General features: G+C 40.4%; 8 protein-coding genes across 14 annotated transcripts; 2 read left to right on the top strand and 6 right to left on the bottom strand.

The window, feature by feature from the left end:
- Positions 1-3,425: 3,425 nt before the first annotated feature.
- Positions 3,426-10,259, bottom strand: tax1bp3 (Tax1 (human T-cell leukemia virus type I) binding protein 3). The gene is made up of 4 exons (XM_026159920.2): positions 10,038-10,259; positions 6,163-6,282; positions 5,195-5,272; positions 3,426-5,052 (listed from the first exon to the last, which is right to left on the bottom strand). The coding sequence occupies exons 1-4, from the start codon at positions 10,074-10,076 to the stop codon at positions 4,903-4,905; spliced, it is 387 nt and encodes a 128-aa protein (XP_026015705.1). The 5' UTR covers positions 10,077-10,259; the 3' UTR covers positions 3,426-4,902.
- A 1,398-nt stretch (positions 10,260-11,657) lies between these two features.
- On the bottom strand, positions 11,658-16,938 carry hsh2d (hematopoietic SH2 domain containing). Its single transcript, XM_026159425.2, has 6 exons — positions 16,442-16,938; positions 15,820-16,010; positions 13,961-14,050; positions 13,689-13,854; positions 13,250-13,510; positions 11,658-12,802 (listed from the first exon to the last, which is right to left on the bottom strand). The coding sequence occupies exons 2-6, from the start codon at positions 15,942-15,944 to the stop codon at positions 12,338-12,340; spliced, it is 1,107 nt and encodes a 368-aa protein (XP_026015210.2). The 5' UTR covers positions 15,945-16,010; positions 16,442-16,938; the 3' UTR covers positions 11,658-12,337.
- A 3,745-nt stretch (positions 16,939-20,683) lies between these two features.
- LOC113016409 (ras-related protein Rab-8A) lies at positions 20,684-27,269 on the bottom strand. Its single transcript, XM_026159227.2, has 8 exons — positions 27,134-27,269; positions 26,582-26,642; positions 25,675-25,735; positions 25,084-25,161; positions 24,165-24,254; positions 23,998-24,063; positions 21,911-21,961; positions 20,684-21,777 (listed from the first exon to the last, which is right to left on the bottom strand). The coding sequence occupies exons 1-8, from the start codon at positions 27,255-27,257 to the stop codon at positions 21,688-21,690; spliced, it is 621 nt and encodes a 206-aa protein (XP_026015012.1). The 5' UTR covers positions 27,258-27,269; the 3' UTR covers positions 20,684-21,687.
- A 459-nt stretch (positions 27,270-27,728) lies between these two features.
- On the top strand, positions 27,729-29,489 carry LOC113016410 (small ribosomal subunit protein eS27-like). 2 transcript variants are annotated; one of them, XM_026159229.2, is made up of 4 exons: positions 27,729-27,920; positions 28,616-28,724; positions 28,813-28,923; positions 29,016-29,489. In XM_026159229.2, exons 1-4 carry the CDS (start codon positions 27,915-27,917, stop codon positions 29,042-29,044), a joined length of 255 nt encoding a protein of 84 aa, XP_026015014.1. In that variant the 5' UTR covers positions 27,729-27,914; the 3' UTR covers positions 29,045-29,489. The 2 variants fall into 2 exon arrangements, with proteins under 2 accessions (XP_026015014.1, XP_026015013.1); XM_026159228.2 differs by lacking the exon at positions 27,729-27,920 and adding an exon at positions 28,153-28,498.
- Positions 29,331-51,198, bottom strand: tpm4a (tropomyosin 4a). 6 transcript variants are annotated; one of them, XM_080297534.1, is made up of 10 exons: positions 51,116-51,159; positions 50,613-50,854; positions 48,135-48,260; positions 34,262-34,395; positions 34,010-34,127; positions 33,831-33,901; positions 33,644-33,719; positions 32,569-32,631; positions 32,265-32,334; positions 29,331-30,523 (listed from the first exon to the last, which is right to left on the bottom strand). In XM_080297534.1, exons 2-10 carry the CDS (start codon positions 50,724-50,726, stop codon positions 30,441-30,443), a joined length of 855 nt encoding a protein of 284 aa, XP_080153660.1. In that variant the 5' UTR covers positions 50,727-50,854; positions 51,116-51,159; the 3' UTR covers positions 29,331-30,440. The 6 variants fall into 6 exon arrangements, with proteins under 6 accessions (XP_080153660.1, XP_026014293.1, XP_026014297.1 ...); XM_080297535.1 differs by lacking the exon at positions 29,331-30,523 and adding an exon at positions 31,149-31,354 and having other exon boundaries at positions 51,116-51,198; XM_026158508.2 differs by lacking the exon at positions 51,116-51,159 and having other exon boundaries at positions 50,613-50,978.
- A 15,863-nt stretch (positions 51,199-67,061) lies between these two features.
- LOC113015907 (disintegrin and metalloproteinase domain-containing protein 10) lies at positions 67,062-100,223 on the top strand. Its single transcript, XM_026158280.2, has 15 exons — positions 67,062-67,256; positions 69,371-69,518; positions 69,766-69,884; positions 70,490-70,645; positions 77,403-77,488; positions 78,294-78,416; positions 82,728-82,820; positions 83,092-83,260; positions 89,325-89,488; positions 92,883-93,054; positions 93,182-93,326; positions 93,575-93,758; positions 96,488-96,587; positions 96,957-97,177; positions 98,820-100,223. Exons 1-15 carry the CDS (start codon positions 67,196-67,198, stop codon positions 98,922-98,924), a joined length of 2,046 nt encoding a protein of 681 aa, XP_026014065.2. The 5' UTR covers positions 67,062-67,195; the 3' UTR covers positions 98,925-100,223.
- Positions 99,870-105,482, bottom strand: lpl2a (lipoprotein lipase 2 a). The gene is made up of 10 exons (XM_026158281.2): positions 105,244-105,482; positions 104,215-104,411; positions 103,768-103,947; positions 103,458-103,569; positions 103,130-103,363; positions 102,420-102,662; positions 102,059-102,179; positions 101,542-101,760; positions 101,182-101,289; positions 99,870-101,090 (listed from the first exon to the last, which is right to left on the bottom strand). The coding sequence occupies exons 1-10, from the start codon at positions 105,341-105,343 to the stop codon at positions 101,069-101,071; spliced, it is 1,536 nt and encodes a 511-aa protein (XP_026014066.2). The 5' UTR covers positions 105,344-105,482; the 3' UTR covers positions 99,870-101,068.
- Positions 105,483-111,079: 5,597 nt separating this feature from the next.
- Positions 111,080-118,160, bottom strand: lpla (lipoprotein lipase a). Its single transcript, XM_026158778.2, has 10 exons — positions 117,936-118,160; positions 116,966-117,171; positions 116,435-116,614; positions 115,807-115,918; positions 115,029-115,271; positions 114,196-114,438; positions 113,232-113,352; positions 112,892-113,074; positions 112,684-112,791; positions 111,080-112,152 (listed from the first exon to the last, which is right to left on the bottom strand). Exons 1-10 carry the CDS (start codon positions 118,033-118,035, stop codon positions 112,101-112,103), a joined length of 1,548 nt encoding a protein of 515 aa, XP_026014563.2. The 5' UTR covers positions 118,036-118,160; the 3' UTR covers positions 111,080-112,100.
- Between the last annotated feature and the right edge of the window lie 13,018 nt (positions 118,161-131,178).

Below are 131,178 nucleotides of genomic sequence, written 5' to 3'. Positions count from 1 at the left end.
AATACTGAAGTTTGGGGGTTTTATTGTGTCTGTGTTAATGCCACAATCTTCCCAGGAGTAGAAATCACAGCAAGTTCACCCCAAAATCAGACCACGCAGTGCTAAAATAAATGAAAAAAAAACAAAAGTTACCATACTAAATGTTAATCTTCATGACAGTACAGTTAAAGAAAGACTGAACAAAATCAGTCTTTAGAAAGCTTGTCAGGTGAAAGCCTCCTCTCTCTAAAAAGAACATGGCAGCATAGCTTAGCTCTGCAAAGTTATATCTGAAAGAACCACAAGGCTCCTGGAACTGTGACCTTTCCACAGATTAAACTGAAGCAGACATGTTTGGCTATAATTCACAGTCTGACAAAAGCAAAACACAACATATCAGCACAAACACCTTTTACCAGCTGTTAAGCACTTTTGGTGGATGGATTTTGTGAAAAACAAAAGATTCAACATGCTGCAACGGCCCAGTCAAAGTCCAGACCTTAACTAAGTGCTGTGAACTGCAACATTATAAAGAAGAATAAAAAAGAATGGGTCAAAACTCCTTACAGTGTTGGTTTCACAAGCTGTTGAATCATGGATGTATTTAGATTGTCACAGGACTGCACAGAGTCCTTTGGAAACTTTCTTTTTTACATGACTGTATATAGAATTCAGCTTTAAATATATATTTAAATATTTAAATTTTAAATTTAGGAGCATCATTCCTAAACTGATGAACTGTCACAGAATGGTAAGCTCTGTAACATTTCATTTTTGAGAGACTCTTTAGGATTCTCCTTTATTGTCAATGTCTCCAACATTCAGCTTTCAATTCAGCCTTATTTATGTTGCGCAACATTTCAGACTGAAAGGTAAATCTTTACAATGTTCTAAAGAGAAACCCAACAATATCCTCGGATCACCAAACCCCCCTCCCTTTTAACAGGAAGACATCTCTGGCAGATCCAGGCTCAGGGAGGTTGACCATCTGCTTTGATCAGTTGGGGTGAGTGGAAAGCGAAGACAAAAGAGAGATGATAAACAATTTAGTTTTTAATGGCGGTAGCAGCAGATCAGTAACGTGCAGCACTTGAGCTAGAAAAAAAATGCAGAAAGAGTGAAAACACAGAAGGTTACAGAAATAGTGCAACATACTAATAAATGCATGGTGGATGAGAGAGGAAAGCAGAGAAGATGCACAATATAGCATCTACCCCAGCATTTTGAGCCTATATCACTGAACAACAGATCCAACCTTAAATATAAGATTTATAAAAAGGACTTTAGGCCTAATTTTTTAAGTAGACGTGGTGTCTGAGTCCAAACCGGGAGCTGATTCTACAGAACAGGGTCCTGAAAGTTGAAGGCTCTACCTCCTACTATACTTTTTAGAACTCCAAGAACCACGGGGATATTATGAGTCCCACAGGCAGCCAGTGATAAGTGGCTAACAATTAGATATAAATATGGTTTTGTCAGGTAGTAGAGCTATTAAACAGCCTCGCAATAAGGAATTACAACAGTCCAGCCTAGGATCGGGATACCTCTGTAGGCTTCCTTCAAGTTCCAATCTGGCGTATGACCACAGTGATAGGAGCAGTCCGCATTACCATGGCAACCCAATTATCCTGCCATAACGTGGGAGGCATGGATCATGTATGATCCATGTTTAGATAGTGTAATTATTCACCCGCTTGCAGGAAGAAACATTTGTCTTAGTGTTATCTTTCAGCAGCAAGAAGCTGCATTCTTACTCATGTCATTATAGGTGGTTCGTTTAGTCCGATGGGAAAGTGTGCTGGGTTTTGATGAGTTTAATAAGTGTATTAATTGATACATACTAACCACCATGTTATCAAACAAATTAAGTAAGTTTGACAATTACTGCATTAAAATAATACAGAATAACTACTGCTGACTGGTAAGTGCTGATTAAATAATCACACTGGAATCAAATTAGGGGCTCGCTGTTACCCACTTAATAGCTGTCCATTAGTTACCTAGCAACACACAAGGTATTAATGTTGCGGTATTAGGGAAAGCCAACCTAGATAGCGAGTCTGAGCTTTAGCTGGTGTTTGCACAATCGCATTCTTGTCTCACAACATGGTGCAATAGTATTATGAAGCCCAGGTAAGTGGAATGGAGCATGCTTCCTCTGTCCTGATAAACATAACAAGCGCACACACACGGCTCGCTCATAAATTATTTCTCAAAGGGGGGATTTTAGCTAAGCGGTGCCCTAAATCGACCCTCTCCCATTATGTGTCCAGATGTTATTTTAAGACTTTAAACATTACACAGCACATTCAGTTCAGGTGTTTGGTCCTCAGAGCACAAATAATTCACTGGCAGTGCATTACACAACACCAAAAACAGCTTTTCCAAAACAATTTAAAATCACAGTAGCCCTGATCTATTCGAAATTAATAAAATACAAATAAAAACAACATTTCCTTTTTTTAAATTTTCCCCTTAAATAGCTTTAATATTTCACCTTAAAATCTAGAAGTACTGGTGCGAATGTTTACTTTTTATTGCCCTGGAACATAAGTGTACCCCAAAAAAGGGTTTACAATTATGTAGCTTGCAGGCAGAGAAATGCACTTCCAGTGTTATTTTGAACACATTTGTCACTGCGCAAAGTGGAAAATGAAATATTAGAGGCATATGCAGTTATAGCAACACAATGGAAAGGTTCCTTTCTATGAATTATCTGAGACCTCTGTTCAAAGGTATGCTTTGAATAGCTGATAGCGGACACATTTAAGAGATAAAAGAAGAGGTCACTATCAAAAAGCCTTGCTAAACACGGAAAGGTCAGGGAATAGATTCTTTGCTTTGAAATGTCAGCTGATTACTCTTTAACTGGCATGACGAAGCTATCTGAAGGTCCTGCAACATAAAAAAGAGGGGTAAAGTAATCAGTTACTGTATGTCTGTTATTCGCAGATTTTAGCACGTTTCACACATGCGGTCCTTTCTATTAACATGACATTATCTGAATCTGTTGGTTTCGTGTTCGAGCACCCTGACAACGTTTGGATCAGACCCAATGACATTAACATATCAAGATAGTACAACTCTAAACAGCGTTCAGTCGGCCATTGTTGAAAAAGCAGAACTCCTTTTATATCTGACAAACATTCCCTTTTCAAATGTTCTACAATGAAACAAACAACAAAAATACCAAAACAAACTTTGTAAACTGCCAGATGAGCACAAAGTCTTTAGCAAAATGTTTGAAACATAAAATTTTGCAGGCTAAACTTTTATAAAAATACCGCTATACTGACATTTTCTGAAGCAGTGGTTTCCAACAGAGCAGTTCGTCAAAAACTCTTAGAGAATCTAAGATGACATGAATTTAAAATACTGGGAGGCCCACATGTGCCTGTAAATCGACTCTACAGTACAGTATGAAACAATAAATGACCAGCAGCATGTTTGTTTTTGTTTTTTTACAGTTATACAGGTATTTTATTTGAGCAAACCATTTATTTTACAAACTTGATTATTGCTTGTATAATATTGTAAAAAGTTTAATATTTTATAAGCAACTTACATATGGAAAAAAAAAAAAAAAAAGTAAGTTCACCCAAAAGTAAAAGAAATGTAGCAGAATATCGGTTTCAGTATGAAAAGGTTTCATAGCAAACATACTTATTAGAAGTAAACCAGTCATCTCCAGTGTCATTTATTACATGTTGCAGGAAAGATGCACTAATGAGATCATACCACACTGGTAAATTGGAAATGAATTATTAAAACTTAGTGTTAATACATTTAAGGCTCCTGTGCACATTTTCAAGTTAACAAACAACATTCACTCCTTCTTGGCTGATTTACAGTTTCAAACTGGACTTTTGTTCAGTGACAAGAAACAAAACTATTTAAACCTCGAAACAGTCTCAGTGGAGCTAACTGCTGAATATCATCTCCTCCAGGAAAAACAAACAAACAAACAAAAAAGCATTGTTCTCTTTCTGAAGCCGATAAAAGGTAACTGGAAGCAAATATGCCGAAAATGAGAAAGCTGATTTGACAAGTGTGCATCCAGAAACATCCAACATGTGAAGTAATGTTCATATGAAACACCTTTACTGTAATTCTGGCTGTGTAGTTACTTTAACAGATGAGAGGATGTTACACTGAATGCAACTTGAAAAAATGTGATGCATCAGTAGAATTATCATTAGGAAAAAAAAAAAACACACATTGGAAATTGGCTCTATTGACATTTTTTGCATAGATTTTATACAATACACTGTACCATTATTTAAAGAAAAAGAAAACTGGAAATACTAAATTACAAAAACTTTGATTTTACTTTGGCATTTGTTGCTGTGTTAGTGGCAGAAAAATATTGGTTCTTTAACTGAGATGAATAAACAACAGTGAATTTTTCTGGGTGTATCCAGTGTGTCCAGTTTAACTTTGGTCAGCTGCTGGAAAACAAATTAAACTCGGATTGTTCCCAAATAACCTTGTGGACAAATTACAAATTACTTAACAAATAAATTCTAAATGTGTGAATGACTTAACACTCCTTGCAGAAGAACCGGTCTATAAAATGTTCTCCAAATGCTAATTTAAATTGCTTTAAGTACAAATGAAGATGATAATCGCTACAAATATCTCAAATGCTGTTATTCAAGCAGCGTCATTTCACATAATTTACTGAGATCAGTTATAATTGGATATGCCACAAATGAGAGAAAAAAACAAAACAGATAACAGTCTCATTTTCTACAGACTGATCTGAATGAACAAACTGATCTGTCTCAGTTTGTTTACTTATCTATTTTTGCATTACTGGAGTATAAAGGCCACGGTGCAACTATTTGGGGTAGTATGTGTTCTCCAAGTGAGTCTTCATTCCTTGGCTATGGCATTAGTCTGTGTAAAAGTAGAGCCACCACACTAGTGTTTGGGATAAGAGCACTTAGAGTGTTTGACAGCCTCCTCAAGCGACTTCCTGGTTACTAGCAGTCGTACCACATCCTCTCTCTTCTTTGTTAGTTTTTTACGAGCCTGATCATGAGTCACCATGGTCATGTCCCAACCGTTCACCTGGAAAGAAGGAAGGAACTTAGTTTGAAATAAAAAGAATCAAATACCAAAAGTAAAAGTCATCACAGCACTGCTCCTGAGGTACACAGTGCCATCTTGTGGATCAACTATTCCAAAAGAAAAACTTCATTTCACTAAATACCTGCATTATTTTGTCTCCCATCTTCAAGCCGGCCAAGTCTGCTGGGCCTTTAGGTGATATCCTGGTCACATAAATGCCCTGTGAAAACAAAGAACTCATCATTTCATTTTTTTGCCACAATTGGAGAGCAGGTCTGGTTTAAAATGGGTAGTCCAAAATAATACAGAATATCCCTGAAGGCCTTTGCCTTCAATACTGCCAGTCTGGCAGTACAGGAGGAGGATCCCAGGGGGAAAGCATCAAGTGCTTAAAGTGTAAAGGATACACTAGCATAAGAAATTATTTTTGTCCCATTAAAGTAAAACTAGGATTAAAATAAAGAGAAAAATGGACAGAGGCCTGATCTGTTGTTAATTTAAGGGCACAGAGGACATCTCTCACAACAAAGTTCCTGTAATGCTCAAAAATATGTTAATAAAGGAAACAGTAAAAGTGTAGAAGCCAGTATCTAAGTCTCATTCCTCTCTAACAAATCAGCTGGTACATTTCTGTGCAGTCAGCATGACTTAATGTAAACCTGAAGTCTTCCTCTCTGTAGCTCTGCTGAGTTTGTTTAGTCACCACCCGAGGCCATGAGTAACGTGTTCAGGCCTTTAGTTAACCAAAACGATAAGTACTTTGTGGATACTTGTACCACTAGGCTTTAGCGCAATTGCAACTTGTGGGTGGATATTCAGCGTCTTGCCAAATTAAGAATAAAATCCACATAACCAAAACGAGTGACCCGAAGACAGAGCACCTCATCATCTTAAACTTTGATCACATTTATACTAAAATCCACCGCTGTATATGTATAACCATGACAGAAAACATGGAAAATATATAATTTCACTTTTGATAGGGTCATTTGTGGGTTTATTCCTTTCGGCTACATCACTATTGTCTACAAATATTCTATTAAGAACAAAGGGAGAGAATCAAGATGAAAAAACTGCACGTAAAGAGATGATAGCTGCAGATAAACTCACTTTGTCAGACTTGTCCTCAGAGAAGGGATTCTGCCCGGGGTCCTGGTCTATCCCTCCTCCGATGCTGAAGCCAAGGATGAGATTCTCTCCTTGCCGCAGCTTCTGAATCTCAACTCGTTCCTGTTTAACAAAAGAAAACAAATTTAAAAACATTAAATACTGTTGAGGAAAATATTGGGTAGGCTTATCACCAAGCTTTCTCGCGTGCTGCTCAGTCACGTTTGCTGAAATGTTCTTGTTTCCATCACTGCTAATGTTAATACGATAAACTCCAGTTAAATTAGGTTGACCACGGAAAGAACGCAATTGCTTCCCTTCACATTTCACTACGATCGGATTAAAAACTCTTCACTATGAAGGTAGAAAAACGAAACACTTCCATACCCATAAATAATCAGTGTTGGGCAAGTTATTTTGAAAAATTTATTAATTATAGTTACTTGTTACTTCTTCAAAAAAATTAACCGAGTTAATAACTGAGTTACAAGATTCTAAAAATAATTAATTACTTGAAAAGTAACTATTGCGTTACTTGTTGTTTAACCCTCTGGGGTCCAGGCTATAATTGGCCATTTTGACTACTTTTGATGTTTCCTGGTTTAGCTTTCGTCCGTCAGATACACAACAAAGCACTATTTTTGGTAGAGCATGCTAGCAGGCCGTCGTTATTACCATGTTGTTTGGAAAATATGGCACTTAAAATCAATCCTTTGATTTTTCTGAAAATCGACAGTGCCCCTTATAATCCCGTGTGTCTTACTGTATGAACTCTGGTTGTGTTTACTGACCTCGAAATGATTTTATGTACACGGCGCTCGAAAATCTGTCAAATGTTTTAGTACGACTTTGCTAAGCTACGAACCCGCACCGCTTGATGGATTGTCGGAGCATTACGGCTATTGTTGGCAGGCGCCTCGCGGAGTGATACGTACTGTGCTTCAACATAATATTACCGTATTGTGTGTGTATAACCTCTTTTTAAGTTTTGTGGATATTATACATGGTTATGCTGAGGATATGTCGGCCAGTTTCCACTGGAAACGCCTTTTGGTTAAACTGTCAGCAAGGAATTTGCATTGTTACATTTTTATATAACTTTAATGCACATAAAAAAAACAAAAACAAAAAAACAGCTGCTTCTTTAAGTGAAAATACATTGATGGGTTTTTTTAAACTAATAAAGTTGTGGAGTTGTAAAGTATTTTGTCTAGTGTCAATTATATCGTCAGTTATATCGTTATCGCAAATTTTCAAATGTATATCGTGATAAATATTTTTGGTCATATCGCCCTGCTCTACTCCCAACTGACATACACATCGCAGTAATTACAGAAAGATGGACAACTTATCTTCCCGTCAGGTAGTGAAGCACCGACTTATCACCACAGACTCATTTTCTAGATTTCAGTGCAGGCAAACGATGGATCTCAGAGGCTGTTTTTTCTTAACTCGAGTCCAGACAGACGGGCCCTACCCTTGACACTGACAAGCAGCTGCAGTTTCACTACATCGCAGAGACAGATGACTCAGAGAGACTCTTCAAAACACAAAGACTGGCTCTGTGTGCGCGACAGTGAATAATCAGACAGCCTCTCAGTAGTGTGGCTGATCCAAAGTCTGACAATGACTTGAGCTGCTTTTCTCAATGTGCCGGATTCACACAGTCTGCGTAATCACAAGGACCCTACAGGCAGACTTAAAAGTCAGCATGTGTATGCTACAGTATTTTTGACGTGTTCATGCTGTTGGCAAACCGATATACTCAATCACAGTGAGAAGTCTTTCTTTATATGCTAACAATGGGCAATTTCAGCTTGTTGCTAGGTGGTTGCTAGGGATGTATAATTTTATAGACATGAATTGAAAATCACACAACATTTTTAATAGCTGTTATTTGTGCATTAAAAGGCGTACACCAGTCTATTATGACTCCTCATAACATCTGATATAGATTAGAGCTTTCAGGGGGCTGAGGTGTACCTGCTCGCCAACACAGGTGATTTAGTTGTTCGAGACTTGATGAAAAAAACAAACAAACAAACATCTAGTAAGTTTGTGTATTACAGTAAACCTGCTTCAAAGGTATTTTTGTGTAGACCTGTGACATAATACTTATATGTACTGTATAAATTTTATTTCAAATTATGTAACTCTAACAGCTAAAGCAAGAAAAATACATTCCCACCTTTCGAATCCACTGACTTTTTAATGCATAATAAATGTAATATATTTACTGAATTCATGCGAATGATGTTGTGCTGTAAAAACTTTTCAAGTTACAAATTCTCAAAGTTAAAAAAGTAGGTCAAAATTTTGCAATTTAAAATTTGCCACATTTCTTTCCGGCATTTTTGATTCCTCATAACTTTATAAGTGCAAGAAGGAGCCACAAGAAACTTCCAGGCAGAAACAAATTTGACATTACCTGTAAAAATTTATTCAAGTTACATATTTTAACATTTTCTTAGCTGAATTATCAGGGGGAAAAGCTCAAACATGGAGTGTCTGTTATGCTGCCGTTATGTTAAATTGGTCATGCAGTTTTACTATTGGTCCCATGATATATCAAAAACAAAAACATTATTCTGAAAATAAAACAAACTTTTGGATTTATGTCTTTAGGTTTTGGCCCCTGGAGAGGGTGTGTGTGTGTGTGTGTGTGTGTGTGTGTGTGTGTGTGGTACAATGTTATGCAACTACCTCCTGTATGAGAGAATTCATGACTCAAAAAATGTCTGAAAAGTTAACGGGAATTTAAACACACCCACACGTCCTTTGAGGGCATTGAACAAAAAACAATGATAGTAGAGTAGCGCAATTATTGCGTAAGTCAGGACTTCTATCTTATAGTATTTCATTATAGGAGGTGGCTTGATCTGAAGTGTGTGTCAACCAGCAGGGGCACAACTGAGTGATCATTAAAAAAATATTATATTAAAGAATTAAAAATGTATTTTAGAAGACATTACAGAAACTGATTCTTACACACAACTGACTAGACTATGATTGGGATAAACAACCTCCCTGCCCGTGCACACTCTCTGATGCTAGGGGACACAGGCAACAAGGTGGATGTATTGGGTGGGCATGGATCCACCCTCATCCAATCCCCACAAATCACTGACTGCTGTTTTATTTGATCAGGACAAATTAAACGCAATGCCTCTTTTACGTCAATATTTCAGTCTATTTATACAAAAGGGACTCTGCAGCTCAACATTTGTCCCCCCAAAGGTCAAATAAAAGCAAAATAAGATCGAACAACAGTGATTTATGAAAATATATAAAGTTAAACAAAGATTTGACTCTGAAAAACTTGACTTATCAGTTAGCTCAAATCACAGCAATTGCTCAGATTTCCTAGTATTGATAATTTAGTGCTTGTCACACACTCTGCTCTACAACACAGGCCTGCTAAAATCCCAGCTGTCCATCTCCAGCTAGATCTTCAGCTTTGGAGAAGACCAGGAAGCCTGATTTACAAAGGTGGCGACGCCCATTTTCATTAACAGCAGTTTTCTGACGATAAACTCAGTTGTCTTTTAATTAACGGTCAACTTCATGTCACCCTTTGTGTCCCGCGTTAGTGCCCACTTCTTTGCTGCAGTGATTTAATGAGTTATTCGGTTAAATTTAACATTACTGGGTACATAAAGTGCTCATATCTGTTCAGCTGCTCTCACTCAACTGCTTTTAGCTAAACAAAGAAAGTCGCTCTGCTGTTAGCAAAAACTCCAGTTAGCTGGTTAGCGCGTGTAGTTACCCAACATTAGTTAATTCAGAGTTTGCACCGAAACGGTTTGGTGCTAAAGTCGGGTGAGAAGCTGAACAATAGAGTGCGGTTAAATGTGGAGAGCCACAGCCCTCAAACTTACCACAACAGCAGTCACCGGCTGACCTGGGACGAAAGACATACTCTCGCTGAGATTTTTGGCTTATATAGAGAAGAAACTTTCCGCTTCTGCTGTTTTAAAAACTAAAGACACGTCGATTCAGATAGCGGGACTACTTCCTAGATCCTTACATGAAACAGCGCAGGAAGATCCCGAGCTGGAATCCAAAGGCTTTAGGGATGATGTCACGTCGCCCCCAGGCGTTCGGGTTCGCGTGTTTTGTCTCACCTTTGTAGCCAGGGAGGGCGGTGTTTAAATGCTGGCAGTCGTCCCGTTGTGACTCTAAACAGAAATGAAAACAAATCGAACTCATTAAGGGGTTTTTGCTCCTCCTTTGCTCAGGCGAACACCGACAGCTGTTTTCCTTATATCGAGTTGGCTAACAGCGACATCTCGGTCGATTCTGTTTTCTTGATCGCACTTAGTCGACAGGATATTCGAAAATTAATTATACTTTGATCATGGATTTTGTACGACTTTACTTTACTTTTCACTTTATTTTTGCGCTCAATCACATAGATGACAATTTCCTCTAGAAAACAATATAACAAAAAATATTTAGAAAAACCCTCCTTATCGAGGCAAAACCCCCCAACGATTTTTATAAATATTTATGAGTGTTATATAGATGTTGATATTTGAGATTTATTGCTTTTGTTAAGCTGATTTTTTTTCTCTTACACAAGCTCATAATAATCATATAATAGCTACAGCACTCATACAGTAGCTGGTGAGTATATACGTGTTTAAAATAGTCTCAGCTATTAGTAACTGTTTCCTTCTGATTTAAAGTAATAAAGTAAAACACGAAAATAGTAACCATTTAAAGCCAGACACCTTGACGCTGTTGTACTATTCATTGTGCAAGCATCCTGTGTCTTTTGCTGCCACTAGATGGTAGTCCGTAATGATACAAGACTTTTCTGTCAGTACAGTGTGGAGGGATGAATAAAGCATGAATCTCCCAAAGTTGATTCTGTTCATCTGGACGTAGCGTTTTGTGGGAGAAACGTTTCGTCACTCATCCAGGTAACTTCTTCAGTCTCAGCTGACTGCAGGTTTCCCCAATCTTATAAACAGTACATTTGCATAATGACTGAAACCAGCCCACTGAAGGAACAATGAGCTGGGAGGTCAGTTTCTTAATCTTAATTATGCAAATTCTCATGACCATTGATCAACAACCACTGACCAAAACCCACTGATTGAGCATACATCAAGAAATAAAGAATGAACATTAGAAGTGCTTTTTTCTAGCTCTGTATTCTTTTAGCTATCTAGCTATAATTTTATTTGCCATAAAATCAAAATAATGTTTTTAAGAGCGCACTGCTGTATGTTTCCACCTGTAAAAAATGTACCAGTTTGGGTGTTCTCTCTCTCTTTCATCATCTCTATCACACTTCTGATCAGAGATCTGCATGTGATGCAGCAGCATGCCACCTTTACTCAAAGCAGCTGTTATTTCTTATTTGCATATGCTACGCAAAAATTCCCCTGAGCATGTTTAGACTTTAATATCCTATCAAATAAGTGTATGAAAAACTTTAACCTCAATTTGAAAGCATGTATGCAAAGATGGCAGGAGATTGGCTTCAGGTAGACATCTATGTAACAAATTTATTGCATTATTCATTTTAATGTGACACCTTTTGTCTGAATAGAGTTTTGATGTATGGAACATTTTAAAAAAATAATAATATATAATTTGGCACTAAATACATTTGCATGAAGGAGGCAGTTTAATCTATCCTATAATTTTATGCATAATAAATATTCCTTGTGACCTAAATGTTAAAGGAATAGGAATATTATGAGGCTGTGGCAGCTGTTGGCTTAGCTTAGCTTAACTTAGCATAAAGACAGAAAACAGGATGAGGCATCTATCCCGCCTCTGTTATCTTATACAACAGGGAAAAAAAGAAAACACACGGAATGATTTAATTAGTAAACTTTAAAGAAACCGATAGGCACATTTTGTGTCTAGTCTAGCTGTTTCACTGTGTTTCAGTGTCTGCATTAGCCAGTTGTAGACACATCCTAAGAATGAAAGACTGGTGCAATGCTTTGACATTAAGCCTCTCTTTAGGTGAACAAAGGTCATAAAGATAAAGGATCATAAAGGTTGGACGAATGCAGTATTTTCCACTTCCTCTCCTTTGCCCAGATGAGGATACATGTACACATTAACCTCTTCCTTGACTTGACACACTTGTTTATTATAGTTTCAGGTGATCACTGTGACCTGTCCATATTCACTATATTTTATGCACTCTATTTTCTCATGTGGGTCCGTAGCCTGGAGCAAAAGGTGGAGGTGGCATATATTCTAAGGGTAACATGTCATCAGTCAGCTTCACAGGAGTGCAGCTGGAGGAAAGTGGTGGTTCACAAAAGGTCAGATCCCTCGTGATCTCCTGGTACTCGTGCTCATCATTTTCACCCCTGTCAGTGTTAATCTCTTCGTATGAATTATCCTGCAACGGGCCCCTCTTCTTTTGGAATTTCTTCTTGAAGTTCTTTAGGTTGGTGACGACTGACGGCTTTACTTCTTGATTCCTCACTTGCTGGTTGTTGGTAGTGGGCGGTTGTTCGGAGCCTGCAAACGTGGGCAGATTCTCAGGAGCAGAGACTGTTCTGACAGCCTGATTCTGCTTCAGAGCCATGCAGTCTCGAGAAGGGACTTCGGGAGGCTGGTTGGATGGAGGATTATCACCTGTATATTTCTTCCTGGGTGTTGGGACAGGCTGCAGATGAACATAAAGACAAACTTAATTTTTTTTTTAATTTTTAGATCTCTTTACTTCTTATTTTGAAAGTTAATGAAAACCTCATCTCAAATGTGCATCACCACAAATCCATCAACACTCAGGGTTACATTTACTTCTAATTTGTCAAAAATCTAGACTTCTCAGTCACTCACAGCAAGTAGCTCATTGATAACATGTTTTCAGGACCTGTCTTCAGTTTTTAGAAAGTATTCATGCTACTATTTCAGTTTAAATCAAACCTGATCATCATAAGCAAATATCCTTTTACATGAAGATTTAGAGCCATACTTATTCTTTAGATTCGTATAAAAGGATGCTAACTGCAAAGAAAAGCTTTTTAGATGAAAATCTTTTAACCATAACTTTATCAGACAATGTACGGAGATCTTTAGCTTGAACAATAGTTTTCAAGGTCATTTTTACCAGTGCTGGGGGTGGAGAGGTATTGTGCTGAAACTCATCTTCCAAAGAAGGGTAGAGTCTATTTGTTTGGCTTTTTGGAGGCAAAATTGGTGAGTTTCCCAAATAATTTGGGCGGTGAGGAAGGGCAGGTGGGATATCCTCTCTTGACCCTGGTGGATTTATGCTGGGAACCTGGAAGTTGTTTGGTGGCAAACTGGCCCTAGAGTCTGGACCTCTTGAGCAAAACAGTAGTTCTGCATAGTCAGTCTTGTCATTAGAAGCCTGAAAAGATGTAGAAAAGTTACAGCACAGATGTTTTATTGTAGTTTACACAATTAATCTTACTTAGCTTAGCTTGATTAGCTTATGCTGAGCTTATTTAATGTACTAAAAAGTAAACCTGTAATTTACAATAACATAAAAAAGCATGAATGCAGTTGAGACAAGCACATTTTCTCACCTGTCCACAAGGAACAGTCAGCACTTGAGTGAAAGGCATGATGGGAGTTCTACGATGAAAGTCCACCAGGTCATGCAGAAACCGGTGATACCTGTTTTCCCCCACTATGATGTAAGAGCCATGTTCCAGTGCATCAATCATAAAGTGTCTGCAGCGGTCCTCGGCACTGATTGGTCAGTACATTAGAGTGAACAGAGTGGAGTGTCAGGGTCACTAAGTGTGTGAGCACATTACTTTAAAAATAAGGTTTCCGTCATGCTGAAAACACTCACCGATACGAGAGAGTGTAGCCGATCCTGCTCTCACTGACTCTGATGAGGAAGTAACCCGGCGGCTTAGCCATTAGCAGTTCCTCTGCTGTCCTACACAAAGGACCACAAACAAAGGCCTCTTTCATGCATGCACTTCAATCTTTACATTTTATGGTTTGGGGTTATTTATAAACCGTAGCTGTCACTAAAATGTGAATCACATCATAGTGGGAATCAGCCTGGCCTTTGGGCATATTCTACAAATAGTTTTTGTATATCATATGACATAGTGAAAGAGTTCACACCTACAGCCAATTTAGAATCACCAGCTAGTCTAACATGCATGTCTTTGAACTGCTGAAGGAAGCCAGAGTACCCGGACAGAACCAGCACAGTCAAAGGAAGAACATGCAGACCAGCTGGTGGAGTCAAACCTGTGACTGTCTTCCTGTGCAACAGTGCTAACTGCTCTGTCACCATAATTAAAGATACTAAACTATCAAAAGTATACCAGTCCTTTTTCCAGCTATATTTAATAACTGATCTACAGCTTTAAAACATGGTAATTGTGCAATACATCCCATATAATCATCTCTCATAGTGCAATTGTACAGCACAGGTTTGGTCTCATATTAAGTGAAGTAAGCTACTTTCAGCTGTTCCCTTATTCACAAGACGTCAGGACGTCAGGTATCTTTGTTTAACGCTGTATCCCTAAAGGGATTTGAGTCTCCTTCCAGGATGGAACCATCTTTCACATGCTAGCTGAGTGCATCAACCATTACTCTATGGAATTACTGTGTAGTGACCAAAGTAAACCGGCAGAGTGAAAGATTAGTTTCAGTCTCACCGCCTAAAAATAGAGTAAAAAAAAACCTATAGGAAAAGTAAATGCAAATCTCTGCTGACACATATTTGTGCCTAGATGTTCAAAGGCTATTAGATGGGCGGTTGAGAGAAAAAGAGTCTAACCCTGTGCTTTCCCAGAAATATCGGAATACCGTGGCATGTGAATGATTTAACAGTTTAATAAACATTAATAAAGAAATGTAGCATTTACAAAATGTTCAGTCAGTTAGACAATCACATCAGGTCATGAAAACTGATATCTTTCAGTCTTAGCTCCTCATATTTTGGACTGTTTGCCTTCCACTGGAGTAGATGGAAGGTAATGATATAGGTATGATATGATATGAGGTGAAGACGTGCGGCCTTCATCAGGGTCATTACAAAATACCAAACAGTGTGTGTTTAAATAAAACAGTATACTGCAGAAAAAAAGTCAAATGAACCAATCACACATTCACTCATATATTAAAAAAAACACATCAGTATTAGAAAATCTAATTAAAAACATAAAAACAAAATAGATTCTTATTCATACCTGCAGGAAATAAACTCTTTAAACAAAATATCCAGAATGCTTCTGTCTTTTCCCTGATAAAGTTCATATTACCGACTCTTTAATGGTTTCAATGCCTATAAAAAAATAAAGGCAAGCTGCAATGTTTTTCATAAAATGTCTTGCAACAGGACTGGTTAAATGATTCCTCTTTGTACAACTTAAATGTTCATTAATTTTCTCTTTCAGGGATGTTTCTCCTATAGATGTTGCATTACATAGGCACTATGTCATATAGACCACATTTTTAGTTTTATAAGCGATGAAGCCTTTAACATTGATGATGTTGCCACTAATGGTTTTACATTTTTATTGTACTAGCAATTTATGCAAGACCCACATTTAGAATGACCTTGTAGTTTATGAGTTATCAGGGTTGTTTCTGGGGTTGAAGGGTCCTGGAAAGCTGGAATAACCTAATGTTCTTCCCTCTTTTATAATGATAATGCGAGCACAGTTATATATCTCATAAACTTACTTTCTGGAAATGATCCCATGAAACCACTCCGGGACTACACCGTTCCTGATGACAGACTGGTGCTGAGACTCTGTGAACCAGGTGTAAGGATCACGTTGTCCCTGAAACGTCTGACTTCCCTCCATCCTCCTGCGTAATGGTTCATTTAATCGACAGTTATGGCTAATGGAAAAGTCACTGAGCACAAAGACCTGCAAATGAAGAAGTTAGTATATTTAGTCTGTACATTAACTACGCACCTACAGTAGAGACCACATACAGGTGTGAAAGCTGGGTGTTAATATGCATTTTAAATATTCATTGTTCCTGTTGCAGGTGAAGTGCTCTGTGATGTCTATCAACAGTTCCTCAGGTGAATTATTATTAGTTCCCGTGCATTTTAACAATCTCAAACATAATGCAGTTTTCCTTTAAAATGACAAAGAGCTAAAGGATGGAGTCTACTCACTAATACCTTTGTTTACAGCAGTACCTGTTGTAAGACTTTATCAATTATATTTGTGAATTCATCTTAAATTTGCAATATGAACACATAATTCATTACAGAATACTGATTTTGTGAATAAAACTCAATAATGTTGCTTCTGGCGTCAAATACAAACTCATAGGAAAAGTTACTCACCCTGTCTGGCAGCTCCGAGATAGAATGACACGGCTGAGCTCGCGCACCTGAAAAAACCTGTCTGGGGGCGGGGCCAAAACCCTACTCGATCCAAGTAGAATACAGTAAATTTTTAAGTACAGTAGAATAGTTTTTTTAAGAGACACATAGAAAACACTGAATAGCATCACTAAATAAGAAATTAAATTATTCAGATACTCCACATACGTTAAGGCTGAAGTTGCATGTCTTGATTGTATCTGTGGCTGTATGCACACAAGCACACATGCGCAAAGCTGTGGAGAAAATGACCTTCAAGTGATTGTTCTGACTTAACAGATTGGAGATAAAACACAAGTGAAAGGAGAGGCTACAGTCTGAGTGATTTTAAGCAACAACAACAAAAAACCTCAAAAGACTTTATCAGTACTTTCCAGCTCTCCCACGTTACTCCAGGGCCAGATTTTTACAGAGTGCCGAAAAACAATTTACATCTGGGAAACTTCCTAGACGTCACTGACGACATGCAGTACGTTCGCATCCCACAGCATTTTATGTAACTTATCATTAGTAAAAACATATTTTTTTATATGCAGTGCATGATATACAGGTGAGCATCTTTTAAAGAAAAATAGATCCTGCTTTGAGGCATAATAGGTGACTTATTGACTGATTTATGATTCAATAAAAAAAAAATTCCTGTAATATCGACATCCGCTTCAGAGAAAATCCACCGCCCACCTGACAATTGTTAAAAAGAAAAAAGTCAGAGCAAAGGTCAAAGTCTTTCTGGTGTGAAGCAGAAGTGTTGCGCTCCAGTGCAAATCTTTCTGCAGGGCTCTTCTCCATTTATACACAAAGTGCCCCCACCTACGCACTCCACCTCCTCCACAATTTTATGAAAAATACGTTTTTGGGGTTTTTTTTTTTTCAAACCTTGGTGAAGAAAGTTATCAGGGAACCACTAATGCTCATATGTCTTCTCCTCAAGCAAACAGGCCCCTATTGTACACCTTAAAGCTTCCTTAAACTGCCAACTACTGATAGAGAAGAAAATAAACCAGTGCCACATCAGAGAGGAGAACGTGGCAGGGAGAAGTAGCCTCAGTCTAATCATGGTTCCATCAGCTGACAAGTGAAAGCTGCAGCTCAGACTGCGGGCATATTCTTTCCCTGTTTGTAAGGCTGAGAAGGAAGTGCACGAGTACAATACGCTTGCTTACAGAGGGTGTGGAATAGATGGCATGCTGACTCCACAAATCTCCTCATTTGTACAGAAATAATCAAGTCTCTCAAGATCCCCGTGATAATATGAGGCGATAGACTGCTCCGCAGTTTTTGCGCCACTTCGATGCCATAGGCTACACATTTGCATATTACCATGTGGTAGAGTGGCAGATTCATTTGCAACGCAAAACTCTACATCACGGATGGGAAAACATCAATAAATAGATTTCAGAGAAACTGGATTATAGGAACCAAAATTTTCAATTTGTACTGGTGTCATGGTGCAACCAGTTAACCAATTGATGATATATAATGACATATACAGTGTATATATATTAATTCTGTTTATGGGACTGTGCTCTGGATCTGTTCGAGCCACTTACCTAGTTTGGGGTCAATGCTGAGGTATTTACTTCAGTGTACTCATGGATGTTTGCTGTTTCATCCTGGATGGTGGTTCTGATACTCACTAGTCCTCGGCCGTCCTTCTTAGCAGACAGTCTCAGGGTGCTGGAATTCCATCTCATCCTTTAGCCAGCTGATTATCCGAGTCAGGCATCTGACTGCTCAGGACTTGCTTACTTTCTGCAGGTGTTTGGTGGTTGCGGCTTTCCTAGCGGCCTCTTCGTGATTCCCACTTGCCTGTGGGATTCCCAGGTACTTGTAGCTGTCCTCGGTGTCGTCTTCTGGTTGTGCAATCCTCTCAGTTCTAACCATCTTCCCTCTCTTTGTTACACTTTTCCAGCCTGAATGACATTGCAATATGTCTCATTTACTCCTGGCATACAGCTTGATGTAGAGGATAACAATTGTGCCATCCTGTAGTCGGTATCCGTAGCAAGTCATGTTAATGATCTAGCCTGGGTGGTTCAGGCCTATGCAGAACAGCAGTGGGGACAGCATCTGTCAGTTTGAACAGGTCATCTTGACCTTGACTACATGCCTAAATGCACTGAGGTGCTGCCATGTGATTGGTTAGATGCATCAACAACCAGCTGAACAGGTGTACCTACACAATTAAAGAAAAACATCAAGAGTACTTGTCCTGCAAATGTTTTGTGTTTTTGCACAGAAAAACATACTGGACACATTTAAGAATCTCATTTTTAATAAATCATCAAAAGTACACATATCTACAAAAAGTGTAGATCAATAAGATTTACGAAACTACAGTACAATCATTGTAGATCTTATTTACAATTGCTGAATTATTTACTTTATTCCACATGAAGCCCATCAGTAATCAGCAAAGAAAGCCAATTGTAGTTCAGGAATGCTTAAGATATGTGAACACAGAACTGTCACATTTGCAAAAGGGAGAGAATTACAGAATAAAGCAACGGCAGACTGTAGCTCACAATGCTGGATTTTCATCAAGCTGTGAACTGATTTTAACTGAGAGTGATTTTAAGAAACAGCCGAAACAAATTTAAACCAGCAAAGCTGACATTTCCTTAAATCCACAGGAAAACCGTTTTGTTACAGGTTTGATTGGATGACTCTTCAGCACCACTTCAAAGGACCAGCTTATCTGGCCTTTGACGTGATTTGCTCAATTTCCTATTTTTTGTCCTCTGATGAGCTCTCAATGTAATTGCATGGAGTGACAGCAGAAAATAATAAAACAAGATCAAGGATCCTCTGCACAATTCTAATCTCAAATAAAGCTCATTAAGTCAACTGTGCAAAGCCTTTTGAGGTTTCCTACGCACCAAGAATGCATAGATTAGATGGTCATAATACTGGACCAAAACAACACAGGAGGAGAGGTGGAAGAAGGTGGTTTCCAAAAGCATCAGAATCTACGCAAATGCATAAAAAAAAAAAAAAGTTCAATCACTAAGTGGGAATGTTGTGAAAACAAAAAGAAAATCTCTAGATTTCTGGTTTCAGTGCTCAGATGTTTTAAAGAAGCCCAGAGAGGCTCTGTGGAAATCTTGTGCATGCAAATTCTTTGCTTTCAGTTAAGACTTGCAATAAACACAGACAATAAATGTTAAGAAATCTTTTTTTTCCCAAAACAGAAAGAAAAAGGAAGAAAAGTGCATAATCAAGAAGAACATAAAAGGGCACTTTGTCATTTTGGTGCTATGATTTCTTTCACTCCATAAATACTGCTACAGCACAGCACATATCCAAGGCCCAGGAAATAGTTGTGTTTATGTTCCCCCATTGGAACAGACAACCGGAACAAGTACAAATGCATAAAACCACACTTTCACCATTGCTGTGACTCTTTCTGCTGTGTAGCTGAAGTTGCCTCCAGGTGGTCAGTGTAGGTATTGCTAAAACAGTGTGGAAAGCAACATGAAAAAGGAGCATGTGTGTGCCCTTAAATTACCCCCCTTTCTAAAAACCCAACCCTACTGCAGACATGTGAACACAAGAGAAAAATCAGGGCTCTTTCATACATTACATTGCACATTAAAGAGGACTGGAATGTTTTAGAAGACGCGAGAAGAAAGGACACGTAAACCCCACTGTGGATATGATGAGTGACATGTGCTGGCATTACTCTGTAATACGGTGAATCATAATCAATTTTTATATATATATATATATATATATATATATATATATATATATATATATATATATATATATATATATATATATATATATATATATATATATATATATATATATATATATATATATATTTTTTTTTTTTTTTTTTTTTTTTTTTAATATATTTACACGATGCATTTACATAGATGTGGACATTAAGGAAAGAGCTAGACCACCCTGTCAGGACAAATATCTAGTATAATATCTTGTGTGTGTGTGTGTGTGTGGGGGGGGGGGGGGGGGGGGGGGTGTTGTACGCATCACTTTGGAAGCACAGGTGACAATCGAAATATTATAAAAACACATGAGTGTAATACACGTATTCTTTAAGTATAGTCTGGTCTTTTGTTGGTCATAAGGATCAAATACAGCGCTGCCTAAAGGTTTGTGGTGACTGGGGACCGTCCTTAAGGAAAAGGATATTTGTTTTTATGTAATAGCGCATTAAATTAATGATAAATGGAATTATTCATCAGGAACCATCACTGAGCTTTAATGGAAGATCAAGCATACATACCCTGTTTTCAGCAACCATCGCCTCTGGCTTCGAATGTTGCATCGTGTCACCTAACGCAAGTTTATCATGTAAGAAGCTGAAGAATGCTGTGCTGACTAAAGAAGCAAACGATGCGGCTAGTTCAGCGTCTGGAGAATCAGCCTTTGTGTGTTGGATTAAAGGCTCAAAACGCACCTGAAAAAGTTATATTCTTGATCAAAGAAATGCAACAGCACTTCCTACTCACTTCAAAACTAGTCTAGACAAATACATTCTTTTAAAAAGCTGCCAGATGAGGAACTGTGAGGCGTTTCTGTGTGTTTCTCAGACTTGTCCTATTGTTGTTCAGCTGGGCACTGGGGTCTCCCACTTCTCTTTCTCCTCTGGTTAGTGCTCTTCTGTGCACAGAGTTTTGGCAATGTTGTACATGCAACGTCCTTAATCTCTAAGAAGAAGAATACTTTTTCTTTTTTTTGTATCCAATCCATATGGTATTTAGCTGTGCACAATCAGCTTTTGAACATGATAAACTCAGGAAATGGCTGCTTAAAAAATTAGCCTCTCTAGTTACGTAGATATTAAAACTCTCTCAAATTTGATGAACGAATCCCTTAATTATTATCCGTCACTGCCGAAAGGTTGGATCTTTCTTAGTATTTAAGGACGTGACCGTTAAGAATCTTTCACTCTTGTGCCTACACTGAAAATATTAATTAATGGGGGGTGGGGGAGAAAAAAAGAAATGAGATTAAATATGTAACAGAGCCCACAGCAGTTAGATCCACAGGTATTAAAGGAAGACTGGTAAACCAAGGCGGGGGGGTAGACTTTTCCTAATTACATAATGACGGGACAAATCAGAAGGAGGAGGAAGACAAATGAAGAAGGATAAAACAGATCAGCGTGTGCTCTGTCCAGTTATGTCCAGTGGGGGGACACGGTTAAGGCGATGGTGGTTGCCGACGCACTCGTCTTCTCACAGCAGCGTGCAGCGGAAGAAACTGCTCTTCTTGGGTTGTTCTGTAATCTTTACTCCTTGATTGCTGCCCTGTGGGTTGTTTCCCTCCTAAAATGCACAAATGTTAAAGCCCATTAATTAGAAAAACATCCAAGACACCAGAAAACACCATTAACACCATACCTACTGAAACTACTGTGGGTAAGCTATTAATAGAGTTTTCACTTCTCTACTTTCTTACCAGCTTCTTGTCCATTTTTGCCTTAATGTCTCTGGCAAGCGTTAAGAAGGCCTGCAGACCAAAAAAAACCCAGAACATATAAGATCATTACACCGCATCGAAGCAATAATTCAGTACAATTATCACTAAGAAATAAATAATAAACAACAAGACGATGTAATCCCAAACAAGTGTTCCAGCAATTATCACAGGGGATCTAAAGTGTTTGGACAATAACTCATTTTTTTATTTTGTTTGGCTTTTAACTCAGAGTGGTTTCTTATTACCCTCTATTTATTATTAGAATAATGAAAACATCAAAAATAATCAATGTTTCATTGGATGTGTTGTTTTGGTGCCTTCTATGGCAAACGTGCTATTAAAAAGTGCTCTATTAATAATTCATTTTCCTCTTAGGGTGGTTTGTTTGTGCGGTTTTGAATACGGTAATTAGATTCAGGCACAGCTCAGAACAACCACACCGAGACTCTTTGGAGGAGGTCGTTTGACCCAACTACAACGTGTAGGCTGCAAGTTTGAGAGTACCACACATGTGCCGAGGGCAAAAACTGTAGTCATTAACCACGAAATGAAGTGAGGGCTAACTAAACTCTCCCTGTAATCCACTGTCAGTGCGTCCCAGGGCGGCTGTGGCTACAATGTAGCTGCCATCACCAGTGTGTGAATGTGTGTGTGAATGGGTGGATGACTGGATGTGTAAAGCGCTTTGGGGTCCTTAGGGACTAGTAAAGCGCTATACAAATACAGGCCATTTACCTTCATACTGTATTTGTTTTCAAGATTGTTTATTGTCCAGATGTGTCTGTGGCGCAAACTGATAATTCTTGTGTCTTTTATAGTTCCACATTTGGTTTGGTTGGAGTTTTCTCCATGTGAAAAGAAACCGAATACAAAAAAAACAAGGAAAAGCTACGAGTTTACAACAAAGTGCATGTGCATGTGAAAACGCCCCAAGACCAGAGGAAACCCAGTGAGGGCAGTTTGGTGTGCTGCACTCAGACTTCGTTGCCTCTGGCTTTAGGACTTTGGGGGAGACAGGGATATTAATCTGAGCAGTAAGAAGATATGTGGAGGAATTACACTTATTACGATTGAAAATTGGGGAAATCCCAGTCGTGTCAAAGCTCAGAAACATTCCTGCGGCCTGAATACTGAATTACTAGCTGCTGGAATGCGACCATATTACTCGATGAAGGAATTCATCTTTGCTATATCTCTTTGTATCCACTTTGAAGGAGCAAAAGGTTTGGATTCTGTGGCTGCGCATGATTAATGGATTCTGACCACACTGCAGCTGGAAACTTTCTCTAATGTGTTTAAAGACACAGAAACTCTTAACCATGTCATGCCATAATAGCCACATTCATTTCAGATAAAATTATCTCCTTCTTTTTTACATTATTAATTGTAGTTATATTCATGGTGTATTTTGGTTTTCATGTAATTGAATGTTGTAACTTTGTGTATTATGAATGTAAGCCCAACAAGGGACAATAGTTAGAAATTAGCAATAGCTATAAACTTATGTGCAGTACATCAGTTTCATGCTTTATATTTGGACTATGTTAAACTGCACTGTCCCTTTTAAACAAAGAATAAAAAGAAAGATTTAAGATCATTATTTGATCATATTAAAAGTTTTGATTTATTGGATCTGTAGTACTTTACCTTTCAAAGTTATTTTGAACTGTTATATTCTACCTATATATTTAGTCACATCGTTTATGCTTCAAAGAAAAACTTAGCTAAGAGTATCAAAGTCATTTCCCAACCTTTGGGATAAATAAATATTATTATTAATAATAATAATAATAATAATAATTCTTTTTCTTATAACGTATAAATATTTGGTTTTAGGTATGCTTGTAATATTCTGATAGAGCTGCTTGAACCTGCTTCCTGCTAATAGGAAGTACAATTGTGTCGTTGTCCGGTGTGGATTTCAAGAGTTAAAAATGATTTAACATCTGAGCTGTCGCACATGTGCTGTCCCCTAGTTTTACAGAGTAAAAACATAAATTAAGCTGGCCATCTTCCACAACACCACTTTCAACAACTAGCAAATAATTACTGAAAACTGAACTCACATTCTCCACGTTGATGTTCGCCTTCGCACTGGTCTCCATAAATTTGATACCGTACTCCAGCGCCAGCTAACAGCAGAAGAAAAGAGTCATTAGTGGGACTATTCAGACACTACTTTTATTTTGCAGGGACCTCAGAGTAACATTATCACCGACAAATCAATTCCCACCTTCTCTCCTCTTTCTTTGGACACTTGACGCTTGTCATTAACGTCACACTTATTCCCAAGGACCATCCTTTCCACGTCTGCTGATGCATGCTGTGAAAAAGAAACTCATGGTGAACAGGTAGGAAAGCTACCTCATATATACTAAGAATATACTGGTATGTTTTCACCTTGTTCAATGCCACCAGCTCACCAGTAAATAAGAACATTGTTACTAAAGGTAACTGATGTTGATGTTTATCTGCTGTGTATTTTACACTCATTAAATACTGTGTTGGTTATTTATAAGGCTGACGAAGAAGGCCTCTGGATTTTTTTTAGTTATTTATTTTTTCACCAAAAAAAATCTTTATCGTGAATGATTAAAACTTTTGCATGAATCTGTATGTTTACATTTAATGTAGTAACATTAAAATAGTTCTGCTATTACGTTATAATTATAATTTTGCTTCTCTGGTACAACAGGGAGAATGAATAACAAATAACAATGCAAAACATGGGCATAAACATCAGCTATTGTCCAAATTGATATTCTAAGCACAAGAAATTCAGATTTGATACCAATCGTTGAGCCCTAACACAAAAATTATAATTACAACTATTCTGTAAAACCCAAATAGATTAAGCTGCTTAAATAAACCTAGCCCTGCAGGAGGATTTGGACTTTTATTTGTTGACAAAATTACAAGGAAAAGGATGTGCAGAAGGCAAAACAAGAGGGTTCCTGCAAAACAGGGCCTAGCACAATAACTGCTTTATCTTAATTATCTGGGTATAATAATTTTAATCGTAACAGAAACTGAATCAAAACTACAGCGTTACTCTATAGCACTTTGTAGAAGATCAAAATCAATAATTAACCAAAGAGGAAGAAATCTGAACAGAAAGAACTAGAAAAGTACGAGTAATGCAAGGTTTTTACCTCTTCTATATTCCGTATCCAGTTCTTGATGTTTTCAAAGGACTTCTCATTGGTAATGTCAAACACTAACATGATGCCCTGCAGAGGTCATAGAGCAGAAGACATAAGAAAACACAGTAACCTAAGATCAGTGCTGTCATCGCGTACTTCTTGAATCTATCTGATCCACAGAAACAGAGCTGAGAATCAACTCTAATGAAAATATGCAGCTCATGTAACCACTGTGAGATAACCACTTGTTATTAATTAGCACTATGTCAATAAAACGAAACTGAGATGAAACATCGTCGACCGGTGATGAATCATGTTGTGCTGGAGCAAAGTAAAAGGACTTTGATCAAAGGTAAGAAGGTCCAATTAGGTTTACAAATACAAGCATACTAACTGTATGCTTGTAGGAGGGACTAGCAAAAACTGCCAAGGTGCTGTAGTGAGCACACCTGATTTTTCAGGTGTACATGGCATTAACAACAATGTGGGGTGTGGTTCTAGTAGAGGTTTATGCTGCAGTACATACATCATTTCACCTACTCCATTCCCAGAGATTATCTCAGCTAATGTATCATCTGAAAGGCTAACGATGCAACTTACCATGGCTCCTCTGTAGTAGGCTGTTGTGATAGTCCTGAACCTCTCCTGTCCTGCTGTATCCCTACACAGAAGATACATCTGTTAACTGTCCTCACAGAACACATTAAGGGTATAACAGCTTTTTTAGAGATTTTTTTAAAAGCATACAAAATAGGGAGCAGGACCAAGTTTCCGAGTGTTCCATACAAGTGTTGGTGACTTTCCTCGCTTGACACAATCCTATTCTGGTCAGTTACAGTAGTAGATACTGTCCAGCAGTTATACAATAACTTGTTCAGCTAACACCAACAATGTGAGGTCATTACCGTTTGTGACGCTAGGTACCCAAGCCAAGGCTGTGTGGTATTTTGCTTTTGAATTTATCTCAAGTCTTATGAATAGGGGGACAAAGAAAATAATTCTAAGAATATCAAGTACTTTTTGTCTTTCTATAAAATATACAGGATTAGATTTAGGGTAAGACTTAACATTAACCCCAAGAAGGGTTAGACCAATGGTGGCCAGACCAAATGTGGGGAGTACAAAGAGTCTGTTTGATTGGGAACTTTCCATCTGTAAGTTAATAAATACACACAGAAAATACAGGTATGGCAGTGATCATGTAGATAAGTAAATACAAGTAAATACCTGTTTTTAACGATAACATTGTTATGAAACATTCTTTCTGATTTAAATAATAAATTTCTGATTTAAATTAGTTTGTGTTGCTGTCAAATTGCATTGCATCATACTGAAATGCTTCTTCATCAGAAATGCTTCTCATTTTAGAACAATTATTCTAAACAGTAAAGAGTGCAGGCATGCTGAATTATGCTGCTGACTTTCAGTTTGAAGGCAGCTTAATATCACTGTCATCCATCACCAAACCCTGTCAGATGAAGACAATTTATGGACTTGTCTATCTTACCATATCTGTAGCTTGATCTTCTTTCCATCTAATTCTATTGTTCTGATTTTGAAGTCAATACCTGAAGAAAATAAAAGTCACATCAATTGTCTTTTAGAAGCACCACAAACTTTGCCTGACCACCCCACAGACAGTAACAATATCTGTTTTTAATGCACGAGATAATTCACACTTTTGTAACGTTGGCAGCATGAGTGCGAAGTACAGGGCAGTCTGTCATAAGGGAAATGACAGTGCCAACTATCACTGTTAGCTTTGAAGCATGCTAGCTCAGTTTACCCCTGTTAAAGTATTTATTACGATAAAAATGTCAGGTGGGGTGCACTCTCATGGAAATCACATATATTTGAGGTTGCCAAATATTCAGGCCGGTTACAACGTCTGTGAGGTTTCTGGAAAGCCCCTCTAACTAGCCGGTTGAAAGCTTCCTGACTAGCCTGTAGTACAATATGAATGCTAGCCAGAAAAGTTAGCAGAATTAGCCTGTCGGGATGGGCTACTCCTATGTCTCTTTTCGTCCAAAACCACACCGATAATTCGGCTTTTACCCACCTATCGTGGAGATAAACGTTGAGTTGAAGGCATCTTCTGAAAATCTGAAAAGCACGCAGGTCTTCCCAACGCCGGAATCGCCGATTAAAAGTAGTTTAAACAAGTAATCGTAAGTCTTCGCCATGTTATTAGTTAGCTTACTACTGCGGATATCCCGCCCGTCGCGTACAGGGAGGCGTCACTTCCTGCGAGTTTCTTTTGGACAAATCAAACGTCACTCCCCACTGTCGTCGTGGCTGCTCTCCCGAGGGGGTTTGCTCGTTTTGATGCCTGTGTCCACCCGGGAGAGTGTTGTTAATTAATCGCTTAACTAACCACTGCTCGTAAGAACACAATACTAAGCCGCTGGTTATGTGTAGTCCGAAGGAAACTGGAAACTGCACACAATTGTTTAACCCTGAGAGTTTCTAAGAGTTTTCTACTGTAGCTTTTAATTTATTGTTGCTTCTTATCTTTTTTTATTTATTTTTTTTTACAACAGGTGTTTTTAAGACCTGTTTAGATTTTGTTTTAAAAAATAAATAACTAAAAGGCTAAATTAAAGCAGACCTTTTCCAGTACACTTTCCATTCTCTTACAGCTGTGCTGTTTGTTAAACACGTAGTGTGCATTCAGCACGGACCTACTTAGGCCCCTCCCTTACACGAAGCCTCCGCCTACTCGATTCTTATAACTCAGACCTACACCAAACTACAGGTGGATTTAGTGACGAGCATAGCGGGCTTAGTTTGCTATATCATTTATTTACATTTGACGAGAAAACCGGACGATCTGAGCAAAAATGTCTGTAAGTGAAAATCTTATTATAATTTTTAGATTTGACTGTTTTTGTTAGAAATATTAGAAAGTAGAACAGTTCTGACTGACAGAAAGATGCTTTAATAGTATTTTGTGAACTAAGAAATACAACATTGTACTGAATTTTAAAAAGAGTAGCAATAAAGTGAGTAATATTTTTTTTTAACTCTTGTAATATTGAACTTGTAGCAACATGTTATATACTGTTATCTGCCCATTGTTCTTGTACTGTACGAATGATGCTTGGGCTTGTCTGGACATGTTGCTCCTCTAACTAGCAATTCATTCTTCAGACTGTAGGGGGCATACGGCTATAAAACATATTGCGGTACATCTCTTAAGACAATCCTGTCTTCTTCTTTCACCTCAGCGGATCATCTGTCTTCATCTCACCCTATCCCCATCATCTTCCACTGTCACCTTTATCCAGTATATCCAATATTCAGCCTCTTCTCTAATTTCCAAACCAGTTAACCTGAGCTGTACAAATTCCTGTCAGCTATGCCTCCTGTCGTTTTGTTAGTGCTGTCTCCAAACCATACATCACAGCAGTTTTACCATGATCTTGTAAATAATCATTTTCATATTCTTATCCCTCCATTAACCCCATCCTGTCAGTAGCAGAACAATTGAATAGCTCATGTTTAAAAAAATAAATAAAAAATGCTCTGCCTTTTCTTGCAGCTGGCTAAGGATCTGATGCACCCAAGTTTTGCCGAGGAGAGGAGGCAGCATAAGAAGAAGAGGCTGGTGCAGAATCCAAACTCTTACTTCATGGATGTTAAATGCATGGGTAGGAATTTTGGCTCATGGTGCAAAGTTTTAGGATTTATTTTTAGTTATGTGTGGCAAGCTCTAATTGATCTGCAAATGCTCATCAGGGTGTTACAGGATCACCACCATCTTCAGCCATGCCCAGACAGTGGTGCCCTGTGCAGGCTGCTCTATAATCCTTTGTAGGCCACGAGGGGGGAAATGCAGACTGACAGCAGGTAAGTACAATGCCAAAAACAGTAGCTTTGAATAAGATCCTCCTAATTTGCTTGCAAGACCTTGCTGAAATGTTTGACATTTCTCCCTCTAGGCTGCGCCTTCAGAAAGAAACAGACATGAACAGTAACGAACCTGGAACCATGCAGCAGAAATACCCAAGGATAATCGAGGCTGAGCGATGCCATGTTGCAAATCCTCAGCAAATAGAGAAATTGCCTCTATTTATCTAAATGAGTACGATTTGACCCCCGTGTGGGGCTGAATGAGACAGAATCATCTGAATGCATGTACACTCCAAAGCAGATTGACATAATGAAGCACTTTCCTGTAAAGACATTGTCATTACTTCTTCTGCATGAGTAAAATGCAACAATCAAATTTGCAAAAAACTTCAGACAAGTCATGATTTCTGTAAAACATTTTAATAGGTTGACATGGGTGGGGTGGGGGTGGGTGAATGAAGTATTTCATAACAGTCTCAACCAAATGTGAGGCACTCTCAGTGGCTCTGACATGAGATGAAACCACGATGACCATCACAAAAAAAATAAAAACATTTCATGAATTGTCTGTGTTGTGTGTGTTCTTTGGTTTTGAGAGTTCCTCTGGCAAAAAGGAGTGGTGTAAATGAAACAAAACCCAAGGAAAAAAAAATATAACTTCTCACATTACCTAACATTATTCTACTATATACAATAAGTATCCATGGTTGATAAAACTTGACTGAGCTTCCAGTGGTTTGGGGTTTAGCTCACTCATATTGTAAATATTGGCTACACAATGGCATATTGTTGGTAATGATGCATTAGGTATCAGTGGTCAGGACGTCCGCATCAGGTTCAACACCTTGGCCAAAGAGGCATTACGTTATAATTAAATGTAAAGAAGTCTTAATCACTGAGCCTTGTTATCAGGTCATCTGTTCACGTGACTGTTGTGCTGTTCTAACACAAAAAGAGACTGAGACGAGCACAGATCTGTCAAATATCTGTTAATTTGCAGCCACTGGAGATAAAATGGAATAATAATAAGAAAAAAAATGTTGACTAACTTCAAATCACCAGTAGGTGGCGCTTAAAAGCCACACAAGACTGAGCAAACCCCTATGCCATATGTAGCCTATGTATTAAAAATAATCAGAAGTGTAATGTATGTGCACATAATGTGTAAAATTAAGTCTGTTTAAGTGGTTGAGTGACCAAATCTGAGGTTTCTTTGGACAAATTTAGTGCCAGTTCTTTGTAAGTGGTCAAAAACGAATTTCTACAAGAACATCTGTAGGTTTAAAAAAAATAAAGTAGCAGTGGATTCAAAAAATCTTTATAAAAAAAAGAAAAAAAAAAAGTTGTGCTTGGGAAAAAAAAAAAAAAAGAAAAAAAAAAAAGGGGACAAGCATTAAGTTAATCCCCCTTTAGGTGGGGAATAAAGATTTTACAGCTCGAAAGGCGGAATGGAGTCGAACGTTTAATGGAATGTTAATGACGACCTCATCCTCTCCAGCTTCCTCTGTGTGTGTTTATAAGCTGTTCAGCTCCTGCAGGGTCTGGTCCAGGACTTGGTGCATGCCCAGATTCTCCTCTTTGGCATGTGATAGTTTCTCTGGGGAGAAGAAGAAGAAGAAATATGACACGGTGAACCCTCAATCACCAGTTAGCAGTGCTCGCTCATTTCATGCCACTGTAATCTCTTCGTGAGGTTTGTCACACAGCACCCCTTTTTTTAAAGACTGCACAAAGGTCGGTGTTACTGGGCAGATGTTGCATAACTGGTTTGGTTAAGTTGTGCCACATGCAAAAAATAAAAATCAACCACTACAGAGTACCTTTCATGCATAAACTGCTGGAAGACTGTTAGTGGGATCATACAGGATGGACTTTTTAAAGGACTCGTTTGCTGCACAGTGAAGTCATTCGTATATCCCACCTTGTGGAAATGGCATTAAGATCTATGCAAACTTTATGGACATAGAAATCAGAAACTACCAAAGCGTGTAGATTAAAACCCTGGTGACTGCAAACTATTAATCCACACTAAAACCAGAAATGCTCACCTTTGTAAAACTGATATTCAGATGAACGCGTAGAGTAACAACTAATCATAAAATACACTGTTAATAAGAAAATCATAGTAACCTATATAGTTAGCTCAGACTTTGCATCAAACAGTTCATAATTTCCTTACACACTGGCAACAAACAAACAAAAAACAGACAAAAGCTGCAAACTAGGAAAGAAAACGAGCTTTAATGAATTATGTTTTGCATAGTAAGATGAGCAGAGGCACATACGATCAGAGGAGATGAACATTTAGAGGCACAGCAGACAGAGAGAAAGAGCGAAACATGTCTCTACAGAGATGTCATGTCATTGAGGGCATGGTCCAGCTCCTCGCTAATGGCCTTGTACTTCAGCTTCTGAGCATACAATTCATCTGGACGCCAGAGGTCGACAAGAAGCAGAGGCAGGTGCCAACGACAGCAGCGACACAAGCAAGCCGAAAGCAGGACGAGAGCGAGAGACAGATGGAGGCAAAGAGCAGAGGGAGAAAGGAAGAGACAAAAAAATAGGTCAGCCTTTTTAAAGATGCAGAAATGCTTGGAAGAAAGAATGATGAATACCTAATTATGCTCAAAGCTCTTCACGTTTGTTTTTTGTTGCTGGGGGAGCTTTGAGCATTTAAGACTTTTGTGAAAGTCTCATAAAACTGATCCAATAAATCCATGAACTCAGCTGCCTGTGGTTCAACAACTGAACGATCCTGACCTAAAAAAAAATATGAGTACATTCTGTCCTCTTTGCTGCCGCTGCAGCTTCGTGGCTGACATGGAATACTTGTCCTTCAGTAACAAGGGTCTTTTATTAGCCTGTCTTAGTGAAATAGTTTCCATACATTTGGTTCCTGTGGAAAATCCTCTTTTCCACAGGAAAAAAATTCCAGTGATGCTGAAATAGGACACCTCTTCTAGAACTCAGGCCAAAACTCAGGTAAGTGATTTTGCAACTGTGTATGAAGATGTGCTCGTAGTTCATCAGCAAATAAATCACCATTTAATGAAACTGAACGCATCTTTGCAGGTTCACTTAAAGCTAGCAGACAAAATGATTTGGGCTCTGGGTGGCTGTGGCTACAATGTAGCTTGCCATCACCAGTGTGTGAATGTGTGTGTGAATGGGTGGATGACTGGATATGTAAAGCGCTTTGGGGTCCTTAGGGACTAGTAAAGCGCTATATAAATACAGGCCATTTACCATTTACATGTTCTGTTAAAAAAAGAAAAAGATTTTGGGCCACAGATGCTGCAAATCCCCCAAAAACCTCAATATGAATGTGACTCTCGTACCTTCCAGGTCATCAATGCTCTTTTCCAGTTTGGCAACTGTCCTCTCGGCAAACTCTGCACGGGTTTCAGCCTGGGAGGAATTCAGACAAAGCATGTCAAAACAAACTGATGAGCGCCAACAAACACATCCATCATGAAAGACTGCAACAGGAGAGCTTTTCAGCCAGCCTTGCTAAGCTTATGGAAATGTCACATTTAACATTTTAGTGATGGGGGGGAAAATGCTACAAATGTCTCTGAATGACTGGATTATTCTCACTATTATAATTTTATTCTTAATTCTGTGAAAACACCATCATCTCACCTCCTTCAGTTTGTCAGTCAGAACTTTGATCTCCTCTTCGTACTTGTCTTCTTTTTCTGAGTACTGGTGACAGACGGAGAGGCAAAGAAACAGCATTAGCTCACACTTAGCTTTCAGCAGCAAACGTGCACACAATGGGAGCACAAAACGGCACCATCCCAGGATTATTATTGCTTTGAGAGCTCATGGCGCCACTCCCTCGCTGGCACGTAACAGGAAAGGTGTTGGCTTGTCCTGGGAACAAGTTCTGCTGTTACGCTAACCACTGCAGGTCGGTTTCAAAGACAAGCCATGCCATATTTGCTAAAGAAAAGTTGTCATGAGGTAAACCTGGCATGAGGTAAACCTGGCATGCCGTTGCACTGCATGCCTGTGCACGGGCGGGAATGAAGCAGACACATTTCTGAGTGCGGCAGGTTTCTACTGGCTGCTTATATACACACACCTGAAACACCTTACGTAGCCAGTAACACCACTCATACACACATGAAAAAGACAAAAAAAAGCCTCAGTGGCTAATTTGTCATGCGGTAGATAAGTTGGTGTGCAAACATATATTTAAACAGCTGCATATCAAAGGAGTTCAGGTGCCGAGCTCCCTTATATAATAGCTTGAGTGCAAAATAAATGGTTTTAAGGAGGGCCTGATGATACACAGTTATAATGGAGGTAGTATGAAACAGTCCTTTGCCATGTGGTCTCTCTCTCTCTCTGAGGACAGCTCACCCAAATTACGGTGCACCGAGCCATGAGTAAAGCCCTAATGATAGGATTCGTGTGTGCATGGTGCCAGACTTGGTGTTCAGTATATATATTTAGTTTTTCTGTTTGTGTTTGTGAAAGACAATGAAAGCAACTGCCTAAAGTTTTAGTTTGTTTTGTCATATTATTAGATGTTCACAAATCACATTGATGCATTTTGACAGGAAACCTTTTTTTCCCTCCTTTACTGGATAAAATCAGATTTTTTTTTTTCTATATTTGGAAGATTCTTGTTTGGAAAAACATCACCAATCTCCAGAAAGCCAAAGCAGAATTATTACTTCTTAAAGTGTCAATGCATTTCGTCTTGTACCTTCTCAGACTGGGCTTCTAAGGACTTCAGGTTGTTGGTCACATTTTTCAGCTCCTCCTCTAGGTCACTGGCTTTACTGTAAGGAGAATCCCACACATACTTTGTTTTAATCTGCGAGCCGCACAAGAGACCATGCATCTGTATGAGAGTCAATGGATTTATACATTTGTGCGCTTATTGCATTTACCATTCTGAGAGCTCGGCCCTCTCCTCAGCTCTCTCCAGCTCGCCCTCCAAGATCACCAGTTTACGAGCCACCTGAGAAAGAAAAAGAGAAATATTTTAAACTCAAAAAACTAAGAGGCTATTAACGATCTGAATAAGGGAATTTCTCTCTTGCACTTAAGCCGTCACTGTCAGAATCACCTCCTCGTATTTGCGGTCGGCCTCCTCTGCGATGTGTTTGGCCTCCTTCAGCTGCATCTCCTGAATCTCCATCTTCTCCTCATCCTTCATCGCTCGGTTCTCAATCACCTTCATTCCTCTGGGATGACAGGACACAGCGTGAGGAGAGGACAGACTTTCTTTTGTGAAAGTCAGGTGAACTAGATAACACATGTTCTCCCGCGCAAGGCAGACTTTTTCTCCACTTGTGTCTAATGAGAATAAGAAACTGACCTCTCGCTCTCATCTGCAGCCTTCTCTGCCTCCTCCAGTTTCTGCAGCGCTGTGGCCAGTCTCTCCTGGGCACGGTCCAGCTCCTCCTCCACCAGCTGGATCCTACGGTTAAGAGCTGCTACCTCACCCTCTGCCTGCAAAGGAAAAAAAAAAAAAAAAAATAGGAAGAACTTTAGTCATGCATTTATTCAACTTTAAGTCACCCGAAGTTGTCTGTCGTCCTCCACCATAAAACAGGAAGAGAAGGAAATGACACAATGACAGAAGTCGGGGGAAAGAACTTTTCACCCTGTTTTCAGCAATTGTTGCAACAAAAATCAGTGAATGTCCAAACCAACCAGAAGGACGTAATTTTAAAAGTAAAAGGGAATAAAAATTAACATCTTGTAGATTTAAGCAAGGCCTGTGTGGACAGGATATGGTGATGTCCTGTCTACACTTCCCTAACAACTACTGTTATCAGGAGGTTGAATCACTGTCTTTTTTTTAAACTTAGTTCCTCATCCAACAAATTGATGCATCACTTTAAAACCAAACCACATCTATTATGAACAAAAGTCCAAAAATGAACTCAAGTGTTGCATATTTCACCACATGAAACACTTTTTTTTTTTTAAAGCTGTCAATGGAAGAGCAGCTATACAGTCACACAGTACAATGCCTACCCAGAACTCTGATAAAAATATTTAAATACAGCCACCTGAATATAATCATGGTGCTATGACGACAGGGAAATATTCACCCTTATCATTCATATCCTAATCCTCACTAACAAAGTGAATCCAAACAAAGGCTGCAAGTGAGTGAGTGAGTGAGTGAGTGAGTGAGTGAGGGGGAGACAGTGTAATCTACTCTGTGTGCTCTCTGGGGTCACTCGGGTTTCTCAAATCAAAATGTGACGGTTAAAATGTGAAATGGAGGCAGCTGGAGGTCGTTGGGAGATTCGTCCATAAAAGCAGGGCCCAACTCTAACCGTCTTTAATGAGAACATGCTGCATCTGGCTGGAAAGTGTAATTCCTTACAATGTAGCAGGACGTCTGAGCGAAACATTTAGACAAACTCAATTTCCGGTGATGCTCAAGCCACAACTGGGCAAAGGAGGGAGAACGAATGGGCTTCTGCTCGTCTGCCCTCGATAAACAAAAAGCCAGAAAGAGGAAAAAAGAAAGCAAACAGACAACTACACAAGAATTTCCTCTGTTGGTCGGGGAGTTTATCCAACAATCATCTCCTTGGGAGTTGCATTCAAAGTAAAAACTGACCTCAGTCTTAGCATAACACAAAGAACCTGCTGTTAAAATGAAAGTTCACAACCAGACCGATAAGTTGCTGAACCATTCACTGAAACCCGGAGTACTCACACAAGTTTATTATGTTTACAACCTCGCAGGCTGTATTCTCTGCTCTGATGAGGGCAGCAGTTAGTAGGTCAGTGACTCATTAGCCAGTTTTTCAGTCCAGCAATCGCTCTGATCAACCGTCAGTGTCTCCACCATTCAGCTTACAGGCAGAGGAGTCATTCTGCGCAGAAACTGGTGACCGAAAGTCACAAATAGAAAATGAGATGACTGATAAGAAGGACCAATGCAAAGAACAGAGAGCTTAAATATACTGAGACTTCCATTCTGTCATAGACTCGATATGTTCAGGAAATCCAAGCATGATGGCACAGGCTTCATTCTCATTTTTAGTATTTTCTCCATCTTGCATCCATCTAATCTAATCTTGGCCTGGTGACCCGCCACTCCCACCGCCGGTCGTCTGTGTGTTTTTTTTTTTCCACCCTCTTCTTCATCCTCTCCCAGGTCCTCCCCTGCTGCACAGAAAGCTCACAGGGGAGGCCACCCATACGAGACAGGAAATGTCTGCCTAACTATCGCTGATGTGTCTCAAAACCGCTGGCACTTGACAGACGTTGAAAACCGAACCGGACACAGAATGAATGAAAAATCATAAATCGCTCAGAACATCTTGAAATCTCATCAGCAGTGTCGCTCGCACAAGTCTGCATCCATCAACGCCACATCTGGCTGCCCAGAAACGTTACCTAGTATTCAACTGCAACCTGAAATAACAGATATTGGTACTTCCTGAGCAATATCCAGCACGCAAACAAACATGCTATTCATCTGTTTTAGGTCAGCTACGTTAGCGCACCAGCTGCTGTAATGTGCTTCCAGACACGCACACGCTCTGCAAACATGCAAACAGACACTCTTATTGCACCAATCTCTGCCTCTCTCAAACATACACACACACACACACATAATTACCAGCTATCCAGTCTCCTACCCAGTAAACTGCGTTCAAGTATCAAAACAGACAAACATAAAAACCTCAGCTAACACCGGTATGGTGGCAGTGACAGAAATGTGTGCAACCTGGTGCCTTATCTGCCATCTGCTCATAGCAAAAAAGGCAGGGAGTGGGGGAGCCCCATACAGACAGAGACACCCTTGTGTCAGGTTTAAAAGGAAAAAAAAAAATGAATGTATTTACAGGTTATCTCATGCTTCTAATTGACTGAGCTGTGAACAAAGAAGAGCCTTTCCTGTAAATCCTGAATGCACAGTTTTAGCCACAGACTCTTCTGCAGCTTTAGAAAATCATTTAACCTTGGCCGGTGCAGCCACAAGCCCAGCAGCAAAAGCGGACTGAAAAGTATTCAGAGCCTTTGTGCGAACACGATGTCAAAACAATGTTACCATAAATGCCAAGAAACAAGAAGTAAGGTTAACGACGAGCTTTCACTACTCATCATATAGCAAATGAGGATCTTGAAAAAAGGTGACAGGAAGTACGCTGCCCAACATCCTTTCATTTCCTCCCTTTGATTGTTCTTTCTTTCACTGCTCCGTCTGTCTCTCTGGCCATGCCCCTTCCTTTAGCACCCACTTTTCATTCTTTGGCTGCCAGGGACGCACCCTGCCTTATATGGTAAAACAAACTATGGAGAATGTTTGTGGTGGAGTATCAGGAAGACTGAGGCAACAACCACGCAGACTTTAAAAGATACTGGGACACAAGTAGCTGCTCTGTTGTCACCGTAAGTTAATATGTCACCAGCTTTCTAAGTCAGGAATGGAGCTTTACTGCTCAGTGCAACCAGCAGGCTGTGTGGCTATTAGAGCCACAAGATTCCTAAAGCTTTAGCTCAACATTTCGGGAACTAAATTCTAGTGTGAGATTTAAAAAAAATAAAAATAAAAACTACTGTTAACAATCTCAAAACACAAAACTTTGGGCTGACAAAATAGTTCCCAGCTACAGTGGAGACTATGGATAAGCTGCGGATTTAAAGAGCCTAACTGCCATCATTCCCAGCCAATAAATAGTGTTAATTAGTGAGCTTAGATGGGCTGATTTCAGCAGATTACACTGACTGACTGCCATAGTTTCATTTTATTGTGCAGCAAGAAAGCAGTGCAAGATGTTCCATGACATTAAGCTACCTTTTTAACAGACACTGCATTAGTAAGTGGCACAGACTACGGTACTACTGATGGCATGGAGTGATTCATCTGTCTTAGTTGAAGTCAGAGCACTCGAAGTGAGGCTGCAGACTGCTGGGAGTGACTTAAGAAATACCTGAGTGTATTACATATGTTAGAGACAGCATCAAGGACAAGTGAAAGAGGAATCTAATTACTGGCTGATTTCAGGGCAGTGGGCTAATGAGCGGCACAATGCTGTTGGGGTTCAGTGCAAGTTATTCCTGACTGCCTGCTGCTCTTAAAGTTACTCTGTGTTGGTTCGTGACAGAAAGAAAGTGTGTAATCATTTCCCACAAAGATCTGGCATGCAAAGAAAGCTGCATAAAGTATAAGCCAGTCTGTCATGAAGTATGTAAAAGACGGTTGTTAAACATTCAGACAAGCATCACAATGAGCTCCTTCAGCGCTAAACAATTTGTCGCCATTTAAAAGCATGTACTCAGACTTTTAGGAGGATCTCGTCTCTGGTCTGAGTCTTCAGCTCAGTGTGTCTAATCCTAATCAGAGGCTGATTGCAACCCATTTGTGAACCGCACCACCAGGAATCCACAAACCATAAGAAAAACCAAATTTTTCCAGCGTTGATGCAATCTAACTTTCCAGATAAATATTAACAGGGTGATTTTTACCTGCAGGTCAAATATGAATCCCGGTAATCCGAGTTTCCTTCAGGTTACCATTTCCACTCTGCATTCACAAGCAAACAGACTCGCTGAAGTGACTCACTTTCATGGACTCTAAAAGCAGTTCAAACAACTTGGTGCTGTATACATGCTATTTAACGACATTACAGCAAATTCGCCTGTGCTAGGACTAACCGAACAAATATAACCCACTCCTCGTTTGAATGAGAACCCTCAGCCTTGGCCTGCATAATCAGCAAAGCCACAAGCCACTTACATGGGAGTGTTCCCCAGGATGCCAGCGACTGCCAAAAAGTATCAACATGTGGCAGTTATATTTGGAAAGTTGAGCTATTCCCAGGGAGAAAGTCCAAAGAAAACAGTGAAATCAGGAAGTAATTCTTTCCACAGAATCTGCTGGAGACTCCTAGAGGCCCAGCAGAAAGCCTTAGCTGACCGCACAAAGCAACAAACGAACACCTTTAGCTCAGCAGATGAGTGTGGGGACGTCGTTTTTCACGATAAGCATTTTTTTGAATGGCTTCCTGCAATTTACTCTCGATATGAGATGCAAGTAAACAAATACAGTTGCCATAAGTGTAGGATGCAACTTCAGTGCGTCTAATTAAATGTTGTAGTGCAAAAAAAGACTGCAGACTTCTGCTCTACATGGAGAGAATAGTGTTAGTAACTATAAGAACATAACAGGACACTAAAGATGAAGTGGCACATCAACGTAGAAATACCAACTTCACCGAGCACAGTAATCTTCCTGTTGATCAGGGCTGGAGCCAGGGGACAGGAAGTGTTGGGAGTAGAAGCGCAGGAAGTACTGGACCAGGGTCGGCAGCCGACATCCTGGGAGGGTCAGTCGGAGGGAGGGCGTGCGTGGGGATTCCTCAGTAAGAATTCCACTTCCCTTTTTATATTTATTTCTGTATTTCAACTTGCGTGTGGTGAAACACTGATGCTCACCATGGCAACTGTAAGTTGTCCTCACAACAGCCTCAATTTCAGAAAAGGAAGCAGATATTTTTTCCCCGTCTCTTTTTCTTATTTTGGTCATGACTGATTGTTTAAACTAATCTTGTCATTATTAAGTGCCTGACAGAAGGAGAAGCACTCAAATTTGCTTCCATGTTCCAAAAACAACTAATCTGCTTCATCTGTGCTCTTTACAGGACTCCGAACACAGTCAAAACGATCACCTCTGACCCGACTCTGCTGCGAAAACTGAACGAATTCATGTAGAGAAATAGTGGCTATAAACAAAAAGCATCACAAGCCTTTGACTACAACCTTAAATCATTACAGAGAGGTTAAGAAACATCCCCAGAAGCGTCAAAACCACAATAACATGAAGCAATTTTCTTTATCAGCGAGAGACGTAGCCAACGTTTTTGTACTCCCTCACACATTTTTAAAGAATGATTCATTACACGCAGCAAGGTTCTTGTTTTGATCTCCCCGCACTCAGAAGGATTTTCTGTGCCAAGGAATAACTCCAGGTTGTCCTAATTATTCACACATGGGACCACACCAGCCTCGCCACACAGTTGCACCCCTGTGTTCGACTTTGAATGGAGGGACATGTGGGACATCAAACTGCTTGTGCACGTTAATCCTGACAGGAATGAAAATTTTTTTTTAAATGCAGCATCCACTCTGAAGATAAGAGTTTAACCACACCCTCCCATTTCAGTGTAAACACACTATACAAGACATACTCATAAGTACTGGTCAACAACTATAAGTCCACCTCTGAAACCTGGTTCATCAGTTTTGAAATGCTGGACCAAACTGACCAGCCAGTCTGTCTCATATGCAATAAAAAATTTTCTAACAATTAATTTCTTAAAAAAAACACAACCCTTTCAGCTCTTCATTGATGTGAGACCACACATGCACCCTGACAGCAGATGTAGTTATACGGGGCATCCCCATATCATTCATTCATTCAGTTACCATTCCTGTGTCAGTGTTTTGAAGTTCATGCTGCAGTTTGCACAAACATTGAACAGAAACACTTGTAAAGTACACAAAGCACCCACTGAACAACCACAAACTGCAACACAAACAAGCCAACTATGAAGCCAAACTTCTTAAACCGATACGGTATGTGAGTCCATACCAAAATAATTACCCACACGCCCATTGGCCAAATTAAAAAGGTGGCCTGTTACCTAATAGCCATCCTGTAACAAAGGGCTTTGCCTTGCAGCAGGCCCAACTCCTTTCATCAGTTCAGCTGCCATATCTTTACTGCCACACCTTCCCCTCCCACCCTCCTGAAGTCTTTCTCATTGTCCTATCATTAAAATAACTCCTATGCAAAAAGTATGGCACCGTGTGCCATAAAGCAGCACGTGAAACGAGTCAAAAAATGTTGCCTAACTGTGCTGCTACTAAGCGTTTTTCTCTCTCTCCCCTCCAGCCACTACCTTTTCTGCATGTGAAGCCATAAAACTCGGATGTGGGCACAGTCAAGAGACAGGCAGGTGACAGACCCGCCAATTACTCAATATATGAGTCACATCTGACACATTGAAGGCAATGGTTAAAGACGCTCAATTTGTGGAACTTTAGCAATGACTAATTTCAGCCCAAGCTGAGCAAATAACCCAAACTTTACAGTTTAATGTAAAGAGGTGTGGAAAACAGCTTTCAGTCGTTTCATTGTTCAACTTCACCAATTTACAGTTTTATAATAAAAAACTTAAAGGTGATCTCAACTGTTACTGACTGTTGATTGACTGATCAATGAAGCAGCTGATCTTTTGCTTCTAGCTGAAAACAGCAACATTTTTAGAGCTACTCCTTTGTGTCCCTAATAACAGAGGAGACACTCTTTAACTGTGCCCTGTATTTTCCGATCATCTGTGGAGGCCCGAGGGTCAGCCCTTCAACCAGACAGCTGCCGAGGGAAAACAGCCACCCTTGCCGAAGTGCCTTTGAGCAAATCAGAGCGTTAAAAAGTGAATTCCATTGAAATTCCATCAAAACATTGTCCCATTAACCCGCAAACCAAATGGAATCTGACTGAAAATATAGTCACAATTATGACACATGTTTGACTTTAAAAGAAATAAACTGGTCAGGCTAATAGATTCGCCACAATTTGCACAATCACTTCAACGCTGTCTACGTGGTCTAATCACTGTAGTTTCACAGCGGCCTTCAAGTCACACGGAGCATGCGCGAAGAGCTGTAGGAATCCAAACTTTTTTTTCGTTGCAGACCAACGCCTTGCATTGTGGCACATTCACGCCCGCCACCAGTGAATCAATGACATGAGACTAATAAGACTTTCTAGAGCCCGAGAGGCGAATACGAACAATTCAGTCCGTGTTTAATGATTATAATACATGGGAAATGGCGACAATAGAAAAAGCTAGAACAATAGAGGAGTTGATTGTCTCACTTTTTCCCGGAGCTCCCGTTCACTGTCCAGCTCTCTCTGTAGGACCTGAGCCCGATCTTCTGCGTCGTCGGCCTGCTGCTGCAAACACTGAATCTTTCTCTTCACAGCATCCAGAGAGTTCACACCTGCCATTGTTTACTGTTTCCTTACTTAACTTAAGACTAAACGTAAAAAAATAAAACAGTTATGACTATGTATATGTTGTGCAAAAACGAGGCCACTGATTCCTGCTTATTTGGTCTATTCAGAGTAGTTGAGTAACAGAAAAATAAGACTTTTGTTCGTTGATTTAAAAAAAAAAAAAAGAAAGAAAGAAAGGAAAAACGAGAAAAATAGGCGTGAGTCCGGAGATAAAGTATGAGGAATGTAAAGGAGTCACTCAAGTGCAGCAAAAAGTTATATAACTAGGAAGCGTGAGTGTCCAGGTGTTCCCCGAGTGTTTCTTCTGGATTGTAGGAATGAAAAGTTCATGAGCGGCGCAGAAAGTGGTCCTCGGGAATGTAGGTAGCCGTTTTGGTCCGGACTCAGCTTCAGTTAGAGTTTGAGGAGCATACAGAATAAGCTGCGCGGTGAGAAGAGCGCCAGACTGTGGCGGAGGAGGAGAGTGAGTGATTGGGTCGATGACGCCGAGGAGGGCGGGGCTTGAGAGTGAGTGAGTGTGTGTAAAAAGCTGATCCCTGTGACTGATGTGAGCACTGCTGCGAGACTTTGAAAAGAAAAAGGAGAGCCAGGATGAATTACTTTCAGTCATTGTGAAGGCGCAGTGTACATTGTTTAGTTGTCTCACACAAACTTGATGTGACAGTTAAATTTCCCCTGAGTTTGTACTGCCTCCAGTGAAGTGTGAATAATTTGAGTATTTCCTCTTTTAAAAACCCCCACACAATTATATTTCATTCTGTCATCGTGGACTACTGGTTAAAGTGCCACTCTGCATATACCATTCTAACTTCATGGTGGAAATCCAAACCTAAGCAGCAGCGATTAATGTGTTTTGGATGGCAACAGGTTATTTAACCTTAAACGACCACGTGGTCACAGAGAAGCTGTTGCTCCATTTCAGAGGGGTCATACAACTGGCCTGCATCAAGCACAGAATACAGCTAAGGAGAATGATTAAAACTAGTGAGGAAGAAACACTTATCAGTGAGGCTCAATGGAAAAAAAAAAGGCTTGTGTTTGCTATGGGGCATAAAGATAGGACAAAGGTCACGTGGTCTGATGAGTCCAGATTTGTCTTCTTCCAGAATGATCAGTGGATCAGGCAGATAAAGTGATGCATCCACATGCATCTACTGTACAAGCCTGTGCTGTGGGGGCAACACTAATGATCCGAGGCAGCTTTACCTGACCGGATCCAGGTTCAGTTAACATGCCCCCCAAAAACTGAGGTCACCTGACTACCTGAATACACTGAATGACCCGGACTTTCTATCAATTGATTTTTTTTCTTCTCTGATGGCACATGCATATTTCAAAATGGCATGCTAGGGTTAGTTGGGCTCAGACTGTGCAAGTATCCTTATTATTCTTGACATGAATATAGAGCAGGGGTAGACAACTCCAGGCCTCGAGTGCTGGTGTCCTGCAGGTTTTAGATATCACCCTGGGTCAGCACACCTGAATCAAATGATTAGTTTGTTACCAGGCCTCTGGAGGACTTCATGAGATTTTGAGGAGGTAATTTAGCAATTTGAATCAGCTGTGTTGGATCAAGGACACATCTAAAACCTGCAGGACACCGGCACTCGAGGCCTGGAGTTGCCTACCCTGATGTAGAGCAAGGGGCAACCTCTAGAGGTGACGCTAGCAGTAAAGTACCAAAAACGGCAATACCTTAAATTGCCACTTGAGGCTTGCTAAAAGCAGGTAAATTTAATTGGCTCAAATGTTCAAATACTAAACTTCACTGCAGAAATAAGCATGTTTAAAGCCAGATACTAACGCGGGTTTTTTTTGTTTGTTTGTTTTTTCCTTTTATGACCCATTTTAATTAACTAAAGTGATGCACAACTAGGCCCATGGTCACACTGAGCAAACATATGCCAGCTAGGTTGCTATACTATCTGCTAAATCCGATCTTACCTAATATGAGGAGGTCTCTGAAATAGACCTCTCGGCCATATTTGAGATGTTGGTGTGTTTTTTCAGCAATTTTAATGCAGTAATCAGACAAATAATATGGCAGTCTACAGATACACGCAGCTAACCCAGGTTGCTACTGTTAGCTGATAACCTATCTCTAGATCTTCTCGTCCATATACGGTCACTTCAAGCTCTTAAAAAAAGGGAAAAAATGGTGAGACTTCTCACCAGGTCTGCACAAACCAACGGGTAAGGTCACGATGGCTATATCCATCTTTTATTTACAGCATCTGGTCTCAAGTGACCACTTGTGTAATAGAATGTCATGCCCCTGCTCAATATGACAATAAACACCTAGATTATTTCAGTGGGCAAAGACCAGAAATTGTGACTGGTGTGCTGGAATTTAAAAGAAGACGTCAGAATAAGTATTCCTTGGTGTGTTGCAGGCCATTTAAACAGCCCAAGATGATTAGTGAACCTCTAATATATTTCTAAATCCTTTTCAAAATTTTCATTATGTCGAATAAGACACCACCGGTGCCCAAAGGAGTACACACACTGTTTTTGCTGAGGACACGTGATTACTTGTATGCTGCTTAAAGAATGTGGCCATATGTGGCCCCGGCACCCTCCAGATGTAGTCAGTTATCTTGGGTTGACACCCACACTAACCAGTAACCTAAGCCACTAAGCCAAAAAGAAAAAAAGGGGGTAGCTAATGTAGGAGTGCAAAAAAGTGCTGCTGGTTCCAAAAACAAGACTCCATGTTCAAATACCGAGCTTTCAGAGCATTAAGAAACATGTCTACAGCCTCATGCAAAAAAATAAGATTTCCCCATCTAATATCAACTCATGGGAGTCTAGTCTTTTTTGTAACATCCTCATGGGTACTGGAGTTAGGGGTGTAACTTCTTTGATAGACAGGCATCCAGACACAGGCATCTCTAGCTGATATCTCTGGTTGGCCTCACATTCACTAACTGCAGTCACTGAGCTCGACCCCTCCACTGTGTTTATGCTGTTGGTGCCATTTGGTGTATTATATTACAGCTTACTTGTGCTTACAGTATTTTATTACTTAGTTACCATTAATTAGCTGATATCTAGATTGTACAGAACAGTTTATGGACAGAAATTGATAGCCAAGCCTTAGCTGATAACTCAGCACTGCCCTTACATTAATGATGTGTGTGTGTGTGTATATATATATATATATATATATATATATATATATATTTATATATATAAAATTCCAACTTCTGACCTCTCAGTAAACCCGCAACTCTCTAAATAGAAATGTGTTAGTGTTTGTCTTGAAGCAGAGAGCAAATACAGAATACATGAACCACTTCCCTGCTGACTGATGATGTGCATTGTGTGGGTGTAAATCAAATTTATTCTTCATTTTTCATGTTTCACTGCTTGCCCTGCCTGTGTTTACCCCCCATCGGCTCCTATTCACACGATCAGCCTGGGAGCTTGAATATGTCGGGCGGACGGGCAAGTAGGCCAGCAGATTTCAGCCGAGGCTCATCTCAGATTCAGTCCTGCTGTTCTCAACAAGAAGAACATGTCTCACAGTCAGTCTCATGTGTTGATTGAGCTGCTCTCTCTCTGATTTGGCCCTTGCACCAGAAAAGCTGGAAGCATTGATTTCATTAGACACAGGAGTGTGGGCCTTTCTGTTTGCCTTAGCTACATTCCTCACATACCAGAGCCCCCCCTGCCTGTTCTCTGCTCTCTCCGCCCGGCTGACCAGCTTTGCCCTAAAACTGCGACTGTTGCTGCTGTGATTGGTGTAATCAATGCCTGTACCAAGACCACATGCGCTAACTTTACTTTTCACTGCACTGTGTTTAAGTACTTAGATCTATAAGGATAGACTCTTCGTCTGGTGGCTTGAGCTAGCAATAAACAGTGATGACCTAAATATCAGCACGTCTGCTCTGGTGCCCTTTTTCATGAATCATAAACGGTTTGCTTGCAGGAGCTGCTGGCTCATTCCTCTGTTTTCCCAGTCGTTTTCAGGTTTCCAATTTTGGTCGGTGTGAATTCAGATGCGTAATGACTTGACTGCTTCCTCTAATAAGTGACATGTGGAGGGGAATTCATGGAAGTGGAGCAGAGCAGACTTCATAATTTGATGTCACTCTGTACTCTGTGGTAAATCTAAAAAAAAATGCCATAGTGGACATCTATTTTTTAACACAACTCGCACTGCTTGAGTTCTCTTTCCAAACACTACAGGACACCCAAGAGTGATAGCTACAGGTCATGCTCTGGGTTTTCAAGGGGCCCACTTGACCCAGTTTATATGTGAGGCTTCTCAGAACCATCCTGAGTTTATTTAATCACTGCGTGAAGATAAACCAGCATGTCTCAGCCCCTAGGTCTATGTCTATATAGCAGGCACTTCCTTTCTCTTTGTGTTTAGTGCAACATCACATTTCCCTGGGATATCCTCCATGAGACTAAAACAATACCACATCTTAGTGGAAGGTGGGGGAGGTTTGTGCATGACTCTTCTCTCTCTGTGCTCACTTTGCTTCGTAATGCTGTGGTACTGCTTTCCCCTACTTTTTATTAAAATGCCATTTAACTGATAAACAGGTATACTGTAAACAGTATTGTATGTTTGTGATATATGTGATTCCCCCTTCCACCCATACAAACACACAGTAACGGACACAAGCAAGCAAACACACAGCTGTGCTGCATGAATCACCACTGACAGATATACAACCATGTGGTTTGTGGTGATGCCAATCTAAAATATGACCGCCTTTCCCAGATTGCAGCTGATTAGGCTCAGGAGAACTGCCAATTCCAATGTTCTGCTACATTTACTCAATTAACTGTTTCTGTCCACAAACAAGATCCATATAGGATTTCTCAGTGGTGGTTACATTTATTTACATCTTTACATGAGAAAAAGTAAATACTCCAGAGCCAAAAAATGTTGCCATTGCAAGTTTGAGTTTAGTTAAAGGGGAAGTCTGTTTACAGCTTTTGGTCCAGCTGTGTCTCCATCATTTGGCTCTGACTGCAAGACTGCGAGTTTGACAATAAAGTAATTTGGTGGTGTGAAGTTAGAAATAAAAAAAGCTTATCAGACTTCTTTCACCGCCTCCTTAGTCATGCCTGAAGTTTGTGGGTTAAGCTACCTGAAGCTACAGCTAGAGGTTGAAATGCATTGTTGGATAGGCAGTGTGCTTCTTAACGAAGAATTAAAAAAACATAATAGCTTCCAAATGTTCAAATTAGTCAGCTTGGACATGAAATGCTATTAAACCTGCTAAGTCGTTAGAACAAAGTCTGTTTGATGTGGGACTGCACTGATTTCCACTGATGTAAGAACAGCCCAAGTAATAGTGCTGCATTCACAGCGAGTGAGTGGTCGTCTTGTTCCCTGTCTCTTGTAAGTGCAATGCAGTGAGCTTACAAGAGGCAGGTTATTGACTAATTATCTCCCCTTGTGTCCTAGATGTGCCTATAACTTGCACATTCATGTATCAAACTGACTTTTAAATGCTACATAATTTATTTAGTTAAAGTCCAAAAGCATCATAAATACTTAAAATATTTAAAAATCCTTAAAGTACCAAAAGTGAATTTAGGCATATAAACTGTTTTGTGTTGTTTGTTTTAATTTTAGTTATCACCTTTAGTAAATTGTATTAGAACATGTGAAGTGGCACAAAATGAAAAACTCTTATATTTTTTGCATGTTTGTCCCTTTGCTATCATGATTGCAACATCTGCATGCAATTTGTTGTAAATGTCCCTCCTCATGTTTGTGTAACTGTAAATGTCAGAACATATGTCATGATGAGGCTTACAGTGTGTGTGTGTGTGTGTGTGTGTGTGTGTGTTTGGGTGAAGGGATTATAGTTTAACCGTGTGCTCATCTTTCAGGAGTGGCTGCACAGGAATGTAACTGTCTCTGAAGTGCTCCAAATCGTTCACCGAGGATCAAAGCAAAGCCACAGCTGGTGCCGGCTTAGAAAGAGTCCAGCTGTGGAAGAATGGTCCCTAGTTTTCAGTAGTGCCACAGTAATGTGTGCATGCCAGAGTCAGATGAAACAAGTATTAACATCCTTTGTTCTTCTTTACGGGATTCAAGGATTCAGTGACTGTAATGGTCATGGTTATTTGGTAGTTTGATTTCTAGTTTAACTTTGAGTAAAGTGTCCTGAAAATGAAGTGACACCGAACCCTCCTGTGTGTGTGCGTGCCGTTCACTCACATCTGCAGCTTTCTTCTCAGACAGTTCCAGTTTCTCCTGAGCATCTTTCAGGCCCTCAGAGAATTTGTCCAGTTCATCTTCCGTCTGCTTCATCTTCTTCTGCAGATCCAGTAACTCCTCCTCCAACTAAAACAAAGGATACTGTTAGTGCTGTTTTTTTCATTTTAACTCAGTTTAGCATGAAAACCTTAGATGAACCTCTATTCTATTCTAGTCTATTCTAGTGTAGTGTAGTCTGGCCTGGTGTTGTATTGGATTGGATTCTATTCTGGTCTGGCCTGGTCCATTCTAGTCTCTGTTTTTTTCTGTTCTTAGATTCGATTTGATTCGATTCAATTCTATTCTAGTATAGTGTGGTCTGGTCTGTTATGTTCTCTTGTGTTCTGTTCTATTCCCTTCTGGTCTGGTCTATTCTAGTCTCTGTTCTGTTCGGTGATTTGGTATTCTATTCTATTCTATTCTATTCTATTCTGATGGAGTCTGGTGTGGTCGGTTCTTCTATTCTATTCTTTTCTATTCTATTCTGGTGTAGTCTTTTCTATTGTATTCTGATGGAGTCTGGTGTGGTCGGTTCTTCTATTCTATTCTATTGTATTCTGATGGAGTCTGGTATGGTCGGTTCTTCTATTCTATTCTTTTCTATTCTATTCTATTCTATTCTATTCTGGTGTAGTCTTTTCTATTCTATTCTATGGTGATGGAGTCTGGTGTGGTCGGTTCTTCTATTCTATTCTTTTCTATTCTATTGTATTCTGATGGAGTCTGGTATGGTCGGTTCTTCTATTCTATTCTATTGTATTCTGATGGAGTCTGGTATGGTCGGTTCTTCTATTCTATTCTTTTCTATTCTATTCTATTCTGGTGTAGTCTTTTCTATTCTATTCTATGGTGATGGAGTCTGGTGTGGTCGGTTCTTCTATTCTATTCTTTTCTATTCTATTCTATGGTGATGGAGTCTGGTGTGGTCGGTTCTTCTATTCTATTCTATTCTATTCTATTCTATTCTATTCTATGGTGATGGAGTCTGGTGTGGTCGGTTCTTCTATTCTATTCTTTTCTATTCTATTCTATTCTGGTGTAGTCTTTTCTATTCTATTCTGATGGAGTCTGGTATGGTCGGTTCTTCTATTCTATTCTATTCTATTCTATTCTATTCTATTTGCATTCATCTGAGCACTGAGACCATCATATTTATTCTCACAGATGAATGAACCTTTGCAAAGATATAATGATGAAACTTTTATCGAGTTAACAACTGCTGAGCAAAATGATGGTTGAAAGGAAACCAAGTTAAGCAACTGATAAAGCTGCGGTGGCTAATTTGCAAGCAGAACTGTGTTTATGATGTTTGGAGAACATTTATTTAAATGGCATCACCCTCTCATGACAAGAACTCTGGTATGCGGTCTAATCTCTTTTCTCTTTCTCCCTTTTCTTCTCTCTCTCTCTCTCTCAGGGTTAGCTGTTCCCCCTAATCAGTGTTCCCCTCTGAGTCCATGAAGTACATCTGATAACCCTGCTGTGTCCCACACTGCCGATCTCTTCTGGGCTCTAAAAATACAGCTGTTATCAGCGAGAACACACAGACGCCTGGAACCATAAGTTGTGTGTGTGTGTGTGTGCACGCATGCACGTGTGTCTAATCCTCCATTTGTGTGTCTACGCATGTCCATTTGCATGCTTATTAAGGGTCACACAGTCTCCATAATGGCTGTTCTTTTAAATAGGTCCTCTCTATAAAGCGGTTGAGGTGGACTTGTTTTCTTTCCCCAAAGACCAAATCCTGGTCCTGGGTGGTCTCATCACTTGTGTACCGGTGGTGCTGACCAGTTCAAGTGAAGAGAAGTTCAAACTACTGTTTTCCTGCAGATCTCCTTTAGTACAGCTTTGTTTAAAGAATAAAAAAGTAACGAGTGGAAACTGAAAGCAACGATTTGCACCTCATTTGATCCAAAGTCAGCAATTTAATAACTTCCAAACTTTCCTGGACCTGTGGTTGGATCATCTGTACTATGAGGCATTCCTCAGAAAAGAAAAAGAAAAAAAACTTAAACTACTTCCTAAAATATTTCCCAGCAAAGTAAACCAGTAAATTAACTGTGAAGAATGTAGAATAAATAAATGTAAGAACTGTTTACACACCGTGTCCTTGTAGGTATGTCTGGTATGGTTTGAATGTCGTGATTAGTTTAAGAACTGGATAGAAAGAAAAGTCTTCAGAGAAAAGCACATTTACTGGGTGTGGACATTTCTTTTTTCATGAAAAACTGTTTTGAAATAAATTTCGCTTCAGAAGTTGCAACTAATCAGTAAATCTATAAGTAAACTATAAACTTAATCTATACATTTTTGCTTAATATACAGTTCTAGTTGCGTATTTCCAAAATCAGATCAATATCCCTAAAAAATATCTAAAATGTTTTCTATATGCGCTGGAATCCCTTGTGATCCATCTCTTTCTTGCTCTGTCTTTCCCACCTGCTTGCATTTGTCCTCTGCCGCCTTCTTGTCTGTCTCTGCCTGCTCGGCCCGGTCGATGGCATTCTCTTTATCCAGTTTCAGCATTTGCATCTTCTTCTTGATGGCCTCCATGGTGGCTGCTCGGCTGGATTTTCTCCCTCTGAGATGTTCAAACGCACCGTTAAAAGTTTGGGCTCTCGCTGAGATGTAGGAGATTCAGCCTTGCTTGCAGTGCAGGAGAAAGCTCGAGCTGAACAAAGCTGCAGAGAAAGCGAGAAAGCAAGAGAGGCAGAGACAGAAAAGGAGAGACAGATGGAAGGAGACAGAAAGAGCTGTAAACAGAGATGGAGAGTCAAGCCCTATAAGGATGGTTATTTAAACTTCAACAGAACCTGCCTCCAGTCTCCACTCACCACCCCTATCGCCATCCTCCTCCCATGTTTCCCCCTCCCTCCCTACATCCATCACTTTTCTCCATCCTCTCACTCTCTGTCCATTCCTCTCTTCATTCAGCCACTCACCACTCTGCGTCCACTCCATCCTTACTCCCTGGCTATCACTCTCTTAGACACACACTCCACCCTATCAAACCCATCCAAGCTCGCTCTCAGGAATGGTCTGGCTGCTCCGCTCTTCAGCCGTGGACGATCTCCTTATTTGGGTTGCTATGTTTTCACAAAGAGACGGAGATCAGACGCGCAGGTCCTGTTTCCACATTTAACCCCCTGTCAAGGGCTACAAGTCCTGCTGGCACACAGCATCTCGCACTCAAAGCCTTAGAGAGTGCGTATATAAGACAAACAGAGATAGACGGGCAAAGTAGAAGGAGACAGGTAGAAAGGAGACTATAGAAAGGAAGTTTCCATGATGTGATCGCTCTATTGTGACTTTTAAGCCATTTAAAGTGAGGGTGTTGGCTTATCCCAATTCATTACTGTGTCAAGAAGACTAAAACAGAATAGAGGCATTGATGTGGTCTGAAAGGAGACATAAAGGAAACTCGTATGGAAGACAGATGCAAAGATACTTTTTTCAGAGATTAGTTTGTGCCACAGTAGTACAGGGTAGTTTGATGATTCAGCCTTCACATGTTGCCTTTGTCAGAGTATCATAAAGCTGTTTTGGTTTTATAACTCTATGATAATTTCCCTGCTGCACTTCTTCAAGTGTGATCATCTGCGTGATGATGGATTACGGCATGCTTTCTGAAACTTGAGCTCTGCATTCTGTGTACCTGATACTTCAGTTTGATGACTGAGGGACGAAATCAGACTGAGAGATTGTGCAAAGAATGGAGACCAGTGTCCACATTCGCCTACACAGAGAGAGAAATATGCAGAAAGATGGATGGCCCTGAAGAGAAAAGACCTGCATGAGTTTGTATTTGCATGGACACATGCGCATATATTACCCAGGACTGGTTGGCTAATGTTAAACTAGTGGTTCAGTAAGACTCGTTACACCAATAAAAGCTTTATTTTCATGTATTCTGTAGATTTGTTTTTAATTATTTTCTTCATATTTGTCTGAACGATCCTGTGGCTGCTTGTAAGTTCGGGTCCTCTTTTGGGGCCTTTACTGTTTCTGTTACATCTGCTCTCTTTTCATCACTATATATTTTGTTTTCTAAGTTATAGATCTTCCATAGGCGCTTGGACTGTATCAAAAATCAGATATTTGACAATTTTCTCCAACTTAATAAAGAGAAGGTAGTGCTTGTGCCCTCAACAGATTTGTGGTAATGGAAACTCTAGGTTCTCCTTGACGCTTTTGCAAAATCTTCTATCTGTCATGGCTTAATATTTGAGTCAGCCTTCCCCTTGGAGGCTCATGTTGACTCACTCTTGCTTTTATCACTTTCAAGTTTCCAATGTGAGTTCTTTCGTACCACGCTGTTAATTGGAAATTGTTATTCATGCCTTTATTTCATCAGAATGGACATGAGGGAATGTACAAAGAACTGGAAAGATTTGAGGGACAGATTTGTTTGATTTTAAAGGTGCTCTTTGTAAAATATCACAGCTAGACATCAGCAGATCGCAGACGTTGCAGTCAACTGAATTCTGTTTTATGCCTCCTCTCAATTAAAGTGCAAAATCCTATCTATGGTGGCCACTGTAAGACAAACAACTCTGGCCACCTTTCATCTATAGTGAGTCATTTCCTTGTTCATCTCAGCAGGTTTCCAAGTCTATTTTCTCTGGAGACTTTGTGAAAGGAGTCTGATATGAGCCGATGAGTCTGTGAAGCTCACTTGTTGTTGTGGATATCCTGAGTTTTTCTGTTGCTAAGCTCTGCTGTTTTTGCCACTGTTAGCTGCTAGCCAGCATTAGTGGGTCTTTCTTTGAAGTGGATCTAAGGTTGATCAATAAATCAGTAAATACCAAGCTGCAACTTTCAAGGCAAAAAACAAATTCAAAGTTAAATTTCCTTTCAGTTTAGTTCCATTTTATCTTATCTATATAGCACCAAATCATCCCAAAAGTTGCTTCAGTGTGGTTTATAATGAAAGGTCAAGACTCTAATAATAGAGAGATAAGAATTGCGCTGGGAGACACTTAAAATAAGTGGAGGATCTATCGGTTTTGTGAGGAAAGAAAAGATGAGAGGTAAGCGTGTAGGCTAACTATTAGCCTACACGCTTACCTAGCATAATTTGGTTCCTGCAACTGGTCCGTCGGGTTATTGTCTCCCCAGAAACACTTTTGCTTTTGTAAATCTGTTATTCCTATTTCTGTTTTCGTTTTCATTTTTCCAATTTCCGTTGTGTTTTGTGTGCTTTTGCAGCGTTTTTCTGGTGTTTTCAGTTTCAGTCTGTTTGGCCTCTCAGGGCCACCATACAAAAAGACCAATCTCCAGGGTTAAAAACAGTCCCCATTAGTCACAGTGGTTATGTCAATATTTTATGGATAATTTGTGGTAAAAAACTTAAAATTTAACTAAACATTAGAGTCTGAACTGAACACCTGAAGCCGGTCCAATTGGCTGGAACTGAACAATGTTGATGTACAGATCCACTCAGAGACAAATTGTACTAGAAGTCTGTGTGACCAACTTGACAAATTCTCATCCAGCAGCTCATCTGTACAGAACAATTTTGTTCATTATAAGTTGTCGCTTAGCATCTGGCAACATTTCAAGGTGACTGCAGCTAAGAAGTGAACACAGCTGGAGCAGTTTAAAGTTGTGTTTTCTCCTGTCTAAAATTAATCTTGTCTAGATTACCTGTCGTGTGCTTCACCTTCATGTCATCTTGTTGTGAAGCGGTCAGTTTGCTTGTATTAGTGAAACAGCAGAGTAGCTTTTCTTGACATTAGTTTAGGTCTCAGGACAAAGACTAAACCAGATTTATGTGAAGCCAGCTGGATTTCAAATCTCTGCTGCGTGTTTGCTGTCTTTAAAAAAATGAATTCTGGAGGACAATCATCTATAGAGATTAAATGACTCTCTACAGACATTCTATGTCAGGGTTTTTCAACATATGAGAATATTTTCCCTTAATAAAGAGCCTTTAAATTCATGTCTTAATTACAACAGTTACCAAGATAATCACATAAAACCTGAAAGCACTGACTCTGGACATCTATGCGTGTAAATACAGCAGCAGCAGAAGTTGCTCTGGTTTGAGAAGCAGCAGCTTTAAGTCTCTTACACATACTGTGTGAATGTAGCCCTGCTCCACCCGACAGCTCAGCCAGTAATTCAAGAGTATAATTTAGTGTCTTCAATATTTTCTCCCGATGTTCCAAGTATGCTTTCTCTTTCTGCAGCTTAGCCGCAGAAATGCTGCGGAGGGGCCCAGACTAAACATGAAGATATTTTGCAAATGCAAGCAGAGCAGCCAATGAAAGTGAATGTTTTTTATCATTATTTTTGATGGAGAACAGAATACCGGAGAGGATAAAGCAGCCAAAAGGCAGGACTTTCTGCACTGGAGTTCCTAATGCAAAGCTAAACAAAACGGCATCAAAGCTATTGCACAACTGAACCTCCAGTCCCTTCAGCAGAACAAGAGGTACTCTTTGTACATGTGCGTAAGTGAACTCCTGTGGCCTTGGGGTGGAAACAAAGCTCATGACTCTGCTAGACAGGACACCACCTGGACTCTGGTGATACGCACACACAGACACACATGCACAGATGGTGAGGCACATTCCCTTTGTAACTCAGAGTCTGTACGGGCGGAGGCATGTTTCCTGTATGACGACGAGGTTAAATGACGTCAGAAGCCTCCCATCCACCTCTCCTAACCCACTCACGCAGACACATACGTGCAGTTATTTCAAAAAATATTCTAATGACTTACATTTTCTTGACTTGTGCTTTAACCATAACCATACTTTTAACCAACCTCAAATATAAACCTGCCCTAAACTGATTATTTACTTTGAGGGGACTTAAAAAAAATTAATGCATGTCCCCATGTATAGATCCCCTCAAGGTGATTAGTACTTACACACTCTTTCTCCACAGGCATTTCAGAAATGTTTGACTCACAGCTAGCCAATCAGAATTGACCTGGCATGTCTCAACTTCTCTTTGCTTTGGGGTAAGTAAACACATTGTTACGGGCACCGATTAAGGTGAAATCGCAGACGCAGCTGCATGTTGTGACCTCATTTCACGTTTTAGTGTTTTACAAATTCTACCTTTGTTCGAACATCTTGAATTCAGAAGCTGCCCAACCCAAATGTCCTGATGAACGTGTTGCAATGAATGGAGTAAGTCTCAGTCAAGTCAATCAGCTTTTAAATTAATCCCAATTATTTCCAACGCCTTTGCAATAATACTTAAGCTCAGTAACTCTGTAATCACAGCACAATGAGTCACTGTGTAATGAAGAATTGTTGTCAGGTCACCTAGAGACTAAACCTGCCACTCAGGTTCAGGTGGTGAGCATAAGCGTGAAAATGACTGCTCATATGTGAAGTGGTGCGATCTGGGAGTGAGGTGACTTTACTTTCTCCGGTTCAGCTCTTCCACTGTGACCTACTACACCAGAGTGTTTGCTCAGTTTTCAGGAATACACTAATATTAGCACTGAAAAAAACTATCCTGGAGTGTGAATACCTCTGAGCTACTGAAAAAGACACAACAGAGACTGTACTTTCTGAGAGTGCTTAGGAAGAACAACATCACACAGAGACTGCTGGTGTCTTTCTACAGAGCCTCCATCAAAAGCATACTAACGTACTGCATAGGCATATGGTACGCTAGCTGCACAGTGGCTCAGAGGAAAGCACTCCAGGGAGTAATCAACGCTGCCCAAAGGACAATCGGCTGCCCTCTCCTCAAACTGAAAGACCTACACAGTTCCCGCTGCCTCAAAAGAGCCCATAACATCATAAAGGACACCTCACACCCTGGACACTCCATGTTCAAACTGCTGCCTTCAGGTAAACGGTATAGAACAACATACACAAGGACTAACAGACTCAAACACAGTTTCTACCCAATTGCAATATCATGTCTCAATGCTACTAAAAGTAGATGACTTTCATTGCCCCTGTTGTCATTTGTGCCCTTGATGTTGGAATGCTTTCAGACATGTTTTGTTGGATGCGCTAACAAATTGACTGAGTGATTGATTGTTTGAGTGATATATCAACTAGGTCGTATGTTGAGTGTCTGTATGGGGCCTTAGGCCTGGATTGCTTGGGTGTATTTACTGTATGAGAATACTGTATCTTATATGTATTTCTATCTTTTATATCCTATTTATTATGGTTTTTAAGTATTTATCTTTCGTGATGTTGCACTGACCGGAGACATCTTTCAATTTCATTGTACTTGTGACAATGACAATAAAGAATATTCATTCAAAAAATATCCTGATATAAACAAGAAACTTGGGTTGGGCTCAAACGAGCTGCCATTATTATGAAATATCGACGATTATGACTGATGATCATTCAAGCAATTACACCATTACCCACTCACTGTCTGTGACTTTTTCATTATGCAACAACTTCCTGTGTATAAAACAAGACAGAACATTCCCGACTAATGAGCCGTATACCTTTCGAGGAAGAACAGGACATGCAAAGGCAGAAAGAGTCACAGACTACGCAGAAAAATTAGAGGCTTAAAAGGAAGTTATGACAAATATATCTAAAATAAATATTAAAGCAATTAAACGGTGGTGTTTGGTGTTTTATTAGAACATTATCAGTACTTCAATCTGTTCAATATTCCCTGAGTAAAGAGAAAAAATCCAGGGAAACATCGTAGAGTTTCCATTGACCAGCTGCAATTTAATGATGCAACCAATAATCCTTACAGTCACCCTCTATGTTTTACAGCTCACAATAATCCTTATATTTCCTTATTGTAGGCCCTGGTGCATTTTCTGTCTAAAACAAGCTAAATTTTGGGCTCTTCCTCCTTTATCACTCTCCCTTTAAGCCTACTTTCTTCTTCACCAGCTTCCTCCCAAGCAGAAGCTGGTGAGTGGGACTTCTGTGCTGATATGACCATATTACACATATCCACTCTCACTGACATGTCTAGAAAAAAAATACTGTAACTGATTGTTAAAGATGAACCCTGAGCTAGCTGCTCTGGATCAACTTTACTTGTGTTTGTTTAGAACATCCATATAAATGACTTCAGGTGAACAGAAAAATCCAACATCCGAGCTTATGACACATATAGAACAAGGTACTTTTTATTAATTCCCATGGGTGCACAATTGTGGATGGAGCCACATGTTAATTTGGCACAGATAACAGGCCACAGACTCTTCGTGAGCTAACGCTCGCGTTTATGCGGGCGTGCAACCGGAACTAGGAGTACAACAGCACGTGACCCCCCCAGCATGTGGCTCCTCCTGGCCTTGAACCAGGGACCTGTCACATATGACGTGAATGTGTTAACCATGCACCACGGAACCACTTTATATGGCATACAGAAGCCACAAATATATTAGGTGAAGTCACAAATAAAATGTATTTAAAAGTATGAAGTGATGATAGCTAAAGCCCTAAGTAAAACTGACTGAACTGGGATAAACTGAGATACGCTGCAGAAACTGAAACATAATAAAACCACAATAACTCCTGTAGATCATAATCATAAGCGCTGACAAAAAGACAGGAAGTCAGACAGGGGCACAGTAGTAATGACCTCATAGTGATGACACACCAGCTGCTGTGCCAGGAGCACTGCAGTCAGATCTTCAGCACAGGCCTTATAAGGACAATATATTTGACTCATTCTGTGCTGTGTGAATGACTGACAGACTAACTGAAAAGGGGATGACAAGAGTAGTGTTCATTATCACCACACCACACATCTTCCCTCTTCTTAATCCCTCTCATTTATTTCCTGTCTCCTCCCACACTCCAATCCAATTCTTTCCTGCTTCCTTCTCTCTCCTGCTGTCTTTACTTGGTTCCTCTCTCATTTCCCAGCTTTTAACCGTGTTTTCACCTTCTGTTAAGTAGGAAGGTCAGCATGAGTCCTACACAGACACACATGAACACTGTCACATACACACACATCTGGCTGTAGCTGGATCTCACCACTTTGCTGGGAGTGCAAAAATGGAAGGAGGAGTGCTTTAAACAGGCAGGGCCGAGAGAGGATGAGGATGGGCTGGGCCTCCAGCTCCAGAGTTAGAGAGAGGAAACCCCTCCCACAGGAAACCAGCGCTCCACTCCACATGGCCTTTTAAGGTAAAAAACTTCCCAAAACTCTTCTCGCTTGGGAAAAGGGCTAAGATATAGTCATATTTAAAGCTACAGAGAGAGAGAGAGAGCTGCTAAAGGCAGGGAAGAAGACCCAATGAAAAGCAAGCAGAGGAAAATTCATGTGCTTGGAATTTATTGTGTTATTTTTTAAGTAGCACACCTCATTTGTCAAGAGCCGAGTCAGTTTCCTCAAGTGTTGCTAGTTTAAAGTCATATTTTCATAACATTTCACTATCAGGGCTTTTATGACTGAAAGCCTTCATTAGCTCTGGTTGTGATTGTATCTTTATGACCGAGTCTTTGACCTGCTGCATAGTCAACATTCATGTCAATTATCTCGTGTCTGAGTCATATCACGAGGGGAGGGGTGTGGGAAACAGACCCCATGCATTTCTTACACATGGGAAAACTATCTGCAATTTAAAGGAGATACAAACAAAAGATGCGTCCGCAAAGTGAGCCATTATGAGAAATTGGTATTGTCGAGAGACTTGCAAAGAATTCCTAATGTTTCTGTCGGATGTCCTCTTTGTGAGCAGTTACTGGATAACAGCCAGAGAGAAGTTTACTGTCAGCGTGGATGTTTCAAAGTCTTGCACACAAACAACTATTTGGCATTTTGGCCAAAATGCAGTTGTTTTTTTTTTAATTTCTTTAGCAATGTAAAAGAATAAGGGAGAGCTTTAATATATGATATTTGGAATTTTGTGTGTATCAACATTTTACCTGTTTAACAGACTCACTGTAAGGAACCAACTTCCTTTGGGAGGAAAAAGCAAATTCACATAATTTAGAGTAGAATGAATTTTATTGTAGTTAAACAAGCGCAACAAAATTTAGACTGGCATCCCTCCTATAGCCGTGATGGAGGCCGTACCTCAGGGAAAAAGACATTGCCCAGTCTGTTTGTGTGTACCATTTGCCTAATGGCAAAACAAATGCATGTATAATACTTTGCTTAAGCTTAAGGTTAGAGGCTAATGTTATGTGGTGAGTCTCTAACGGTCTCTGAGTACTTCTGTGTCTTACAGACGGTCTCTTGGATGCACTGCCCTTGCATTTAAACCCCATGGTTTCATTTACTACTTTCACCAGCACACCTTATTGTATGTGTGTGTGCATTTCTATGCACGGCCCTATTTTTGATGGGCGCTGCCTTGTCTTGCCCTATGTTATCTGACTGTTTAACATTGCTCACAGCAAATGTGCAAATAAAGATCGTTGTCTCGAATGCCTGTCTTGCACCAGTTATTCACAGTTTTATCGCCTCATCGCGCTCATTTATCAGAAGACGGGCTGACAGGGAAGTTATATTACCTCCCTGTCAGAGGTGAGATGACACACATTTTGTCATGAATGGCTAACAGTGTGAATGAATGCAGCATGGATCATAAATTCATCTAATTTCACACTTACATTATAATCTCTTATAGTCCTGACTAAATGATCTAATATGATCTCCACCTGCAGGAGCTGCCAGCTTTGCCTGTCTGCAGTTTGGTGCTGGATGGCTGAAAATAGCTCCTGCTGCTGGAAATGAGGTTGATGAGAGCGGTGAGAGTGAACCAAAACAGTAAAAATGTAGGTTGTAAAACCAAGCCCAAAACGATGGCCCATAAACCTCCACAGAGCTGAGGGTATAAAATGAATCTCTGTGGGTTCATTCCAGCAAGAGATCTACACATTAGACATAAGAACCATTGTTCATATAAAAACACTGATTAGAACATCTTTAAGAGTAAATTATTTGCCTCATATACCACAAAATCGCACACATATAACAAACTTCTGAGGCTTTTCCTTCATTATTGTATGTTTAAGCAGCATTTGTACAGACTTTATCCTTCTTAAAGGTATTCTAGGACAAAGTTTTCACCATATAAACAAAGGCGTGTTGCAGAGGTTATCAAGGCTCTCCAGTTAAGAAGCCATACTGGAAAATGCATGACGTTAGCCTGATAGGCTGCAGATAGCTGCCAGCATATCCCAGTTAATTAAAACCTGAAGTGCTGCCACTGCCAGCTCGGTCACAGGAGGTCAAAGGTCACCGTATGAGTGATCGTTAGTCTTCCTGGATTAGAAATGAAACAAGGAGGTGTGGCGAATGCATGAAGACTGTGAGAAAATCACGACTGTAAACACTGCAGCCAAATCTAACAGATGTTACACATTTACTTTTTGAGTCAAGCTCTCTATTTAGACTGTAGCTTTTAGTGTAACTCCTCACTGGATGAACTTCATACTCTGCAGTTCGTCCAGAACGCTGCTGCCAAAGCCTCTTTTCTCACCCGTCTCCTGTGAAGCCTCCACTGGCTCCTCACATAAAGTCGAAATCCCATTGTGGAGGAACTCCTGAAGCTCGTAGACCATTTCCAGCCTTCCTCATCTGCACGGTTTGGGCTCAGTTTGTGACGGTGGGCTCTTCCTGTCCTTCAGCAACCTGGAGTTCACCTCCCCACAGCCTGACCTGAAATGTTCTCCCTCCTGATTTCGCAATGTGGAACTTCTTTGGTAAACTTTTGCTCCTCTCTCTGTCAGCATCTTTGTTTTTCAGTCAAATCATTCCAGTATTGTTCTCAACACTGATTATCTCTCTCTGCCTCATTAAGCTACATTAGCTTTTGTACCTCTGTTTGACAAAGTTGTAAAACAAAGCAATAAGCATCATGATGTAAACCAGAGACCGTGCGTGCGTGTGTCTTTTTGCCTTACCCACATATATTTGAACACATGGCTTCATTTAAAGACTAATGGCTGGGGTCATTTGTCATCAGCAGTACAAACAAAAGAGGTCTCACGCACACTAATGCACACATATTAGTTTATGAGATGTGTATTTTCCCCTGCAGCTTTTCAAAATCAGCTCATTTTATGATGTTTCAGTGTAGCCACACTCCATTTCTTTCAGTGCTGCCACAGAGAAGTACGACAAAATTTATGCTTATATTTTTGCTGAGTCGCACCCATTCTCCCTCTGTCCCTTGTTGGGAATATTGCTGTTTTCCATTTGTGGAGGTGTCCCCTCCTTTTCCCACTGCCTCCTCACCAAGCGTAATCACATTTTTTTGAAGGTTTGTCAACAGCTCCCTCTTCTGGGCTTGAAGAATATGACGTAACGTGTGCTGATTACTCTCATTTCTTTGTCGCAAGTGAGACCAATAGGAAAAACACTCACTGGCCACCTCGTTAAGTACATCTGTTCGACTAATTGTTAACACAAACATCTGATCAGTCAGTCAAACAGCAGCAGCTCTTTTAGGCGTGTAGACATGGTCAAGATGAGTTAATGAACTCAAGCTGAGCATCAGAATGGGGAAGAAAGGTGATTTAAGTGACTTTGAACGTGGCATGGTTGCTGGTGTCAGACAGGGTTTTCCAGAGATTTTCCCACATCAACTAACTGTTTACAGAGAATGGTGCGAAAAACAGAGAACATCCAGTTCTCTGGGTTAAAAAAATGCCTCACATCAAGGATGTAGCGCCAGCAATTCTGCTGCAGACGTGTGATGCTATCGTGTGATTATGAACCGAAATCTCTAAGAAATGTTTCCAATACCTTGTTGACTCAATGCCTCAAAGAATTAAGACAGGCCTGTAGAGAAAAAGGCTACTACTTCAGGGTTGTCAGGAGGCAGGCAACCCCTGACACGTAAATCCCCACCTGCAGCCATTTAAAGTCAACATGCATGTCTTTGAGGCATGTAAGGTTATACGACACGCATCGACTCAGTGAGAACATGGAAATTCCAAAATCCAAAAGCCCGAGAGCCAGGGTACATCTTGGACAGGTCGCCAGTCTGTCACAGAGCTAACACAGAGAGACCGACAACCATTCACCCCTATGGGTAATTTAGAATTAACCCCACTACAGGCAGCACATTGGAGTGGTGTTTAGCACTGGTGCCTCACAGCAAGAAGATTCTGCGATCAAATATGCAGGCTGGCCAGGATCTTTCTGTGTGGGGTTTGCATGTTGTCCCCTTGTTTGCGTGGGTTCTTGCTCAGTACTCTAGCTTCCTCCCACAGTCCAAAGACGTGCATTTAGTAAGGCTGCACAAAACTATCATGTAACGTAAATCTTTTAACTGTAAAATCCTGGCTGGGCTTGCTTTCACTCATTTCAAACTGCAACATTTCAACATGATGCTGACTGTACTTCCCAAATATGTCAAGGTTATTGAATGTGTTTTGGCATCAGAGCTATTAGAGCCATATCAAACAAAGTTTATCAAAATGTTAGTTTAACGGGCAGAGACTGCTCCAATCTCTGCTGTCGGAAGACCTCGTCTGCCCGTTTGTATTTTGGGTAACAGTTCGTGACATGACCTGACATGACAAGGCCTTCAAAATCTATTAACGATTCTTAGTTTTATGAAATATTGAGAGATTTGAATGAACAGCATTTGAAATGTGTTTTGCCACAGTGCACAGCGCCACACCTGTCTCCAAAAAAAAAAAAAAAAACCCTCACAAAACTACAAACATATCCTAATGTTACTTTTTTAGTCATATGAAAAAAGAGATTAAAGGTTTATAAAGATTTCAACAAAAGAAAAAGGGGAATCACACCTACAGCCTTACAAGGAATATGAACAAAAACTGCATATGACGTGTTTACTGTAGGGGGAGGCATTGCATTGCAAGTGGACAGCCATGTGTAGTGTTTTTCTCTTTCTGGATGTACAATGTGAGTCCACACTGAAATACAACTACAGTGCGCTCTTCAAGAACTCCATTATTTTATACTGATTGTGATCAGTGTAAAAGAAGCCACTGCAAACAAACACGATCCTGCAGATAAACTTCTAAATGTTTTGCCAGCGGCGATATCAGATGTTACACAGACAGCGTAGGATGCCAACTCATCTATCTGTTTAGCTCAAATTGTGGACACAATGCTGTCATTATGGAGTCTAACACAGACTGGATATTGTGCGCTGCATGTTATAAAGAAAGGGAAAGCCGTGGCCCTTTGTGAACTGGGTCATGTCGGTAAAGAGGTTCACACTTGTCTCTGTCAGCAGAATGATGTGATTTGATAATTCCCATAACCTATGAACCCCCCTGAGAACCAAAGAAACCGTGATCCTTTGTCTCAAACTAACTATGTAGACATTTGTAGGGTCACACTGGATGTCAGGAATAGTGTTGGTTTGAATTAGCCTTGAAGGCCACCAGAAACTCCCATGAAAAACACTTCAGCGAGTTAGAGACGAAAAACCTCATGAGACCACCTCCTGCAACTCGAAAAAGGAGAAACCGACAGGATCGGTTACAGTAGCGTGGCCTTAAAAAAAGAAGAAGAAACTTTAGGATACTTGTGACATATGCAACAAGTGATGAGATCCATGCGAGCAGGAAACCTTTGGAAAGGATTGATTTGAAACCTGAATTCTTTTGTTTCAAGAATGTGGCATTGTAGCGCTTTAAAATGTTCCAAATAAAGCAAACTTTGGGCTATAAAATGTTAAGTCATGGTTACATTTCATAAGAAAAACGCTGAGATAGTGTGTGAGTTAACCCTCTGTCTAAAGCCAACATCCTTGAGTAACCTCTACACTTCATAAAGGTAATGATAGGAAGCATAAAGGTTATGGGGCCTCTCCGAGAGCTGTAAAAGTTGCTTGTTTTCAACAGACAACTTCTGATTTTGTATTTTTATTCACTATATTTGATGTCATTTAAGCCGTTTCCATTTTAAAATAATAAAAAGCTCACTCTGACAACCCAAAGGACACATGAACACACCACGCATGTGTTTAGTTGCACTTTGTTTTATTGATAATACAACCACAAGCAGACTTCTTGATGATATGTGTGTGTGGCCAAAGTTGTGTGAGCCTGGTGGGTGTGTCTTCGAATCCGGGTGATTCCTTTTCAGCCAATCACCGGAACCCTGGAGACCTTTCGGGAAGCCTGCCGGTGAATGATTAAGGGATGGGGGAGGGGAAGCTCTAAACCAGGCTGTAAAAACAGACCTGTTGGAGTAAACTGATAGTAATATGTTCATCTGTAGTAGCTTATCCGGCCAAGAACCCGTCTGCAGGCCAAGTTTGAAATCTGTGGCTGGATGTGACCCAGCTGAAACATCCATCCAGTATTAGTAAATTTCAATATTAGCTGTATTAAGTGAGGACGTTATCCCACTGTCTCTTAGAAAGGCAGATCTTATGTGTCCACGTGTGCACAGACATACTATAAAACTTCAAAAATAAAGCGGTCTGATGCATAAGACTTAACTGGACAAATTTCTACTACTACACCATGAGAACACAACATAAGGACAACTTTGCATGATCGCAAAACCGGGCCGACTGATTTAGTCCTTCATAAACAATAAATATTAAAACAGGAAGGATGAGTGCAAATTAGGTTTACAGGAACAAAAAGGAATCAAAGTTAAACATGCAATAAAATCTGCTGTGGATTCATAAAAAAATAAAAAAATAACAAACATGGCTGCTAAACTCTAACAATATGGAAACCATTTTAATCCGGTCTGATTCACTTGGCTCCAGTTCCCACTGAGAGCTCCAGGATGTCGATAACTAGAAATCCTTCTCCGGGACAATGTGAGGAAGTCTCGTAAGACGTTTTTATCAATGCAAATATCATCAACACAATGTGATATGTCAATAAAACCTCTCAGATCATTTGTACCTGTTATTTACTTAAGACTGAAACTGTTTAAATATAGAAAATAAATAAAATAAAGTTGCTTCCAACCTGCGTTCATTTTATGTTGTCAAGAAAGCAAATTAGGACATCTGCTGACATACATTTGACAAAAAACAAACAACAAAACAAAACAAAAGCTCTAAATGTAAAAATAGATCAAACTTATATTACATCCTCTTAAAATTCTAAGATTTTACTTATCACGGCAAAATATCAAACATCTGGTGCTCAGCAGGTCTTAAAATCAGGTAAATATGAGCTGAGATGAACAACAAAACGTGTCGGGGAGATGGCCTCACATTTGTCAGGTGTCCAGATCCCAAAGCTGCAAAACAAGCTCAAATGATCACCCTTCCTCCCCCGTGGTTGACAGGTGGTATGAGACGCTTGTGTTGATATGCCGTGTTTTGGTTTTCTCCAACATGGAGTTGTGTGTCTGCGTTAAGGCCAAACCATTTTGGCCCCATCTGCACAAAGGACATTGTTCCAGCAGTCTTGTGGTTTGCACAGTTGCAACTTAAACCTTAACTGTGCTGCGTGAATAATCCTTCTCACCGTATAATGTCGACTTCAAATTCTTTAGAAACTGCAAACCTCTGCTTTTATTGAGATGCTCAGATTTGCTGTTGTTCAGTTAATGAAGTGCTTTTGACCCGACTCCCATTTTCCCTTTTAATTCCTATGGAAGTAGCAAGGGTGCACTTATTGTTTTTCCACACAGCTTCGTCATTTTGGCTTTGTTATGGTTAAATAGATAATGCCACAAGTAAAATGTAAAAACTATTTACCGGTTTTTAGCACCTGCTAAGGACTAGGTGATTGTTATTAGTTTCTGATATGAAACAAAAAAAATTAAGCCATTTAAACAGTTTTTACCATGACTGTATAAATGCACAACTCTAAGCCATAAATATCCACACATTAATTTAGTAGCACTTCCCACATCCAATCTACGCTGATTATGACTGCTTTCTTTACCATTACATAATCCCTGATTCCCGAGATCTCTAATTATGTGGCAAACTGTTGTAAACATGTTGCTTTTCTTGTTGCAGAAGTGACACAGGTGGCTTTTATTTTAAGCAGTAAAACCTTTGTTTTATTTGCATCACTTCCAGGTCGACTGATGTCCTGGTTCTGCTATTGTTCTAAAATCTTAAACTGTCACCTCTTTGCTCAGGATGAGGACACAAAATACCCTTCACACAGTGTTAGTCATGCATATGATTACTTCCTTCTCGTATTTATTATGAGAAGGAACCATTTCAGCACTTTCTTTTCTACACAAGGGTCAATAATTAGACCTGTGGGAGACATCTTCCTTTTTCAGAATCATTTCTGAATCACTGCAACACTAAAAACTGCAACATGATCAAGCAACTTATTTACAGCTTGTATGCTTTCTTTTACCAAACAACTACTGTGTTATTCTGTTGACTTTTAATCAGAAAATGTGCCTCTTTGAATTTGATTCCTTTATTTATATATCTATCCAAACCTAGTCTCTATATGTGGAAGAAGTAATTGGCCCCTAAATATAAGAACTGGTCGTGCAGCCCTTGGCAGCTATTACTTTTACAGGGCAAGTTTAGTGAGGTTTTTTTTTTCCATTAACAAATGAAATCATCATTTAAAAAATGCATTTTGTATTTAATCTGGTTATTTTGGCTACTAAAAAAATAGTTTGATGATCAATAACCTAAAAAAGGAAGAAATCTGAGGGCGAAGGGGCGAATACTTTTTTCACAGCAGTTCTATGACTTTTGATTCTGTCACATTTAATCTTGCCCACCAGGAGCTCTCTAACTCTGGGGAAATTTCATCTTGAGGACCTTTAGTTCCTTTAAATTCAACTTTTATCCTTTTTTATTAGTAGTAATTGATCTCCCCCCCAGAATATGCTGGTTGTGAGGGCTGATTTTTTGGACATACCAGAAAAAAAAAGTGAGAATCTCTGCGCTATGCTAACTATTTGAGAAACATATCTCACAACTTCATTTGAAAAACTTCCTGCAACTGCGCAGGTATCTGTTAGCAAACAAGTCTGAATGTGCCTCTCCAGTGTGTCAGTGTTCATATCTTCCTGTGTCATGGCTTGAATTTTATAAGTAGTCACATTCCAGTGTGGGAAACCACAGGTACGAGATAAGCCGAAGAGAAAGGTAAGGAGAAATGAGATGAGAAAGACAGAGAGAGGTGAGGAAAGGAGAAGAGCGCCCCAATAAGGAGACGATGGGGGTCCAACACTGCTGTTTGCTGCTTTTGCTTGTGGGCTGCCATGAATGGATTACAGGTAGATTCTAAATACTGTCTGAATAAGAGGTCTTAGGACTGCACCTAAAATAAGCAGGGCTGTTTGTAGTCACATGTGCCTATGTGAGCGTCAGTCTGCCTGAGTGTCTGTGTGTGTATGAAATGGCTGTGTTTTGGTGGACTGGTCTGTCCTGGGCGAGACATGTCTCAACCTGTCCCCTCAGGAATGCTGTACAGAAGTGTGCTCTTGCAAAGTGTTATCAGCAGTGGAGAAAAATGTTTTGCTCACTTAGTCTTGCTTATTGGAGTGCATTATAGTGTATTTATGCGGGAGTCACTCATGATGGGCAACAAAAAATGGCTGCAAGCTACAGGGAATTATAATTTTCTTCCCTCAAGGGTTTCTGCAGTTAGCCAGAAAACACTCAGTAGATGGCAGATTAGGTTTAGGCAGACAGACAGTTAAAATTGTTGTGATTGTGCCAAGAGGATATTGTCTGGAAAGATTATTTAGGATAAATTTGGGTTTATTGCTGGATTTATTTTTTCCCCTTGGAGCATGAATGTGCTTAGCAAAGTTTGTGTCATTATAATCTTGATCGGAAGTCATGTTGAAGTCCAACAAGTTATGTATATTCAAAATGTTTAATATTTCTTTGCTTTAACAATGAAACTAATTAAAAAATCTTCCAAAAAGAATAAAGATATTTTTGAGAATTTAGAAGCAGCTACTTTTGATGCTCTCATTCAAGAGGGGGAGCCCCACATATCTGATTTAGCAAATTTTTACACCAGATGCTTCCTGGCACATCCTCCAAGGAATATGTATCTATTTGTCATTGAACTGTGGATGTTTTTCTTGCTATGCCCATGTGTAAACCACTGCACTATAAAGCTACTAATAGAATGAATAGCAGACTTGGATTCATGTCTAATTTTAAAGTAACTTTTTACAAACCATTGCTTACTGAGAGAGTGAATGTTGACACTTAGTAACAATCACATTTCTGGTTTAGGTTTACATTAATAAAGCACAGCAACATTTATTTCAAAACCTTAGCATCTTAGAATGGCCCTAGATAACAAGGCTCAACTCCAAAACAACTCCCCTGCTGTTTAACCTCCAACAGCTGCAAACACAACTTGCTGGAAAACAAAACAGAGTAAAGATTGTGTTTAAAAAACCGAATATGTTTCCTGTAATAAACAAGGATTTTTTAAGATTATGTCATCTGCATCAAGATTGACTTTGTGGTGTAGTGTGCCAAGTACAAATCACTCTGTAAAGGCTGCTTACAGTCATGACCAAGCTTTGGCAGTGGTGCAAATTCGGGACCTTCAGATTTTGTTCATCTGATCTTTTTGAACATGTTTCTATTATATTTCGAACCACAATGTGATATCAGCTTCTGGACTGTTATCTTTATTTATGGCATACTATTCCTGCCTTATCAGTGCTTGAAGCTGGTCAAGTGTTTCCGTTTGATCCCCTGCTTTATAAGGACCGACCAAAGGTTCTCAGTCGGATAAGGTTTAGTGAGCTTCTCAGTTGGCTAGCATGGTGGCGTTGTGCTTATAGCATTGGTGCCTTACAACAAGAAGGTTTGGGGTTCAAATACACCATCTGGGTAAGACTTTTCTGTGTGGATTCTCTCTTACTCTGGCTTTTTCCCACAGTCCAAATACATGCGGTTTAATTAGTTATCCTAAATTGCCTGTAGGTGCGAATGGTTGTCTGTCTCTGTGTTGGCCTTGCAACAGACTTGAGACCCCACTACGACCACTAATTAGATAAGTTGAAACAGGTGACTGGAACTTCTCAGCAATAGGAACATAATGTTAATTTGATTTATTGTAAGCCTTTAGTTATCACTTTTGCTTTGTGAAATGGTGCTCTATCATTTTGAAAACGGTACAGATTATCACCAAACTGTTCCTGCATCAAGCAGATGCCCACAAACTGTAATCAACTACAAGTGCGGATAAGGCAGGAATAGATCACTATCAATCAGGATTTGGCTCAGATGCTGATATCCAGCCATAGAGAATTGCAGTCACAAGCTGTTAAAATCAGAGTTACCTGAAAATTAGAAACAAAAATACTTTCAAAATGTTGCTTTTCCTCAGTAATAGGAACATCTTCCTTTCCAACAGGTGCCGTGAGTAGCATCAGTCCTTACATAAAGTATTACGAGGGCTTGTCTTACGACAGGGAAGATCTTCACAGGAGGCACTTGAGAGCCAAGAGAGCCACACAATCTCAGGACTATACACTGCATTTGAATTTTACTGCTTTTCACAGGTAAATTCATATTTCCGTCTGAGCGACTGGTTGAAAATGTCTGTCTATATGCAACTCTTTGGTTAAACTATTAGGAAATACCTGATTGTGCAAACTCTTTGTTGTTGCTCCTAAACCTGTAACACATGTCAGACATTAGTCACTCATTAGTCCATATATCTCAGGAGATTATAGATCTGCATACTTCCCACAACACTACAAAGCTTTGACCACATCTGTAAGCTGTTTGTGTTTTTCTTCCCTTCAGGACTTTCCACCTGCTTTTGAGGCAAAACAGTGCAGTATTTTCCAAAGACTTTACACTGGTCAGTGAAAATGATTCAACGTATGTTGATCTTTTCCACATCTACTCAGGAATACTAGAAGGTTGGTATCAGAGAGATATCCTGTCATCCTGTGGGACTCCAAACAATTTGTCTACATTTGCAAAAAAAGAAAAAGGAAAAATCTATTTAACCAATTTCACTACAATCAGAATTTAACCTCGGCTTGATCTGGAAAGTTCCACCTGAAGAAACATCTTTAGTAATAGCTCCACATTGATTAGGCCAAAATAAACCGTGCTGGGCACAAGGATAAAAGATCCTCTGAAGAATTTCAAAAGTCCTCATTCAAGTCTCAGGTTTCAAGGTTTATTTTCATATGCAATGGAAAGAAACAGATTTCCCTGTACAATGAAATTCTTTCTTTGCTGTCCACAGATGCCAAACAGAATAGATAAATAAAGTGAATTATAATTTAGAAACCATTATGAAGAACTACGCAATGTACAACAAAAGAAATACAACAGAATATGCAAAATATATAAAAAGATTTTAAAAAGTAATCTGAGCTGCAAAAGGCTGATTTCTCTCTTACCCCATACCTCACCTTGTGTGTGCAGTTGCTGCCTCCTGTATTCAGGTTTCTGTCAGTATCATATGTAATCTCACGTCTCTCTAATCCCCGTCTCTCCTGCCCTGGTCATGCAGGTGAACCTGCCTCCGCCTGCCATGGCTCTGTGTTACAGGGACAGTTTGAGGGAACTATCCATACAGAAAATGGGACTTATCACATAGAGCCATCTGACAGATACACCAGCAGTCCAGCAGACCACCACTCGATAATCTACCGTGAGGACGACATGGGTAAGACTGCTTCGACTTCAATGAAAAGGTTGTCCTGCACTCAAACTTCTAGTGCCTCTGGAGTAAGGGTCCCAGTAATGCTCACTGTGCAGGATATTTGTGCATTTGCAATCCAAATGATACACCATGACCTGAATTTCCTGGTCTTTGGCATAAACATATCAATAGCTTGATTAATGGCCCTTTTGGCAGTTTTACAGCAACACGTCTTTCCCACTATTTTTCATCCTCAGTGCTCCTCGCTTGTGTAGTATCTGCAGCCTGTAGTTCTCAAACTAATGTTACTACAGGTCAGTGTAGTACCCGGGGACCTTATAATGTAACAGAAAAGCCCTTTAAGAGGGGGTGTAGGGGCCCTCACTGCCTGGGCACTGGCCAAAGAAAAGATAAACCGAAGATGGTGTGACTCTTGAAACAGGAGGGGTGGGTGAGGCTTGGGCCTAAATCAGGAGGAAGAGGAGTGAGAGAAGGAGGTAGGTTTCTAAAATAAGGAGAAGAAGAAAGAAAGGCAATATGTGGCGACTTCTTCAGGGTTTGAGGGCTTTGGAGACAATTTCTACAACAAAAGATTAAGATGAATTTGGGTTTGGCTAAGGATCATATGATCTATCCAGATGGGGTACATCAGACAACCGTCAAAGAGTATATGAATCAATGTGGATGCCAAAGTGTGATTCCCTTGCTGAAGGTGCACATTTGCAATAGTATCTGAATTTTTCCAAGAAAGCTTTTTACTGGAAACATAATTCACATTGTGCAAGAAACCCCGTCTCCCCCCACCGTTTCTCCAGAAGTCTGCACAGACTCCGCGGCTGCCTTTCCTCCCTAATCCTCCTGCCGTTCCTTCAGCGTCTTTCAAAGCTGTATCCAAACTTTGCATGCGATAGCATCGCAGCTGTTAACATCCTGCTCTTTCATTCACAAGGCCAGCATATCTGCAGGAAGCTGTGAAAGATTTTGCAGATGATAAATAAACAATCAATGCTTCTAAACAAAGTGGTAAATTAGACCACGAGATGGGTGACATAATGCGTCTGCTCTTGTGTATATTTCCACTTCCCGTGGGTGTCGTGTGGAGGCAACAAGGGACGCATGAGGAACTTTCAGTCCCTGATGCCATAACATGTTTCAGATCTGGGGGACAGGTCAAGCCAGGAGCGGACATATTGCAGCAAATCATCATAGTGCAGTGTGGTAACATTAAGGAACATATGAACAATGTGCCAAGTCATTTTGTCTGCACTGTGGGAACCCTTCAGCTAGTCTTCCACCCATAGATGATGGTCAGTATTGTCCTGGTCATTTAAAAATTTGAATAAAAACTCAAATTATCAGTATCTGTTTTGGCTAATGCAATCATACCATTAAAGGTCATTAAACTACATGCAAAAAAGTTAAAATGCATAGACATATCTTAGGGACATACCCACGTACTAAACACTAAGTTATGTATGTAAATACTATCAAAAAGGCAATAAGAAACAAATTTGTTTAATTTCAGGGCTGCATAAATAAAGATAGAGGAAGCTGGTTGCCCCCTAGATGTGTAAAAAAAACAATTATGTTGCAAAAATGCAGTTTATAACTACAGTGGGGCAAAAAAGTATTTAGTCAGCCACCGATTGTGCAAGTTCCCCCACCTAAAATGATGACAGAGGTCAGTAATTTGCACCAGAGGTACACTTCAACTGTGAGAGACAGAATGTGAAAAAAAAATCCATGAATCCACATGGTAGGATTTGTAAAGAATTTATTCGTAAATCAGGGTGGAAAATAAGTATTTGGTCAATAACAAAAATACAACTCAATACTTTGTAACATAACCTTTGTTGGCAATAACAGAGGTCAAACGTTTACTATAGGTCTTTACCAGGTTTGCACACACAGTAGCTGGTATTTTGGCCCATTCCTCCATGCAGATCTTCTCGAGAGCAGTGATGTTTTGGGGCTGTCGCCGAGCAACATGGACTTTCAACTCCCGCCACAGATTTTCTATGGGGTTGCGGTCTGGAGACTGGCTAGGCCACTCCAGGACTTTCAAATGCTTCTTACGGAGCCACTCCTTTGTTGCCCGGGCGGTGTGTTTTGGATCATTGTCATGTTGGAAGACCCAGCCGCGTTTCATCTTCAAAGTTCTCACTGATGGAAGGAGGTTTTGGCTCAAAATCTCACGATACATGGCCCCATTCATTCTGTCCTTAACACGGATCAGTCGTCCTGTCCCCTTGGCAGAAAAACAGCCCCATAGCATGATGTTTCCACCCCCATGCTTCACAGTAGGTATGGTGTTCTTGGGATGTAACTCAGTATTCTTCTTCCTCCAAACACGACGAGTTGAGTTTATACCAAAAAGTTCTACTTTGGTTTCATCTGACCACATGACATTCTCCCAATCCTCTGCTGTATCATCCATGTGCTCTCTGGCAAACTTCAGACGGGCCTGGACATGCACTGGCTTCAGCAGCGGAACACGTCTGGCACTGCGGGATTTGATTCCCTGCCGTTGTAGTGTGTTACTGATGGTGACCTTTGTTACTTTGGTCCCAGCTCTCTGCAGGTCATTCACCAGGTCCCCCGTGTGGTTCTGGGATCTTTGCTCACCGTTCTCATGATCATTTTGACCCCACAGGATGAGATCTTGCGTGGAGCCCCAGATCGAGGGAGATTATCAGTGGTCTTGTATGTCTTCCATTTTCTGATGATTGCTCCCACAGTTGATTTTTTCACACCAAGCTGCTTGCCTATTGTAGATTCACTCTTCCCAGTCTGGTGCAGGTCTACAATACTTTTCCTGGTGTCCTTCGAAAGCTCTTTGGTCTTGGCCATGGCGGAGTTTGGAGTCTGACTGTTTGAGGCTGTGGACAGGTGTCTTTTATACAGATGATGAGTTCAAACAGGTGCCATTCATACAGGTAACGAGTGGGGGACAGAAAAGCTTCTTACAGAAGACGTTACAGGTCTGTGAGAGCCAGAGATTTTCCTTGTTTGAGGTGACCAAATACTTATTTTCCACCCTAATTTACGAATAAATTCTTTACAAATCCTACCATGTGGATTCATGGATTTTTTTTTCACATTCTGTCTCTCACAGTTGAAGTGTACCTCTGGTGCAAATTACTGACCTCTGTCATCATTTTAAGTGGGGGAACTTGCACAATCGGTGGCTGACTAAATACTTTTTTGCCCCACTGTATCAGTGTAACAAATTAACAATACCAAAAAGGAAGGAAATTTTTTAGTTTTACATTTTTATATATCTTTTAAGTTTACCTAAACATATCATTGACTTTCCATTGTGATTATGAGAATTCACTTTTTTAACATTTCTATTTATTATGAATCTTTTTAGCCATCTAAGACATCTTAAGTACTTTGGAAGTACATACAGTGTTTCAGGGAATGTGTACTCATTGCCCCTGAGATCGTGCATAGGGAGTTACTTGCAGTTACTTCCTACTGCTAGGGAGTAGCCTAGGAATGATGGGTAATTATTAACCTCAAATTCCTTTTGGTTAAATGAAAAGTAATACATATCCACATTTATTAGAACTTTTAATGTTTAACTGCTGGGTCCGTAATTGCTCAAACTGAAAGTGCCTTTACAATCAGGAAGTAGTCGTTGCCCACAATATATATCCTCTTCAGAACATCTACTGAGGATTTATTTTACATTTTGTAATCTTACAATGACATAAATGGACCTTCAAACATCTACTTTTTTGTATTTACTGATCTATTACATGCAAGCTTGGAGAATTTGAGAAATAACTCTCACCCCGGCTGAACTCCTGATATTCCAGCAATACAAGAAAGTCATTAAACATTTGAGTCGGTGCTAAAGTCGCTTCAGTTGTTGCATGCAGGTGATGCTCTGGATGGAAAATGTAAGAGTTCTTAGCTCTTGAAAATGATAGTTGTCCTTTTTGGCATGTAGCACACAAAGGGAGGTATTTTGTCTGAGCTTTGTTCTCACTGCTTAAAATCCAGGTGAGGGTGCTTCCTAATCCGAGTTTCCAGGAGGCAAGTCTCACATTGGGTAAATCTGCACAACAGGACCCCACACAGACTTTGCATTTTGCTGTTTTAATACCATTTAATCTGTTCCAACGTGGCTAGACACTTCAGTCTTGATTAATTCAGAAAGGTTCAGTGCATTTGTGAAAATGGCTGAAGATGCATCAAAATGTTCTTACATTATTTCAAACAAATACTCAGCAAGTGTCATTCATAGTGGGAAGTACCTTTAGCTGTATTTAAGTTTCATAAATTGCATAAATAGAGAAGACGTGGGTTGATGAGAAATATCTGAAGTAGGATCACCAAGCAACTTCCCAGTTAGTGTGCAAATGACATCATCGGGCAAACTGTGACTCCACTGAATAACTGTTAGATCAAAGATCTAATTTGGGCAACGACCATGTGTTCATGAGTAATGTTCACCCCCTGGAAACAGTTTATCTGATACTACTGTATCACAGATGATGCTTGTGACACTTATACTTTTGTTAAATTAATATTTTGACAACAATGAAAGCAAGTACAATAAGAGACAGAGGCTATGGGATAAAAGAAAGAGAGATCTAATGTCCAACATGGGCCCGGGAAGGACAAACGACCTGCCCACTGTGTACAGCTGGGATAGGCTCCAGCCCCCCAGAAAATAGAAGGGGGGTCCAACAAGCTCATCTGGCCCCTAAAACAGTAACTTTAGGCCAAAAACGGAGCTCTCCTATGCGCACATATTTTATTCATTTCCATCCTCAGTGCCTGTTCTGGACCTGCTCCCAAACAACCCAAATCTCTTCACCACAATGCAACAATTTATGCACAGGAAGAGCATCCATTAAAGATTTAACTGTTCTGTGATTGTGTGGCAGGATTGTAATTTTTGTTTTGTGTGTAAATAATGTAACTGTTACACTAAAAAGCTGGAATAAGACTTTGACTCTGGATTGGATTATCTACATTTTTCTTCACGGTAGAAGTGGCTTCCAGCATCTGTTGGAAATGAGGGTCTTGGCTGAAATGTGACACTGATGTTTTTTTTCATCTGGGAAAATCCTTTTCTGTTTGCCCTGACTGTACAAGAGGCCATTCCAATTAAATCCATTTAGTTGCTGTCTTTGGTTTCCAGTTGGAAAAAGGTGTTTATTTCTTAACAAATATTATAAAGAAGAAACTATTTGCTTGCAAGTTTGACTACACAAAGATTTGTCTTCTGCTGTGAGACTCTTCAACAGACTAAGGAAGAGAACATGGACATGTGGTCTGGAAATAATTCAGTCTGTGGGTAGTCGACACCCAGCATTTAGGCCTCCGCATCTATACCCACCCCCACTTGTGCCATGTATAGGATGAATTACGGGGTTCTGATTGGCTGAAGGATTTTGGTATAATGGTGTGATCCAATCATGTGTTCTCTCACTGTAGGTTCATGCCTGAGTGTCTCTCACACACAAACTTTGCATTACCCCTTAAAGTCACTTATCATCATGTCATGTGACTCTACTGTAACTGTGGATTTCAATAATATTTGGTCAACATTAATGCAGAGTGGATTACATTACTTTCCATTTGCACTGGTTTCCTGACTATAAACCTTGTACTCTTTCAGTGTGAGCACCCTTTGACTTCTTGCACTTTTGTGAAATTCTGCGGCTTTTTCAATGCAACATGATGCGCCAAAACATGCAAAAGCAATACCCCCCGTGGCTGCAGACCCATCATTATTGCATCAGATTGAATGAGACAGCCTTCCCAGAGGTGTTGCAAATCATGGACAATGGTTTAATGAAATCAGAGCAGCAGTTATAACATCATTTCCACATGTGGCTCCATTGCTCTCACTCCAGACCAGTGTGCTGGTTTCCAAATGCAGGCCTATTTACAAATTGTGTGAGGGTGCTTCTGCCCATGATTGCTGCACGAATGGTCGCTCGTGCAACAAGGATCCAATCCCCAGCTTTTGCTATCGTTAGCAAATTCAAGAGTGGAACCACATGACTGATCTGCATCATGTGATTTGATTTTCGTGTAAGTTTCCAGTTTGAGGGCCTTTCACTTGATATTTTAAATATTCTGTTGCTCTTTTTTCTAATTGCTGATATTAACTTCCATTTGGAAATGACTAAAAATAAATAAAATGAAGTACAGCAGGAACAGGTCTAAAAGAGAGAATTTCAAAATTTCCCAGCAAAATCCAGAAACAGCTATAGATTTTTTCTTATTAGAGGAGTAAAGTCTTTATTGTGACCTCATGCAACTATTTAGTAGAGAATAAGGATTGCACAGGGTTGTGGTTGGGGTACAGGGTTGGGGTTAGTTCTAGCAATCAGTACAGGCAGGAAATATTTCTGTGCAGTCCAGTTCTTACATGCATATATTCAGTATTTGTTCACTGATCATTGCCCCTAGAGAAACAAACATGCAGAGCAAGTTATTTACCATTATCATGTCAGCACAAATATCTTCCAAAGATCACACTGTGGCCGACGAGTACATCACATCATGTGTTTATTTTGATCTTTCTAAATTGTTCCAGTAAATTTGAATAGTTGCAGGTGGAGCAAGCCTTTGATCTCTGCTCAGTTATTTAGCATGACTGAAGAGAAAGCAACGTGAATAAACGTGCTCAAGGACAAGCGTCACTCATTGGCTTGGCAATCTGCAACTTTCTGTGTATTTGGCTAAAGGCGAGGTAGAAGAACAGTGCAGATTCTGTATTTTTGTGACTGTAAATATCTGTGTTTGTTACTAGCTCTGTCATACATGACGTCTGCCCCCGATGGATTCTGTGCTGCAAAAACTCTAAACGTCTTCGCCCAAAACCTCAGATCCAGTCAGGTATGATCATCCAGACATAAACTGAATGAAGAATCTACTGTATCCACTTTCCTCCTCTTTCCTCCTTTGTAATCTTTATTTATAGCCAATCCTATAACTGTTTTTGGAAGAAATTCACTCGTGTGTCTGATTCATCTTTTATAACTGACCATTCATTCACTTTTATTGGGCCTCGTGAGTCACCGGGTAAGTTGCTGTTTATAACTCCAGAAGGCTGTTATCACATCGCCGGTAGCGTGGTGACCAGCAGGGAGCTGAGCGGCCGCCTCACAGGCGACCTTGGCTGTAAAATGATAAGAACAGCTGTTATAAACATCTGCTGTATCAATTAATCTAATATTCCCCATGGGCACGTGGAAAATTGTTAACCTATGACCAAGTGGGTGGTGCTCTCAAAGTCTATTGTCAACAGTGAATGTTGGGACATTAGTATGAATCCATTTTTAACAACATACCTCCTGTCAGACATCACTTCCACTGTTTGGTCATGAGATGTTCTCAACAGATGTTTTTCCCATTTAAGCATCCAAGTTGTGTTCCTGCCACTACCTGTCCCCGCTCCCACTAGGTCATGAGTACGAGCTCTGTGTCAACATTTACTTTGAGAAAGTCTCACTTTCATCTGCTTTCATTTTCTTAAACTCGTGTATGTGCAGTTTTTGCCACTTCATGACATCTTTCTCCCTGAATCAGATCTGTAATTTCAGTACATTCTGTTGAATATTTGCTATGGAGAATAACAAACTTCAAATCGGTCTCCCATCGGTTTTTCTTTTGCATCACGTCCTTGCATTTTTATCCACAGGAGGCACCAGTGAGCCGGGCGAGGAGAACTCTGGATGAGTCAAAGACCACCTGCCTCCTCCACCTTCGTGCTGACTACCTCTACTACAAAAGATTCAAGTCTGTCGAAGCTGTTGTGGCTCAGGTGAGAAGTTCAAAACTGCTTTATTTGCCACTTAAGAAGTTTGGCTTCAGATATTCAGGATTGCTGCAAAGGTTAGAAAGATTCACAAAAAGCTAAATAGAAACATGTAAAAAAAAAAAAAAAACAGAGCTAAGAATAGTTCTGATTCTTTGTGCTTTTTTGACATCACAAACAAAAGATCCCCTGCCTTTGGGCCACAGGGCGCTCGTTTAAGAGCACAGTGTTTCTCTATTGGGACATCCTGCAGGAGCATCAAATCACAGCACATTTCCCCTCCTGTTGGCAGAACTCTCCACGCTTTGTTTACACACTCTTAACTGCATTTGGTGTCCTGGATTTTGGGTACACGGGTCACTTAATGTCATTCGTCGATAGTAAAGCCTTATCCTAATGAAACAAGTGCAATCATTAGTCAGACTTTAAGTTATCATTCAAGCCTCTTGTTTCAAAATACAGGCAGACAAAAAAAACTATGCTAAATCTATGTTTGTTTACTGCTTATCATCCTTTTTGTAAATGTACCAGCTAGTAGTTCAGTACACGGCGTCAGGCTTTACCTGCTATCATATTATTTAAATATCACAGGAGCATTATGCTGGGCTAAGGTTGGATTTTGGTCACGACTTAAACTTTTGTCTGATTTTGTATCGACCAACATCAAAGGATTGAGTGGACAACAATTTGTGCTGCATTATTTACCTTTGAGATAGTCAACAATAAAAGTGTTTGCTACCTTGACGCCGAACGAAGATGCAAATGCCAGGCCCCGCTCTGACGCACACAGCAGCCGTGGCGCAATGCACTGCAGGGACATTATGTTGCACTGGCTGCAAACATGGCTAAATGAGGCTCTGTCAGGTGCAAAGACCTGCGCCAGAATTGTTATCATTTTTCTAAATAGTTTCTTCAGTATGTTCTTTAAAACATATAACTGACAGCTATAAAACTGCCATGCTGAGAACAAGGTGAAGTTTAGATGTTAAATGCATGGTAAATGGTGAACTGTCCATGCTTACATTGCTTTATCTTGCCTTCCCTTTTTCACCAACTCTTTGAAAACTGAAGCCAAGCAGATAATAACTATGGCTGGCTCTGCCTACCCAAACACGGTCTTTCACATCAGAATCAAAGTTTTAGAAAATCATTGATAAAAATGTGATGAATGGTAAACAGACTGGTTCTTCTATAGTGCTTTTCTGGTCTAACTGAGAACTCAAAGCGCTTTATGCTTTGACATAGGCGATTTTTCTCCAAGCACGACATCCCAGTACACTTCAGACCCAGCCACACCCTCAGACAAAAACTGGTTCATCCCAAGGACAAAACTCTAAAACACAAGCTAAATATGTAGTGCAGTGCAGCGAGGAGTGCTCAGACCTCTACACTGGAGAAACCAAACAGCCACTCCATAAACACAAGGCACAACATGGAAGAGCCACCTGGACATGACAAGATTCAGCTGTGCGTCTGCATCTAAAGGTCAAAGGTCACTCTTTGGAGTATGCCAAAGTTCATATTTTGGACAGAGAAGACAGATGGTTTGAAAGAGGAGTAAGAGAAGCCATCTATATCCGCTGTAAACCACCATCTTTGAACAGAGGCAGTGGGTTACAACTCCAACTGTCTGCCACCTACAGTGCAGTTTTGAGATCCCTTCCCAGGCACCTCAACACCCGCTTCACATCTTGCGTCAGATGATCTCAAAGGATCACTTGAAAGGGTTGGGCAAGGTCACACAATGGTTTTACCCGAAACCTCTGCTGATAATGACTCACACCCTTTTTCAGACTTTGGCTCACGTGGTTGGGCACATGATCAATGCACGATCTGATATCGTCATGTTGGTGTTGTTCCCAGATCAACATAGTAAAAGTTGTTCCAGGATCAACATTGCAAGTGACCAATCAGAATGTTGTGACGTCATACTTTTGCGACTTCGGGAAAAACCGCGTAAAACAAAAAACTGTACTTAAGCTGCGAGAAACCACCTTTATCCGCCGATCAACGGACCCTGACCCTAACCCTTTAATAAACGCTGAGCAGAATTGATATTGTCCTTGCAACATTGGAATTTCATAAATGCACGACTGGCTTGGCGCGCCAAAGAATAACGTCATAACAATGTGATTGGTCACTTGCAATGTTGATCCTGGAACAACATTTACTATGTTGTTCCAGGAACAACACCAACACGACGATATCAGATCATCCCATGATCAATAGTGGGTCAATGACGCACTGAAGGGACAACTCCCACTACGGATTAAATACCTGGGACTCTCCATTTGGTTTTAGAACTGAAGAAGCTTCTCTGACCAGAGGTGAAACAAGTCCAGTCACTTTCTTCCCAAACTCCTCAGACTACCATGACCTGGAGGACTGAGAACCTGCACAGACATATTTATGTATCATTCATCCATTCACACCGATTTATACAAGCACTGCTTTCTATGCTTAAATGCTTTCTAGGCCAAGCTGGAGGTGGCAGAGATGATGTTTGGATTTTCACTGGGAATGACAAAGGAGAGGATTAGTAATAAATATATCAGAGGTACAGCTCAGGTTGAGCAGTTTAGAGAAAGAGTTAAAGTGAAGGCTGAGATGGTTTGGATATGTGCCGAGGAGGGACTGTGGATATACTGGACAAAGAATGTTGAATATGGAGCTGCCAGTTAAGAGGAAAAGAGGAAGATCAGAAAGAAGATTCGTGGATGTAGTGAAGGAGGAAGGTTGATGTGAGAGAGGAGGATGCGATGGAGACAGATGATCTGCTGTGGTGTCTCTTGAAGAGAGCAGCTGAATGAAGAAGAAGAAGGCGACAGTGCACAGTGCATCCGCTCTTTTCTTTATTTTTAAACAACACATAAAGCTTAAAGCATGAAAATCCCTCCTTTGTAATGTTGTACAACTGTTGCAGCTGTAGTAAAAGCCAACTCTGAGCTTACAGATGCAAGCTAAAAACATTTTTAATACTTTCCAGTTGAGCAGGCATTGAATTTAAAGGACATGCTGGGCTAAAATTCAATATCAATTCAATTTTATTCAATTTTATTTATACAGAACCAAATCACAAAAAAAGTCACCTCAAGGCTCTTTATATGGTAAGGTAGACCCTATAATAATAAAACATACAGCGAAAAAGCCAACAATCATGTGATCCTCTTTGAGCAAGCACTTTGGCGACAGTGGGACGGAAAAACTCCCTTTTAACAGGAAGAAACCTCCGACAACACCAGGCTCAGGGAGGGGCGGGGCCATCTGCCACGACATCAGCAGACAAGCAGCTAAAAGCTTACTTTCTGCCGATGTCCCCGCATTGCCTCAATGCAGTCAGAAACATAATCAGACAGAGAGGTCACATGATGCATTACTTTAAATTGAGTTTAGTTACAAGATGATACGATGATGCAAAAACCCACTTCAGTATGACTATCTTTCTGATTCCTCCGAATTAAAAACCAATAAAGAGTCATTATTTTTGTGATAAAACAAGATAAGTGCACAGATGTGAGTTCATGCTCCCACGAATCTCTTTTTTGACTAATTAAATCTCTTATTAGTCAAAGTCAAGTCAGTTAATGAGTAAGTCAGTTTGTCCTTAGTTTACTTGTTATTCTCTCTGGAGTTTCTTGTGCTGTCCACCCTTTCAGCACCTCTTTGACCCGCCTCAGATTCTTTCCACCTTAAACAAGCACATTTGTTGTCTCTGGTTCAGCGCCAGACCTTTGTTGCACAGAGTGAGAAAATATATCGTTGAGTGTAAATAAGCAAAACCTTGTTGTCAGAGGCTCCTGTCCCAGTTTGAATGTCTCCTACATCCAAGCTGTCAATATTTACATTCATGAGCATTTCCCCACAGGCGCTTTTGTACGTTTGTCTCCTGCTGTGCAGAATCAAACCTGCGCATGTGACCGGTGTGCACATGCTTTGCTGAAACTGTTACAATCTGTGCCAACCACAACAAAAACACCCAGTGCTTTATATAATACCTGACGCGACACATTTACATATATAACAGTCACATTGTTGTCAACAGATTTCTATTGTTCAATCTTTTCAAATCAGCAGGAGAAGGTTATCTTCAAGAAGAAAATATCAGTTATAGCACTGAAAGGATAAAATGCTAAACCTTCTGAAAATCTTGTTTTTATTTATAAATGAGATAGAATAAGTTATTATGATATATCACTTAATGTTTTCATTTTTCCTTTTCTTGTCTTATTGTGACTTGTTAAAGGCAAAAAAGCTAATTTTTTTTAGCTTAATTCCAGAGAGATTCCTGTTGTTCTCGCATTAACTGTGGTTTCTCAGGTCGCCTCGTACATCCGGGCTGTGAATGACATCTACGACAAGGTGGACTTCAGTGGAATCCAGTTGATCAACTTTAAAGTCAAGTCCCTCAGAGTAAGCTTCAGAACAGTGCACAAACTCCACAAACCTTTGAGCAATGTTCTTCAGTTGCTGATCGCTGATAACACAGTGAAGCTTTTACACATTCAAAATCATGTCATGAACAAGCTTTTTATTGAGATACTTGGGTTCATGCATCAGTCGGTGATGGTGCCCATGTGTCTTCTTCTGGGAGTGGAAGTGAGTCACAGCAGCAAAATAAGCTGAAATACAGGACCTCAGAACTGTGGTGTGTTTGAGTGTTCCTGTGTTTGTCTGTCTCCAGGTGATGACAGAAGAGGATAAAAATGACCCGCTGTCTCCTCTGTACATCGGCCCCGAGAAGCTGCTAAGTCTGTACTCGGAGAACAACTGGGGCAACTTCTGCCTGTCCTACCTGCTCACTGACAGAGACTACAGTGGAGTGCTCGGGCTTGCCTGGGAAGGCAAAGCCGGTGAGTCAGAATCACTTTGGCACTTTTACAAAAATCATAAACAAATGACTTCTTCATGTAACTAATGCATATGCAGCATGGTGGAAACACTGGTTTCCACAGGTACCGTAAATGTAATATTGTGTTTGGTTTCCTCACAAAAGAAGCACACAAAGAATTTGGAACACTTGTTAGGCTACGAATGAACCTTTACTCATTCACTAAATAATGCACAGAGCGAGTCAGGCTCCTGGAAATACGTCCACTGTTTAATAGACTACAAAATCATCGTGTAGCTCTCCCTACAGAAGTTTTACGAACCATCTATTGACCGAGACCATCATGCGTTGGACCAGTCAGTGTTAGCGTTGCAACTTTGCCACCCCAGTACAATGATTTAATTAACCGCTATTAAAACATCAGTATAAGCTGTGTTTTGGCTCCTGAATACGAATACGAGCTAAACTCTGGACTTGGAGGAACAACTCAACATTTTTCAAGAATTGGACAAAATAAACTCATTGTTTTTCCACGACACAGAGAGAATCAGTTCTCTTTCTCACAGGTAGCAGACATCATGATGCTATCTTCATATCTTCATCTGAAAGCAGTTTTACAAAGACCAAAAAATGTCATTATTTATTAAAAATCCAAACTTTTAGCATTGGTAAGCATTTTCCAGCAGTTAATAGAGACTAAAATATTTGCTGGAGCATTTCTATACTGAAAAATTAAAAAGGATGCATTGAGAACATAAGCCAGGCTCAGCGTTATGCAAATACATTATACAGAATTATACAGAATGTGTGGATATGAGCCAGACAGTGTTAAAAAGTTTGTAACCTGGAAAAGGAATATTTAAATAAGAATGTGCATTAAATGAGGTATCGTAGTGGGTGTAAGAACTATATACAGTGGAGCCCCGACTTACGAAATTAATTCTTCCCGAGGGTCTTTCGTAAGTCGAAAATTTTTCGTAAGTTGAAGCACCCATTGCGCGTTTTGAGTGAGGCGATGCTGAATGATAGGCTATAGGCTAAATGCTAACTAGGACAACAATATGTCGTTCAAGTGGAACAGCGAAGCGAAAGTACGGAAGCCAAGGGGTTGTCACCCGGAAGGCATTGTGGGCATTGTAGGCTCAGCCAATCAGAGCCAACGGATTTCGTTACTCGGGCATTTTGCCGTAACACGGGCAGAAATATTGCTGTTCAGTGCCTTTGTAACTTGAATTTTTCGTGAAACGGGGTATTCGTAAGTTGGGGTTCCACTGTATATAGAAACACATATGTTTTATTATGTGCTGGTTGCCCTAAAATGCATCCAAGCATAGTTTTCCTTGTTCAAATGACAATGTTGCACAGTTACAGGAATTAGACAGCTCCCATTTCAAGGCTTTCATACATGCAGTGTTCGGGTCTGAGACATTGAAGTAATAATCCTCAGTTATTCACATACAAACCTGCATGTTGCACAAAGCCTTTCTTTTGAAAACATGATGAATTTATTATTTGCATGTAAAATAATAATAAATAAACTCCCATCCCACTTTGCCACAGTATACCTGGATTAGTTCGTACGGTTCAAGCATTAGTCAGCTCCCGTAGGTGTGCAGTATCATTGGTGTGCTGGAAGGACTTGACCACATGTATGAGAACTGTTGCAGTAGGAGGTTCTTGCTTGGGTCTATGCCTCACATTCAGCATTTGATTGGTTAAACTCAGGGGTGTGAGAGCAGACCACCAGAATGACATACGATTAGGGTGCGCTGAACCTTTGACACACACACACACACACAGCCGCTCCTAGACGACTTAGAGAGGATTGGAGCTGCATTCCACCACATGATTGCCATGGTGACATCTCACATAAGTAACACACACACGCACACACACACAGTTACACTGTTAGGACTTTTCAGGCTCATGTGATCTCCCATAGACACAGCAGAGAGGTTTGACCTCCACAGGCTGATACACTCGACCTCCGTATGACCAGTTTCTTAGTGGTTTCACCACTGGCCCTTAAACTCAAAGACCCCGTTTCCATCTGCAGCCTCAGCAAAGTGCTGCATTCACACACATGCGGACACACACAACCCCCATCCACCACACCAAACTCCTCCTCTAACCCCTCCAAGTTGCGTTTTTCTACGTTAGTGGAAGATGGGGGGTTGGGCTCAGCTCAGAGTTTCGAACCACACCAAGACATTAATTTACCAGACATTACGTTTAGCGTTAATGAATCTTTACAATGGCCTCGAACATACGTATACATACACAAAGGAGGGGATATTCACCAGCTATATTAGACATGGAGAAACTTTAAAGGAAATGCTGCAAAGAAAACTTGAGAAAGCACGGGGTTTTTTTTTCCATTACCATGGTTTGCTTTGAAAATGTAGCTTGTATCTGTAAAATAATTGCTGTATGAAAAGCTAGACAGAGCACAGCTGCTCTCCTTTAGATCCGACTCTTATTTGTGGTTAATCACCTTTCAGCTGGTGCCGGGGCATTCAGTGTAGGACGTTTAGATCTTTGTCACATGTCACCCACCCCCACCCACTCCCTTTGCCTGTACGCCTCTCTGTCAGCTTTCAAACACGGACAAAATGTCAAAGTGCAGTAAAATACAATGCAATGCATGGCATGCAGTTTGGAAAGCAGCGAAAGTATCTAATTACTATTAGGCCAGTTATTTGCTCTGTAACTGTCAGTAGACCAATTAAAGGCTTTATGTGTGTTGTACCAAAAAAAAGTCTTATTCAGATCAGGTGCATAAAATCTCAGCTATAACAAGCTGTTTAATAACCTTATTCTGTATTGGTGGCATGCAGGGCTCATAACTTGTGACTGAACTTCAAATTAGTCGTCATTCTGTCAGTGATTTTTCACACTGTAATCTGGAGAAATATGTGTGTAGTGAGTGGTAAGAACTAATAATATATAATATATCCACATATATATATGTCCATATAGCCATATATATCCATAATATATATAATAACAAGAATAATATAATTTCTTTGGTTTCTTCCTCAAACTTTAATCATCTAGGGTCTCTCCTGACACAATTAACTAGAAAAAAAAAGTACTTTCTTAAGATTCAATGATTTTTTTGTTGTTATTGTCAATTTCCTGCATGTCCAGTACATGCAGGAGAATCAAAATACTGTTGCTCTCTCTCCTTATTATAGAGAAGAATTAGGAAAGATGAAGGACACATAAAAATCAAACCTATGTACAATGGTAACAGCAGTAATAAAATGAATGCGTGCAAATAAACAGCAGTGGCAGCCTTTTCAATGAAATAGTTTCATTTTGTTATACTGACATTATTGGAGCTGAAAAACATACAAAGCGTAAGACCCCGGCTGATTAACAGCTGTGCTACACACCCGTCAGATTAAGTCTTTAGTCTTTGACCAATAAAAATGCTTGAAACAGCCTCATAACACAGCAAATAAACACACACAACTGCAAGGTCATTGAACTCTGGAGACAAAGACAGCCTTGAGCGGAAGCCTGTATAGACGTACATTATTTACAGTACTTTTGGTTGCCTTCCTGAGTAGTACCAGCGTATTATCTGGGAACTAGTTGTTGTTTTTGGAACGCAAAATGTTCACTGCATCTGCTTTTGCTGTTAAAGGTCTTATTTGGGTACTCCGACTCCCCCAGATGTGTTTAGGTCTAAGGAAAGACCCTTTCCGTCGTTGTAGCGTTTGCTCATATAAACCATATAAACTTTTTTTCTACCGTTAGTGTATGTATACAATATATACACGCATGTTTCCTGCTGATGGTGAGTGCGTGTGTGTGTGTGTCGGTGTGTACATTAGATTTAAGCGAGCCAGATGATTGTTTGCTCATGCAGACTGTGTTTATCCAGCAGGCTAATAATAGGACTCTTTCAGTACGCGTCCTTTGTGTGTCAGAGACGAGAAGGAGAAAAGGAGAGGAACAGAGTGCAGGCCGACTCTGCGATCGCTTGCACGCTTGCTGCCAAAACCCACAGTGGGGACCTCTAAAGTAACACTCTTTCTAGGAAATGCAGCCCCTTGAATTAGGGGGACCATTTCAGGTCAAAAGGAGGGAATGGAGGAAAGAAGCAGCCAGCATTCTTCATCAATGTGACTGGAAAAGCCGTGCTCGGCAGTTTGACTTTTAACTATGCAGAGGATTTATAGTAATGGCAGTCTATCGTAATTCTTTTTGTGTTTTTATCTAAAGCTTAAAAGCCTCAAAGTTTCAATTCCCAAAAGATAAAATAGCCTCAAACCTCCTTCGCTTATCTAGAAGACATTTTATTTGCTACTGCTTCCAGCCTGGTGTCATAGGGTACGCTTCTGTTTTTGCTTTCTGACCTCTGATTGTCCCTGACCCTTCCTGTCACACTTACACCCACTGCGTAACAAAGACATGCAGGTGGGAGATCCAGATGCCAGCGACATTTTCCCACAGTCCGCGATGACACCTGGTGTGCTCGGTTTTCTCAGAAACGGACACGTACCTTGCAAGCTTTTCCCGCCAAAATGGTGGCGCTGATAACATTATGTAAGAGGATGTTACATAAAAGTCACGAGACTGCCAAGACCTGCAACCTCAACCGACACACGGGTGCACGGGAACCAATGAAAAGATGGGGAAGTAACTCCCCAGCTGTGCTTTGAAAACGCGGGTTAGACTCCTCCAATGTTCGGTGTGTTGTTGACAATGAGAAGAACTGAACCTATAAGACTGAAAATTTAGTTAGATAATGTCAAACTACTGGTATTCACATCATACTTTATCCAATGAACAGTCTTTCTGACCTATAGGTGTGCAGCCTGACCAATCAGACTGGTTTCTGTAAAGCTAGCTCTGTGGCTGGCCAGCTGCAACATGACATCACTTCCCAGATATCCCTCCATGTGATTGTGGACAGCTGTTTGTAATTGTAAGAATGGCTTTCAATGGATATTATGTAAAGTGAAAGGCAATGATGACCACCACAGGCTTTGGTGTAAAAAAAGGAGAGCTCACCTGACTCTAGCCACACCTCAAACTGGAGCCACAGTAGCAGAGCACTGTTGGTTTTAAAGTATTTCCAGTAGCACAAGGTCACTTATGCAATCTTATCACCCTGTAAAGTAACAGGTGCCAGGCTTTAATTAGATCTGCAGCTCGTTTCTGCTGTGATTGTAAGATCTTCCTTATCAACTCAGGAGGCATTCATGAGGTTACAGCTTTGCAGTGACCTGTATTTCTACCTTCCTCAGCTGCTTCAGTGGTTTTTAAAATCCTATGTGGATCATTTGGTTGCAGCACTCAGAAGCTCCCTTCACTCACAAAGTTGCAACAGACGGTCGCCCCTCCCACAGCCTGGTTCTGCCACAGGTTTCTTCCTGTTAAAAGGGAGTTTTTCCTTCCCACTGTCACCAAAGTGCTTGTTCATAGAAGATTGTTTGATTGTTGGGGTTTTTTGGATTATTGTCAATTATTTACCTTACACTATTAAGCACCTTGAAGGCATTAGTGTTGTGATTTGCTTCTATATAAATAAACAGAAATGTATTAAATCGACAGCTATACAAAGATATGAACTAATTACAGTTGCATATAACATAACAAAACCCTCTGAGACCTCTATCTCATCAACATGATCAATACCTGCCATCATTTCAACATGTTATGGACAAAACTCTTTTTTTGTATAAAATTAACAGTGTTGTTAACAAAAAGTGGCCAATGCATCAAATGCAATACAAAAAAAAAAAAGATATATCATCAAAATATATCATACAAAAAATGATACAGCAAAAAAAAAAATGTGGATTTTGTTCTAAGGGTTAATAAACATCTGAGTTCCCAAAAAATCTGAATTCTCTGGCTATTTTTGATGGGTTGGGTCGTACAGGATTGAGATGAATTCATAAATGTTACATAAATATATGTAAAGGTTTTTCAGGAGAACGCTGAGATAAATCGGAATGTTCAGAAGTTTCAGCTTTTAAACTATATTTACTTTAAGTATTAACTTTAAGTGTCACATACTCAGTGAACCTCACAATCTCAGATATTGTCTTTTATTTTCTTTATCTAAGGAAACTGGGGAGGAGTGTGTTCAAAGCCTGCGACCCTCAAAAACGGTGTTAACTGCACCCTGAACACAGGTCTGGTCACAATTCAGAACTACGGACAGTTTCTGCCTCCTCGACGAGTCCAGCTGACTTTGGCACACGAGCTCGGCCACAGCCTTGGATCTCCGGTCAGTCACCACGAAAAACACCAGCAAAAAAAACAAAACAAAACATGATTACAATTCAACCATACAACTTATATAAAGATTTTTTCATATATGTCGGAACTTGTTGATGTCAGTTGTGGTTTAAATTATATCTAGAAGGTCGAACAGGAGGCCTTTTGTAGATATTGCAGCTGCAGACAGAGCAAGTTGTATTCAGTTGTATTTATTAAGTTGTATTTATCTGAGTGTACTGATAGCATTTCAACATCTTACCTTTAAAAAGTACATCTCAATCTTCTGTGCTGCTATATCTCCATGGTGCAGCTAGCGTATGTTGCTAATTTCCAGAACTACTGCAAGGCTCCACGACCACAATTTCATGTTCATGTAAATCAAATTGTGGGTTATTAGACAGATGGTGCTTTTGTTGAGAGACAGTAATGACTTAGCATTAGCCTAGCTTTAGTGACAACAGTGCTCCATGCACCAAAATAAGGCCAGGTGATTTCTGACTGAAGGATTACCTGTATTGGAATCAGTCTTACTCATGGTTAAAAACTCTATTGAAATGAAAGCCAGATTGCTCAGCACCAAGAAAACAAAATCAAATATATCATGCCTTTTCTTTTCTTTTTTTTAGTGCAGCCAAATCTGCTGCTGTTTCTGTTTGTTGTACTAATGAGTGACGGTAAAACGTGAGGAGACTTTTCATTCGATTTGCACGTTTCATGGGTTCAGTGTATCCTGGATGTCTGTTTGCTAGTTTCAACCTGAATCATTTCCATCTTTTATTTAAACATAAAACGTCGTTGGCTGTTTGCTGAACGTGACGAGTCCCAGAGATTCAAAGTGTTGTGTCGCATATTCTCACACGGTTGTTTGCACTGGAACAAATTGTCTGTGAATGATTCACTTCTGTGGGCGTTGGAGACCTTGTCCTTTATTGACTGGTTTGTTTTTATAGGGACCCCTGTCTCAGTCTCACTGGTACATCTCAAAAAAGGGAACGGGAGGAGCTCTGATGTCAGTCACTTGTGTCCTATGGTTACTCTCTGTTTGTGTCCATAAGCAGAGCCTGGCAGTCTCTTCCGCCACCTCAATAACAGCACACATGTTATATAAGCACACAAATGCCTGCACCTCAGTATGTGTGACAGCTGCTAACACCTCCAACCTTTCTCCTGCTGCCCAAAACGCCAGCAGCACTCCACACTCTCTTTTCACCCTGCTCTCTATTATTCATATTACCACACACTAAAGAGCCCTCCGAGGCATTCCTGAGCAGATTAGCTCTGCTATGTCAGACCCTGCTGCCTTTTTATAAATTAAACTACTGTAAGCACACCTCGGCCCCTCTAATATCTTTGCTCCTGTGACAGCCATGTTTCCAGGCTGCATAGGATTGAGGAAGACATAAAGACATGTGACTGAAGGTCTCTCCTGCAACTTCATGGTGGAAAAAGCACAGGGGTGCACTGTGATGGGGAGAAACTTTGATTAAAAAGACGCTTTGGCTTTCAGAATATTTCTCTTCCAAACTGTGTATCTCTACACTGATTTTTAAAAATGAATTCATCAGGTGAAAGATAAATTGAAATATAAAGAGGACATCATTGATGGGTTGGAAACAAGACCAAAGTTTGCAAAGGCGACCTTCACTATCTAAACCATTACACCTTGCAACTGTAAGTCAGCAACAACAAAATGAATTTTTGAAGGTCATTTATCAGACTGGCTTCCAGGTTAATATCTGAAAAGTTATATCTTTTCTTTGCTTTACCTCTAATATAATGGATAAAAAGAAAATAACTATCAAAACCATCAAAGCAGATTTAGGCAGCAAGTCTTAATTTGCATTAAGTTGAAACGTCTTTTTTCAGGTGTAAAATGTAAATAAAAACAAAATGCAATGATTGGCAAATAAACTGATCTGCAAGGCCAGTAACATTGTGGGGATGGAGCTGGACTCCCTTAAGGTGGTGTCGTAGAGGCGGATGTTGTCCAAGATAAGGACAATGTTGGATAATACCTCCCACCCACTCTATGACATGCTGGCTAGCCACAGGAGCACGTTCAGTGAGAGACTGAAAAGCACCACTGAACGACACAGGAAATCATTCCTGCCCGTGGCCTTTACAACTGTAAACACTGCAACAGTTACACCCTTTGTGCACACGCTCTTTTCTACTCAGTAATGTTGTTGTCAATATTCTAGATATATATTTATAATCACCTCTGTCAATCCTTGATATTTATTATTGAGTGGTTTGTATTGTTGTATTTGTACTGTGCTATTTCTTACATCTGTAAATCTGTAACATATTGTATTGTTAAATAGTCTAGCCTGTTTCTGTTACTGTTATTCATATTCATATAGGAGCACTTTTAAGTTTTTCCCCTGTCCCCATATTTGTTTACAGGTGTTGCTGCTCCATAAATCATATTTAGTTAAACTGTATAGTCATTGATTGCTTTATCCTTTGTGAATATTTTGTTGTCCCGCTCCTTATTTTCTCATTGTATTCTGGGGGGTGTAGTGCATAGAGCTTATGTATATTTGTATAAGAAGAAACATTCAGTACCTCATAAAATACAAGGAAATAGCACACCAGGTTTTTCCTGAATTGGAAAAGCTTTCTAGTATAAACACTTATCTTTGTTTTTGGTTATGTTTAACCTAAAATCACATCGTGTCTGTGAAAACAGCATCTGTAGACTGCTACAGGTGCTCAAAAAGTAAACAGGAAGTGCTGTTATATACATTTCTGCAGAGGTATTGAACACAGCTTTGCTTTTCTTCCTGTTTTTCAGCTTTAAAGAAAGCGTAGTTCTGGTATACACTAGAAGCGAATACAAGGTTTGGTGTAAAGTCTGAAGCCCCCACAAAAGAAACTGAGGCATGAGAGTGGAAACACAATTCAAGTTAGTTTTATGTATGCTGAAAGAAAGAGTTCCAACATCTGCTGTGTTGCAGTGCCCTGGCAAACCCAGAGCTGCAGATAGTGACAGATAAAGTGACGACTGTATAATCACCAGTGTCTTTCAACCTAATCTTAAACATATGCAAAAATATCCACATCAATGCCGTTTCCCTCAGCATGTTTGCATGTTCACTTCAAGTCTCTGCATTAGACTAATAATTCATCAGAGACTTTGACATGCTAAGAGTATGAGCTCCAGAAAAAGAGGAAGCTCTAGTTTTATTGCACATGTGGAACACATCATTAGATGGACAGGGGATTCAAGATTTGTCTTTTTGCTCTTAAAAGTAAAACTGCCCTTTCAGCTGAGGCCTGCTGATGGACATGACTGGAAAAGCTCCTCATCGTGATCAGTGAAGGAAGTTGATTCCCCGATCTATATTTAAGAGGTGGAAGCAAATATCTTCATGCTTGCCGTTTTGTCTGTGTTTCAGCACGATGAGGGCGCTAACTGCGGGAACCTCGGCTCCGATGTCGGTAAAGGCAGGTACCTGATGTTTCCTTACGCCACAGACGGGGCGCGTGAAAACAACGATAAATTCTCACCCTGCAGCATCAAACACGTTAGCAACATCCTGAAGCTGAAGAAAGATGACTGCTTCACGGGTGAGGAAGAAATATCAGTGTCCTGCATCCTGTTTACATTGTGCACTAGTTGCTGCAGCCTTCAGGCTATATCTGTATTTGTGTATCTGCTCATGTGTTTATCTGCTTGTCTGTTCATTTTGGGCAGTCAGTGATCAGCCCATCTGTGGAAACCAGATCATAGAGGAAGGTGAGGAGTGTGATGTCGGTAACAAAGATACAGATCTCTGCTGCTACAGTGCTAAAGAGCCTGTAGGAATCCAGTGTCACCTCAAGCCTGGTAAAATCTGCAGGTACTCCACATGTACACAACATCAAAGTGTGCGAAAATGATTTCCAAAACTGTAATTAGCTGTTCAGGTCTTTCTGAATATTTGTAGTTCAATCATGTATGGATTTGAGGTTAATAAATTTAAATATTCATCATCAGTCTTTCATCTAAACTATTTATATTCTAGTTTCGAGATGCGGCTTTGTTTAGTTTAGATGTAGCTCTCATGTGCAGCCATGTTTGTGGTGTTTTTTCTCTTCCATTCATCAGTCCAAGTCAGGGCCTGTGTTGTGGTCAGAAGTGCGAGTTTAAGCCAGAGGGTCAGAGGTGCGACGAGGAGACAGACTGCCAGAAAGCGAGTGTGTGCTCAGGACTCTCCCCGCTCTGCCCCAAGCCAGCTGCCAAGGAAAACCTCACTGTGTGCAGTCAGGGCACGCGTGTCTGCCTGAATGGGGTGAGGCGGGCACATCCACCACACCAGAGCGTTACTTAACACACTCCGTTACCCAATGAGGGAAAGTGTGCAAGTGTGCAGCAATGTTGCAAAGCATGTGAATCTTGACCTTGAAAGCAGCACATGGCAATAGACTTTCAGTATAAGGTTCATTTAGTAGCTTTTCCAGAGATTTCTTTTTCATCATGTCCACTCGCCAGACACCTTATAAGGTGAAGATGGGCACAGTGTGGTCATAAGGACATGGTCATAGTTGGCAAAAATACTCAGGTAGGCTGTGGAATTTGTCAAAGCCAAATTCTGACTCTACCATTAGAATGTCGCAGAACTTCAAAGAGACTCATCAGACCAGACAACAGTTTTCCAGTCTTCTAAGGTTCAATTTTAACAATCCCGTACACGCGGTTTCTTGTTATGAGCTAATAAGAGTGCCACCTGGAGTGGTCTTTTGCTACTCTGGTTCATCTTTCAGAGACATGAAAAAGAGTTCTTCATATGTTGACACAACCTCTGACATCAACAAGGCATTTTCATCCATGAGACCTGCCAGTGAGTGGATATTTTTTCTTTATTAAGACCACTCTCTGTAAACCCTCGACATGGTGGTGTGGTAAAATCCCAGCAGATCAGCAGTTTCGGATATACTCAGACCAGCCTGTCTGGCAACAACTCTGCCACATGATTGGTTCATTAGATATTTACATTGTTCAGTTGAGCAGCGGTTCCTAACAAAGTGTTCAGTGAGTGAGTTTGTTGTGTTGTGTGTCAGCTCTGTCTACACCTAATATCGTGATCATACAAAAATATCAGTGTCAATGATATTTGTTGTATTTGGCACAACAAGCAACCTTTTTTTTGATAAAACCGTGTCGCCTGCATACGCAGAAATTCACATTACAATTCAGCCAGAGTCTCACTTATTTTAAATAAAAGTTAAGAAATTTCTTCACTTGAAATCGTTGCTGCAGAAAGGTGATTTAACTGCAAACTAGCCTTGCTTTTATATAGTAGTTCTCTATTGCAAAGAGACGTGTTACAGATGAGTTGCAATCATCAGTGCAGACTGACTCAGACTGATTGCATATTGCAGACAGAATGCTAACATATAAGCAGTCTGTCTACTTTTATAGAAGAGAGCACAATTATTTGCAAACACTCACCAGTGTGTCTGAGAGTGCAGAGAGTGCAAGTTGCCTCCCATCAGCTGACTTGTGCATTTGCCTTCTGATTAAAAGTGATTGAGGGCGTTGCACACAAATAAGTTCGGCTGTTTCCAGTTTCTCATTTAAAATACAATCAAGTGCTTCCTGTTTTTGTTTTAGGTAGCACGAAATGAAAATTATCTTGAAATAATCAGAACATTTAAAACCCACTGTCTGTGCTTACTGGCAGGTATTACAGGTGTAAACAAAGGTGCCATTTTAACACAGCATTTCTGAAAAAAGAAGAGAAAAATCCTTTTTAACCAGCAGGATAACAACAGGATCTCCCTCCAAAATTAAACACAGACGTTACTCTGTCCTCTCAGCAGGAGAGCATTTATTCCAGCTGTGACTGTGGTTTTCTGGATATATTATTCTCCAGATGTTCTAACCTCATCTAACCTGGATGACCTGATCCGGGAACATAAAATATATAATCCCAAACGTAAAACATGATAAAAGGCTTTTAAGAAGATGTAAGTAATAGTGTAAACCAAGAAAGGTAAAACTTATCTTTAGTTAAAATTCTCAAATTCATCTCTTTTTTTTCACTGACACTGATATATTATTTCCAACGAAACACAAAAGAGAAAAAAAAACTTCAAACAAACATATTCGGTTCATCAAAACATGTCAAACATAAATTTACTTCAGGCTTAAAAAACAACAACAGTGAAACACATCTGTGATGCAGATCCCCACATTACAAAGTCTCAGAAAGTAAGAGGCAGTTTCTAAACTCTGTCGAACACTATATAAGTGTCTGTAAGTGTTATATATACTGAAAAAGTTAATGCAACACAAGCGCCCCAGTACCTCTTACCTGTCTGTTTCCCCAGTTTTCTTATGAGACATTAGCCAGGAGTGGTTATGAATGGCTAAATCTGATGTATTAACATGAAATGAAAAACACTCCCTAAACTAGCTCATGTCTTTTTGTGTGCGTACGTATTTGAGTATTTGAACTAGTGTTGTTTGAATTGAACCTGGTATACTTTTCTGTATTTTTTCTTGACTTCAGATCGTTCTTTAATGCCCTAGGCTCTGTATGACATCAAAGAGAGCACATATGTCTAATATGGTGCATAGGCACATGGCTTGGGCTGTGAGGAAAGAAGCCCCGCCCACCTTTAGTTCAAATCTCCTGTTTGTGGGAGGTAGCCAATGAGATATAAGAATGCTTAAATCGAGGGTCCAGTGTACGATAAATAAGGACCTTTATGAGCTCTGGTAGAGTCCTGTAATAAAAACATGGATCTGGAAACTAACATAATAGGTCCTCTTTAAAACATAAATATAGATATATAAATTTTAATTCAATGCTAATTCGCATGACTGACATAAACTGTAAGGTAGTGAAATAATCCAATTACCTACCAATCGAGTCAATATTTTGATCATCAACAATAGACGTACTGATATTGATGAACTTGAACTGGCTCTTATTTGTCTTAATTTCTTACATCATAGTTCTCCCAGCTTCTTCTGACTCTACATCCTAACTGTAGTATCTGTTTGTCTCTGAAGGTCTGCACTGGCTCGGTTTGTGTGAAGCACCACCTGGAGAAGTGCGACTGTCCCGGAGACTCCATGAGGGAGAAATGCCACATGTGCTGCCAGAAGCCCGGTAACCACGGGAACATGTGTCCTCTGCTACAGAGGAATGTGTTTACACGCTGTGTCTCAACAACTCAGGCTGTGTTAATTAGTGCTGAGGTTACATTTCTAAATGATTGTGTTCTTTTAGACCAATCTGTGTTCACAGATCGTAGTTATTAAAGGTCAACTGTTTCTCAAACTCCGGTTTCCATTTCATATTGTCAAGTTTTGAGTAAGTGGCATATCTCTTTATGATATACACACACAGGCTGGTATGCGGCTCAAAAAACTTGCTTTTGTAAAGTATAAACAGTATTTATACTCTCTCTCTCTCTCTATGTGTGTGTGTAATGTTTCTGTAACTTGATTTGATTTCCTTTGTTTGTATTTCTTGCAGATCAGCCTGAGACTTGTGCAAGCACCACATCGTCTGTTCTGTCCGATCACTTCCACAAAAAAGTGTTGCCCCTGGTGGGTGGTGCGCCGTGCTCTGGAAACCGTGGATACTGCGACAAATTTCACGTATGCCGCATCCTCGATGCAGACGGCCCCATCGCGAGACTGAAGAACTCCTTTCTTCATTTGGATGACTTCGACGACGTGGGAGAGTGGATGAAGGTGGAATCTACATTAGTGCGATAACATCAGAATAAGATAAATACATTGATTGTCAGGTTTCGCTGCATAGCAGGCACAGTTGGACCCGAGCGCAGGACCCAAAAAATGGCTTTATTTCTGAAGGTAATAGGGCAGAGTGGACACACCTGAGGAACACAGCTGAACAGAATCCGACTGACGAGACAGGGGAAGCAAAACTGAACATGATACATAGGAGACCTTAGACTATTAAAATAAAACAGGAAGAAACACTGAGACTAAGACATGAGGGATAGCTGGGTCTAAATAAATATAAATCTGCCTACACCTCAAAAATGTATTCGATCTACACATGGCTATAAAACATGCAGCTTGTCTACTAGAAGCTCCTCTACTCTACTTGTTGAAGTATACTTGCTCATCTGTATGAGTCTGTGAACTTTAGGTTAAAAGCTCTTAGGTATAAGAAAAGGTGCTTGTGAGAAAGATGGTTGTAGTAAGAAAGTACTTTTTGTGCTCAAATACAGAAGAAAAGTCCTCTTTCCTTCAGATTAGGTATGATCCAAAAAAGAGGTTTACGACTGACGGCCTGTAGATCCACGTGATGAGCCCATCCCATTATTTGGCTGATATGCATTTGGCAGCTGGAGAACATTTGTTTTCTCTATCGGGGCCATATGTTGTTCATATCTGGGTGTTCAGTGTTCAGTCTTAAAACAAAGTAGAGTCTTTTCTACAGTTTCTGGGTTGAAATGGTGTGGAAAGCACGTGCAGCTGGCCTTGAAGCATGTTTTCTTTCAGCCAGTGGATGCGTCAGAAGTGTTACTCAATCGGTAGAGTTACCCAAAAGATCAGCTACCATATGTGCTCCCTGTGTAACAAACAGGATGTTTAGCCATTGTGTTCATTTGAATAAAACAAGTAATTCAAAATAATATAGACCTTTTTTTTAATCCCTCTTGGTATCCTATTGGTCACTGGGAGAAACTGTGCATTTCCCAACCAGTAGGCGAGTAGTTGCAGGAGGTTGTTGGCTGTCACTGTGTGACATCAGTCACAAAAGTCACAACCAGTGGAATACTCCCTTTTCCCTAGCAACTAGTGGTTGCTAGGTAGTCATCAGCCAGTATATAGGTTATTGTGACTGGGACCTAACCAGTATGAAACCACAAAGCATTATAGACTGAAACTTTTGAAAGAAGAAACTGCACATGTAGTGTTTTTGTATCTGCTTCATAAACAAAAAGAGACACGATTGCAAAAGAAAAGGTAGATTAATACTCAGTGATAACATGGTAATAGCACAGTAATAACATTATAATGGCCTGTAATGATATTTAATTATAACATTATTACTAAATAATAGCTTTGTATCAGTGATGGGTTCTAGCTGAGTGATATTAGACTGATTTATGTAATGGGGGGGTAATAACTGAGGGAATAATATGAAAGTGAACAATAATGAACAATAAGGCAAAATCAGTGAGGTAATATTTTTGGTAAATAAAACCTTTGAACAATAAAATTATTGTTTCTGCTCAACATTTTAAATTAAAGATTAAATTAAAGATTTTTATTCTAGTGATCTTAATCTTAATCTTAAACCAAACGACACCAATGCTTCCAGCTTATTCGAAATCATGTTTCTGTTTATTCTCCTCAGGCTCACTGGTGGGCCATCCTGCTGGCTATCCTGACGCTGTCTGGAGTCATGGGCTGCACCGTCTGCCTCTGCAGCATTAAACTGGACACACGTAACTTGGAGTGACTTTTTATCCCTGAAGACTCTTGAATAAACGTCCTTTACCTGAGATCTTCAGGTGCCACGTCGAGGAGGATTCATCAGCTTTGTTCAACTGCCCAAAAACTCAGCCATGTTCACCGATGTCTTTGTGTAACTCTTCACATTTAGGAAAGACGCAAGAGTCTCCTGTGATGTATGTGTTGTGGAAAATGTTGCTTCTTCTGCTGCCAAATGTGGGTCAGTCAGCTGCCCCTCAGAAAGCTGAAGCTGCAATGTAAAGCCATCTGTCACTACAAAGCCTTAAATGCACGGAGCATGTTTAAGACACTAATTTCAGCTATGAGGAGCATCCAGCTTTCCATCTCAACCATAGCAACACCTGCAACTGAAGGGTCTGCGTGTACATAGAGTTTGACGGTACTTTCTTTCAGTAGATACTATTTTGCAAATCTTTGGGCAAATACTGTGTTTTACTCTGCTACATTTATCTTCAATCTTCTTAACAACCTACATAACAGTTTAGAATAAGACATAAAACAAACTTATCTACGAGGTCAAACCAGCAAGTTCCAACCTTTGTGGTCCTGTAAGGAACCAAAGTGTGGTTAAACTAAAGCTGACGCTGCAGTTTACGGTGTCCTTACTCAGCATATCTTTGGGGTCACCTTGACACATGTAGCCAAACACGTGTCACAACACCACAATTACAAGGACTTGCAGAAACAACACCGCTCGCTGGGCTGAATCCAGGACTGCTTGCACTTTTATATCAGAAACAGTTGTGAGTGTTTAAATTGTTAAAACTGTTTAGATCAAACACACTTTGATAATATTTTTTAACGGAACAAACAGCCTTGAGATGGTAAATAGGACTGATAATTATATTTTTTTTTTATACTGAGCGAGCAAGGAAGAAAAGTTGAGCATTTCTCTCGACCTTTAAAAAAAATGCAAGCTCAAGATGACCTCTCAGGCGACACGCTGGTTTTATTAAAGAATTTATACAATACAGAGACGTATTTACAGCTATGTACAGTGATTACATGAACACACTTTTTATAGATCAAATTCACAGAGAGGTGAAAATATATAACTAGCAGCGCTCCATATAAGAGACTCCAGTATCTATATTATAGTATTTACATTTATTGTACAGGTGAGTTGTTTTCTCTTTCCCTGTTTTAAGTGCAAAATACCTTTTTATAAAAGTCACAATTATTACAGTACAATACCTCTGAAGAACTGAGGTTCAAGTATTGCTTACTAACTGGAAATGCATAATTGAATGAGCATGAGCCAAAAAATAAAATCTTATCCACAGCAGACATTGCACTTTACAAAGACCACACATCACAAACATTAATAGAAGCTTTGCTTTCGAGCTCACACCGAATATTACATACTCGTTAAAAGAAGGAAGCCATTTTTAGAAGAGTATCCAGCACTTCTTTGAGGTGACAGCTTCAAAGTAACGTCTTCTTGCAGGAGTGAAGCAGTAAAACATGCAAAAGCATTTAAAATAACACCTTTTTCAGCTTTGAGTACTTCAGTATAAGTTCATACAGTAAGAACAACGGACGCCGAGTTGGAAGGCAACAATAAAAAGCCGAAAAGCTTCTGCTGCTTGTTTACAGTAAGGCACACTGATACAGGTCCCACAGTCACATACAGCGCTGAGAGTCACAGTGGTGAATGCTCGGTGACTCAGGTAACTTAGTACTTACTTAGGTAACACAAAAAGGTAACTAAACTGTAACCTACTGCTTAAAACACACAAAAAAATACACCTTTAATATTATTTTTCCTCATTTTCAGAGGTGTCACTCTATTATATTTCACAGTGGTTCCTTTATATGAAATATTATTATTGTACTACACATCAGGGCATTAGTACCTCTACAACCAAACTTTGTTGATCTGGCCTGTAAGATTTACTAGTAGTACAACAATCAAGCAAAAGTCATTAAATTACTTTTTTTTTTTTTTTTTACAAAGTATGACATAGTATTCACATACATATTGTTTTAAACATTATACCTATTTGGATATATACAAGGTGATAAAGGCTTTCAGATATTTACTGGTGTATAAAAGTTACTAGTGTATAAATTATCTGCTAAGTGCTGAAATGGACAAAGGGGATGGTGGAGAGCGTCTTGTCTTCACGATCAGTGGTTCTCCAGAGTTACTCTACAGACAGAAGCAGCAAATGTATTGTTATTTATCAGCGTTAGCAGTAATGCAATGGTAAAGAGTAGGGTTAACACAGAGGCAAGCTCACCTTCTTAGAGTTCGCTTTCTGTTCGTCCTCCACGGATCCTTACATTTAACAAACGTGAGCTCCTGTGTCAGCATATGAGCGTCAGGATCTTTTATGCAGAACACCATCCTGTGGGAGAAATTCATGAAATACTGCTTAACTGTGCGTGTTCAAGTAGCTCCCTGAGATTCTGCTTAAGCCTGTGCTTTAAGCTTGATATATTTTAGCCATAAATCCCAGTAATAGACACATTTCTATGAGGTCCATCATGGAAACTCCAACACTGGCATTTCAGGAAAACTCAAGGGAAGCCTCGAGTTTTTTGTCTTCTGGCAGACAGACATTATTTGGTAACTACACCTTTAATGTTCTGCAACTCACTTTTGTTGCGTCTCGCCCGCTCTAATGCGGATTTTGTGAACCGCCACGTTAGCGCCATCTGAGCTGCCAGACCACCAAGAGGAAACCATCTTCAGCATGCTTGACGCAGACCAGCCGTTTGTCTCCTCCCATTTAAACTTCAGCATCAGCAGGTCACCGATGTCTTTCTCCGTCACCAGCAGGAACGAATGTGTCTTATTTGTGACAATTTTCTCCTTTCTGCCAGACACAGGCGGAAAGAAATGTTGATCTCCACGCATACACATAGCCAGCATGTTTTATTTAACTGAGGCTTGTAAAGTATGTGCCATAAAAGATGATAAAATGGCGATGAAAGCACGCTGTAAAGGCCCAGCAGTGAAATGTGTTTGTGTGTGGTTGCCTCTTTCTGTTTATGGTTTCTGTCTCGTGCTGTTTTCTTTGATTACTGTGCAAGTGTTAAAAACAACTCGTAACTTGAAAAATGCAAGTCACTGTGCAGTAATTCTTCTTCATAAGGGTTCAAACCCTCACTCACAGTTTAAGCTGCAGGTTTTCAGCTTCTCCTCTGGTTCCATACAGCGAGACAGTAAGCGAGGGCTCCATAGCTGAGCTATTCACCTTACTGGAGAAGTGGATCTTCAGCTGATAGTGGTAAACTGCAAAACAAAGCAACAATTTGCACCATTTAAGGACCTGAAAGCATGCGTGTAAATTAACGTAATAAAACTGCTCCAGATTTAATGGGTTTAAGTTTCAGCCGAAGCAACTAGAATCTCAAAAGTCAACAATCCCAGAAAGTATGAGATGTTTTTTAGATTATTCTTTGCTTTTTGTTTCTGCAAATATATCAGCTTTCATGTGATAACAGCGATGATATTAAAGAGCATGCCGCTGACCTCTGAAAGGCATGGAGGATCGTGTCTTGGTGTACATCTGAACGCTGCGAGGCTTGCGGACCTTGTTGATGTCGTAGCCCACCGTGTTGCAGCGGCTTTTCCGGCAGCTCAGGCACATCCCGCGGTCGAACATGTCGTTGCTGCCACATCTGTACGCCATGGCCGCTTCCTGCTCGTTCAGCAGGGAGTCGATGAAGAGGTGAACCGAACGCTCGTGTTCACACTTGACGGCGTCCGACACAGCTGAGGAGGAAAGAAATGGATGCAATTTATTATCTGCTCTAATTCTCTACATTGCATACACATTACTTTTCCATTCAGTAGCTGACCGTGCTCCGGGTAAATTTACTTATTTTTAATCTGACCTTTCCTCAGCCATGTTTGGGACCCTCTGTTTATTTTCACACTGGTGTGAATGACGTCATTGTGCAGCTGTCATTAACAATGTCCACTGCTAAGATATTAATGACAGCAGCAAGCAGTTACAAGCTTCTAAGCGGCACACTCTGTGTATAGGCACTTATGTGTTTCTAAAAAATGTGCTTAATTTTGTTTTATTGTGGCTGAACCTCTGATCTGATTGCTTCATAATAAAGTTCATTAACGCTTTAACTAACTTTACCTGTTTCTTACTCTCTTCGTAAAAGAATACAACAATCACTGTGCAGATACAGTAAAATCAGGGCTGCAGTCATTTTAGTTATTTTTACCAAATATTCCAAAGTTGGCGATCTTCTCCAGCGCTCCCCTGAGGTTGCAGCCCGGCTGGTAGCTGCCTCCGTTGGGGTAAATGTCCACGTGGCCGACGGGCTGCTGGATTCCGATGCTGAGACCCAAAGAGCCGCGTGTGAAGGTGTGAAGGACATCCACGAAGTGAGCATCATCTGGGGAGAGGCGCCTGTGGGCGTGTTCGCCCTCGAAGTCGGGACCAGCGGGATCCAAACCTTCAGACAGAGACGAGGAGGACCAACATTACACGACTTTATTGTTGTGGTAATAGCTTTAAAACAAACATCTGAAATCTTCTGTCTTGTTTACCGGTGATTCTTCCGACTTTATTGGTTGCATGGCTGCCAGCAAATCCGGCCACGTGGGCCCCGAGGCTGTAGCCAATCAGGTGAATGTTCTCAAGAGGCATGTTGGTGGTCTCCTTGAAAATCAAAAGTAATTAAGTTAAGGAGAGTGTAAGAAATACTCCACATTACCTTTGGGTTTAATTTCATTCGCTTTTTCTTTGTTACTCATATAAACACATCGTTTAAATACTTGAGGTTAAATAACACTAACTCATCGATATTTTAATGAAAGGGCATTTAATGAGACCTGTGAAATCAAGAGCTTAACTAACCTCGATCCAATCGATGAACTGAGCGATCTCCTGCCCCACTGCTTTGGTTTTCTGAGCTGCGACCACATAGTGATTCTGAGCCGAGTTGAGCCAGTCCACCACGATGACGTTGGCCGTCTGCTCTCTCTCATACAGTGCCGATACCAGTTTAGGGATCCAGCTTTCAAACATACCGCTCAGCTGTTGAAAAGACAAACAAACATCAATCCTGACAAGTGAAACTAGTGTACGCGTGTAATTTAAGCCACCTCCAGATCAACATGTCAGGGAATACTTTGGCTGGATGTCAGTTAATATGATTGTTATTTTAGTGAGATGCTACCTCACCAGAATTTGGTGAAAGGTATTCCCGGTCTTTTATTCTCCTTTCGATTCAAAAGAAAACAAAGCTCTGGATATTTTGGAAAATAGGGGCAGGTTAAAACAAGCTGAAGCATCTCTGCTTACCGTCCAGCCATGGATTATGAGAAAGGTTTTGGAAGTGCTGTTGAAGGTGCAGGTTGCCAGGGAGTCGGGTTTTCCTGGAATGATGTAGCAGAGGTCATCATCGGGATGGGATGGCTTGCGCAGCGAGAATTTGGCAACAGTGGCATTGCTCTCAGCCTTGTGGTCAAAAAAGCCTTTCACAGGATCGAGGAAGTTACCTGACAGAGAAGATTATCCAGTTAGCTGGATGGTTTAAGAGAACTTTATACTCTTAAAAAAATAAAGAAGGGGAAACAAATCCTCTGGCTTCCTGGTGTTTTGATCAGATATACAAATCTTATCTAATAGTCTGGCTGGAAAGTCTGAGAAGTCTGACCAGCTAGCTGAGTTGCTGGTGGCAATAAGGTCCGCCCCCAGGGCCCCTCAGAAAATGAGCTTCCACCTTAGAGGAGATCAAAGCTCAGGGGTTTAAGGAGTTCACTTGGTCAGGACTGAGCTCCACAGAGGCTCATAAGGGTTTCTCAGCTTTGTTCCTGCCACCTCACCGAATATAATCTGCCCAAGTTTCTGTGGTCCTGCTGGCACAGTCAGCTGACTGGGCCTTGTACTGATTTTCAAAGTGTGGGGAGGCGGAGACCAGACCCTTGCAAACAATTACCAAAATAAAGGCTCCAATAGTTTGAGGATCATATTGTGAAAATAAATAGACATGATGACACCCGGATAAATCAGTTTGTTGGGATAATTTGACAGTCTGACACATTTCAGTTTATTTCTCTAATTTCCAGCGTTAGCTTCAATTTCAGAGCGTCTCTTCCAGGGAATAGTAAGTGAGGAGAGTATCAGAGATGAGTTTAGTCATAGACACGTGACCTAAAGTATGTCCTATAGCGCGTTGATATCACTGGCAAGGTAGAAACTACTGTACACACACACAAGCACTGCGCTTGGTTTTCACCAAGTTACAGTTACACGGGAATTTTCACCTCACGTACCTGCAGAACTACAAACATACAGACCTAAATGTGGATGAAGTAACTGACAACTCACCAAAAATAGAATCGGCGAGCTCTTCCTCCAAGGACGTCACATTTTGCACAGCTGCATTCAACACCACGAAGCACAGAAACCGCACTTTCCACGCTCTCATTTCTTTTGCACTTTATTCCTTTTGGAGAAAATATCTTTAAGGACGAAATCAGTCAATGAAACGCCGCAGCCCGGGAGTGTACGCAGTCCTGTAGTAAGGAATAAGCCCGCGCGTCCTGTTGCGCGCAGTGCGCTGATATCTGAACCACCTTGAACTGTCTGCGTCTTAAATAGCGCTTCTGAAGTTCTGACAAGCCATTGGCTGCTGGCCTCGGGCGGGGAATGGAAAGTAAATGTGTAAACTAAACCATTAAGCCTGCTTTACGAGGAGCGATAGCAACAGTGTTTGGCAGTGTAGCGACTCATTGAACCCCGAGAAAGCGCTATTTATTTTTTAAATGCATTCAGTGTATGTTTCTACCACACGACCACGGCCAGATCAGCAGGAGACACTGATTAGCATAAACGTTTGCATTGTTGCAGTGCTTCCTGTGTGATTAACTAAATCTGTAAAGAAATGCACTTTCATATTTAAATAGTGTAACTAGGCTGAATTGTATACATACATGGCTTTAAACCGATTTTTATAAGTCAAAGGTTCCACATCATTCAGATCATTCATCGTCATGTTTGCAGGGCTCCACTACTCAGAAACAGTTCTTATTCAATATTATATTATTTTTTTAAACTGGAAAGATAAGACTGAAACCTAACTGAGCAATCAGTGAGGTTCTTGCAGTAAAGTTAGCCGCCATTGCTTTAAAACTCTGACCTTTGACCTATTACATGTGATAGGTCAATACCTAACCTATTTACTTACCAAATAGGCTAGGTATTGCTGATACAAGTTTAAGATTATGGACACATATTCATGCAAGAGTAGCTGGCTTTACAGCTGCTGAGTTGTTGCCCAAAACGTCAGGACAAGACACTAAGAAAAACTGGGAAGGAGGCCGATGAAGTGATGGTTGAAGAGTCAGAAGCTTGTTAAAGTCAACTGCACCATTTGCAAGATATAAAAAAATTACTGGTGCAGTGACTGATATATACTATGTATGTTTGTCATGGTCGGACGGTCCTTCCCGGAGCGACCTGTCTGTGTGTGTATGTGTGTGCTTCTCTCTCTCTCCTCCTCCACCCAGTGGCTGACACACCTGCACCTAATTTGCCATCCAGCTGTCACTGATCATCCTCGTTGTGGACTGAGGTACTTAACTATGTGTCCGGATGGCAGTCGACGCTGGATTGTACTGGAGGCTCGGAGGAAGTGATACGGAGCAGAAGGTTGGAGAGAAGGAGTCCGCTGGATTAAGCCCTCGGAGGAGAAACACACTCAGATAATCACTTGGGAGACTCACCTGCACACCACTGGGAATTTGGAGATGATCACCGTTGGATTTTTGTACTTCGCTTTGTGACTGTTTTTGAGCACTGTAAATAAACGCACTGTTTGCTTCGCATCCAGAGCTCCGCGACTGAGTCTGTATTTCCCCCATTACCCGTGACAATGTTAGAGTGTGTAATAAATACAGTACATACCAAATTAATATAAGTTCGGATCTTTTTTTAAGTCCATTTTAATATAATTTTCTAAATAAATCCAAGTTCTTGATTCTGACTGCTAAACTGCTGCTACTTCACACTTTATTCACAAATCACTTGTGATCTGACTCAGACATGAGCACATATAAAATGATCATTCGTGAAATGGGACTCCCTGAAAGCTATTCAGATCACAAAAGACATATATAATTACCAACATACAGTACTTTACTAACCTATTATTGAAAATACCTTCTACACAGTGGCACATAAAAATAGCATTATGAATTTATTAAAGTATGGACTTAAAATGTGAAGCGCTTGCAGATTTTGAAAAATCCTCACCATACAGTATTTAGAATCAAATATATTTTAGCAGCAGCTGTTGTGTTAAACTCTTTCAAAACAGAGAATAATTTTAACATTTTTGTTGTGATTTTTATTCCAGATCTGTGGAACTCTCCAGGTCACATTAAAACATGCATATTTAAATGGCCTGTATTTGTATAGCGCTTTACTAGTCCCTAAGGACCCCAAAGCGCTTTACACATCCAGTCATCCACCCATTCACGCACTGGTGATGGCAAGCTATGTTGTATAGCCACAGCCACCCTGGGGCGCACTGACAGAGGCGAGGCTGCCGGACACTGGCGCCACCGGGCCCTCTGACCACCACCAGTAGCCAACGGGTGAAGCGTCTTGCCCAAGGACACAACGACTGAGACTGTCCGAGCCGGGGCTCGAACCGGCAATCTTCCGATTACAAGACGAACTGCCAACTCTTGAGCCACGATCGCCCCATTTACATTAAAACTGCAAAAAAAAAACTTATATTCAGTTCATTTAAGATGAATATAGCCATAAAAATGAGCGTTTGATGGAGCATCTAACTTGGACCATGAGTAAAACCCTGCAAAATCAATAATAATACCCACTTTTAGCCTCACCTGGACTGGACACCAACAGTACAGTCTTGAGATTCCTGCCCAAGGGCTTCAACTCCCAGCGCACCTTGAGTCAGGTGATCTCAAGGTCTCAGAGTGGTTTCATCCAAAGCTTGTAGTGCTAATGACACACGCCTTTTTTCACACCTGGGCTCATGTGATGATGCATATGATTAATAGTGGGTCAAGGACAACCACCTAAGGAACAAACCCCAACTAGGGTTTAAAAACCTGGGACTCTCCACCCTTTGGTTTTATGAAGAAGCATTTTCAATGAGAGGTAAATGTCTCCAAAACACTTAAAAGACAACTGTGACCTGGATGACCGAGAACCTACACAGAAATATTTTACATAACATCTTCATTTTTGCTCTGTTACATGAGGTGCAGGCCATACTGTGTAATAAAAGCTCCACTCCTCTTCTTCCTTTTGCACACACTCTCCAGATGTTGGTATTGCAACAAAACAGCTGGCTTCATTACTTTTTATTCTTCTTTGAATATGATTGGATTTTCCTTGAAAAACAGTGACTGCATTTGTTTTTCCACTCCTGCCTCTGCAGCCTTTTCAGGGGAAGCACTCGTCCCCTGGTGACTAAAGGGCAGTGAAGAACATGCCGGACCACAGCCAAGATTTGTTGGTTCCAGCTGAGATGAAAAATGGGCAAACAGTAATTCCTCCTTAAAGTTTGGAGACAACAGAATGTCTTTAATTTTATGTACTTCCAAGATTATTTCCCAAGCTGATTTCTAGGAATGGCACATGTTGCATATGAGAAAATCACACAAAAAAAGACGAACAGAGTAAAACTTTGTGTTTTTTAGGCTTATAAAAGACAGCAACAGCTTTAAACCAAGCAAAAATATGAATAGTTAATTTGTTACCATTTATACATGCAGCGTTTTTCCTGAGCACTAGTTTCAGATTGGAGAGGGCAGCAGGAAAAATGTAAAAGTCATCTTTGTGGCTTCAACAACACTTGTTCACCAGCAACAGAAAGTCATGAGGGAAAGTTTCCACAGTGACCACAAGGACAAAAATGCTTTCCTGTACCTTGACCTTACACTTACTCACACCAAGTTCTGTTACAACTCTTTAACCTTCTTTGTGTCCCAGAAAAGTAAATGAGCAATGATGTTAGTGATACTTTATGAATAATGGGAAACGGACTCTAAGAAACTCTTTGGCTGAAGGTTAGAAATCCTGTTATTCCCCAGTGACACTGCCAAAAGAAGAAAATACTGATTTCTACAGTCCCCTCACATTGGATCAGGCATTTTCAGAGTATCAGAATTATAGAAAATGAAACATTACAAACAAAGTCGGGGGAATTTTTGTTGTTTTGTTTGGAAGATTAAATCACGCCATGACCTGATCAACTTTAAAACTAAAACAGCCGTCAGCTGACATTCAGATTGTGCTTTGAGAGTTTAAACAACTAGAATATAAAAAAACATCCACATCTCATTTCATTATCCCGGTCCAGACTCCAAATGTTGCACAACAGCTTTCCTCTTTTTAGGAAAGTTTAGGTTTAGGTGAGCTGTGGGGCTGTGGGGGCACAGCAAACCCACACCTATTCAGGTTCAAGTGGATGTGTCTACACAGGGCATACAGCATTTTGGGCCTTTGGGACTACTACATGGTCCACAGTGTACTTACCCATAGAAAACCCACGTGGAGCCTCAAAGGGGAAAAAACTGCTGTGGGCCCTGCTTGGGCACACCCATTTGAGGCCCATTTGAGGGTGGAGAGTCCCAACCAACAGAATATGTTGTTTTCATATTCTGTGAAAGTTCCCCAGTTTGAGCCTCGGAGGAGACACATGTGAGGCCCCAGCACCGAAGTCCACAGTGTGGAGTGGGGCTGAGGTGTGCGTTACAGGTGTGCCTGCTGTGGACCCGTGCGGGAAAGCTGTTACTTTTAAGTAATATTACAGTCTTTATACACAAGGGTAGTAAAAAAAGAGTGTTTACATAAACAATTCTTCTTTAGGGTAAATCATCATCTGTTGCCAGGCAACATCATCTGTTGCCTGGCACCTTATCCTTAATTTTACAGTACTGTGGTGAGCACTGATTTATGCACCTATATGGCTTGAGTCCTCCTAGCTATGGAGTGTACTTTTAATGAAAAGAGCAAAAGCAGTTTTAAGAACTGTATCAGTGGTCGAAACCGTTTTAGCGGCTGCTCAGGAAATGGTAACACGTGGGAAGCTGAAAGTATCATTTATTAAAATATCCGAGCACGCATTCTCAGTCAAACTAAACTGAAATTGTTTGAAAATGTACAAGCATGGCTCTCTCCACAAATACAATCAAGTACCAGGCCATAAAACTGCAAGTCAGCAAGTAGAGAGCATGAGTGTATCTCCAGCATTCTCGGTTGCTATACTTTTAATTTATTATCAAAGTAATCTATATTTAATTTAATTTATTTGTATAATCACAGGTAGCACTCAAAGTGGCCAGAATATTTTTCTAGCTCTTTTCACAGCAAGATATTTTTTTCCTTGTCTTCACTAACATTCACGATTTCAGTTTTATCATTTCATGAATGCCACACATGCAGAAGCTTTACTGGAATGAAAATGTAACGTTAGCTTCTTCTTCTGCCTCAGTTTCACCATCCTCTGTAATGCCATTCCCCTCTCACTACATCCACAAATCTTCTCTGGAGTCTTCCTCATTTCCTCCTGCCTGACAGCGCCATATTCAACATCCTTCATCCAGGATCTCCACCATTCCTTCTCTCCAATCCAATCCATCTCAGTTTTGCTGCTCTAACTTTGTCTTCACACTGCCCAACCTGAGTGGTCACTCTGATATACTTATTTCTCAACCTCTCAGAGTCTCAGAGGTTAGATAGGGCGTCATCTTGGCGCCCTATCTAACCTTCTCCATCAACACTCTGAAAGCAAACATTGCATCTGCGCTGCACTGCTCCTCAATAATCATCACCCTTCGTCTTAACCTAGCTTCAACAGCTCTTCCCCATATCTTCATGATGTGGCTCATCGGCATCGCCACAGATCTGCACATCACTCCTTGTTCTTGAGAACTGGTACCAGAACACATTTGCTGCATTATTTATATGTATGAGTGATGCTGATACATGTAGCCTTCATTATAAGGCTCTGTTCTTTTGATAGCAAGGGCTGTTGACCCCTACCTAACCAGCATCTGCACATGCTCAAAGTAGTGGTTCCATCAACAGCTAGAACTGGGACCAATTTGATCGATCCTTCCAAGGTCTCGCCCACAAAAACACAAACCGCTTGAATTGTAAAAAAATAGAGATGACAACGGGAGCCTGCCAAAATATATTACAGCTTTATATACAAATATATAAATGTACAATCAATAAATACAAGGTGAAGTAATCTTGAGATGTATTATGGCTGTCGTTTATGTCAGTCCATCACAAATCATAAAGGCTTGGGTGATTTTTTTGTAATGTTTGACCTTTTAGTATATGGCTATAATTGAGTGAAATGAGGTAAACTGTTTCAGGTGAGATGCTGTTGACCGAGAGGCGCACTTATCCTTTAAAATTTGATCAGTTTACCAAAACTAAAAAAAAATGCATATCCTTATTGGAGTGCAACCTCGATGACCTTAACATCTGAACTGCTTCGAGGGGCGGAGAGCCTTTTAAAGTGACCAGTGACACAATAACCAATAAAATCAAAGATCAAGCAAGACTTCAAAAGATCAGATATTACCATGTAGCTCATATTTGAAAAGATACTGATTAAGGTATTTACAAAGACCACTGTGATTCTCCATTCAGTAGATTGTAAATGCTTCTTTGGTCCCTGTTGATTGTTGGCAATTAGTGGTTAAGTAAAGACAAATGTTGGGCAGAAAATAATCACTTTGGACATTTAAAAAACATAAAAACCAACAAAGATGTGCCAAAATTATGCCTATCACTCTGGATTATTTAAACATCAATAATAATCCAAGTTCACAAAGGCTCAGAAAACACATCGCTTCTGTCAAAGTATATCAAAGTCGGTATAAACAGTACATATAGGATACAAAAAGCAAAAATAATGATTACAAAGCAGTTCAGCTACTTAAAAATGTCAGCACATCATCAAGAAGAAACATGCTACAGCAGCGTGATTTCTAGCACTGTGGATGAGGTTAAGTTGGTTGCACGGGAAGTTCAGTAAATACAAGAGCAGGAGAAGAAGAAAAAAACACAGCAAATCTCATATGTGTCCAGTTATTTGCGAAGGCTTTCCCAGCGTTGCTGTGTGCTGCCCATCTTTGGCTACGTGTGAAGGGACAGATGATACGCGCGGTGGGTGTTTGAGTGCAACTTCAAGCTTCCTGCTGCCCAAAAAGGCTGCCCTTCGTTTTAAGCTTGTGCGCCCTGGGAAGAAGAAGAGTAGAATGAGACATCTTGTCTTTGATAATACGAAAACAAAGCTCGCAGGACCTAAAGAATGCTATCTATAGGATTCAAATGTGATAATTGTTTTATTCTTGTTGCTCTTGTTTTCAGATTTCATCTCCTCCTGGCCTCCACACTTTCCTCTGTCATGCATATCCACAAACATCTTCGGGCCGTCCTCCTTTCATCTTGCCTGGTAACTCCTCCCCTCTTAATACATCCAGTAATTCTCCTCTTTGCATGTCTAAACCTGCTCAATCTCCCCTGAACTGCCCAATGTCTCTGCCTAAAACTCTTTCTAATACATTTGTAACTGTTAATTAAAGTTTAATGATCTATTTCTGTGGTTCAGGTTTGATTTACTCATTTTTCCACTTCCTCCAATTTATCAGGTATGGGGAAAATTGAGTTCTCTACATCTCTCTAACAAGATAAATCTACTTTTTACATTTAGGCAAACACTTAAAGATTTTATTTAAAGTAGAAAATGTTTCACTGTCTTTAACTTACAGTTTTTCTTTACGGCTCTGTTTGTCTTCCTTTGACTTGACAAAGACGGCGTTCTCTCCTCCCCGGGTGAGGTCAACAAACTCTCCGTCCTTTGCATTAAAGATCACCCTGAATACACACAGAGAAAAAAAAACATTATTAACATCCTAAATGATTATTTTTCCGTCACAAGACTGCAGTGCATAAATGTCAGCAGGTCTGAACTTACTTGGACTGAGTCTCTCCACACTTGATGCGAAGTTTTCGGATGTTGAACTTGGTGTTGCCCCACCAGTTTGACCAGCTGATGTACGCATCCCGCTCCCAGCGCAGCTTCACGATCATCAGGTCTCCGATATCCGTGTCGGTGGTGATGAGGAAGGATTGAGTGGTGTTACTGTTCAGGGCTGGTCTGCAAGGTTAAGACAAGAGAAGCTGCTCAGATTTGAAGGTTCTCTACACGGATTGTTAGATTTGTCTACCTTTTCTTGTAATCTACATGTGCACGTCTTTGCAAACTTGGTTTTAAAGTTATAAAAGTAAATATGTATGCTGTTTAATGTACTCACAGAACAAAAGGAATATCTTCCTTCTCTCCATTTGTTCCATACAGGGAAATCTTCATTGGCTGCTCCGTGAAGCTCTGCTTGTTCTGGCTGAAGAAATGTGCCTTCACCTGGTAGTGGAAAACTGTAAGAAGGGGGGATCCAGTTGTTAGAGATTAGCCCACTTCTCTTATTTGACTGCTCCAAGTTTGTTTATCACTAGAAAAGCTTATGTAACCTGGACCTTTCTCTATCTCAGTGTGACCTTTACAGACTGGCATTTAAAACACGGATTTGCGGTAAATCCTGGCTGGTTTCATTTGCAAAGCCACATAAATGACTAACAGCCAGATTCCCAGACACGGCTCAAGACGTGTACCAGATTAGAGGAAAAATTCAATCAAGATCTTTGTTGAAAAAAGTCACTGAGTGGCGAATGAGGCTTGATCCATGTTGGAGACCCTATGTATCTACAAAACATGCTAAGCTGTCCACACAAAGTTTCTAACAATAACACTGTTGGCTTGTGTCAATAAACTTTTCCATTGCTGGTGTCCACTGGTCTCACTTTTCCTTAACATCCCCTCCAGATAAAGGAAACACCCATGACACCTTCTCGTAACCTTCTGAGTGCGTGATACTTTTTGTACACGTGTCGTTGCAGTAAGTCATCTTTCCTGGTCCACAAATTGTGCACAGCAACACTACCAGTACTACCAGTAATTCCAGCTTCAGGAAACCACATGCACACTAAGAACACCACAGAACAGTAGCTCATAGACTGAGGATTACTTTAATAAAGTATGTGAATGGCTTAAATCATTATAATCCTCCATAAAGTACATAAAACCAGCTGGAATTTTCTTCAGCTGTTAAATGTTAAATTTAATCTCTTTTGCACTGCAGGGAGCATCCATTCATTCTACTTTAATATCACTGACAGATACTCAAATCTTTTCACGTGCACATCCTTTTTTCTGGTTTTTACCTTTGAAAGGCATCGTTCCACGAGTCTTGAGGTACATCGTTGTGCTGCGGGCCGTGCGGACTTTTTTCACGTTGTAGCCGATCTTGTTGCAGCGGTTCTTCCTGCAGCTGAGGCACATTCCCTTGTTGAAGGTGTCTTTGGAGTTGCATCGGAAGGCCACGCTCTGCTGCTCGATGTTCAGCAGAGAGTCGATGAACAGGTGGATGGAGCGCTCGTGGGAGCATTTGACAAGCTGGTCCATATCTGCGAAACAGAGAGCAAAGAACGTGTAAGGTTTCTGCACATCGCCCAGGTAACGTCACGCAAACATGGAAAATTACTTCCTCGTGTTGGACTTTTACTGTTTTTTTAACACATGCTGACCCACAAGCCATTTCCCACTTAATTCTGCTCTGCTCTGTTAAAGTACAACAGCTGAGGGGGCAGAACATCAGGAGGTACTTTAATCTCTGTCACAGTGCAAGTCTGTTATGACTGGAGGCAAACACGCTTTAACTGCGGCCCTGAAAGCTTTTATACAGTCAGTGTCTGTTGATGCCACGTAAACTTACAAGAACTGTTACAGACATTCGTTAAACTGATCGTTTATACAATTTAACCGATCACCATTATCTTCTGTTTTTGCTCATTATACTGAACATAAACACTCACTCTTGGTGTTGAAGAGCAAAGATTATGTGATGCTGCATGTGCTGTTATGAATCCAGGTTATATTTGTATTTGGCTGTGTGTTATCATCAGTAATCAAATCAAACCTAAACAAAGTGCTTCAAAGTGAATATTTGTAAAAGTGCAGTCAAGAGCAAAAAGCAAGGAGGGTTTGTATGTCATACTTTGGAGGCCTTTGATTCCTTCTAATGCAATTCCCATCAAAGTGTTCTGGATGTCGCAGCCTGGCTGGAAGGTGCCTCCGTTGGGGTAAATATCTATGTGACCCACTGGTCTCTGGATGCCAATACTGCGGTCCGGGGAGCCCCTGGTGTTGGTGTGCAGGACATCCACAAACTGGGCATCGCCTCGGGACAGTGTGCTCTGTTCATCCGCGTGCTCGAACGTGGGGCCGGCGGGATCCAGACCTGGAGAAAAAGAGGGATTTGCGTTTTTTTTACTGTGTCACAACAAAGAAAATATGGATAGATTTGGATGTACTAGAAGAAAGCGATCACTTTTATAGATAGATTTACTAACAGAGCTGCACATATTATTCTTGGCAGGTCAGACGGATTTCAAAGCTGGAGCAACGTCATAGTGGCAAAAAAAACCTGGAGCCACTAGCTGGCAGGAGCTCAGTAGATGTAGATACACATGCATGCCCAGATTATGTTTTACTGGCATGCCGAGGTGCTTTTAAGAACGGCACTGGAAAAAAATACTCATACATATGGTATGGTATGTTAACACACAGGCACTTACACTATATTTAGTATTTAATGGTATCTGAAAACAGGTCACAGTGCTTACAGCTAAAACACCTTACACAATCCTAACTGTAATGATGCAGTTGTGTGAGACTGTGCTGTCAGTCGGAACAGAGGGCAACACTGACCCATTGTGCTAATAAATCTATAATGTGAGCAGATAATAATCCATTTGATATCTTAATGCTCTTACCTGTGATCCGGCTGATTTTGTGGTTGGTAAGGTCTCCGGCAATTCCAGCAACATGCGCTCCCAGACTATAACCCAGCAGATGAACTCTGTCCCAGGGCAACTGCAGCTCGTTCTGAAAGGTAAGAAATGCGTCAGAAGAACATATTACACTCCCTTAAAACAGTTTGTAGAGAATCCTGCAGACTTGCAAGAGGGATCGAAACTATCTGTAGGTTATAGCTTTTCCAAATGTTCACAGAATTTTGGAAATCCTCCAAAAAAGGGGATCATTTTATGTAATTTGGGGTTTGCCAAATCTTTGCAAGCTTCATGTAAACAAATTCTTCACGCCAGTTCCCCTTTTAGCCTTGTTCAAACCAAAGCTGCGCTCCACTAAGCCTTGTTAGGAGACGCTGTTGTGAGCCACAAACGCGGTCATAAAATATTTTTATTGGCATTTAAAATCATAATCAGTAGGAAAACATATCCGCAGCAGCACCACAGGGTACAAAACATTACATCATGTAAAGCAACTTTCTCTGGCAGCACACTGACGACAAGTCAGCGCTGTGGTAATATGGGCGTCCAAAAAGAAAAAAAAATGTGTTAAGTTAGTTGTCAACCGCTGCTTTTCTGTGAGAGCACTCACTTGTATCCAGGTAACAAACTTGGCGACGTCACGACCCACTAGTTTGGTGTAGGCGGCAGAGGTCGGGTAGTGCTGGTTGGCTCGGGACAGCCAGTCCACCACAATCACATTAGCAGTGGGTACACGGTCATACAGAGCAGACACCAGCTTGGGCACCCAGCTCTCAAACATCCCTGTTACCTACAGGAACACACAAAGCTAGTGTGAGCTCAACTGCAGTATGGCATGATTTATTCTTGCCTTAGCCCTCGCTCTGTGTCCTGTTGTTGGAGAACAGCCAAAGCATCATCAGGTTCAAATTTTGCTGCCTGACTGGCCATAAATCACATTAAAACAGAAAATGCATGGACTTCCTATCATTCCTTACCCAGCCTGTTTCCTCTTACAAGTGTAGCTTTGTATTAAGTTTACAATTCTGCCCCAAAAATAATAGTACAATTGGTAGGTTTGGTTTTTCAACATCAGAACAAAGTATTTCTGTCATTTGCAAAGAGCAAAACATGGCTGTCAAGTGTGCTCAGTGTGACATACCGTCCAGCCGTGTATCACAATGAAGGTCTGTGTTTCTGGATTAAAGTTGCACTCCTTGATGGTTTCCGGGATCCCAGGTACTATGTAACACATGTCATCATCCGGGGTGTCTGCGGTGCGCAGGGAGAACTTGGACACGATGTCGGTGAAGTCGGTGAGCCATTCAGTGGTATTCAGCAGTTGATCAATGGTGACTGTGGTGTTTGCTGTTACAACACACACAAACAAGCAGTGCTGGATTGTTATGATATGACAGAAAAGCGGGTGTCTGTTGACAGGTGAGACAAAGACACTTTTTTACGCTGTTATTAAGTTTCAGTTAAATGCAGCTTTTCAATAATGACGGAAAACTCTTCAAAACAATACGGTGACATAGTTTTTTTAATTAAGTGAATCAGCATCATTCTTACGCCTCGGACTGCTGATGCATAAAGCATTGTGAGCGGTGGAGCAGTAGGAGTGTAAAGCGTGGCGGTGTCGCCCCCTTTTGTCTCCTGGATTCCCACCAGCACAAGTTTTGAAAGTTTCGTGAAAAAATGAAGAATGTGGATTTTCCGGAAATAAAACTGGATCTTGTAAAGTAAACAATAATAACTTTTTCCCTATGAGACAGACTATGAAACTGAATTTGCGTTGTAACTTAATTAAATATGAGCATCGTGTTTTTCTACTCTAATATTTTTCATGTTTTATAATAAAACTGCGAAAATAAATGTGCGAATATTTTTTGCTTTTAGTTTTTCCTGTGTTGATGCCTTCTGCTTTACTCTTTCCTCGGACAAAAGCCTCTTGGCCGCAGTCACACATGGAGCTAAAGACCTAAACTCCGTCCGCTTATTACCAGGTTATTACCGGTCAACACGGTGCAGCGCGCATTAATTAACCTGCATCCATTTACTTAAACAGAGCAACATCGGGGTAATATGATAATAATAATTTAAGATAAATAAAAAGTATCTCAGCCACTTACCAAAAGCGGTGGTGTTGGATTCAAGCTCTGAAGAAAAAGTTGCAAAGATTTTTCCCAAAATTATCCAAGCAGTTAAAAAGCAGATATTTTGTTTTCCCATCTTATTGATGTGTTTCTTCGAAATGTTGCTGGATGCTGGTGGAGCAGTTGTAGATCCAGTTGATGTTGGACAGGTCAGAAAGTGGTGTGAAGCTGGAGCTGAGGAGTGAAGTTGCTTATGGTCTGTCACAGTTGCCGCTACAGGTCATCTTTATTGGTGGCTTATTTGAATATTCAAGTACGATTGGCTGGAGGTTCGAGGGCGGAGACTGATGTTTACCCCAGCTCTGAGTGAGCGAGGAGAAGGAGAACAGATCATCCACATCCCTTTACAGAAGAGCTGGCTGCACGGCAGAGTGTTTTATTTACGCGGTGATAACAGGGTTAGGTATGAATTACCATTCAAGACAATAGATTTTTAGGAAAACACCAGAGTTTCCTCACACTTCAGCCAAACAGTGACATTTAAAACAGCATATTAGACTCATTAACTGGTGTATGGATTTGGATGCATGTGTTATTATTTTATGCAACATATGATCATACTGCTGTCCGTCCTGATCAGGACATTCTTGTAAGAGACTTTTAATCTCAAGAGTTTTTCCCCTAGAAGGTTAAATAAAAAAATTATGATCGACCTTATTGAATTAATATAAAAATGTTACCAAAATAATTAAAAAAGTATATTCAGAATCTTTACAATATACAGCTAAACGTCTTGCTGTAAGTTTGTGCTTCAAATAAAAGTGAACAAAAATGAGGGCAGGGGAAAACCAGCCCATTGAGTCATGACTTTAGTTGGGAAATGAACAATCACGCAGTCAGACAGTACGGATCGAGGCAGGGGAATGAATCCAATGAAAACATGTTATGTCAGCGTGGAAGTGAGTGTTGGTAATTTGGTTGGACTTAACCTTTTAAATATCCAGATGGAGAGACGTGTGCTTGTGGGGAAACATCACTTCTGTGAAGCCTTGCGTGCCACAATAATAATTTTTTAATCATAGGCTACCTGGTGCCATGTTTTGTTAGTAGAGGTCGCTCCGTCTTTATGGTAAACACTACAAGTACTGGCTTTAAATACTGGAGTACATATTTCATAAGTTAAATATTCATTTTCTAGGTGTGAATTTATGGTTCAGTTACCTAGATTACGTTTAATTTTTAATGACTAATTAATGAAACTGGTCACAAGCCAGTGTACTCCTAATGCCAGCCCTGTCCATGTCCAGCACTAGGAGGCAGAAAAGGCATTCAGATTGTCACTAAGAAGAAAAATCATTTGTAAAACACAGAATAAAATATACAATTCATAATAAATGTATACTTATAAATGTATTATGAGCTTAAAAATACATTAACCTACTTGATGTTTCCTATTTCAAGATCAATAAATCGTCTACATCAATAAATCAAATCACTTTAAATTCTAAATATTTCTGCTTGTATAAATGATCTTTTCTTTTTTATTTCATATTCACATTTTAAACTACTTTGGCAGTGGTACTGGTATAAGTCTGATCTCAGCCAGGTGTTTTCTGCTTGTGGCATCATTACCCCAGCGGTTATTGTTGTGGAGTTGACAAAACAGAGCTTTTTGCAAACAGGAGAAGTGTTCCTTCTAACACATCTTGTGTAAAAAGGGGCATTTTAACCCTAACAGCGACGTTTTCCAAAACCAAACCAAACAGCTACTAAAACAAAATGTAAAAAATGAAAATACAGCACGAGCCCTATGCAGGAACACAAACTTGTGTCTTCTTGATCAAAAATCTTGTGATGTATTCACTGCAGACATGCCAACAAAGATGCTGCGCTGCAAGTTGAGAAATCACACTAGAGGGGGGACCCAGTGCATTAAAACATGACAATGCTTCTTATCAAGCATGATGAAGTGGGAGTGAAAGCGTGTTGACACAAAACAGATCCAAAGAAGCGCATCGACAAAGTCTTTGAAAATGCGCACGGGGCAGTGAAAAAATCCCAAAGAGATGTGAATCTGGAGATCTTTCTCCCGTGTGAGTTGAAGGCTTTTGCATCTTTGTGCCCCTCTGGCCCAACCTCTGATAATCTGTCCACGCCTTCAGCATACCTCCAGCAGATCAGAACAGCGTGGGTGTGCTACAGAGCCCCCTCTCTCATTGGTGGACCTCTGGTGAGCCATCAACTGTGTAGCAACGCCAAAAGCACGACGTGGTGTCTAATGCTTCACAGTGTCTTTGTTCTCTTTGGGTTTAGAAGAAGAATTTAATAACCATTTCCCACCCCTATACCATATATAAATAAAACAAGCTGCTTAGATGCATGTGCATACTTAAAGCCTTTTAGTGAGGGCCTCGGGGGAACCAAAGCAGCAGTGAAATCAAAAGCATGTGGATGTTACGAGAACTGCATTTCACTTTTACAATGATTTTCATGCCAAAACACCTGTGTGAGAATATTTTGTGCCTCTCTTCTCCAGACAGAGGCCAACAAACACAGGCTGACTTTTAACCTAGATTACCCACAATGTAATTGTATAGTGTGTTCTCTGTTGTAAGCAAAGTTTATCTGTTTGATGTGAAAGATTAAATATGTGGAGACTGAAAAGGATTGTGCACATTCTGCACACCTTTTCCCCAACACTAAGTTGTTTAATTGACAAAAACATTGCCCTTTTAAACGAGTATAAACAAATTCAATTTTAACGAATAAACCTTCCTCTCTGTGAATCTCTGACACAATATCTCATCAAATAAAAGAGAATAAGTAAGAATAAAAGCCAGCAAATGGGTAAAGTGGACCACAGAGACACCCAATCTGCTGCACTGACAGCAGAAATATCTTTACTTCAGTCTAAATGGGAAAAAAAGTTTGTAAAAAAAATATTGTAAATAAATAAAAACACAATAGCCTTTTAAAATTAGTACTTTTTACTGCCATGAAAGTTTGCAAAGAAAGTGAGAAACTATGTGCTCAGTGTGTTCATGACTTTCATCCTGTGTCCGTTAATAGATTTCTTCTTCTTCTGCTTCTTCTTCGGGTTGCTCCCTTTAGCGGTCGCCACAGCAGATCTTCTGCCTTCATCTCACTTGCCTCTGTCACACCAACCATCTGCGTCGTCTCTCACTACATCCCTGTACCTTCTCTGTGATCGTCTTCCTCTTTGCTTCCTGCCTGGCAGCTCAGTCTTTACCATCCTTTGTCCAATATTTCCACTATCCCTTCCTCTGCACATGTGTTTACAAGGAATAAAAAATAAATCACCCCTGCTCTGTTTTTCTTTATCTAAATATAATCCTTTTGTTTGTGTATGTGTGTGAAAGCTTGTGTGTGTCAGTGAATGCCAGGAAGGTGATGCTTATGGCCTGACCAACAAGCCCAACCCAGTGATTAGACAGAAGAGCGACGCCTATCCTTCAGCCTTTGATCAGCCTCGATCTCTGCTTCTAGTGTGGTTACAGTACCTTGCCCCAAGGGGAGACACATGCAGATAAACGACAGGGCCAGAAAGAAATAAGATGAGATAATCCAGAACAAACCTCAGTGAAATGATGATTAAGATCGTGGAAACAAGATTTTATTTTTCGCAGCTTGGAGATTGATAAAAGTCAGAAGAGAAAGTGCTGTAGATGGACAGAGAGAGAGGGAGGAGAACAAAAAGTCAATGATAATTACTTATAAAAAGCAGAGGAAACAAATTACCAGTGTTTTTTTAGTTTGTATACAGATCTTCTGCCTAGTCTGGTTTTGACTGCTGAGGAAATTAAAAGATCACTGCTGAGAGAACATAGATTTCCTGCCGGTGAGGAATTTCTTCACTTTGCTCTTGCAGCATTTTCATCTGAAGCCTTGCAAATCTAACGGCTGCACATTTGTTTCACATTCCTCAGCTGGCTCTGTTTGCACGTCTGAAAGATTATGCAGGCTGTAGCATTTGAAAGTACACAAGAGTGCAGACACTGCAGTACTTAATCCACAAATCATGCCTGGGCTCTGTGTGGTGTTTCAGGACTAATTGCAAATATTTAAATTAGTGGCTTCATTAGTTGCCTTATTTGTTTTGTTTTCCTTCCCGCAGTACTTACATGTGTTTACAGGGTTTAAAAGAGCGCTGTAGAAACACCGCCGCTCTGCAGGTGTATTTACATGTACAACTCAAGCCTTTATTATACGAACATACAGCAGGTCACAGATTTTAAAAAACAAGTAATTTCCCCATGGGGATCAATAAAGTATCCATTATTATTATTATTATTATTATTATTATTATTATTAAAGTCAGGAGAAGTAAAGCAAAAACCTCTGAATTAAGCCTGAGTATAAACGATCATTTTGACGACTCACTGAGAAGGCAAAAACAGGGATGTGGTTTCATGAGACCACGCAGCGTAAATATTCTTGGTGAAGAAATTTGTGGGGGGCCCTGAGTTTCAGAGAGGTTACACTATGTGTGTACAGTAGATGGCTGCTCCTCATTACAAGGGGTGCTTCCTTAACAGCTAACTGCATGCGTTTTCCTTTTTATTGTCCAGCTCAAGGGTCAAGAGCAGATGCTCATGCCTACGTGTCACAGTGTGAGTGAATATTTGATGTTAAACTTCCTTCCTAGATTCAGAGCACATTTGCAATAAGCCCAAGGCCATCCTCTTATTGTTTTCAGCGCATCTTCGCATCGTGTTCTCCTCTTATCCAAATGTTTCCACTTGCTTTCATTGCCATATCTTTTTAGACTCAACAGGAGATTGAAACACCTACAGTCTCAACAATGCCACCAGTTTTATTTACAGTGTACTGTAAAACTCTAAAACATAGGAGGAAGCAGTATTCGGTTAATACCACAGTTCACTTGAACCGTAATTGCCCTAAACCGTAAATCCATTAGAAAAGCCAGATTTGCTGTGCAGCACTGAAAAGTAAGAAAGCCCTCTCAGTAGGAGTCGAGCCTTTTACGAGTTGCTCGCTAAAGACCCATTAAGGTCATAAAAGAGCCACAGAAAGAGTCGAGGGAGAGAATTGTTTATGTGAGGAAGGCTGTTTCTTATTCTTCTGTGACATGAAAAGGCTGCATCGAGCACTCGTGCTGGCAGTTTAATGAGGAAAACTGCTTGATGTGCGAAATGTGGGTGTTTGGCCACATGTATAAGCGCATGGTCATTGCGTAGGATAAACATTTTTTTGTGTGGTGTCAGGTGCAGGCAGGAGTGGTGGTATGGAGGACCCAAAGTGCAGACATTCAGAGGCAAACGTGAACTCAAACTCAGCTTTATTGCTAGATGGCAACGCAGAACAGAAACTAAACAAACTGAGACTACAGATAACTAACCAGAACACACAACACAGGATGATGGACGCCAACAAAATAAAACACAGGGCTTAAATACACTGAGGGAGCAATCAGGGAATGGGAAACAGGAGGGAAACACAGCTGGGGCAAATCAGGGCTAACGAGACAAGGGAAGCAATCCCAGATACATTAACACGAGACACGGACTTTCAAAGTAAAACAGGAAACATAACACAGAGACGCGGACTTGACCCAGGTCTCCTAACACCTTGCAGGTGAGCCATCATTGATAAAATTAATCTACCATTTTTGTGCAAGCAGGTTCTGCCTAAATGGTACTAATGCTTATTTTAAAGAATATATCGTTCACAAACAGACAGACATTTTTTGTCCAGCTGTAACCTTTTTTTTCATTTGCAGAGAGTTTTTTGCTCGATCAAACCTATGGGCAGAAATCTGTGCCATCAGACACTGAATTTGAATAAGTTCAATTTGAATTTGAATTGCTCAGATTGAATCTGAATTGTAACTTGAATAAATGCTTTTGAAAACTGAATTTGAATTAGGCTAATTTGAAATTGAATTTATGGTTTGAAAATGATCATCACTAATTGAAATTGAATTTTATATTTTGAAAATGAATTGATTTGCTTTGAAACTGCATTTTATCCTTTAAAAATTCAGCTCTCGAATAATTTCAGTTTCACTTCTCACCATTCAATTTCAGTTCCAAAATTCAGTTTTTTGGAACTTACATCCGGTTCCGGTTCAAGCGCAGATTAATAGAACTACGTTTTACTAGCGGACCGAAAGTGTTACTGACGGGAATCTACAGCGTCTTGAGCTGAATTAAGACTTCAGAAGTCATTCGTCATGTCGAATGACCAGCGGATAAACTCTCAGGTTGGTAATAAATGTATTACATGTATAAGAACAAGCGTCATGTTAACAAATGATAGCCGTAAGGTAACTTTTATGCTTATTGTAGCTGTTAGCTAAAAGCGCTAATTTAGCGTAGTTTGCCCTGAATTCAGATTTGACAACAAATATGATCGACTGTTTCTAGTAGAATTCCAGAGTTGTCATCTTGGACCCTCTCAGAGTACCCCTCTAACCCTTTCCTACTGTAGGGGTCTCTGCAAGCATACAGAGGGGGTACTCTGAGAGGGTCCAAGATGACAACTCTGGAATTCTACTAGAAACAGTCGATCATATTTGTTGTCAAATCTGAATTCAGGGCAAACTATGCTAAATTAGCGCTTTTAGCTAACAGCTACAATAAGCATAAAAGTTACCTTACGGCTATCATTTGTTAACATGACGCTTGTTCTTATACATGTAATACATTTATTACCAACCTGAGAGTTTATCCGCTGGTCATTCGACATGACGAATGACTTCTGAAGTCTTAATTCAGCTCAAGACGCTGTAGATTCCCGTCAGTAACACTTTCGGTCCGCTAGTAAAACGTAGTTCTATTAATCTGCGCTTGAACCGGAACCGGATGTAAGTTCCAAAAAACTGAATTTTGGAACTGAAATTGAATGGTGAGAAGTGAAACTGAAATTATTCGAGAGCTGAATTTTTAAAGGATAAAATGCAGTTTCAAAGCAAATCAATTCATTTTCAAAATATAACTTGTTACTTACTAATATTAGTCACGTTTTTTCTCTTTTTAGTCATAAAACATTAACGAATGCCTGATTCCAAAAGAAAGCATATTTTAAAACACCTAGGCCATTCACTAAGACTTTTCCCTCAATAACCTCTCAATGAATGCTTATTAGTCATTCTCTCGGAGTGACCCATTGGCGTATTCTTATATTAACAAATCACAAAAGAATAACTGGTAATAATAAGTATGGTAGATCTTAGAGATCTGTGCATGACCAGTAAAGTGGACAACTACAGTGCTGATCATACTTTAGGCTTGCAAGCTCTACATCTGCAGCTGCTAAACATCTGAAGCTTACATTTTAGTCATGTATGTATGCACATGATGCAGATGCACATGTACAGTGCTGCACGCTCACTAAAAGGTCCGATTCCATGCGTATGGATTGCTTAATTTTGCACCTGTGGGTGGTTCATCCATATTATATGAGTGGAATGCAGCAGATGAGAATCCTGAATGTGACGTGTGTTTCATCTATGACGACAGCTGCTCGTGCTGCTGTTCATTGGGTTTAAAGGACATGTGAGGAGCTGTGAGTACAGCCTGGTGTGACTGAGGTTTCTCAAGTCGCAGATGTCCCAACTCAGGAGGGAGAATATGTTTCATAATTATTGGATTTCATCTCCTCCAGAGGATACCACCGTCTGGGAGGCAGAGGTGAGACAAGGCTGCATGAATAAACAGGCATATAGTTGTTGGTCTTCAGACTTCTCATTTTGTTGTGTTGAAATTTATACCAACTAAGTTTAAAGGGTTTTTTTCTCTATAAGCATTTAATCACCTGATCTACTGGGTTGTTATTACTGGCTGATTTTCTTCACGGTGTTCCTCTTCTGCAGCTTCATCTGGGAACAAATCAGTCTTAGGTCTTCACTTGGTTTCTTCTAAATGTGGTTACAGAGTTTGGGAGCCAGGAGACATAATTTGCTTCATTGCATGTCTGCGCATGTGCGATTTTTATGTTGTTTCAACATCATGCAGAGCTGACCTCACGCGGAGGACGAGGATTTGCATTCTGAAGGTGCTGAGAAAGAAGTGAGGTCCCACCTTTTCTACCTCATCTGTGCAAACAGCTCAAGGCTACAAATGCAACTAAAATCTGAATATTGGATTAAAATCAGGGCTGTACTTGCACTGTGAATAAATCAAGGCACTAGGTTTGGCAGGTAAAAGAAAGGAATGAAAAAACACAACTGGTTCTTCTGCAGTAATTTTGGTCCTTATTTAAAGATCTCTGATCAAGCTTTGATACCATGTGTCCTTCATAGTATCAGCTACTTTATTTTGGTTTTAATCGGTTTTATTCATAAAGCACCAGCATCTTGTAGGAAGGCGGTCATCAGAGTAGGGCAAAGAAAAGTGATGAAAGAAAAACATAAAGAAAAAACAACCAAGACAAAGCAAAAACTATGAGAGAGGAGACAAAACTAATGGGATAGTGGCAACCAAGGCAAGGTTCAGAATCATCTGACTGAGCCGTAAATAAGATTCAACATTAAAAATAACATTTTAAACTTAAGTAGAGAAGAAGTCAAATCGTCTAATTTTCCAGCTTACGCTCTTGTTTGGAGTTTTACGTTTGTTAAAACATAACAAGGATGTTTTCTCAGCTTTGTTTTCCCTCAACTGTACAAAGAAGCTCCCGGTGGATCTCCCTGTGATGATCTTGGGTCTGGCCTTTCAGACCAACATATAGGAGAGCATTGCATTACATTACAACCCCTCCCATCGTGTTATCACACATGTAACACTTCAGAGTCAAGAACCATCCATCCACTTCCGCTTATCCTTTTCAGGGTCGCGGGGGGCGCTGGAGCCTATCCCAGCTGTCATAGGGCGAAAGGCGGGGTACACCCTGGACAGGTCGCCAGTCTGTCGCAGGGCTAACACACAGGGACAGACAACCATTCACACTCACATTCACTTGCACATTCACACCTAGTGGCAATTTGGATTATCCAATTAACCTATCCCCACAAGCTGCATGTCTTTGGACAGTGGGAGGAAGCCGGAGTACCCGGAGAGAACCCACGCAAACACGGGGAGAACATGCAAACTCCACACAGAAAGACCCCGGCCTGATGGTGGAATTGAACTCAGGACCTTCTTGCTGCAACAGTGCTAACCACCGTGCCAGCGTGCTGCCCCGAGTCAAGAACCTATCACAGCAAATGCTGCATATGAGCTCACTGGAAGCCTGATGTGAATTCCACAGTGTTTTTCTCTCTTGTGGGTTTGTCTCTCTCCAACATGCAATGAGATCCATTGGTTTTTGATCAATGGGGCGAATGTGGCCCAAGAGTTGGCAGTTTGTCTTGTAATCGGAAGGTTGCCGGTTCGAGCCCCAGCTTGGACAGTCTCGGTCATTGTGTCCTTGGGCAAGACACTTCACCCGTTGCCTACTGGTGGTGGTCAGAGGGCCAGGTGGCGCCAGTGTCCGGCAGCCTCGCCTCTGTCAGTACGTGTCTCCTCGAGAGATGCGTGAAATTATTTTTCTTAACTACTGAAATAATTCTGTCATCGTGCATTTTTTGTCTTCTGTGGTCTTTCAGGCATTTTGGTATCGATGTGCATCCATTGTTTTTAAGAATGTACCAGCTTGTAGATTCAACCCTCCCTAAAGGTTTTTACAATCTTTTTTAAAACAGTAGTCACCAAATACAAGTGGAATTAGCTGCAAATATTTTATCTGTTTAATTTGTACCAAGGGAACAGGACACATCTGGGCATGACAGCTAAAAAAAAAGCTGAAGGTCTGCACTTCAGTCACATTTAGATTGATTTAAAATCTCCTGAGGTGGTGCACAAAGGCACAATTACACAAAAAAGCTGTCTTTGTGCGAAGAAACTGTATGATCAAGGAAAGAGAGACAACCATGTCTGTAAAATCAAAGATGCAGAGTAAAGCTTGTCGAGACCCAAACATTATACACATCAATCAGTCTTCAGCTCCGAAGCTCATAGAGCCTCTCTGAAGATGTAAGAAACACACGTTGCATTCAACTAGCCCAACCTGCTGTTTCAAAAAATTTAAAAGTAATTAATGTTTTGAATCCCTTTAAACTTTAAAGCTCTCTCCGCTAAATCAACACTACAATTTTCAGATAGACAAAAGATAAAACTCAATAGATAAAAATCATCCGAAACAGATGAAAGGCAGCGTGTTTCTGTTTGAGTTTACTTCCGTCGATGATTCTCTAAAAAACGTGAGTCCCATATTTGTAGCTACCTGCTATGAACTGTCTATTTCTGTAAAATAGGTCTTTTTTTTTTTCAAAGAAATACAAAAGAGAGACGCCGCAGAGACACGCAGGACAGCCCAGACATCAGAAAAAATGTAATTTTCCAAAGGCCAAGAATCTGGGTAAATGATGTTTCACAGCATGGGGGTCGATGTTGAGCATCAGTGTGTGTCTGAGTGCATTCCTCGTGTAGTGACCTCTGTGTGAGTGTGTGCACGGGTGCTTGCAAACCATATTTCTGCCTTGTGTCTGTGAAGTTTCTGCAGCTACGTCCAGGCTCTCTCGTTGTTTTCCGCCTCTCAGCAGTCAGTGATGTTGATTTAAGCGGGACATTCAACATCTGGCGGACTGTTTGTTCTTAAGGAGTGGCCAGTCAGGGTGAGAGAGCCGTCCTGTTTTAACCTCGCTCACAAAACCTCTGTGCCCCTGTCGTCTGTCCTTTTTCTTTTTCTTACACCTGTCATTTGGGGATTTTTTTCTGTTTGCTTGTTTGTTTTGCTTTTGCACATAGAACATAAATTAAACAATCATTAAAAAATATATACTATTAATTTTTACACTTGCAATGACTGCCACGCATAACAAACTGACCTAAAAGCTAGATATTACCAGTCTGTTTCTATCTACGACTATAGGATGCCCTCTGGTGGAGAAAGAGGAAAAGAAAGAGGAAAATCTGGAAGATTTAGGGGCTTTTTTTATGATTAAACTAGTCTTAATGACATTGTAATTAAGAAGTAGCCCTCAATAATTTCCCCCCCAAGTTTATTTGCTAATTCTAATATAGTTTCTGCATTTTAAGAGTAAAATATCTAGGCTTACTGTCAATGGTCACTTTATTAGGTACACATCACTAATACTGTGTTGGACCCACTTTGTGCCTTGTTAACTAACATGTTTACAGATCCAATAAGTTCCCGAGACCTTGCCAAAAGATTTTGATCCATATTGAGATGTTAATGTCACACAGTTGCTACAGATTAGTTGGCTGCACATCCGTGATATGAAGCACTCATTCCACTGCACCCCCAAGGTGCTCTAGTGGGTTGAGATCTGGTGACTTTGGAGGCCGTTTGAGTTCAGTGAACCAAGAAATCAGCTTGAGATGATTTCAGCTTCATGGCATGACGTGTTTTGTTGCTTGAAGCAGCCCTCAGACGATGGGTACACTTTATGTGGCCGTAAAGGGATGAACATAATGAATAGCAATACGCGGGTAGGCTGTGAGCCCTGCGACAGACTGCCGACCTGTCCAGGGTGTCCCCTACCTCTCGTCCTAAGACAGCTGGGATAGGCTCCAGCGCCCTCCGCGACCCTGAAAAAGGAGAAGGGAGAGGATGGATGGATGGATGAATGGATGGATGGGGAGGCTGTGGCATCCAGGCTTTCATGTTGTTCACATCAGATTCTGAGCCTACCATTCAAAATGCCTTTCAAACTCAGTACAAATTAAGTCCTATCAGACAGGGCAACATTTTAATTTTGGCAAACCCAAATTGTGGCCTCAGTTTCCGGTTCTTAGCTGACAGGAGTGGCACCCAGTGTTGTCTTCTTCTGCTTCGAGGTTCAATGTGTTGTGTGTTCAGAGATGCTCTTCTGCACCTTGTGACCTTTCCTATCAGCTTAAGCAGTCTGGCAATTCTCCCCTGACCCCTAGTATCAAGAGGCCAACTTTCCCCCAGAGATCTACGCTCAGTGGATATTTCTCTTTTTCAGACCATTCTCTGAGATGATTGTAGTGGGAAAATCCCAGTAGATCTGCATCTTTTATTACTTTTTTACTTTTCTGAATCACTGTATGTGTCACCCTTAACACTTAACAACAGGATCCTAGGACTCATATTTAACATTGTTATATTTACATCAATAAATAAATGACCACGCTTAATATTTTTCTCCAGTTTGTTTGTTTTTATCTTTTTGCTAGTCCAGAAATATCAACATGTTAAAGGCTTTGCAAACATACAACAGGAAAGGATTATATATCACTGTGAGACATCATTTTGACCTCTGTTCATAACACCCACAGAGATGAGCACACACAGCTGTCACAGCTCCACGTATAGCTCCTTCCTTTTTTTCCTTTTTATTTTACATTTCAACAAAATAAAGCTACTTGTAACCTTTCTATGTTAGTTCTTTATTCCTGAAATTGAGTTCCTGTATTTTAACTTTTACTTCACTTCATCAAGACTCAGCAGATCATGTGTCATATAGTATGATACAAACTGGTGTTTAAGGTCATCCTAGCGTGTTCGTTCTTTTAAAGTGAACAAGCTCCAAAACGAGTCATACACTCTTAGTTTACAGCTTTATATTATTACTTTAAACAACTTGTGAGTACTTAACATTTCACACTAAATATGCAAAGCCCTTGTTTTTATTTTGCGCTCCCGAAACTCCCATCACCCCTGTATTTAGTCACCTGTGTAATCACAAATTAGTGTTTTAAAAAAGTGCAGATCTGAAAAGACAGCGCAACATATAAATGTTCATTGAACTTACTGCAATGTCTGCAGAGAGCCTAGGTGGAGTGCAAACATACAGAATGCAACACCAGATCTGACTATACACTTCTGATACACTTTAATACAGCGGTCCCCAACCTTTTTTGCGCCACGGACCGGTTTATCCCCGACAATATTTTCACGGACCGGCCTTTAAGGTGTCGTGGATAAATACAACAAAATAAAACTAGTACCGGTACTGAAAAAAAGAAGATTTATTCATAACACACGTGAAAAGACCCAGGAAAACCGAGTTAACGATAAAAACGATAACAAAATAATGCTGAAAACCGATAAAAACCCTGAAAACCATACATTTCACACCTGAGCCTCAACTGTCGCGGCCCGGTACCAAACGACTCACGGACCGGTACCGGTCCGAGGCCCGGGGGTTGGGGACCGCTGCTTTAATAGACCTCTCTGCATTGAATCATATCTGTTATTAATCTCTGGCTGTGTCCCAATTCAGGGTCTGCACGCTTGAAGTACGCGCACTACGCGTACTACGTACGGT

The sequence above is a fragment of the Astatotilapia calliptera genome, chromosome 23 (assembly GCF_964374335.1).
Source record: "Astatotilapia calliptera chromosome 23, fAstCal68.1, whole genome shotgun sequence".
In the NCBI taxonomy this organism is placed as follows: Eukaryota; Metazoa; Chordata; class Actinopteri; order Cichliformes; family Cichlidae; genus Astatotilapia; species Astatotilapia calliptera.
Note: the sequence above shows the minus strand (reverse complement) of the source record. Positions and strands in the feature narration are given on the sequence as shown.

What these genes read in the sequence shown, in the direction of transcription:
- tax1bp3 (XM_026159920.2), bottom strand. Translation starts at nt 10,076, where the DNA reads ATGTCTTTCGTCCCAGGTCAGCCGGTGACTGCTGTTGTG. An exon ending in AGCCGGTGACTGCTGTTGTG is followed by an intron (nt 6,283 to 10,037) that starts GTAAGTTTGAGG and finishes TTTGTTAAACAG; the next exon opens with GAACGAGTTGAGATTCAGAA. An exon ending in TGGGAGACAAAATAATGCAG is followed by an intron (nt 5,053 to 5,194) that starts GTATTTAGTGAA and finishes CCTTCTTTCCAG; the next exon opens with GTGAACGGTTGGGACATGAC.
- hsh2d (XM_026159425.2), bottom strand. Translation starts at nt 15,944, where the DNA reads ATGGAGGGAAGTCAGACGTTTCAGGGACAACGTGATCCTTACACCTGG. An exon ending in TGACTGTTCCTTGTGGACAG is followed by an intron (nt 13,511 to 13,688) that starts GTGAGAAAATGT and finishes ACATCTTTTCAG; the next exon opens with GCTTCTAATGACAAGACTGA. An exon ending in CCTCTCCACCCCCAGCACTG is followed by an intron (nt 12,803 to 13,249) that starts GTAAAAATGACC and finishes GTTCATCTGCAG; the next exon opens with CCTGTCCCAACACCCAGGAA.
- LOC113016409 (XM_026159227.2), bottom strand. Translation starts at nt 27,257, where the DNA reads ATGGCGAAGACTTACGATTACTTGTTTAAACTACTTTTAATCGGCGAT. An exon ending in AAGATCAAGCTACAGATATG is followed by an intron (nt 25,736 to 26,581) that starts GTAAGATAGACA and finishes TCTTCTGTGTAG; the next exon opens with GGATACAGCAGGACAGGAGA. An exon ending in CCTACTACAGAGGAGCCATG is followed by an intron (nt 25,162 to 25,674) that starts GTAAGTTGCATC and finishes TGACCTCTGCAG; the next exon opens with GGCATCATGTTAGTGTTTGA.
- LOC113016410 (XM_026159228.2), top strand. Translation starts at nt 28,433, where the DNA reads ATGCCTCCTGTCGTTTTGTTAGTGCTGTCTCCAAACCATACATCACAG. An exon ending in AGCAGTTTTACCATGATCTT is followed by an intron (nt 28,499 to 28,615) that starts GTAAATAATCAT and finishes CTTTTCTTGCAG; the next exon opens with CTGGCTAAGGATCTGATGCA. An exon ending in CATGGATGTTAAATGCATGG is followed by an intron (nt 28,725 to 28,812) that starts GTAGGAATTTTG and finishes AATGCTCATCAG; the next exon opens with GGTGTTACAGGATCACCACC.
- tpm4a (XM_080297535.1), bottom strand. Translation starts at nt 50,726, where the DNA reads ATGGAGGCCATCAAGAAGAAGATGCAAATGCTGAAACTGGATAAAGAG. An exon ending in CCGACCGCAAATACGAGGAG is followed by an intron (nt 33,902 to 34,009) that starts GTGATTCTGACA and finishes TTTCTTTCTCAG; the next exon opens with GTGGCTCGTAAACTGGTGAT. An exon ending in TGACTGACAAACTGAAGGAG is followed by an intron (nt 32,335 to 32,568) that starts GTGAGATGATGG and finishes AATTCCTCCCAG; the next exon opens with GCTGAAACCCGTGCAGAGTT.
- LOC113015907 (XM_026158280.2), top strand. Translation starts at nt 67,196, where the DNA reads ATGGGGGTCCAACACTGCTGTTTGCTGCTTTTGCTTGTGGGCTGCCAT. An exon ending in CTGCCATGAATGGATTACAG is followed by an intron (nt 67,257 to 69,370) that starts GTAGATTCTAAA and finishes CCTTTCCAACAG; the next exon opens with GTGCCGTGAGTAGCATCAGT. An exon ending in AATTTTACTGCTTTTCACAG is followed by an intron (nt 69,519 to 69,765) that starts GTAAATTCATAT and finishes TCTTCCCTTCAG; the next exon opens with GACTTTCCACCTGCTTTTGA.
- lpl2a (XM_026158281.2), bottom strand. Translation starts at nt 105,343, where the DNA reads ATGAGAGCGTGGAAAGTGCGGTTTCTGTGCTTCGTGGTGTTGAATGCA. An exon ending in GCTCGCCGATTCTATTTTTG is followed by an intron (nt 104,412 to 105,243) that starts GTGAGTTGTCAG and finishes CTTCTCTGTCAG; the next exon opens with GTAACTTCCTCGATCCTGTG. An exon ending in ATCCTCCATGCCTTTCAGAG is followed by an intron (nt 102,180 to 102,419) that starts GTCAGCGGCATG and finishes TTTGTTTTGCAG; the next exon opens with TTTACCACTATCAGCTGAAG.
- lpla (XM_026158778.2), bottom strand. Translation starts at nt 118,035, where the DNA reads ATGGGAAAACAAAATATCTGCTTTTTAACTGCTTGGATAATTTTGGGA. An exon ending in CAAAATCAGCCGGATCACAG is followed by an intron (nt 115,272 to 115,806) that starts GTAAGAGCATTA and finishes CTTTTTCTCCAG; the next exon opens with GTCTGGATCCCGCCGGCCCC. An exon ending in CAGAGCCGTAAAGAAAAACT is followed by an intron (nt 112,153 to 112,683) that starts GTAAGTTAAAGA and finishes TCTTCTTCCCAG; the next exon opens with GGCGCACAAGCTTAAAACGA.